The sequence below is a fragment of the Salvelinus fontinalis genome, chromosome 6 (assembly GCF_029448725.1).
Source record: "Salvelinus fontinalis isolate EN_2023a chromosome 6, ASM2944872v1, whole genome shotgun sequence".
NCBI lineage: Eukaryota > Metazoa > Chordata > Actinopteri > Salmoniformes > Salmonidae > Salvelinus > Salvelinus fontinalis.
In genome coordinates, this window is record NC_074670.1 from 33,559,150 (window position 1) to 33,703,328 (window position 144,179).

The following is a 144,179-nucleotide window of genomic DNA, read 5'->3' on the forward strand; positions in this document are numbered from 1 at the left end:
AATTTGTTATTTCATGCCACCTGGCACTGTCCACCTAACCTACAATTATGGAAAGACATAGCACACAAACTGTCTACCTTTTTGTGTCACAGCATTCCACTCTCCCCATCCCTCTGCCTTCTTGGAAACGTCTCACCTGTTGATCTACCACCCAAACATCATCTTCGCATTTTGATTGCCCGAAAGGGATACTTCAGGATTTTGTCAACGAGGCCTTTTATCTACTTCCCCAGAGTTTTATGTCTCTGTGTCCAGTATGAAGTTAGAGGTCATTTCGCGATCCAATGCTAACTAGCATTAGCGTAAAGACGGGAGATTTATGGGTATCTACTAGCATGCTAGCAGATACCCATATACTTCCAGTCATTGTGCTAATGCATGAATTACGAAGTATCCCTTTAACTTAAAAAAAAAGTTCTTAACCGACTCGCCTGGTTAAATAAAGGTTGAATAAACTATAGAAGGAGAAAAAAGTGCTCTGTAATAGACAACTTGTAATGTATACTGGTGAGAATATCTTTTGGCAATTTTACGTGCGGTAATGACAAAGTCTGCACTTTACTCCACGTAAAAAGGTCAACAAGGACCACCGTACTGTAGGTCTGAAGGACATTTGTCATTCTGAAGGACCAGGCTAAGCAGGGCAATGCTAAGAGCAGGTATTTCAGACCATTGCCACTCACAAGGCATCTTGTACAAAAATCAATAAACCTGCTTAAATTCAAGTTCATGGGCCTCGTTCTGTCCAGGAGCCTATTAAAATGACCATGGGAGAATACTCTCTCCTCTGCACAAACTATAATTGTACTGTTCTGTCATCTGTTTGTCTTTTCCATAAAAAGAGAGGGAGAAAAGAACTGGGAAGAGAGAACGACCGGATTTCTAGACATGTGTTCCTCATCTGGTGTGAAAGAGGCACCAAATCAGTATTCTATAGGGAGAGGCAATCTCTACAGGCATTGGGACTCAGGAAGTCAGACTGAAGAGAATGGATGAGTACTGGCCTGCAATCTACAAGTCCACCTACTGTATCTCCAGGGCAGTGACATAATACAGGTGTAGGATCTTAATTTGAGCCCGTTAGCAACAGCAGGAAAATAATCCTGCAGCAACTGGAAATGTTAATTATGTGGATTATAATTCATGGACAATTTTGTAGGGGTTGATACATTTTTCCTAGGGGAAAATCAAGTCTGAAATGTCAAAGTGGAAATTACAAACTTCAGGAGTGTCAAGATCGTTACAAGGAATGGACCAAGGCGCAGCGTGCGTAGAGTTCCACATATTTTAATAAATCGAAACTCACCAAACAAAACAAGCACAAACGAAACATGACGTTCTGTGCTCACAGGCAGCTACACAAACACAAGATCCCACAAAGCACAAAGGGGAAATGGCTGCCTAAATATGATCCCCAATCAGAGACAACAATAAACAGCTGCCTCTGATTGGGAAACATACCAGGCCAACATATATGATTAAACACCTAGATAACCCACCCTAGTTATTGTCATGGCCCAACCACCATAGAGAATAAACAGCTCTCTATGGTCAGGGCGTGACAAGATAAATGTTAAATACAATACAAGCTTTACATTTCCTGCATCGCATGAAAGTTCTCCTACAAAGGGGGATCAAATTAATATCCTACATTTGTAATATAACATACCCATGCAAAGCCAAACCTCTTTGCACATGATGGTAGTAAAACTCTCCATATCACTAGTGTAAAGAATTATCAGCCTGAATAAAGATGATTGTGAATCCAGAGAGATGTCCGACTTGCGCAACATCTTGTCTTTTAGTAGGATCAAGGGACTGGGGTAACAACAGTCTAACATTATGCAAACTGGAGGAAGACCAGATTCACGTAGTGTTGTGTTCTTCAACATCTTCGTTGCCAGTAGTATGACTCAGCTGTGGAGTGCAGATGTTGTTAGTGGGTAGTTGCATGTGTGGGATGTTGCTGACAAAGTATACTGGGTGTTGTTCAGTGCATGATTGTGTGTGGTAGATTTAGTCTATAAAGAACCAAGGCTTGGCTTTGTGGTTTAATTAATATAATATACAATGGCCATGATGACTCAAAGGTATGGGATGTAGTTATGGGATCTATGAATCAGAGTTAATGGGAATGGAAGTTTAACATGGTGTTGCCTGTGATTTGGTGTTGCTTTGAGGTAATTGAAAATGGAAGCAGTGTGTGTGTGTGTGTGTGTGTGTGTGTGTGTGTGTGTGTGTGTGTGTGTGTGTGTGTGTGTGTGTGTGTGTGTGTGTGTGTGTGTGTGTGTGTGTGTGTGTGTGTGTGTGTGTGTGCGCGCGTGTGTGTGCGTGTGTGCACCTGTGTATGTGTACGTGATAGATCCAAATTAAAAGAGGTAAAGCACTGTATATCTGGCCTTAGATTGAACCAGATGTAGAGTATACTATTTCATCGTTCAGATCTTAAAGCCATTTATGAGAGGAAAGATTTTAAGAGTGCCTGGCGAGTTTACAATGGTGTCACATGTCGACACAGCTACTTTGTGAAGACCAAGAGCCTTTGATCCCTCTGTCTATTGACAGAAAACTTGCCCTCTCGATCTGGCCCCTGGATGGTCCCACGTCTAAGCATACAGAATGTGTGTCACGGAGAGTGCATTTACAGTACATGTGTCTGCACCATGGTGCAGAGGTGAGGAATGGGGGTAACGCTGCTTAACTTAACTTTGGACTGCGCCCAAGAGCCACAAGAGTAGAGCTCTGGATCCAGCATCACAGACTCCTAGTGGGAGTGAGACTGTGCACAGAACAGAGCCAAGCAGAGCAGAACAGTGGGTCTATTCAAACCAACTATTTTCCCTCTGCAGTATACGGAAATTATATAAAATGAGACCACCATTTTCTTTCACATTCAAAAAACATCAAGCGAAAATGAAAATGAAAAGAAAAAAGGATAATAAAGTATTTTCCTTTCCGAAACAGCAGCTCAGCAGTGGTTATTGTGTCTTACAGTTCAGTTTCGCTTCACGGCAATGGCATAGCTATGGGGACAAGAGAGAGAGGAAAACGTTGGTCTCTTTTTCGGTTGCATGCAAATTGCACCGTGAACCTTATTCACTCCTCATTGGGTTGTTTCATTTCAGAAGTGCAGGAGACATGAACTGTTTTCATCTGGATAGGGGAGTGGAAGAATAAATCCCTTCTTATGAGTCTGATTGCCCTTCGACCCTCATCCCTCTGCTCCCTCCCTCCCTATCTCTGGCCATGTGTAGAGAAACAGCGGCTGTTTGGTACAACCGCACCGGTACACACTGTAGCTAAGACTCTGAACTGAACATTTTGAATGCCCTCATCAAACCCTGAACGCCAAGGCTCTATGGCCTCCACAGCACCAACTGCCAAACAAGGTGATAATTGGACCGGACCACTTTGATGGACAGATAGGGGGCGGGGGATGTTAATAACACAAAATCTGATACGAATGGCTAGCTTATTAGGTTTTTAGTACAGGCTCTATTCTAAGTGCTAGGCCTGTGGGAAATAATGATATGATTATCTATAGTTAAGTAACCAAATGTGGTACGCAATCAAAGCCAGATGGGTTGCCTTGGCTCTCGTCGCTCAGGGTCGGACGACCTCCAGGATTAAAAGAATAGATCACCAAAGTGAATACGTTGGGTTCTGTCGTGGAAATTCATCATGGAAATTCAGTAGTGAGAGAGATTGGTAATTTCTTCAAAAAATCATCTTTATTTAATATTGATTCATTGTTGCAATAATGAGACCGCCAGCCCACCAGTCTTGACTGACTGTTAGGTTGAGAGTCTAGCCTTTGTAGACGATGCACAGTTTTTATATAGCTGATAGCAAGATTGCTTAGTCAGTCATTTCTAACCTTCCCATACGCCACCTTGGTTATCTACACAGGATGGTCTCTTACTTAGTTTCCCAGATGCCAGGAAGATGAGACAATGAGGCACTGTTCTCAACTCTTCCAGGCTCTCTCTTTCTCGAGTCACACACACCACATCTTGTCTATAGAAGGCCAGCGTTTAGGTTTTTATCACCAACACCAATCCATTGTCAGCTTCAAGCTATCTCTAGTAGAACCCATGTCCTCCAAAAAGATCACATTCTGTTGAAACAATGTTTCAAATGAGCTTATACTCCCTTATCACACTGTCAAACTCATCCCAGTCATAGGATCAGTCACAGAGTCATGAAGTTATGCTGATCATCCAGCCGACCCAATCTGCTGAGTTTGATCAAACCAAAACAGAACCAACAACCATAGGGAGTGTGATGTCTCACTTCAAGGATGACAGTTTCCACTTAGTGGCGTGGAGAGGCCTGGGGCAACTGTTTACAACTACTGTAAACAACTCCAGTCAGCTGATACTGATGTCTCCTTGGTTACAGTTGCAGGTCGAGCTCCACTCCAGCAACGTAAACTACAGGACCACACAGTAGTGTCCATTGATCTATTCAGTCATCTTTACAGAGTGTGATATGAAGAGGGGTCACTTTTAGAACATTTCACAAGACCTAACATTAGAAACGTATTTGGGTTGTGCTCTGTGTCTGAGGGAGTTGGTGTTATGGAAACAAGTTTTGAAGTGGCAAAGCCACCACTTGTGAGAGGTGCCGTTTAAGTTGGCAAACACTTCTAAATGTATGCCTACTTTGGCTCTGGAGTTGCTAGGGGGGTTAAACCTGTAGGTCACAGTCCGTGCTCAGCCCAAAGCCATGCACAATACCTGCAAAGCCAAGCTAAATGGAACAGTCGACACTGAAGAATACTAATGAGCCTGGATGGAAAATAGACTTTGTATTGTCAGCTGAAATGCAACATTTTACTGCATTTTACTGCGAACTGAGGTTTAAAATGGTTGAAGGAAGATTCCTCTTTAATTTTATTGTTTAGGATGATTTTTCTTCCTCCAATTTGTTGTTACCATGTTGACTCGAGACCCAGAAATGTGATCTCCTCCCTCGTCATTGAGGTTGTGGTCTCTGGCTTTGGCCTCTTTCATCCACCATTTTTCTGCTCTCCAATTGGGATAATTTAGCACTGATCAGATTCAGAATGATTTGGTTTGGTTAGAATAGGCTCAGAGCTCTACACAACTAGGGTCTACACAACAACATTCTCGATTAGCCACTGTGAGGCCCAAGAGAGCCATTGTGTACCTTAACAGAGAAAACCATAGACATACAAATATTGTTTATCCATCATTGGAGGAAACATGGCATGACTTCAGTATTCCAAAAGCCATTGTGTTCTTCCCACAAGTTAGACCACCGGCTAAAGCCTAAACGGATCCACACCAGCGGATACTGGAATGGTCTGGCCATCTTCCAGATGCTATTTCCAGCGCCGTGACTGACGCCAATGTTTAATTTCTATGCATGCTCACCTCTAAATCCCATCCCCTGACTGGCAAGATTGGGACAGGGAGCGTGGCATAATCGCAACCAAATATCTTTTTCATTTTGTTGTTTCTCTGTCTCTCTTTCTCTCTTTGAAAATGCGGTCGGAGATTCAGCCCTGGAGCATTCTAGAAGGGACTCACATTGTAGTTTCCCGAACAGCATTCCTCTCTGACTCTATGTCTCCTGGAGGGAGCGGCCATTTTGATTTCCTCCAAAAGCCACACACTTCCCGAGAGAGGAAAACCACTGAAGCAATGTTTTGGATAACATAAAAGCTATTTCTAAATGCAGTAGGCATATATCAACCGATGCATGAACCCAGTGGGCATCTGTATCGTCTTCATGAGATGAAGATTCTTTACGGCACTCTCCCCAGTTAACGACAAACGTTCGCACAACTTTAGAGAATGTTCCCTTAAGATTCTCATTAGGTCATTAACTAACATTTTCAGAGGAATGTTCCTGTGATGTGCAAGAAATGTTTCCAAGAGACCATTCCCTTAATGTCAAATGGAATTTTCCCAGAACGTGGTTACCATGCTCTCAGAATATAAGACATTAATGTGTCCAGTTTTCTGTGGGTTAGGAGAATATTCAATCAACGTCCCAGAAAACATACCCAGAACATGGTTGTCATGTTCTTAGAACATAAAATGTTTCATTGGAACGTTGCAAGAAAATGTATGTGTTAAAAATGACTTTAAACATCAAGTCTTGTTACTGTTGCCAAGCCAATTAAGGCCCTGACTGGTGAACCATTGATAGCTCTTTGTCTGTTGGCGAGATCAGAAATACTCACGCACAGTGATTTCAATTTACTGGACATATTTGACACACCCAAACTACATTGTGCATGTTCATTTATTCAGTAATCATTATTCAACATGTCTCCCTCTGGGATTTGAACTCACAACTTCTTAGTTCACGGTACTCCGATCTTCCTGCTACGCCACCATGTCCATGGCAGGCATTAGTTAATCTGACTATTCTCTCATCATTGATTATATTTACTTCTTGTGCTAATTACATTAGCACAAGACAAGGGTGGCAAGTAGGCTAGTGGTTAAGAGCATTGGGCTAGAAACTGAAAGGTTGCTGGTTCAAGCCCACTAGGTGACGCCAATGTTCCCTTGAGCAAGGCATTTCATCCTAGTCACTCTGGATAAGACTGTTGCCTAAAATGTGAACAAGGCATACATTTATCATTTTTTTGTCATTTTGTTACAAAAAAACAACCCTTTACTGTAAATAATTCCTCCGCACAGAATCTGTTTTTGAGGAAAATTAGCACTCCTGTGTATTTTCTGCATTATGCAATGATATGGACAGAAACCATGTAATGCTTGTACAACATACAGAAGTGCGCTGGTTATCAAGGGGCAAGTTATTGACACGTTTTTTAAGCTTAAAGTTTTCTTTACTGACCATAATTTTCAGTTGTCTGACCGCTTGCATGATGACGAGTTTCTCACACGACTGGCCTATCTGGGTGATGTTTTTTCTCGCCTGAATGATCTGAATCTTGGATTACAGGAACTCTCCGCAACTATATTCAATGTGCGGGACAAAATTGAGGCTATGATTAAGAAGTTGGAGCTCTTCTCTGTCTGCATTAAGAAACATTAAGCCCTTTGCAACCACGTACCTACGTGAGAGTGGATTCTTGGCCCTCACTAGCATGAAAACTAAATCAAATAAAAATCTAATCAAATCAAATTTATTTGTCACATACACATTGTTAGCAGATGTTAATGCGAGTGTAGCGAAATGCTTGTGTTTCTAGTTCCGACCATGCAGTAATATCCAACAAGTAATATAACCTAACAATTTCACATACTGCACATACTGCACATCCAGGCACATACTGCGTGTGGAAAATGATTTAAGACTGAGACTCTCTCCAATACAACCCAACATTGCAGAGTTATGTGCATCCTTTCAAGCACACCCTTCTCATTAACCTGTGGTGGGTTATTCACCATTTTTGATGAGTTTTTGTTATGACACCCACCTCCAGGTCGATCTCCTGTGACATCTGCCTCTTCCTCTGCCTCTAGTGGGGCCTTTACCCCTTTTCGTTTTCCTCTTCACCTCCTGTCTAGCTTCAAATTTGTTCAGGATGTAGTGACAGGTGTCTTTCTAATGGGATGTAAGGTGGGCGAAGACAGATGGCACGTAGTCTGGGCTCAGTGGATTATAACTTTTCCTTGTGAAAAGATTCAGAAGTTGGCATCAGCAAACGTAATCTGCTTCCTGTTATTCTTATAGTAAATAGTTCAGAGTAAGTTTAATAGTTGCAACACTGCTGTAGCTAGCAGGCTAACAGTGAAATCAAAAGATCAACTCCAATTTCCACTCTTAAAATAGAGATAGATTAGCAGGTTATTTCATTAAAATGCAAATAGATAGTAGATAAACACATATGGATGGCCTCTCGTTTTGGCTGTAGCCAGTATGAAGCTTTTGTCGCCATTCCCTCAGGCTTTCCTCAGGTGTCGGTTGTCATGTAAAGATGACATCCTCAACTTCATTAAATTCAACTTGATACAACAGCATTGATACTGTCATGTAGCTAGCTAATTTTAGGCAGGTAATCAGAAAGCAATTGTGGCTAACTGATGACAGTATCAATGCTGAACAAGTTGAATTGAATGAAGTTGATGATTTACAACAGAAACCAAAGCTAGGCAGCAATCTGTGACGAGACGTGCCAGACATGAAATGTACACTGCACAGCTGAGAGTGCTTTGTGGGTGTCCATTCATTCCTCCGTAAGGCAGCAAGCCACCTTTGCTGACAGTCTAAATCGGTTGAGATACGATGGAATTTAACCCTTTCCATTAAGGTGCAATTGTTACACTCGACAGCACGACATATTACAGGCATGTTTGCTAATTCAGCGATTTAGATAAAACTACTGAGGAAAATAGTGTGAATGCTAATGCGCCGCAACTGATTTTAATGGAACGATGCTAACGACACCACAGCAGGCACCACTGTTTATGACGTCAGGTGCAAACCATTAATAGGGTTCTAGGTAGAACCATTTACAGACGGTTCATAGAGTTTTTTTTTTTAAAGGTTCCCCTATGAAGACAAACCAAAGAACCCTATATGGTTCTACTTAGCACCTTTTTTTTCAAAGGGTGCATATGTCAAAATGTGGTTGACATATATTTGTTTGCTGCTTTAGACTGATCACTTCTCCAAAGCGGGTCTGCTAGAGTAGCAGAGCAGCTAATGTCTTCACACACAGCAGAACATCTTTCTTATAGCGACTGAGTTTTTAGGTCCCTTTCAATGCCTTTGTAACTTTCAGTAATAGTGGTGCTTAATATTTGTCGCGTTTGAATGCGTTTCACGGCGGGTTGAACTGTTAAGTTATTAATGTAGCTTTCCTTGAGAGTGTGAGGCTCTGTCTATGTGCGGGTGTGGAGCTTGTCAGGCCATGACTTAGGACCTTGGGGCCTAGGCCCTCAGCTCCTAGAGACTGGCATAAATAAAGTACTGTATGTCAGTCATTGATTGCTGCGATTAAGTTACGGCTAAGGAGATGGCCTTTTGAAAATATGCCATCTAATAAATGAGAGAGGGAAACAAATAAACATGATTTATTGCATGCCCACTTCGCCGAATCAGTTTCACCGTTACAAGAAAAGAGCAGAATGTTTTCTGTTGAAAGAGAGAGAAAGAGAAAGAGAGAGAGTGAGATTGATTGACTTCTGGGGCCACTTCTAGAGGGCAGAGGGGATCCGAAGAAAAAACAAACGACTTGTGGTGTGATAGTAGATTCACAGACCAAATGATCCTCGAACTAAGTTTAAATGAACTCCCCTTGAACCTCTTTCTGTGTGTGTTAGAGGTGCATTAGCGATGTGCTATATGATTCTCAAACCTCCCAGACAAAAAAGCAAACTGGACTCTCGGGTGTCAGCAAAGGCCATATGAACGTTTTATGATGGAAACCATAGGATCGTTCACTGTCGCCCCATCCCTCTCCCGCGATCTCCGGTTACCAGTGATACTCTGGAACACTAACGGTAAGCGAGACCGTCAATAGCCTGAAATGTTGACAGACAGGCCTGGGAGATAGGGTGTCTGAGGTAGGGTAGGATTTGCGCGGGCACTCATTTTACCCAATCGTGCATGGGTGGTGGCGGTATGGGGAATTCGGGTGCACCTGTGATGAGGGTCTGTGTGGATTGTTCGCGTGTGTGTGCGCGCGTGCGCGTGTGTGTGCATGTGGAATGTGTAGGCACATGGGGTTCCATCAGGGACGTGTTTGTGATGTTTCACCTCAAGCGAAGAGAGACCTGTTTATAGCGTCAGACCATAGAGCCTGCTTGTGTTCTTCTTCATTGAAATAACAGATCACAACCTTCCCACCACGGGATTGAGCCTATCGCTATGGAGCAAACGGTTCAGTTTGTTAACCCTCGTAGAACCAAGGTCTCAGCTGCCCTCCCCGGGCGTCTCTCTCCCCTAGGGTCACTGGCTCCTCCTAGGAGTTTGGTTTGTACTGTACCCATGTTTTCCACATGCTTCATTACAAACACACACTCACATGCATATATGCACGCGCGTACTCACAACCTGCACAACTGGCGAACTGTGTCCTTTGTGTGGCCCCACCTGTATTGTTTACAACACTCACCGTCCTCAGAGGAATGAGCTTCAAACAAAACCATAACTATTTGCATAATGTCAGCTCTACGCTGGATGTGTGCGTTGTTCTCTTTTCTCTCTGCACACACAAACTCTCCAGAGACTAGCTCTAAAATGTTCAACAGAAACGTAGATATTGACTATGAAGAAGCTGAAGCCTCGTTAGCTGTGGAAGGAGGCTGTTGCAGAAGCATTCCGTCAATTACAGAAGTATGTCTATTCCCATTCCATTTGGTCTGATCTGAGTTTGATATGGATCAGCTGGCTTTTATATAAACCCCAGTGAACGCAATGAAGAAGAAACTGTATTTTGTCACTACATAGTGGATGGAAATGTCATGTGTCAGCTGCTACTTGTGCGATATCATCCTTCACATCTGTGCCATATTATCTGCTCCTTACATGGAAGAAGGCCCGGAACATGCCAAAGTGCTTCCTTGAATTTTGGGTCTGAAGATGAGCATTCCAGTTGATCATGGGGTGACGCTACTCTGTCTGGTATTCCATGGTCGAGGATCTATCAAATTGGAGGAACTCCAATGCAAAGGCAGTGGAAGGCAAGTTGGGCAACCTGACAGCATGTTTTTATTTCACATCTCATTAATTAATTTGGGGAGAATCCATCACAAGAGGTGTCATGTGGCCTTGGACACCTCTGAGTTCAGGTTCAGATCATTTATTGGTCATCGGTGGAGATGGTTGAATGGCTTTGTTAGCTGCCGGTCCCTTTCCGTTGAGATGAGTTAAGACTACAGCTACAGCACAAAGCCGTAAACAACATAAATCGAATCATGTTAGGGCAGAATCCGCCTCCCCCATTTCCCCCCCTAACCGATGACAGGCCTTTCCACCTTGGGGGGGTTCATATAGTTCAAATATTTTGCCATTCAATTTTAGCTCAACACTTTCCCTCTTAAGTCCCCCAGGTGGAAAATGGTTGTACCCCTCAATACCACCATTCCCCTCATCCCCTGCTTGACGTAAAGACTGCTCTTTAGCAGTAACTCCAACTGACCCAGCTGCTGTGTGTGTGTGCCACACGCGGGGAGAGTTCTTATTTTATGAGTGCACCGTAGTGCATTATAACGAGGGATGTCTATTTAGGTCTGGGCTCTTGGCAAAGACCTCTAAGTAGGGGCTTAAGAACCAAACGTAGATGAGGAAAGAGGCCTGGGCCAGGAGAGAGAGAATCTCCTCTGTTGCTAAGCCTTCTCAAGACGTTGACTCTGTGCACAAAAAGGCCTGCTAACGCTTTACTGAAACGTTCAAGTATAAGGCATTATGAAGCGGTTATTAAAGCTCATACAAGTAATGAAGCATTATACCAGCAGACTTTAAGTAGTGTTCTCAAAGGCCTATTTCAGCTCTGCCAAAGCTAGCTCCTGGAATGTGGATAAGCTGTGCCATGGCTGTGCCATGTTACAGAGCTCTCTGACTCTGCCATGAGTTGTTCTACGTTCGCAATAACGAGCCACAATAGAGCCCATGTGAGGCCCCAGAGCAATTAGAGCAATGGGAGGAGTTAACAACTCAAATTGGTCTCTAGCATGTGAACATTTTGTTTGGATACATGTTATATGCAGGGCCTTCAGAAAGTATTCACATCCCTTGACTTTTTTCACATTTTGTTGTGTTATAGACTGATTTTGAAATGTATTGAATTGATCGTTTTTTGTCACTGGCCTACACACAATACCCCATAATGTCAAAATCGAAAAATGTTTTTCCAATTTTTTCCAAATTAATTAAAAATAAAAATCTGAACTGTGTTGGCAATAAGTATTCAACTCCTTTGTTATGGCAAACCTAAATAAGTTTGTTAACAAGTCACGCAATAAGTTGCATAGACAATAGTGTTTAACATGATTTTTGAATGACTCCCTCATCTCATCTCTGTACCCGACACATATATCTGTAAGGTCCCTCAGTCAATCAGTGAATTTTTTTACATTTACATTTAAGTCATTTAGCAGACGCTCTTATCCAGAGCGACTTACAAGTACACACATTCATTATTTTTTGTACTGGTCCCCCGTGGGAATCGAACCCACAACCCTGGCGTTGCAAGCGCCATGCTCTACCAACTGAGCCACACGGGACTATGAGTGCACTTTCAAACACAGATTCAGCTACAAAGACCGGGGATGCTTTTCAATGCCTCGCCAAAAAAGAGATGTATTTATTATTATATATATATATTTTTGTTTTACCTTTATTTTAACTAGGCAAGTCAGTTAAGAACAAATTCTTATTTACAATGACGGCCTACCAAAAGGCAAAAGGCCTCCTGTGGGGACCGGGGCTGGGATTAAAAATATATATTTAAAAAATATATTAATATAGGACAAAACACACATCGCGACAAGAGATACAACACTACGTAAAAAGAGACATAAGACAACAACATAGCAACGCAGCAACACATGACAACACAGCATGGCTGCAACACAACATGGTAGCGGCACAAAACATGGCACAAACATTATTGGGCACAGACAACAGCACAAAGGGCAAGAAGGTAGAGACAACAATACATCACGCAAAGCAGCCACAACTGTCAGTAAGAGTGTCCATGATTGAGTCTTTGTATAAAGAGATTGAGATAAAACTGTCCAGTTTGAGTGCTTGTTGCAGTGGTTGATGTAACAGCTCGTTCCAGTCGCTAGCTCCAGCTAACTGAAAAGACGAGCGACCCAGCGATGTGTGTGCTTTGGGGACCTTTAACAGAATATGACTGGCAGAACGGGTGTTGTATGTGGAGGATGAGGGCTGCATTAGATATCTCAGATAGGGGGGAGTGAGGCCTAAGAGGTTTTTATAAATAAGCATCAACCAGTGGGTCTTGCGACGGGTATACAGAGATGACTAGTTTACAGAGGAGTATAGAGTGCAGTGAGGTGTCCTATAAGGAGCATTGGTGGCAAATCTGATGGCCGAATGGTAAAGGACAGCTTGGCGCTTGAGAGCACCCTTACCTACCGATCTATAAATTATATCACGTAATTTTACACATCTATTGGTATAAATAGATGTGGGTAAAAATAAAAAAAGCTGACATTGAATATCCCTTTCAGCATGGTGAAGTTCTTAATTACACTAAATTACATTTACACATTTACACCAGTCACTACAAAGATACAAGCTTCTTTCCTAACTCAGTTGCTGGTGAGGAATAAAATAAAATAAAATAAAATTGTATTAGTCACATGCGCCAAATACAACAGGTAGGGGTTCGCAATGCTTACTTGCGAACCCCTAACCAACAGTGCAGTTTCAAAAAATATGGATAAAAATAAGAAATAAAAGTAACAAGTAATTAAAGAGCAGCAGTAAAAAATATAAATATATACAGCGGGGTGCCGGTACAGATTCAATGTGCGGGGACACCGGTAAGTTGAGGTAGTATGTACATGTAGGTAGAGTTATTAAAGTGACTATGCATACAGTGGGGCAAAAAAGTATTTAGTCAGCCACCAATTGTGCAAGTTCTCCCACTTAAAAATATGAGAGAGGCCTGTAATTTTCGTCATAGGTACACTTCAACTATGACAGACAAAATGAGAAAAGAAATCCAGAACATCACATTGTAGGATTTTTTATGAATTTATTTGCAAATTATGGTGGAAAATAAGTATTTGGTCACCTACAAACAAGCAAGATTTCTGGCTCTCACAGAACTGTAAATTCTTCTTTAAGGGGCTCCTCTGTCCTCCACTTGTTACCTGTATTAATGGCACCTGTTTGAACTTGTTATCAGTATAAAAGACACCTGTCCACAACCTCAAACAGTCACACTCCAAACTCCACTATGGCCAAGACCAAAGAGCTGTCAAAGGACACCAGAAACAAAATTGTAGACCTGCACCAGGCTGGGAAGACTGAATCTGCAATAGGTAAGCAGCTTGGTTTGAAGAAATCAACTGTGGGAGCAATTATTAGGAAATGGAAGACATACAAGACCACTGATAATCTCTCTCGATCTGGGGCTCCACGCAAGATCTCACCCCTTGAGGTCAAAATGATCACAAGAACGGTGAGCAAAAATCCCAGAACCACACAGGGGGACCTAGTGAATGACCTGCAGAGAGCTGAGACCAAAGTAACAAAGCCTACCATCAGTAACACACTACGCCACCAGGGACTCAAATCCTGCAGTGTCAGACGTGTCCCCCTGCTTAAGCCAGTACATGTCCAGGCCCGTCTGAAGTTTGCTAGAGAGCATTTGGATGATCCAGAAGAAGATTGGGAGAATGTCATATGGTCAGATGAAACCAAAATATAACTTTTTGGTAAAAACTCAACTCGTCGTGTTTGGAGGACAAAGAATGCTGAGTTGCATCCAAAGAACACCATACCTACTGTGAAGCATGGGGGTGGAAACATCATGCTTTGGGGCTGTTTTTCTGCAAAGGGACCAGGACGACTGATCCATGTAAAGGACAGAATGAATGGGGCCATGTATCGTGAGATTTTGAGTGAAAACCTCCTTCCATCAGCAAGGGCATTGAAGATGAAACGTGGCTGGGTCTTTCAGCATGACAATGATCCCAAACACACCGCCCGGGCAACGAAGGAGTGGCTTCGTAAGAAGATTTTCAAGGTCCTGGAGTGGCCTAGCCAGTCTCCAGATCTCAACCCCATAGAAAATCTTTGGAGGAAGTTGAAAGTCTGTGTTTCCCAGCAACAGCCCCAAAACATCACTGCTCTAGAGGAGATCTGCATGGAGGAATGGGCCAAAATACCAGCAACAGTGTGTGAAAACCTTGTGAAACCTACAGAAAACGTTTGACCTCTGTCATTGCCAACAAAGGGTATATAACAAAGTATTGAGATAAACTTTTGTTATTGACCAAATACTTATTTTCCACCATAATTTGCAAATAAATTCATAAAAAATCCTACAATGTGATTTTCTGGATTTTTTTTCCTCATTTTGTCTGTCATAGTTGAGGTGTACCTATGATGAAAATTACGGGCCTCTCTCATCTTTTTAAGTGGGAGAACTTGCACAATTGGTGGCTGACTAAATACTTTTTTGCCCCACTGTAGATGACAACAGAAGGGAGGGGGGAGGGGATGATGACAATGCAAATAGTCTGAGTAGCCATTTGACTAGATGTTCAGGAGTCTTATGGCTTGGGGGTAGAAGCTGTTTAGAAGCCTCTTGGACCTAGACTTGGCGCTCCGGTACCGCTTGCCGTGCGGTAGCAGAGAGAACAGTCTATGACTAGGGTGGCTGGAGTCTTTAACAATTTTTAGGGCCTTCCTCTGACACCGCCTGGTATAGAGGTCCTGGATGGCAGGAAGCTTGGCCCCAGTGATGTACTGGGCCGTTCGCACTACCCTCTGTAGTGCCTTGCGGTCTGAGGCCGAGCAGTTGCCATACCAGGCAGTGATGCAACCAGTCAAGATGCTCTCGGTGGTGCAGCTGTAGAACCTTTTGAGGACCCATGCCAAATCTTTTCAGTCTCCTAAGGGGGAATAGGTTTTGTCATGCCCGCTTCACAACTGTCTTGGTATGCTTGGACCATGTTAGTTTGTTGGTGATGTGGACACCAAAGGAAATTGATCAGAGATTTCACCACGAGGATTTCACCACGAGGCCAATGATGGCTTTAAAACAGTTACAGAGTTTAATGGCTGTGATAATAGAAAACTGAGGATGGATCAACAACATTGTAGTTACTCCACATATTAACCAAATTGACAGAAGGAAAAGAAGGAAGCCTCTACATAATCCAAATATTCCACAAAAAAAAACATCCTGTGTCACAATACAGAGGCGGATGCAAGATGCAAGCAACGATGGTTTAATGAAACAGTTTACAGCATCAACAGGACAGACAGAATATACTCAGACGGAATCCAACCCAGGGCCTAGGGCGCATCCTCTGATGATAGCATGCTGAGAAATCCAAGGGAGTGTGTCCGGCTGGGTAGGAAGGAGCACAGCAGATAATCCACACAAGGGCGGCGAGAGAATGAGCACTGACACACGACACAACCTCAGGGAAGAAACAACGATCTGACAACAAGAAACACAGGTTACAGAACATATAAAGGGGAAGATAATTAATTCCAGCTGGCGCAGACAATCAGGCCAAGATTGGGAACCACGCCCACACAAACACAGGAGAGAGAGAGAGAGAGAGAGAGAGCGAAAGAGAGAGAGAAAAGAGAGAGTGAGGCAGTGGATTCATGAACCGTGACAATACCCCCCCCCCCCTAGGAACGCCTCTTGGCGTTCCCAGGCAAATTTACCTGTCGATTGAAATCATCGATAAGGGAGTGATCCAGAATGTCCCTTGCGGGTACCCAACTTCTCTCCTCCGGACCGTAACCCTCCCAGTCTACCAGGTACTGGAATCCGCGTCCCCTCCTTCTCGAGTTCAAAATCCGATTGACAGAAAAGGTGGTCTCCCCATCAACAAGTCGTGGCGGCGGGGGAACCGGGACCGGCGGGTTAATGCGTGCCTGAAACACCGGTTTTATCTTGGACACATGGAAGGTAGGATGAATTCTCCTATACGCCGGAGGAAGCTTGAGCCGGACCGCCACCGGACTAATGATCCTGGTGACCTTGAACGGCCCGATAAATTTGGGGGCAAGCTTGTTAGAAACGGATCGGAGTGGAATGTTCCTTGTAGAAAGCCACACTCTTTGTCCAACGACGTATACCGGAGGCTTCGACCGGTGGCGATCGGCCTTAGCCTTGGTGCGCGCCCCCACCCGGAGGAGAGTCTCACGGGCTCTGCTCCATACGTGACGGCACCTCTGGATGAAAGCGTGAGCGGAGGGAACAGTGACCTCGGACTCTGTACTGGGAAAGATAGGTGGCTGGTAACCTAAACTACACTCAAACGGAGAGAGACCCGTGGCTGCCACTGGCAACGAATTGTGAGCGTACTCAACCATAGAGAGTTGTTGACTCCAGGAAGAGGGGTTCTTAGAAACCAAACATCGCAACACTCTCTCCAAATCTTGGTTGGCCCTCTCCGTTTGACCGTTGCTCTGGGGATGAAACCCTGAAGAAAGACTGACACTCGCTCCCAGTAACCTACAAAACTCCTGCCAAAACTTGGACACAAATTGGGGCCCCCGGTCAGAAACTACGTCCATCGGCAGGCCATGTAAGCGAAAGACATGATCCACGACCGTTACCGCTGTTTCCTTGGCAGATGGTAATTTAGGCAAGGGAATAAAATGAGCCGCCTTCGAGAACCGGTCCACCACGGTCAAAACAACCGTCTTGCCCTGGGAGGGCGGGAGACCGGTAACAAAATCTAGCGCGATGTGGGACCAGGGTCTCGAAGGGACCGACAGCGGTTGGAGTAACCCATCTGGGGGTCGATTAGAACTCTTCCCAGTGGCACAAACCGAGCAAGCCAAGACAAAACTGTGAATGTCACGAGCCATCAGCGGCCACCAAAAGCGTTGCTTCACTAAAAAGCTAGTACGGCTGACTCCTGGATGACACGCTACGTTGGAGCAATGCCCCCACCGAATAACATCGGACCGACACCCCTCCGGCACAAACAACCGATTAGGCGGACAACCGGGCGGAGGCGTTACCCCTTCTAAGGCCGTTCTGACCCTCGATTCAACCTCCCATATAAGTGTGGAGACCACTAGGGTCCTGGGTAGGATGCACTCGGGAGTGGATGGGCGTTCGGAATGGTCAAAAATGCGAGAAAGGGAATCGGGTTTGACGTTCTTGGAACCCGGGCGATACGAGAGAGAGAAGTCAAAACGTCCGAAAAAGAGTGCCCACCGCGCCTGCCTGGAGTTGAGTCTCTTGGCTGTTCTGATATATTCCAAATTCTTGTGATCGGTCCAAACTATAAAAGGTACCCCCGAACCCTCTAACCAATGGCGCCACTCCTCCAATGCTAACTTTACTGCCAACAACTCTCTGTTGCCAATGTCGTAGTTGCGTTCCGCAGGTGATAACCGATGGGAAAGGAACGCGCAAGGGTGCATCTTGTTGTCAGAAGCGGCACGTTGGGAAAGTACCGCACCTACCCCCACCTCTGAAGCGTCCACCTCCACCACGAACTGACGCGAGGGATCGGGAGCTATGAGGATGGGGGCCGAAACAAAGCGGCTCTTGAGTTTGACGAATGCAGCCTCGGCTGTATCGGTCCACCTGAACGTCACTCTGGGGGAGGTTAAGGCGGTAAGGGAAGCGACTATCTGGCTAAAGTTGCGAACAAAACGCCGGTAGAAATTGGCGAATCCCAGAAACCTCTGTAGGGCCTTACGGGAATCTGGGCTTGGCCACTCCACCACAGCCTTAATCTTGTCAGGATCCATGCGAATACCTTCAGTCGAGACGATGTAACCTAGGAATGGAACGGATTGTGCATGAAAAATGCATTTCTCCGCCTTGACAAAAAGTCCATTCTCCAACAACCTCTGGAGCACTCGTCTGACGTGCTGACCATGTTCCTGGAGAGAAGAAGAAAAAATCAGTATGTCATCCAGGTAAACATATATGAACTGATCAATCATATCTCTCAGCACGTCATTGACGAGTGCCTGGAAAACCGCTGGGGAGTTGGATAGCCCGAAAGGCATGACCAAATATTCGAAATGCCCTCTGGGGGTGTTAAACGCTGTTTTCCATTCGTCCCCCCTCCTTATGCGAACCAAATGATAAGCATTACGTAAATCCAACTTAGTGAACACAGATGCTCCCTGTAACCTTTCAAAGGCTGAGGACATCAACGGTAAGGGATAGGTATTCTTCACTGTGATGTTATTCAACCCACGGTAATCAATGCAAGGACGCAGAGATCCATCCTTCTTCCCCACAAAGAAGAACCCCGCCCCCGCTGGAGAAGAGGAAGGACGAATGAATCCAGATGCCAGAGAATCAGAGATGTATCTCTCCATAGCCTCCCTCTCAGGAACAGAGAGAGAATATAACTTACCCTTAGGCGGAGACTCACCTGGCAATAATTCTATTGCACAGTCATAGGGACGATGCGGAGGAAGAGAAGCAGCACGGGACTTACTGAACACCTCCTTCAGGTCGAGGTATTCAACGGGCACGTTAGACAAATCCACTGCCTCCTCTAGAAACACAGAATCAGAGACAGATGAACAAGCCGACACTAAACAGGACTCAAGACACTTGTTACTCCACATGGATATAGAGTTCTGACCCCAGTCAACTCTGGGGTTGTGTTGGGTGAGCCAAGGGTGGCCGAGAACTAATGGTGCCAGAGGTGAGTCCATGAGTAGAAAGGATAATGTCTCAGTGTGATTGCCGGAAGTGATGAGTGTGATAGGTTCAGTGGTGTGAGAAATGTTGGGGAGTTCTTGACCATTGAGAGCGTTGACGGATATCTTGTGCGTGAGTGAGGTGATAGGAATCTGGAGCTTGTGAGCGAGCTTGAAGTCCATGAAATTACCCTCTGCTCCTGAGTCCAGTAAGGCTTGGGTGTCGTGCGTGTGGGTGGCCCATCTTAGTCTTACCGGGAGGAGGGTGGATGATGAGGTCTTCTATGTTGTGATACCACCCGATAATAGCCTCATACTTACTACCGGGCTTGATCTTTTACCGGGCAGGAGTGGATAAAGTGGTCCGCTCTACCACAGTAGAGACAGAGTCCTTGGGATCTCCGTCTCTCCCTCTCCTCCCGAGAGAGGCGAGCTCTTCCCCGCTGCATGAGTTCGTGAGCGAAGTCTGAACTGGCCGTGTTCCCGCCGCTGGCATGCCAGTCCTCCGTGTTGTTATACGGTCTGTTAGGGCATGCTCGGCGGCCAATACGACTCAGACGAGCGTCGACCCTCAAGGCTAATTCCACTAGTCCATTTAAACTCCTGGGAAGATCCAGAACATAAATCTCCTTCTGAACCCGGTCCTCCAGCCCATGCAGGAACATGTCCCACTGCGCCTCCTCGTTCCACTGACACCCTGCAGCCAGAGTGCGGAATTGAATGGAATATTCCGATACTGAACGGTCTCCTTGGCGAAGGTCAGCGAGTAGTCTGGCCGCCTCCCTACCCGCCACGGCCCGATCGAAGACTCTTCTCATCTCCTCGGAGAGTGTCTGGAAAGAGGTGCAGCATGGGTCCTGGTTCGCCCACACCGCCGTTCCCCAAAGAGCCGCTTTGCCGGATAGCAGTGTGAGTACGAATACTACCTTAGACTGTTCCTGGTTGAAGGTCCGTGGCTGCAACGAGAAATGCATGGAACATCTCGTAAGAAAAGCTCTACAATAGTCCGGATCACCTGAATAACCCTCTGGTGTCGGTAGTCGTGGCTCTAGCTGAGAATCCAGCTCTGGCGGGGCGTGTGGAACTGCCGGTGTAGGTGGCGCAGCGAGACCCTTCAGATGTTGTAATTGTTGGGTCAGCTGGGATACCTGCGTCGCCATGGCTTGTACTGCCCGACCTGTGCTGGAGATGTTCTCCTCTTGTTGGTCCATTCTCGTGATACTGCGGGAAATGAATTCGGTCAGACTCGTTGAACTCGCTGCATCCATGATGTGGTCAGATCGTTCTGTCACAATACAGAGGCGGATGCAAGATGCAAGCAACGATGGTTTAATGAAATAGTTTACAGCATCAACAGGACAGACAGAATATACTCAGACAGAATCCAACCCAGGGCCTAGGGCACATCCTCTGATGATAGCGTGCTGAGAAATCCAAGGGAGTGAGTCCGGCTGGGGAGGAAGGAGCACAGCAGAAAATCCCCACAAGGGCTGCGAGAGAATGAGCACTGACACACGACACAACCTCAGGGAAGAAACAACGATCTGACAACAAGAAACACAGGTTACAGAACATATAAAGGGGAAGATAATTAATTCCAGCTGGCGCAGACAATCAGGCCAAGATTGGGAACCACGCCCACACAAACACAGGAGAGAGAGAGAGAGAGAGAGAGAGAGAGAGAGAGAGAGAGAGAGAGAGAGAGAGAAAAGAGAGAGTGAGGCAGTGGATTCATGAACCGTGACATCCTGTTTGGAACAAGGCACTAAAGTAATACTGCAAAGCAATTCCCTTTTTGTCCTGAAAACAAATCCAATACAACACGTTACTGAGTACTACTCTCCATCTTTTCAAGCTTAGTGGTGGATGCATCATGTTATGGGTATTCTTGTAATCGTTAAGGACTGAATGTTCCAGAGTGGCCGAGTTACAGTTTCGACTAAAATCTACTTGAAAATGGTTGTCTAGCAATGATCAACAACGAATTTGACAGAGCTTGAATACGTTTTTAAAGAATAATGGGCAAATGTTGTACAATCCAGGTGTGGAAAGCTCTTAAAAATGTACCAAGAAAGACTCGCAGCTGTAATCGCTGCCAAAGGTGCTTCTACAAAGTATTGACTAAGGGATGTGAACACTTTTGTAAATGACATATTACATTTTCGAATACATTTGCACAAGTTTCTAAAAACATGTTTTCACTTTGTCATTATGGGGTGTTGTGTGTAGATGGGTGAGAAAAAACCCAAATGTAATACATGTTGAATTCAGGCTGTAACACAACAAAATGTGGAATAAGTCAAGGGGTATGAATACTTTCTGAAGGCACTGTAGCTCAGGTTCAACGTGACAAAGTCTATTTTTTAAGTCTGAAATACAAACTGTGGGTCTAGTCTAGTCTACAGAGGAAATGAAATAGTGGAAATGTGCATAAAATGCCTGTCTTATGGGCCGGTTGGCCGGTTCTCTTCAAAACATTATTATTTTTTCATTTTCTCCCACGTGTTTCCAATGCAAAGGGCATATTTTGGAAAACACATAAGCTTCCTTGTATGGACTTCTTCTTATTTTTCTAATGCCGCTGTTTACTTCGAATCTATTAGCCCTTTTCGTCCCTGTCACAATTCAAAACAGAAACATCATTCATTTTAAGCCAAGTTCAGTTTCTTCCCCAAAAAAATTAAACAAGTTCTGTTTGTTCCATCAGAGTTCTAAAACCCAGAAATGCTTGGTAAGATGGTTATTCTCATGAGGGAGTAAATAGTGAAACCAGTGCTAATCCACAAACTTACTGATACTGTGTTCACCTGTATACACTGTCCTTGGCCCAGTTAAATACAGTAGCGTCCTTTGTTTTGTTTCCTGCTGGCAGCTTCTATCACATTTGTCAAACCACTTGAGTTAAATTTTTTTAACATCACGTCCCTGGGTGAAAGCATCCTCAGGAAGTCCATCCATCTAATGACTGGCCAAAACGGCCTCACAGCTGTACATACAGACAGTACTATACATTTATTTTTTGTTTCTGCTGCATGTAAACATTTACACAATAGCAGACTTGTTGACATTCAAATGCCATTACAGCTGAGCTGTACTCATCTTACTGTATGCCTTGAATGTATCAAAGTAGAACAATTCCGAAACTATTGTAACAGCAATTATGTCTGTCATAAGTCTTTAGATTCAGAGTGGTTTGACAAGTGTAGCACAGTAAAAATGTAAGCGATTTGGCAGCCTTAATTACCTTCACCAGTGGACTCCTGAATTAGCTTTCAGGAAACGAGTAGCCATGTTAATGGAGACTCATATTTAATCTGCCGCTATGCAAATGTAATCCAGATTTACAGCAGCCTGAAATTTGGGCAGTTTTGGGAATCTGAACCATTGCAAAGCCAGCGACGGAACAATAACCAACTCACTACTACCTTAGACAGACTTCCAGGCTGAAAAAAACTGCATAGACTAGCCAAAATGTCAAGCTGGTCTATGCTGGTTCATAATGGTCTATACTTGTCAAGCTGGTCTGACTAGCATGGTCTAGCTGGTTAGGCTGACCATCGGGTTCTTGGTCACCTCCATGACCAAGGCCCTTCTCCCCTGATTGCTCAGTTTGGCCGGGCGGCCAGCTCTGGGAAGAGTCTTGGTGGTTCCAAACTTCTTCCATTCATGAATGATGGAGGCCACTGTGTTCTTGGGGATCTTCAATGCTGCAGACATTTTTTGGTACCCTCCCCCAGATCTGTGCCTTGGCACAATCCTGTCACGGAGTTGTAAGTTGTAGAAACATCTGAAGGATGATCAATGGAATCAGGATGCACCTGAGCTCAATTTCGAGTCTCATAGGAAAGGGTTTGAATACTTATGTAAGTAAGGTATTTCTGTTTTTTGTTTTTAATAAATTTGCAAACACTTCTAAAAACCTGTTTTTGCTTTGTCATTATGGGATATTGTGTGTAGATTGATGGGGAATTTCAGAATAAGGCTGTAATGTAACAAAATGTGGAAAAAGTGAAAGGGTCTGAATATTTTTGTGATGCACTATATGTAATGTACTGCCTTAAATAATGAAGCACTTCGATGCTGGTTTATGATGGTGTGCTGGTGACCAGTTTATGCTGGTGCAGACCCAGTTAGGGTCTAAGTATTTTCTGATTAAACTATCTCTTTGGGAGCATATACCAGTGTGTAGGTTTAATATTTGTTCCACATTTCTTGATATGGAATGGCAAAGAACTGCGTCAATTAAGATGATCGTAAATCTGCGTGTCAACGTTACGTGTCATCTGTCTGCTCATCAAATTTGGACGGTTGATTATAATGACACGGCCGATAAAATCTTAGATCCGATGGCATCTTCTTGGGTTTCCGACCCTCGTCTCACTTGAGTGCTGACACAGATCCATGTGGTCTGAGGAGGTCCGAGCCCACAGGTCTGTGGAAACATCTAGAGGGTGACAAGAGGTTCTGAACAGAGGGATGACACCACCTCTGGAGTCAGTCTGGAGTCATGGGCAGCTGCCCACCACAAACGGTATCATCCTCTTAACCCAATCTCAGGTCAGCCCCGGCCTGTCTTTCAAAGAAGAGGATGAAGAGACTGAGAGAGACATAGAGCCCGACTTGGTAAAGTGTGAGATGTCCAGACTGATTGTGGACTATGATAGGACTGGCCAGATGGTAGAGACATCGCATATCAATTTACTGGACTCATTATGAACAAATATGACATCTAACTAACTCTACCATCCTGAAATATAAAGATTTTTAACAAATTTGATGGAGGTCTGTGGCTTTAGAAATTTACAACTGAAATTATGAAATGTACTTTCCTCCACACTGACATTTATATTATTGCAGTCACTAATTCTATCCTTGTGGCACAAAAAGAACCCATCCTTCAATTCACTGCAACAGATCAGACAGCCATAATCAAATGTCGTTTGGAGGCTGAATAGTAGTGACAGTCAATGGAGGGTAATGGACATTGAACTAGTGTTTCATGTGTTTGTTTTCTCTTATTCATTTGTACGGGACATTGTGAAATCTGTGGATTTCACCTTGTAGTTGTTCTAATCTTGGTTAGAAAGGTTAAAGGCCTCTGTACTTAGGTGACAAGATTTACCTTTATGGGTCCTCACCTCGAATCCTTTAATTCCAATTTAAATTCATTGTCCTCTCCTTTGAAGCTGACCTTTCTGGGCTCCTGGGTAGCTGGATAGTTACAAGAGGCTCACATAAAAAGGCCTTTAATTGAATAGCAGTGTTTTGTAGAGGGTGGAACAGGTGCCATGGTTGTGTCAGCATGGAGTAGGAAAGTGAGTAGAGGCTGGATTTGGGAGTTGACGTGGGATTTGACGATAGCATGGCCACTTGGCTCCAACCAACCCCGTCTCCCCACGCCGCCATTACCGGGCAGGAAACGGTTAAAGTGTGTAGCGCTATGTGCTCTATGTATGACTGCTCTATGCATCACTTACATAGTTTGGGCTTTACAGAGAAATTGATCTGAATGTTGAGAACGTTGTTTATTTGCATACAATGAGATCTAAATCTATAATGCCTTCATGTCATCACAATGCTTCGTAGTTTAATAATCGAAACATGGCCAACTGTATTGCTAAACTGTAGATCCCGCCACGCTGTGGTAACCATTAACAGATGGTCAAAAGGCTTTAAAATCAATATCATGCAAAGTCATTGGCACGGAGACACTGGGAAAATAGTCAAGTTCAGAAGTGCTTCTGAGAAAACATGTTTGGTTCAGACTGTATGCCCATTTATGATACTTGTGTCCACACAGCAATGTTGGGAAATTACACAGCCTGCCAAACGCGTCACTTTCTATTCAAAGTGTGTCCTTGATCCCTAGTAAGGTACTGGTTAATCATTGGTCTCAATCAGTATTTTATTATTTAATTTATTTAACCTTTATTTATCTAGGCAAGTCAGTTAAGAATAAATTCTTATTTACAATGATGGCCTACCAAAATGCAAAAAGGCCTCCTACTGGGACGGGGGCTGGGATTAAAAATACAAATAAATTAAATTAAAATATAGGACAAAAGACACATCACGACAAGAGAGACCTAAGACAACAACATAGCATGGCTGCAACACATGACAACACAGCATGGTAGCAACACAACATGGCAGCAGCACAACATGGTAGTAGCACAAAACATGGTACAAACATTATTAGGCCAGACAACAGCACAATGGGCAAGAAGGTAGAGACAACAATACATAACGCAAAGCAGCCACAACTGTCATTAAGAGTGTACATGATTGAGTCTTTGAATGAAGAAATTGAGATTAAACTGTCCAGTTTGAGTGTTTGTTGCAGCTCGTTCCAGTCGCTAGCTGCAGCAAACTGAAAAGAGGAGCGACCCAGGGATGTGTGTGCTTTGGGGACCTTTAACAGAATGTGACTGGCAGAACGGGTGTTGTATGTGGAGGATGAGGGCTACATTAAATATCTCAGATAGGGGGGAGTGAGAGTTTTATAAATAAGCATCTACCAGTGGGTCTTGTGACAGGTATACGGAGACGACCAGTTTACAGAGGAATATAGAGTGCAGTGATGTGTCCTATAAGGAGCATTGCTGGCAAATCTGATGGCCAAATGGTAAAGAACATCTAGCTGCTTGAGAGCACCCTTACCTGATGATCCATAAATTACGTCTCCGTAATCTAACCGTGGGTAAGACGGTCATCTGAATCAGGGTTAGTTTGGCAGCTGGGGTAAAAGAGGAGCAATTACGATAGAGGAAACCAAGTCTAGATTTAACTTTATCCTGCAGCTTTGATATGTGCTGAGAGAAGGACAGTGTACTGTCTAGCCATACTCCCAAGTACTTGTTTGAGGTGACAACCTCAAGCTCTAAACCCTCAGAGGTAGTAATTTTACCTGTGGGGAGAGGGGCATTCTTCTTACCAAACCACATGACCTGTGGTCAGAACAAGGTTAAGGGCAGAGAAAGCTTGTTTTACACAAAGAAAGTTTTGTTGTAGAGCATTTAACACAAAATCTGGAGAGACGCCAGCTGAATATAAGATTGTATCATCTGCATATAAATGGATGAGAGAGCTTCCTACTGCCTGAGCTATGTTGCTGATTTAAATTGAGAAGAGCGTGGGGCCAAAGATCGAGCCTCGGGGGTACACCCTTGGTGACAGGTAGTGGCTGAGACAGCAGATGTTCTGACATTATACACTACACTCTGCACAGTATAGTTGCACAGTAGAGTTGAGATGATTTTCTTCTTGAGGTTCAGAATAGGGGTTGGTTGAATCTGTGCTTGTCGTCCTTAAGCATCTCCTGCTTCAGTATCTTATATTATTCTTTACCATGAAAGCTGCACTGTCTGTGGCCCCCTGCAGATGAGAGCAGTTTAATAGAACTGAGTTTGGATATTGTGTGTCCTGACCTGTCAGTTAGGGAGCAAACGGCTCCAACAGGTGGGCTGTATGTGGGGGAGTGAGACCTCTTTTATCCAGGCACAGATTAAGAAAGTGGTGTCAGAGGGGTCACCCCAAAATAAACCTCCCTGATGTCTGTACACTTGTGGGTCACAGTCCAGGGCTAATAGGGTACGTGGGCAAGTCCTGATGGGTGTGACTCAGGGAGCAACTATTCAACTGTAAGGGTTAATGCAAAACCACTCTTTGGTACACACACACACACACACACACACACACACACACACACACACACACACACACACACACACACACACACACACACACACACACACACACACACACACATACACACACAAAACAGTTGAGGAGGGAATGTGGCCTGTGTTTGGGATTGTCCAAAAAGGTTTGTAAAGTGTGCGCTGTTCAGTCAAAGAGAACCCAAGTATTCTTGGAATCGATATATATCTGGATAACTATTCATTAATTTACAATAAAGACAAATGTGTCTCTATTTATGTATTCAAATGTGTTGAACTAGTAAAATACTTGTGTCATAGCTGCTCTGAACCATAGACTGGGCTCTGAACACATGCAAATGAATTCTGTCAATTGGATAGTAAATCATATATAATATTTGTTTAGATTTGAGTGCACAAATCTTATGTCGGTAAAACTCAAGTGTTAAACGTTTTTGGAAGGTGTTCCTGAAGACAGTTTAACACCTTTACACTACATTTCACTCCCAACCCCCAAAAATATTCTGACAGAGATACAGTGTATTAAGTAAAGTATTGCAGCTAAATTATTTTGGTGGATAAAGAGTAGGATAGTGAGGCCTTTTGGTGATTCCTTAAAACCGTAAACACTGCATAACAACCCCTGCTTGATGGAGAGACATCTCTCTTTGACACTTTAACCACTTTACAACCACTGACCTCTACTTTGCCTGCTCTCACATCTACTCATGAGGTGAACAATGTACTGTAGGCATTTGCTTTTGGCTTCCAGTTTTAAATTAATCAAATAAGCTCTCAGATACCACTCTTTGTTTTGAGATTGACTTGTGCTATACATGCCACACATTTGGTTAGAGGAATTTGTCTTTGCAATGCAAAATTGGTTCATCATCGCTGTCCAAGGTTCTGGCAGAAGTGGCAGTCTGTTTCAAGGTGTGAACCTTCCAAGGCCTCTTCTTTTATCACACATGAGAATAATTTGATAATATTCACAAAATATCTCAGAGTAGGAGTGTAAGGCCTGGGTGTTGGAGTGTGAAGAAAAAAGCGCAGGAGCAGCAATTGCAAAACAAATGCTCTTTAATGGAACACGGACAAACTAGGCCACCCTACTAACACACTGGGTGTACACTAATAAACTACCCCAGACACGTGGGGAATGAATAATGTCCAGAAACATGAAGCACAAAACCGACACCAACTTACATACAAACAATCCCGCACAAAGAAACGTGAATGCCGGCTGATTAAATAAACCCAACTAATAAACCCTCATACAAAACAGGTGCGCCCAATAAACACATAGGGAGGGGGAGAAAAGGATCAGTGGCAGCTAATAGGCCGGTGACGACGACCGCCGAACGCCACCCGAACGGGAAAGAGAGCCTGCCTCGGTCGAAGTCGTGACAAGGAGTGCTGATGTAGGATGAGTTTTGCCTTCAAAATCATAATGTGTAACATTACATGTACGGGGGGGGGGGGGGGGGGGGGGGTTCTAAACCTAGATCTGCACTACTTCTCTGAGAGGCTTTATGAATACAGACCCTGCTCTTCAAATATTGATATTGACATGCCACAAATGCCAGTAATGCTACACTAAGCTTCACAAGGAGGTTAAGTTTGTACTCAGGTATGTGTTTCTGTTTCTCTTAATGTGGTTTTCCCACAATGAGTTTTCCACCTGGCAGAACAAGTGTTACACAGTAGAAAACAGCACGCAAAGACAAAAGCAACTAGTGTCTTTAGGTGATTTGCTAGCTGGCACTGTTATAGGCTGTGTTGCATCTTGAGCAAAAAGCTTTTGCTATGAGTGGAAAAGTCTAACTTCCCTTTGCTAGTTACAGTGGTGTAGGGTAACTAAGTAAAAAGACTTTGAAGCACTACTTAAGTAGATTTTGGGGGTATCTGTACTTTACTTTACTCTTTGTATTTTTGACAACTTTTACTTTTACTCCACTACATTCCTGAAGAAAATATATAATTTTTACTCCCATACATTACATTTCAAATATTTAGCAGGAATATGAAAATGGCACAATTCACGCACTTAGCAAGAGTACATGTGGTCATCCCTACCGCATCTGATCTGGCGGACTCAATGATGTCTGAGTGTTGGAGTGTGCCCCTGGCTATCTGTAAAAAAACAAAAACAAGAACATTGTGCCATCTGGTCTGCTTAATATACTTTACTTTTGATACTTAAGTATATTTGAGCAATTATATTGACTTTTTATACTTACATTTCAACCAAATATTGTTTTACTTTTTCTCAAGTAGTATTTTACCGGGTGATTTTCACTTTTACTTGAGTCATTTTTAAAATTAAAGGTATCTTTACTTTTGCTCAGGTATGACAATTGGGTACTTATTCCACCACCGGCTAGTTACTATTTGGGTATTGTCTTCTAGCTGGGTCTATGCAAGGGGTTACTCGTAGGTTACTTGTGGGTTACTTGTAGGCTTACCACTGGAAAGCTGTAGGCCTACTTGGCATGGGAACACTATCACTATGTATTGTGCATTCTATCTGATCGATGTCAAGATAAAAAGCAAAGATTAAAAGGAAGTGTGACAGCCAACAGTTGATGAAAAGGTCTCACAGCAATGGATGTTTACCGTTAAATAGTCTACTGTAAAATATAGTTCCACATGCATTATGCTGATGTTATAACTCTACCTCCTGTTTTTTTTTGGAAGACAATTCATTTCATTTGGCTTCAATTCATCTGCCTTCTGTCTTTGGCATTGCTAGGGCCAGGTGTTTTTCCTTTCCCAGGGTTAGATCACATGGTCAGAAAAAAATATTGTTGCCTTAACCATGACCTACGAATTATGTATCATTGTATGATGGATTCATTGTGTTGTCTCATCCCCGGGTAATAGAAGTCCGTGGTTGGGGTTGTGGTTCTTGTCATTTGAATGGGCTCAGTACCACTCAACAGAACTTTGCCTAAGGGGTTGTTTTGTTCCCTGTTTTTCCAGACTGTGTTAGCTTGATTCATCCTAATGTGTACCAATATTTGCCTTGCAAATGTAGCAGTGTGATGTTGTTGCCCTAGATTACGCACCAAATTGCACACAAGGACCAATTCAAATAGGCCAGGTCAAGAGGGGATGTTAATAATCTGATAATAATAATAATAATTCAGTGTATTTTTTTATTTAATTACAGCTGCATAGCTAATGTTTTTATTTGGTGTACAAACACTTTTTCATACCAATATTGTACATACAAGTGATTGTAAAAGTTTTGTATATTTTGGTTTGGCCCATCGCGGGTTATCTGTATCCCCATACCACTTTATCGTTCTCTTTTGCCTGACCCTCGGCTAGCAAGGTATGTTGTCCTTGGCTCCGAAACTGTTTAATATAAAACCGTCATAAGGTTATACAATGTACTGTTTTGCAACCATACGTTTGTTATAGTGTGGACAGTGTAGGAATTTATGTTAACAAGTTTCACAGAGCTCACTGACTGGGGTATCTGTTGTAACTTCTAAGTACTTGTGACAGTGGTTGAGTGAGTGTACATGTGCTCGCGCAGGTGCCGGATAGCTGTGACTGCACCAAGGGTAACGTGTGTGTTGTCTCTTCGTGTGCAGGTATGTCTTTTATTTTGTCAGAATTATGTTCTGTATAGTTTTACTTGTATATGCTGTTGTGCAGCGAGTGTGTGCACGCAGCACCTGTTAATTCCTTTTGGCGCTCTTTTGCCTGACCCTCGGCTAGCAAGGTGCCGGATAGCTGTGACTGCACCAAGGGTAACGTGTGTGTTGTCTCTTCGTGTGCAGGGCAAATAAAAAGATTTCAACGAGCAGACCATCAGTTGTGGCAGCGTCTTCATTAAGAATTACACAACGCAGAACGAACCACGCTACAAACTGGTGCCGCGACCTGCCGACTGGTTAGCTCAAGCTGACCACCGGAGCTGTGCATGTGGAGGAGATGCGTGATCCGCGCATGCGCACTTGTTGATGGTTTGCTATAAGTGAATGTATACTGTAAATAGTGAAGGTGAATGTAGCATATTCACTAGATAATTGTATTGGTGTTTATTTGCATGTTTTGAGGGAATTTGTTTATTGCATTTTTTTTTTGTATTTGTATGCAGTAAATTACATGTAGTTTAGTTCTCTATTGAGCCATGGAAGACTCTCAAGTCCATAAGATGAGTTATGCTGGGGATTTTGGTGTGGTTAGTGTGGGTAGAGGGAGGGGTGTCCATGCATTTACACCATTTGTACAGTCAGCTCCTGGGAGTAGAGTGGTTGCTAGTCCTGAGTTTACTAGCACTCGGAGGAGTAGGCTGTTTACTCCACCTGACCAGGGTATCCCACCTCTGTCTCTTGATGTACCATCGTCCCCAGTCCTCAGTAATAATGGGACACCGAGTCAGCTTAGTGACCTTATTAAGCAGATTGGCTCAGAGATAGGAGAATCTATCAGAGCGAGTTTACTGCAGCCTGGGGCTTCAAGTCTTTCTCCTGCCCATTCCCCTGACCAATCCCAGCAGTTTCCCCTGCCTGAACAATGTGGGTCAACTTTTATTGATGCGTCCAAGCTGAATCTGGTTGTGAAGTCAGAGGTTAGTGCTCCACCTTTCTTCAGGGGTGATGGCTCAGATGAGTACTCTGTCCTGGAGTGGGAGGAGCTAATGGGAGTCTACCTAGAGAAGAGGGGTTACACTGGGTCTGAGAATGTTGGGGAGGTGATGTCTAGGCTCATGGGGAGGGCACGGGATGTGACCAAAGTCTGGATGCGTAACAACCCTGTTGTCACAGATGTTAAGGCAGTGTTCAGTGTTCTCAAGCAACACTTTGGGGAAACTGTCTACTCAGGTATGCCATTAGCTGATTTCTATTCAATGAAACCATATGCTAATGAGGGTCCACTAGATTTCTGGATTAGGCTTAACAAAGCTGCAGACGCAGCTGAACAGTATCTTGTAGGTGAGGGTAGAACTTTGCCCAATCAGCGATCAGAGTTGGCAGTCATGTTTGTACGCAACTGTCCTGATAAAGAGTTGGTCCAAGTGTTCAAATGCAAACCCCTGCGTGACTGGACAGCCAGTGAGGTACAGGATCGTTTGGATGAACTGTTAAGGGAGCGTAAAGCATGTAGAATACAACTTTCACAGCAGGTGGCTGCTGTCTTCGACTCCCCCCAGGAGGAAGTGGATCCTGAGAGCAGACCTAATGTGTTATCTTTTTCTCGATGTGGCCGTGAACCAGAACAGGCCCAATCTGTATCTGAGGGTGGGACATTAGAGAAAGTTTTGAGTATGCTAGAGAAGGCTCTTGTCAGCAATACTCAGTCTGTGAACAGAGGGCCCCGTAAACAGTTCCCCAAACGTGAGCGTGAGTGCGCTGTCTGTGGAAGCACTAATCACTGGACCAAAGCTCACTGTCAGATGCACCAGCTGTGTTTCAAGTGCTTCTCTCCTGGCCACATGAGCTTTGACTGTAGTGAGACTGGGAAGCGAAAGAGCCCTGGATGTGGACAGACTGGCAGGTCTGGAAAACTAGAAAGCCTACATTTTGAGGATGGCAATGTGGGGCAGGCTAATTTTTCCTCCAATGATGATGATGATATCCCATCTGTTTATTCTTATTTTTGTGAGTCAGTACCCAAGAACAACACAGTAATTTTTCAGAACACAATGAGAATTTCTCAGAATGACAGTTTGTTTTACACCACCGTGCTAGTACAGGATAAAGTTGAGCTGAAGGGGATGTTAGATAGTGGGTCCATGGCTACTACTCTGCGCGCAGATATTGTACCTCGGTTGAGGGAGGCAGGAGTGGTAGAGGGGAACTTTCTAGCTCCTTCAGACATCATACTGGTGGGTTGTGGTGGGACGCAAACTAGCCCAGTGGGCATGTGTGACTTGAAACTACAGCTTTATGGCTTCAGTTATGTAGTCCCAGTGCTTATTGTAGATGGGCAGGTTGATGAACTCATTGTTGGCACTAACGTGTTGAAGTCTCTGATTAGACAGTTCAAATCAAATGACAGCTACTGGCGGGTGGTGGGTACGCCAGGTCCTTCTGGCCAGTGTGAGGACAGCCAGTTCCTGCGTCTCCTATCAAATCTGGAGAGATGGAGAGGAGACTCCATCCCAGATAAAGTGGGCACCATTAAGTTGAAGAGGGCAGTAACGCTCCAACCCATGAGTGAGCATCTGGTGTGGGGCCGCTGACCCCCAAAGACAAAACTCTCTGTGGGCAGTACTGTTGTTGTCGAGCCCAGCACGTCTCGTTGTGTGAATCGACACATACTAGTAGGGAGAGTAGTTACGCCTCTGTGGGGGGATGGATGGCTCCCTGTGAAGATTGTGAATCCAACAACTTCGCCAGTTACCCTGAGACGAAATGCTAAAGTGGCAGATGTGTACCCTTGTATTGCATTGGAGGATTTTGATGATGTCAAGCAGCAAGCTGCTTACCAAAACGTGGCAAAAGTACAATGTGACAGCTCACATGGCAGTCTTACAGCTAAGAGTTCAGTTGGTGGCAGTGTAGTTAATGACAACAGCACACTGAGCAATCTTCGACTTCAAGGCCTGTCTGTTGAGGAGTGTCCAGTTTCACAGTTCTGGAAAGACAAACTTGTCGGTTTAATTGAGAAGTATGACACGGTGTTCTCTAGACATAGCCTGGATTGTGGAGAGGCAAAAGAGTTCTGCCATCGCATACGGCTGACTGACGACCGCCCATTTCGATTACCTTATCGTAGGCTTTCTCCAGCTCATTACCAAAAACTCAGGGAAACACTGGATGATATGGAGGAAAAGGAAATCGTCAGAAAATCCAGCAGCGAGTATGCCTCACCATTTGTGCTGGTATGGAAAAAGAATGGGGACTTGCGTCTTTGTACTGACTTTAGGTGGTTAAACGCCCGCACAGTGAAGGATGCTCATCCACTGCCTCATCAGGCTGATGTACTGGCGGCGCTGGGAGGTAATGCCTTTTTCAGCACAATGGACTTGACATCTGGGTACTACAATGTGCCACTGCATGAGGAGGATAAGAAATACACTGCCTTTTCCTCTCCTTTAGGTCTGCACGAGTACAATCGTTTGCCTCAGGGCCTTTGCAACAGCCCGGCTACGTTTATGAGAATGATGCTGACCATCTTTGGGGACCAAAACTTTCTAAGTCTCCTTTGCTATTTGGATGATCTGATGGTTTTTGCTAAAACGGAGGAAGAGAGTCTGCAGAGACTTGAGATGGTTTTCCAGCGGTTGCAGGAGCACAATCTTAAACTGTCTCCGTCTAAGTGCAAGTTTTGAGGAGGTCTGTTAAGTTTTTGGGCCACATCATTTCTCAGGAGGGCGTAGCCACTGATCCTGCTAAGGTTCAAACCATTTTGAATGTGACTGAGAGTGAGATGATGGAAGCTGATGGTGTCACTCCGTCTCCTAGCAAAATTCGTTCTTTCCTTGGTATGGTAGTATACTATCAACACTACATTGAGAATTGTTCCATGGTTGCTAGGCCATTGTTTCAGCTGACTACAGGTCGGAAGAAGCCTAGGAGAGGCAAGGGCAGAAAGAGGCCTGGTCCCTCTCGCAGGCTCACTGCTGCAGACTGGACTGCCGAATGTCAACTCGCTTTTGAAGCTTTGAAAGCAGCACTAGTTGACCAGGCACTGCTGGCTCATCCAGATTTTTCTCAGCCATTTTTGCTTTCTGTTGATGCATCTACCAGTGGTTTGGGAGCTGTACTATCCCAAGTGCAAGATGGGAAGGCCATAGCCAGGCCAATAGCTTTTGCTAGTAAATCTCTTAATCATGCACAATCCAAGTATCCTGCTCACCGGCTGGAATTTCTAGCCATGAAATGGGCCATTCATGATAAGTTCAGCCATTGGCTGCGAGGGCATAAGTTTACGGTGTGGACCGACAACAATCCACTCAAATATATTCTTACAAAGCCGAGACTTGATGCATGTGAGCAGAGATGGGTTGCAAAGCTGGCACCTTTTGATTTTGATATCCAGTACATACCAGGGCCCAAGAATGTCGTTGCTGATGCTTTGAGCAGAGAGCCATTTGTCCGCTCCAAAGTTCTGCACCGACTGACAAGAATTCCATATGATGTCCTGCTGGAGGAAGCCAGAGGTCTTCGACTGGATGATGTACAAGACATGTTCCGTCTCTCCTGTGAGCAGCCCGAGGCTGGCTGTGGAACGTCTATGGCTCCTGGGAGTGAGTTGAGTAGAGCTGGAGACGATGTCAGTGGGTTGGTTTCCTGTGAAGAGGTGTCTGCTGTCCTCCAGGCCCATCGCCGATGGGATGATGGGGCCACAGTGAGGTCCGTTTCACATGTGCAGCACCTTGAGAAGTTGATGTCCATGGGTCAGAGCCCTTTACCTGTCCTTACACACAAGGAGCTGTATGATAACCAGTCACTGGATCCTATCATCAGCAGAGTAATGTTCTTTGTAGATAGAGGCCGGCGCCCATCTAGGAGAGAGCGAGTCTTTGAAGCTAAAGAAACAGTTTATACTCTAAGACAGTGGGGGAAACTCACCACGCGGTTAGGGATTCTGTATCGTGTCTCAAAACACCCAGTGAGTAAGAAGAAAATATTCCAGTATGTTGTACCTGTGTCTTTGAGAGGCCTTGTGTTGAAGGGAGTTCATGATGATGCTGGTCATCAGGGTCAGCAGCGCACATTGTGGCTCACGAGACAGCGGTTTTACTGGGAATCTATGGAGAAGGATGTCAAGGAATACGTGGCCCACTGTAAGAGATGTGTGTTGAGTAAAGCACCTGAGCCTGAAGCAAGAGCTCCACTTGTCTCCATTGTGACAACGGCACCTTTAGAACTTGTGTGTATTGATTTCTGGACTGCCGAAGATTCAAACAACAAGTCTATTGATGTGTTAGTAGTGACTGATCACTTTACTAAGCTGGCCTGTGCGTATCCATGTCCAAACCAGTCTGCTAAGACTGTTGCTCGTGTTCTCTGGAATAATTTCTTCTGCATTTATGGGTTCGCTGATTGCATCCATTCTGACAGGGGTGCAAACTTCGAGAGTTTACTTATTGCAGAATTACTTCAGTTATCTGGTGTTGAAAAGTCCCACACCACACCTTATCATCCCATGGGTAACGGTCAAGCAGAACGTCTGAATCGCACACTGGGTGGGATGATTAGAGCTCTGCCAGCTAGGTCTAAGGCTAAATGGCCTCAGATGTTGAACACATTGACATTCTCCTATAACTGCACTGTTCATGAGACTACTGGGTTTCCACCCTTCTTCTTGATGTTCGGACGCACCCCTAGGTTGCCGGTAGATGTTATGTTTGAAAGTGTGCTGCTGGATGGGGACATAGTAGATGTGGATAAGTATGTCCAGTCTCTGGGTGAGGATCTGAGAGAGGCCATGACATTGGCCCAGCAGCATGCCAGTAAGCAACAAAAGAGACAAGCCGAGGTCTACAACAGACGGTCTAAGGGTCACTCGGTGCAGAAGGGAGATAGAGTTCTACTTGCTAACAAGGGGGAGAGGGGCAAGAAGAAACTGGCTGATCGCTGGGAGAGTGTGGTGTACATAGTGGTTGCAAAGAACAGCTCACTGAACACATATCGTATCCAACACCCTACCACTGGACGCCTCAAAACTGTGCATAGGAACCTGATTATGCCAGTCAACTTTCTGCCTTTACCTTCGTGGGAGGAACCTGAGGGTCACGGATCTCTATCGAGTGGTGACGTGATCTCTGAGATGTCTGCAATGTCCAGCCAAATGGATGGGAGTGACGCCAGGACTGTCCACTGGGTAGCAGGCCTTCCTGAGTCTTCTGGGAGGATACTCCAAGAGGATGGTGAAGTCCCGGCTGATGGAAGTGAGGTGGAACAACCGTATGAAGTCCCCTTAAGTGAGGTGTGCTCAGCAGAAGTGGATCAGAGAGATATCCCCGAAGCCTACAAGAGTTCTGATTGCGAAACTCCATTCAGTGTGGATGATGTTACCTTGGTTGAAGATGCTTCGTCAGTGTGGTCTGTGACAATCTACCAGGATTCTGATCAGTCGTCTGACACTACTAGTGTTGAGTCGGTAACTGAAAGTGTGCTGGCTCCGGAGATGCGGATCTGTAGTACTCCCCATCCTGAGGTTAGACCTCTGAGCAGGGTTAGTGCTGTCTGTGACATTCCTGCTAGGTTTGTGGGTGAGGGTGTTCGGACTAGACTGGGTAGACTTATTAAGCCAGTGGATAGGCTAATCCAAACTATGTCTACACAGGAAATGAAACAGTTCTTGGTTTCTCAGTGACGGTAGGATATTGCCTACCTTTTCTTTTGTAGGAATGTAGGAAATCTAAGCATGTCTTAGAATGATTTGTGGGTTTGTCTAATATATTTGACAATTCATGTAACTTTGTGTGTAGTCCATCGGCATAAAATGTATATGGCATTTTTCGTATACGGTTGAATAAGGGATTAGCTACCCCTTATTTTTCCTAATCCTTCGCGGGATAGCTTTTCAGCTGATCGACCATTTGTGGGTCTAGAATTAAGGGACTACACTGGGTTACTCTGTCGCCCTGTGGGTGTGAATTTTTTTTCTTTCTTTGCTTTGTTACCTTTGAGGTAATGTGTTTTGTTTTGGGCCTATAATCTAGTGTAAAACAGTGGGGGTGAATGTAGCAGTGTGATGTTGTTCCCCTAGATTACGCACCAAATTGCACACAAGGACCAATTCAAATAGGCCAGGTCAAGAGGGGATGTTAATAATCTGATAATAATAATAATAATTCAGTGTATTTTTTTATTTAATTACAGCTGCATAGCTAATGTTTTTATTTGGTGTACAAACACTTTTTCATACCAATATTGTACATACAAGTGATTGTAAAAGTTTTGTATATTTTGGTTTGGCCCATCGCGGGTTATCTGTATCCCCATACCACTTTATCGTTCTCTTTTGCCTGACCCTCGGCTAGCAAGGTATGTTGTCCTTGGCTCCGAAACTGTTTAATATAAAACCGTCATAAGGTTATACAATGTACTGTTTTGCAACCATACGTTTGTTATAGTGTGGACAGTGTAGGAATTTATGTTAACAAGTTTCACAGAGCTCACTGACTGGGGTATCTGTTGTAACTTCTAAGTACTTGTGACAGTGGTTGAGTGAGTGTACATGTGCTCGCGCAGGTGCCGGATAGCTGTGACTGCACCAAGGGTAACGTGTGTGTTGTCTCTTCGTGTGCAGGTATGTCTTTTATTTTGTCAGAATTATGTTCTGTATAGTTTTACTTGTATATGCTGTTGTGCAGCGAGTGTGTGCACGCAGCACCTGTTAATTCCTTTTGGCGCTCTTTTGCCTGACCCTCGGCTAGCAAGGTGCCGGATAGCTGTGACTGCACCAAGGGTAACGTGTGTGTTGTCTCTTCGTGTGCAGGGCAAATAAAAAGATTTCAACGAGCAGACCATCAGTTGTGGCAGCGTCTTCATTAAGAATTACACAACGCAGAACGAACCACGCTACACAAATACACAGCTGAAGGCAATGTCATTGTAACCCCAGCATCTGAACTGTCAGTGCATCCAGTTGGTCCAAGCACTCAGGTATGTTGATACATGAATATGTCAAGCACCTATGGTAGATATTGAACAATTAGTGCAAGGTTCATGTCACCTTCATCATTTCAGTCTTTATGACTCTGGTATATCTTAATCTAGACTAATGATCTTTCCTCCTGTCCAATTTCTGCCAGGACAGAAATAACGTGCTGTAGTATAGCAACAGATTATGGAACATGTCTATAAGACCTCTCGCCTGCCTTGGATTCTTTCTTATACGGTGTTTGCAGCGTACATGACCAATGCCATTTCTGCAGAAGCGCTGTAGTGACTGCAAATTGTAACAATTGTGGTGGACTTGGTTACAATGTAACTCGCAGCTGCTGATGAAATAGAAAACATTTTGCTAACGTGTAACTATTCTGAACAAAAATGTAAACGCAACATGTAGCAATATCAAAGGTTTTACGGAGTTTTACAGTTCATGTAAGGAAATCAGTTCATTGAAATACATTCATTAGGCTCTAATCTGTGGATTTCAAATGACTGGGAATACAGATATTGTCACGCCCTGGCCTTAGTATTCTTGTTTTTCTTTATTATTTTAGTTAGGTCAGGGTGTGACATGGGGAATGTTTTTGTTTTGTTGGTTTTGGGTGTTGTTTATGGTAAAGGGGTTGTGTATAGTATATGGGTTTGTGTGGAGTACATGTTTCTAGTATTGTCTATGTATGTTTAGTTGTCTAGGAGAGTCTATGGTTACCTGAATGAGTTCCCAATTAGAGACAGCTGATTTCGGTTGTCTCTGATTGGGAGCCTTATTTAGGGTAGCCATAGGCTCTCATTGGTTGTGGGTAATTGTCTATGTAAGAACGTTTGTAGCCTGTTTGTATGTGCACAACGTTTGTAGCCTGTTTGTATGTGCACAACGTTTGTAGCTTCACGGTCGTTTTGTTGTTTTGTTATTTTGTATAGAGTTTTTGTGTCGTGTTCATCTTCGTGTTGTGTTTAATAAAGAAGATGGCTTATTTTCCAAAAGCTGCATTTTGGTCCGTCAATCCGCCACACGATCGTGACAGATATGCATCTGTTGGTCACAGATATCTTTTTTTTAAGGTAGTGGCATGGATCATTAAACCAGTCAGTATCTGGTGTGACCACCATTTGCCTCATGCAGCACAACACATCTCCTTTGCATAGTTGATCAGACTGTTAATTGTGGCCTGTGGAATATTGGCCCATTCCTTTTCAATGGATGGGCGAAGTTGATGGATATTGGCGGGAACTGGAACATGCTGTCGTACACTTCGATCCAGAGCTTCCCAAACGTGCTCAATGGGTGACATGTCTGGTGAGTATGCAGGTCATGGAAGAACTGGGACATTTTCAGCTTCCAGGAATTGTGTACAGATCCTTACGACATGGGGCTGTGTATTATCATGCTGAAACATGAGGTGTTGGCGGCGGATGAATGGCACGACAATGGGCCTCAGGATCTCGTGACGGTATCTCTGTGCATTCAAATTGCCCTCGATAAAATGCACTTGTGTTCATTGTACATAGCTTATTCCTGCCCATACCATAACACTACCAGCCACCATGGGGCACTCTGTTCACAAAGTGGACATCGGCAAACCGCCTGCCCACACAACGCCATACACGTAGTCTGCGGTTGTGAGGCCGGTTGGACGTACTGCCAAATTCTCTAAAACGACGTTGGAGGTGTCTTATGGTAGTGAAATTAACATTCAATTATCTGGTAACAGCTCTGGTGGACATTACTGCAGTCAGCATACCAATTGCACACTCCCTCAAAACTTGAGACATCTGTGGCAATGCGTTGTGTGCCAAAACTGCACATTCTAGTGGCCTGTTATGGTCCCCAGCAAGAGGTAATGTGTAATGATCATGCTGTTTCATCGGCTTCTTGATATGCCACCATTGTCAAGTGGATGGATTATTTTGGCAAAGGAGAAATGCTGACTAACAGGGATGTAAACACATTTGTGCACAATATTTGAGAGAAAATAAGCTTTTTTTGCGAATGGAAAATTTCGGGAATCTTTTATTTCAGCTCATGCAACATGGACCCAACACTTTCCATGTTGCGTATATATTTTTGTTCAGTGTATGTTTGACGAGGGAATAACAGGAAGGAAATTTGACCTGCGTGCGCTGAGCACTGAGCAGCACTCACACCCCCTGCTGCGCTGCGAAGGAAGGTTCTACTGTAGTCAGTATTATAGCTTCGTATTGTATGCGTTCTCGGATAATTTCTCCACTTTGAATTCATTCCTCGGGAGCGCACAGCGCAGTGTCGCAATACAACTGCTCTAGTTATTTAATGTGGCATGAATATAAAACGGACCTGATAAAAAGCTTGTTGAACGAGCTGATAAACGTCATTCCCGCACATTTTTCGGTCAATAAGATGCTTGACACACAGTAGCCAAAGTTAACTCAACTGGCCTGTTTATTCGGACTGCAACCTATCATCGAAAATTACTTGGTTGACAGTGTGACAAAACGGATCCTCCGCCGACTGTCACCCAAGAAGCTATACGACCCGGACCCGCCAGAGGAGCGTGAAAAAAACAGAACTATCGGAGGTAAGCTATAGCCTGTCTATCCCTGCTGTAGTATGTCCTTTTATCCCAACCAGCTACTATATATGCTATAATGTATTACATGTGAGGTTGTTCTCGTGGCACGATACAGTGTAATGTTATGTTTGTATTTCTATGGGATTTCTTCGACACCATTTGTCAAGCTACTAGCGATGGGTCGTTCGCGAACGAGTCAGCTCTAAGAGCCGGCTCTTGTAGGTGAACGTTGGGAGCCGGCTCGCATATCAGAAGAACCGAATCTATTTAAAAAAATATTTTAAAAAATAAGATATGAATGATCAAAAGATTTAAATGAATAGAATTAACTAATTCAAAGAACGTACCAATAAATAAAATAATTTAGTCCTAAATACTCAAGTGCACCACACATTCGTTCTGAAAGATCTGCAGATCTTCTGAGCTGGTGGTAGAACAAGGCCTCTGTCTACCCACGGTTTACTAAAGTCATGACAAAGAGACTCTGCATAGTTGCCACATCCGTTCCCTCAGAGGGTCTTCTTGAAACAAATAATTACTGAGAGAAGAAACCGCATCAGCCCCTCGAAAGTGAGGCAGCTTGCATTTCTGAATGCAAATCGCTCAAAAGCAAAATATGGTCAGCATTGCTGTGTGCTGCTGGTTATAACATGGCAATAAAGAAGAGAGAGAAAAGAGGGACCAGTTTAATGTTTTAACTGGGATGCTACCGTTTTGCACATTGTTATTTATTTTTCTTTGATATGGTGCAATATTATATTATGCTGTTCAGATTGTATTCGTTTTGAATGGTTAGATTTATATGCACTTTGTTTATATACATTAAAAAGTTATACTTTAAATGTAAATGTTTAATAGCATTATTTTTCATAACAAACCAATGCATTTGTAAATACATTGTGGTTAAGGTAGAGATGGTTTCATTAAAACATTTAATTATAATTGTTTTAACACCAGTCATAGTCAAACTATCGCAAACTGTTTTGACTTGAAACGATACAAAACATATTTTTTTTAAAGAGCCGTTTGGGAACCAAAAGAGACGGCTCTTTTTGGTGATCTGAGCCGAACGAGCCTGCTCACTGAAAAGAGCCGGAATGCCCAGCACTACAAGCTACACAGATAGTCAACAGCTCGATGTCACTTTCACTTTAAATGCATTTTATGTTGTCAATTGATTGATCAGCAATGCTAGAGTTCAGTCAGCCAGTGAGGTATCCAGCTTTCTTCATAAATGCATCAGTTGCATAGAGCAAAACACATTCATAGTTCATAGTTCACCCCTCAATTATAATTTCTAATTATTTCTGAGTAAAAAATGGGACATGGTTGATTGTGCCGCCCTATTCATAAATAATCACTACATCACAGCATATCCTGTTGCAGTTTGCTCTAAGATCCTGGTTTATTGTTCTCTTAATGCAAATAATATCTGTTCAAATGTACACAGATAAGAAAGGTGTAACCACATTCCCACCTGTATCCTGGCACAGGTGCTTATAACAAAGAGGGTGTACTGTACTGTCACTTGTTTATTTATTGAGAATAACTTTTTTATTTGCTGTTAATGGGGATTGTTGTAAAGCAATAGGATTTACAGTAATTGGCCGTGTGGTCTTTTACAGTATGTATGCTCTGTTGTTGACTAGTCTACAGTTGATGCTGTGAATGCATGGGGGATGCCTTCAATTTTTTTTTGTCACTCTCCAGTGTCAAGGTGTTGTATCTACAGGGTGCTGTATCAACACTTGTCTTTTCACAGGATTCACAACTTTACGTGACATTTCTTTTCAGACAGTCGCAAAACGGGATGAGAAAAGGTGGAGTTCACAGGAGAAGTCGGACAATTTGATATGGCGTTTTTGACTCTGTCAACTCTGGGGTAACATCACGTGTGTGTGAATGTAACGACCCTGGCCCTGGTAGAATGGCTGACACGGAAAGTTGACCAAATACATCAGATATCTACAGCTTTAGACTACATTTGAATGAAGATGTCTGTCAATGGGCAACACCTAACGTTTACATCATCTCATCACATTGCTGATATAAGGAACGATAGCTTGCCATTTGCCATGCTGTTCGCAACGGACCAAAATAGAGAGGACCTTTAGCTGTTGAGTGCCATCTTGATAGCAGCAAGTTGAGTAGCATGTCCTCACAATTTGAGGATGCCTCAGTACTGTTCTTGTCACGTTCCTGACCTGTTTTCTGTTAGTTTTTGTATGTGTTAGTTGGTCAGGACGTGAGTTTGGGTGGGCAGTCTATGTTTTCTGTTTCTATGTTGGTTTAAAGGGTGACCTAATATGGCTCTCAATTAGAGGCAGGTGTTTTTCATTTCCTCTGATTGAGAGTCATATTAAGGTAGGTGTTTTCACACTGTTTGTTGTGGGTGGTTGTCTCCTGTGTCAGTCGCACCATACGGGACTGTTCGGTATGTTTGTACATCTTAATTTTTGTGTAGTCTATTTTTCCCTGTTCGTGCTTTCTTCGCGTTATTTGTAAGTTCGTATTGTTCAGGTCTGTCTATACATTTCGGTTTTGTTATTTTGTAGTTTATTCAAGTCTAGGTCGTTTTCTGTCTTCGTTGTTTTGTCGTGTCTTTATTAAATTATGTATTCACAACCCGCTGCGCCTTGGTTCAATCACTACTCCTCCTCTTCGGTTGAAGAGGAGGAGAACCACCGTTACAGTTCTGCTATGTATTTTCAGGACAACAGTTGTGTAAATCAAAAGCTCACATAGATAGGAACTTTCCTCCTATTTACAGGAAGAAATAAACATACTGATTATAGAGCTGACTGAGGAGGTTTTTAAGAAATCTCAAGTAGGAACAAAGAGTGATTATATGTACTGCACATGGATCCTACTCCATTGGTGGGAGTGGATGGGAATTCGCTGTGGCGGTTCCACCCAATAGAGGGACTGTCTCATGTAGACAGACACTGAACTTTTAGTGAGGACACTGCTATGGGGCCCTGTATTTTCTCACTCTGAGAAAATAAACCACATAACTTTCTCAGCCTTTCAGTTATTAAGTGATTTTTATTTTTTTGGGGTGGGGGGGGGGGGGGGTATTAATGATTATTGTTGAATTGTCCATTTCAATGTTGGTTTGTCAGCTTCGGACAGTGTTGAGTTTGCCTCAGAAAATCACAATGACGCAGTCATGGTGGAGTTAATTCTTATCTGAGAGTTCCATTATTAATAGGCCTAAATCAAGTTACAATGGGCCTATTTGGTAATAAGGCAACTTTAAGAAACGTAATAATTATCCTATGATGTCCATGGAACTGTATGGAAGGAAGCGACGCAGTGTATCTTGACTCCAGCAGCAGAGTCCGCTTGGCAATCCATGAACCGCCTCTACAAAGCCACGTCTTGAGGGAACACTCTGACACTCTGACAATGATGCCCACATTTCAGTGACAGTTGCTGTTGGGAGTGTTGTCTCAGTGGTCCATATAGTTGCCAAATGTGATTCCAGCTGCTTCTGAGGCATCCAGGTCTTAAGGATAGTGTAGTTGATTGAGCGGGGCGTGTCTGCTTATATTCTTGCTGCTGTATCGAGTTGCCCAATCATTGTTCGCAACAACTTCTGCCCTTAAATGAAATGAACAGGTGACCGGGCTTGAGCAGCTGTCACTCTTTGCACCAGGGTGGGTGTTTTTGTGAGTGTCAGTAGAGGGTACATCATTAGTGTAGATGCTTGTTACAGCCTTTTGGATGTTTAAATCCTAGTGATTAGGCTGGGGAGCACACTCTGTTAGGAGGAGACAGGCAGCTGCCTCTGGTTATCAATTGGAAGTGGGTCGCTATGCTCTGACTGAAATGGACCCATGATTCATCCCACTTTACTGACACTTATTAAGTTACAGTTAACTACACCTGGAATGGGCTACACATATCCTTGCCATTTTTACCAGTAAGATAAACCAGTCACACACAATTCAGGGGAGCATCTATTTAAGTTAAAGATGATGATACATGATACAATAGTTACCTAGTGAATGCCCAGTTTGCCCAGTTTTGGCCCCTGCAATGCGCTACACGGTTTTACCAGTAAGATAAACCAGTCACACAAAATTAAGTGAAGGAAGTGATTATACTCTAGTTACCTAGTGGATGAATGCACAGTTATGGCCCCCATCTTGTTTAGTTTCATTTGACAGGCATTTGAGAGCTTTCAGAAAGGTTTATTCTCAGCCATATGAAACCTGTCCCGAGAGAACCCTTAAAACAGATGTTTTTCTTGTTTGTTTAATGAGTTTTAAACAAATTCTTGGTATTACAGTACATGCACTTATACAGCTATAGGCTACGGGTATTAAGTCAACTGTGTATGACTGGGAGATAAAGGTCTTCTGCAGAGAGTACTTTACAAAATGTCTCATTTCCTAATATGCCATATCATCTGTTAACCAGGGTTTAGTGTAACGGCTTTCTAGCTCTTTCTAGCTCTTCCTCCTCCTCGGACGAGGAGAGGAGAGAGGGATCGGAAGACCAATATGCAGCGAGGTATGATGACATGATTTATTTAAGACACGACAAAACAACGAAGACAGAAAATGAACTATACTTGAATTAACTAACAAAATAACAAAACGAATGTGTAGACAGACCTGAACGATACGAACTTACATAAAACACGAAGAACGCACGAACAGGGAAAAATAGACTACACAAAAAGACCGATGTATAAACAAACCGAACAGTCCCGTATGGTGCGACAAACACTGACACAGGAGACAATCACCCACAAACAAACAGTGTGAACACACCTACCTTAATATGACTCTCAATCAGAGGAAATGAAAAACACCTGCCTCTAATTGAGAGCCATATCAGGTCACCCAAAACCAACATAGAAACAGAAAACATAGACTGCCCACCCACACTCACGTCCTGACCAACTAACACATACAAAACTAACAGAAACCAGGTCAGGAACGTGACATTTAGGTTCCCTTTATTTTCCAAATCTGGATACGGGAGCACGCTCTGAATGCTGGTCATGAAATGTGCCTGGTAAGAATAAAAGCATATTCCAGTGCCTTCAGGAAATTAGCCCTGGAAGGCAAAAATAATAAGTGCAGTCTGCAATGAAGAAAAGCAAGGGAAGGAGTACCATAGAGGAGTAGCAGGAGGAGGGATCCATTTCAGTACTCACCAAAACAGTAGCAGGGATATACTCTGCGACCACCATGTGCTGCTTGATGCCTGTGCACCGTTTTTGAAGTCCTCCCAATGTTTAGTCTGCAATTTCCTCCTCACGGCATTTCCCCTCAGATGCTTCTCAAAATGAAAAATAAATGTTTTGATCCCTTCTCACTTAGACCGAAGATCATGTGCCATGGAGAGTGTCCATAGACTGAATAACCTCATCTGCTGGATCATATGAATCCCCTTAAGGAATCGTATTTATCCTCCACAGGGGTAAGGAACATGTTAAGATGTTAGGCACTGATTGTGCTATTCTGGAATGGACATTCTCGGGCCACTGATTGGCAGTGGCATTAGGCCCAATAATCAGATCATCTTCTCAACTCTCATGAGCCAATCCACTTGCTGGTCTGGCACCATATGACCATTATCCTTTCAATTACTTTATTTCGGAGAGTGTTTTTCACACATTGTTGACATTCAAGGTGAGCCAGAGGGACCTCTTCTCTTCTCTTTATTGGCAGCCCAGTTGTTCAGTCTGTGAAACTTTTAAAGCTCTCCAGTAATGTCTTGTAACTTTGTATAATCAAATCAAAGTTTATTGGTCGCGTACACGTATTTGCAGGTGCAGCGAAATCCTCCAACAGTGCAGCTCCAACAGTGCAGTAATAATACCTAGCAATATGAAACTATACGCACATAATCCAAAAAGTAAAATAAAAAATATATAAAAAATATCAGAACGAGCAATGTCAGAGTTATTGGGTATGCCCATCTAGTACCGGGTCGGATCTCTCTTTGCCTCCAGAACAGACTGAATTATTCGGAGTCTACAAGGTGTTGTAAACGTTTGTTGCTCAAATGATATCAAAGGACCTAAAGTGTGCCAGGAAAACATTCCCCACACCAGTACACCACTGCCACCAGCCTGTACCAGCCATAATGGGTCCATGGACTCATGCTGCTTATGCCAAATCCTGACCATTGAATTGCACCTCCACTTTGTTCCTGTACTGTCGAATATACACTGCAGTGATGATGACCAAATAAAATTATCTTGGGTGGTAATGTGGTCGGCATTTGATGGGGAGGTATTCCAGATCGGGAGACAAAAGGACTTGAGTTGATGTACGTTACCACAATCACACCATGAGTTGTTAATGATGAAACAAACCCCTCCGCCTTTCTTTTTCCCTGAGTTTTTTCTTCCTGTCTGCACGATGGATGGAGAACCCCGCTTGCTGAATAGATGGGGACAATATATCCGGAGAGAGCCATGAATCTGTAAAACAGAGTATGTTACACTCCCTGATGTCTCTCTGGAAGGAGATCCTCGCCCTGAACTTGTTTACTTTATTGTCCAGGGATACACGCCGCTTGAGTCTGACTAGGGCCCCACTTCTTCTTCCACTCCTCTGGACTTCTTCCTCTTCACCGACGTGGGAATTTTGGTGCAGCCCCCAGATGAATAGAGTTCCCTCGGAAAGTTAAAACAAAGGATTCAGGTCAGGGAAGTCAAATTTCTGCTCAAATTTATGGTGAGCAACTGCTGATCTAATGTCCAAAAGTATTTTTTTTCAGCTGCAGGTAATAATCCAACAAACGCTCTGAGCAAATAATGTAAGAAATAACACAACAACATCAAAAAAACTGCAAAGTTGTCTAGGAGCTAGAAACAGGGCGACCGTGTCTGTCGGCACCATCTTGTTCTGTCGTGTATAATGATGATATAGTAACGCCCCTGAAAATTCAAAACAAAACGAGACATGACCTTTTTCAAGGGCAGTCTCGCAAAAAGACGCATTCTTGCATTCTAACTACCCGCTATTCAAAGCGCTCTGAACAAATTAAGGGAATCGTTCACAAACATTGGCACATTCTAAAATCCGATGATAGTCTCGGTAATGTGTTTTCGGACCTTCCATTGGTCGTATTTTCGATATTCCTGAACAACGTCTATTTGCTGGATGGAAATTCTAAGTGTAATGGCTGTGCTCAATGCAATGGCACTTATAAATGCATATCCTTCAAACACCCACAAACAGGGAAATCGATCCCAATCAAAGGTGTTATTACGTGCTCCACTAAGGCAGTTATTTATCTTATAACTTGTCCTTGTGGTAAAAATGATGTGGGTAAAACAAAGCGTGAATTAAAAGTACGTATCTTAGAGCATCGTAGCACCATTAGGTGCCAAAACTTGACCTACCCAGTTGCGGCCCACTTTTTGGAGGCAGGCCACTCGATTTCGTCTCTGCGTTACATTGGCATCGAACATGTCACCCTCCCTAGGAGAGGGGGTGACCTTGATAATTTATTGTTAAAACGAGAGGCTGCCTGGATCTTTAACTTAAAGACCCTTGCTCCCTTCGGTCTCAACGTAGACTTTGATCTGAAGCCATTCTTGTGATTGTTGTGACTTTGCCATTGTGGTTGTTTGTAGGCTTGTGTGGTCTTAAGTGAGTCTATGATTGTATGCTATTCATTTGTATTTATTGTATGCTGCTCTTTCTATGCCATTTTAATATTTGAGAAATTAACCAATGATATTAGGCCACTCTTGGCCATTAATATATACACCTGTGTGTCTTGACACTATATAAACGAGTCATCCCGCAGTGTCTGTGTGTCACGATTGACCATGGGAGAGAGAGAGGACCAAGGCGCAGCATGTAAAAAAAACATCTTCTCTTTATTTAGGAGAAAACAAACGAAGCAAAACAACAAATAGACTACCGTGAAGCTAGAACCGAACGAAATGCAAACATGCAACCTAGACACAGACAACAGACCTAGACAATGACCCGACAAAAACCTGATGCCTATGACCGCCTAAAATATGGCTCCCAATCAGAGACAAATGAAAGACATCTGTCTCTAATTGAGAACCACTCAGGCAGCCATAGACATACCTAGAACATTCACTCAACCATAGACATACCTAGAAACACTCACTCAACACAAACCCATACTCTAAACCCAACACCCCCCTTTTCCATATAACCACCCAAAACGAAACAAAAACACAAACATTACCCATGTCACACCCTGACCTAACTAAAATAATAAAGAAAACAAAGAATACAAAGGCCAGGGCGTGACACTGTGATTGTACCCTGATGAAGACAGCTTGCCTGTCGAAACGTTGGTAAATTAAATATTTTTTTGCATCTGAGCTCCTAGAGTGTGCGGCTCTCCTTTATTTTCATAGTAACGCCCCTGACCTGTAAATGTTGGCTGTCATTTTCTATTACATTCCATTTAGCGCTAAGACTGATTTGTATGCTATAAACGTGTTATAAACATCAGTCATGTATTTTGTTATTTCTTCATTGGTCGCATCGTGTCCATAAAGCCTTTGCTGTCACTCCTCATACTCCTTTTCTCTTTTTATTTCCCACCTTTGCACGTGAAGTGGTTCTAAAATCTTCTACAAGTGAACAACAACAGGGTTGTAATACTATTAAATATTGGAATGATGAATGAGTTTTCAGTATGACTCTGTGCCGGATAGATACCATAGAATGCTGTCATAACAATGAGACTGATGGCCGTTTGGTAAGAAGAAAGATAGTAGTGAAACAACCCCTACTCTTGCCTCTTTTATCTTTGTTGAAAGCTGCCATTAGTCTATTTTTGAACATCTGGCTATAAGGATTCCTCTCTTGGGAGAACAAACATTCCCATCAACCATTCTTACACTAGCACAATAATTAGGGACAATGTGACAGGCTAGTGGAATGTAAGGTGATTGTTCCATTTGTTACTGGATATATAAAGTGTTTATAGAGGCTTGAGCCTAAAATGCATCTATCCCATTATAGTGACGTCTAGACGTAAGCAGACTTAGTGTAAGGTTCCTCATCTTTTCTTGGGACTAATACAAGTCAAAGGTTCAGTCTCATCACTGGAATGAAACAGATTCCTTAATGCAAATGACTGACTACATGAAACTGGTTTGACTGACTACATGAAACTGGTTTGACTGACTACATGGAACTGGTTTGACTGACTACATGAAACTGGTTTGACTGACTACATGAAACTGGTTTGACTGACTACATGAAACTGGTTTGACTGACTACATGAAACTGGTTTGACTGACTACATGAAACTGGTTTGACTAACTACATGTAACTGGTTTGACTGACTACATGAAACTGGTTTGACTGACTACATGAAATTGGTTTGACTAACTACATGTAACTGGTTTGACTGACTACATGAAACTGGTTTGACTGACTACATGAAACTGGTTTGACTGACTACATGAAACTGGTTTGACTGACTACATGAAACTAGTTTGACTAACTACATGTAACTGGTTTGACTGACTACATGAAACTGGTTTGACTGACTACATGAAACTGGTTTGACTAACTACATGAAACTGGTTTGACTGACTACATGAAACTGGTTTGACTAACTACATGTAACTGGTTTGACTGACTACATGAAACTGGTTTGACTGACTACATGAAATTGGTTTGACTAACTACATGTAACTGGTTTGACTAACTACATGAAACTGGTTTGACTGACTACATGAAACTGGTTTGACTGACTACATGAAACTGGTTTGACTGACTACATGAAACTAGTTTGACTAACTACATGTAACTGGTTTGACTGACTACATGAAACTGGTTTGACTGACTACATGAAACTGGTTTGACTAACTACATGAAACTGGTTTGACTGACTACATGAAACTGGTTTGACTAATTACATGAAACTGGTTTGACTGATTACATGAAACTGGTTTGACTGACTACATGAAACTGGTTTGACTGACTACATGAAACTGGTTATGTTACTTGCTGCAGTATCCACACTGTTCTCCAACAGTATTTTGGCAGCAATAGTTAGTGTACGCTAGTAGCTTTTTTTGCACTTCTTTTAAAGTTGCTTCACTGCACATTTTTGCACAAAAGCTTTATGTCTCTTGGAGGTATTGTTGTCATGGTTTTCTGGAGTCATAGCTCTTTATCTTAATCCCTATGTTTCTGCATTGACTGTAGATAATCATTCAGCGGCCTAGCCGTCTGGTTGTAGTTTGCCACCTGACACTTCGGTCACAGTGATTTACAGATTTGCCCACTTTTACCCTTTGACAGCCATTTTGCTCTAAATCTTCAAAAAAAGAATCCTTTATCTTGTTAAGTTGTATTAAAGTGTGGGTATCTCCTATGTAGTAGGCCTCATTGAAGAATATCAGTTTTTGTACGCAAAAATTAAATCACAGTCAATCAAGTTTATTAATCTTATGACCAGCACTTTAGCTGATAAAATTTTTCCTTGTTCTACTAATTCAATGTTGCCTATGTGGGTCTATTAAAATGTGGGTGAAATGTTGAAATTGAGTAGATGCTCATGATCACTGACTCCCCTCTGTTTGTCTGACAGGCTGTTGTCTCAAAGAGGTAGCTTGCAGTGATGTCCAAGGCAACGAAGTCAGCCTCCAAGTCTCGGTCCCACTCCCGCTCCAGAAGCAGCTCACGATCCAGATCTCGGAAACATCGCTACAGGTGGCTAACAACGTAACTTACTGTAACTTATCTAACTTGCTTACCTACAAATTACGGACCACCTCAAACTAGGACCACCTCAAACTAGGGCATTGTTAAGAATTCATATTATTTTGTCTATAAACAGGTTAAGATGGATGAGGCAACATATTCCACCTTATAAGGACTTATGAAGTATTTTTTTTCTGTCTATAAATTTCACAAAAGGTCAGTACATGCGTAGGGAGCCTGAAGAAGATTTTGAAACAGAAACAAGACAACAACACTTTTTCTGAGAAAGATTGTTTCCGTCTTTCTGCCTATATGGAAAACGAGATAAGAGCTGCTGACAGCGTCTTGACAGATATGCTACACATAGATTGTAAGAAATGCTTTTGACCCAACGAAGGTTGTTGCTATGTCGATTAGTCAAGGTTTTAAATGTTTTAAATGCTCCTGATTGGTTGCTGACCTCCAACAGTTATGTGTGGACTATACATGCTATTTTTGGGCCTCAATGCATGACCTGTTTCATGTGTCATCACCAACATGTGAGGTTCATTGGAGCATGTCAAATTGTGTGCATGGTATGTTTCATTTGTCATCACCAACATGTGAAGTTCATAGAAGCATGTCAAATTGGGTGTCAAATGAAAGCTAGAGTCATAAATGTGTTACAAAGTATCTATTACCTTATACCATGCTTTATAAAGGGTCCATAAATGTGGCATGACCGTGTGACATAATCACCAATGTCAAATGTAACATAAATCACTATGTCGAATGTGATATAACCATGTGCTTTATAAAGGGTGAGATGTTGGGTCGAAGGATTGGATTACGATCTAAAATAAAAGTCATGTTAGTCACAAGACCCCTAATCTCATTCGCAGACCCTTCCACTCAAATGTGCGGAAGTTCTGGACGACCAACGCATCAAACTTGGCTTTTATTAGTTATGGTTAGAATTAAAATCACATTTTAAGAAGATAAATTGTGGAAGTAGGCAGGATTTTGCCATAATTATTTATTTTTTACTGTGTTAGCTAGTGACAATGACAAATACGTTACTCAGTAAGATCACTCCTTTAGAATTATATGGTCGCTCCCACTAAGGACAACTTTGAATGGTTGATATCCCAGGCTTATATGTGTGCAATAGCCTGGAGACGATTTTACACCAAGAAACACTTACCTTGATGAAAGCTCCCAACCTAAAGAAATTGAAAGTGTCTTTCTTCTGGAACCAAGTTACATGTTCCTCGGTGCACAAACACGCACACAACAAAAACGAGCCATGCCGTGCGGTGTTGGGTCCATCAGGTCTTTGACACATTCACCCACTCCCCCGCTGAAAGATCAGCCACAAAATGTTGGCACCATTGTAACAGGTTGTAATCAAGCCCTGGTCTCCAGCATGGGAACAGAAGAGGAATACCTGTTGCGGTGGTCTCAGGTTGGACTACTCCAAATCATCTTGGCTCTGACACACGCAAAAGCTTTGCAGGTCCATTAACCCATTTAAATACCTCACAGTAACCTGTGGATCATGAGAGAACCTTCATAAATCAGCAGAACGTTAATAACCTATTTACTGACACTATGTAGTGTCCTGTAATACTTTTTTTGAAGTGAGATGTCTTCGGTCATTCATAGCACATCCATTCAGACTATATTACATGACGCTTTACTTCATTTAAAGTCAGAAACATTTTGTAACCGAAAGGTTGCTAGATCGAATCCCCGAGCTGACAAGGTAAAAATCTGTCAAGGCAGTTAACCCACTGTTCCTAGGCCGTCATTGTAAATAATAATTTGTTCTTAACTGACTTGCCTAGTTAAATAAAAATAAAGCCATATGATGCTGTACTTACTATAAAGTCAGACACCTTTGGTCATTCCTAACACATGCATCAAGGCTTAATGATGTTAACACAAATTAATTATCTCTAACAAATAAACATCAAAGACATGTTTAACCCATACATGTCCTTTCATATGCATATTTTTAAACAAAACAAATAGTTAAAAGTTTCAAGTCCAGCAATGCAATTACATTGAACATTGCACAGAACTGTGAATAGTGCAGCTTGTCCCTGAGATGGCGGACAAATGGTTCTTGCCTCTCTGCCTCATGGAGGTACTGGATGTTGGTTCCAACCTTAAACGTAACAACAAAGAAAGTTAGCATGTCTGTTAGGAAATGCCTTTGTCACACCATCTGGATAAGGGCATTTCTGTGCAGCGCCAGAAACTAAATGGGGAGATGGGAAATTCCATTCGATTCATATTATTATATTCCCCTTTCATTTACAAATTTCATGACGTGACTATGAGACGTGGATGTATTTAAGGGGATTTTTATTTAGCTGAGCCTGCTAGGTAGCTTGCTAAATTTAATCTAGCTAGCAATTGCTGTAAAATTACCAAAATTATTTTAAATAACGACTGAGGTAGCTACAGTATATAATCTAATTCAACCCTTTAACTACTTTAAATTACAGCAAATAAAGGTTCATTTGCTTGTGTCACGCTCGCTATCCTCAAACTCCCTGTCATAAATCAGAGAGGACAGCCAAGGTAGCTTAGCAGTTCAGACGTATTTTTCCGTGTTGTCGTGTCGTGTCCTGTATATATATATATTTACACCTTTTCTTCACATATCTTTTATTTATTTTATTATCCAAGAACTCAACTACAAAAGCTTTCCTGCAAAAGCTTTCCTGCAACCCGCTTCACCAATTACAATAAGTACTATTCACCTCAATCTGAAAATCCATCGTGGAAGATAGCCAGGGGCTAATTCAGAAGCTAGCCTGAAAGCTAATCCAGAAGCTACTCCGATAGCTAGCCAGAAGCTAATCTGTAGCTGCCCCGAAATTAGCCGGTTTGCTGGCTAGCGTTGGTGTTTCAGCTGCCCACGTTTTTGCGGTCATCAGCTATTCCTCTAGCTCGATAATCTACCGGCACTTTAGTGCAACGCGACTCGGACCGGAGCATTCCGGGACTTTTTTTCTCTCAGTTTCCCCGGATTCCAACCGCAGCCTCAGCCTCTATTTTGCACCTTGATTTCGCAGCTAGCTAGCTGCATACCGTGTGACTATTGGCTTACGTCGACCCCGGAGCTAACTCAAATCATGCTGGAGCTAGCCAGCTGAGGAGTTCCATCACCATCCGGACCCGCTTCTTTGTTGCTGCTGCAGATACGGAACCCCACCGGGCCTTCACGACTGACTGCCGACGTTATCTGCCCGAGGGATTTATCCAACCGGCACCTCCGTCCCGGCGTTACCTGAACGCTCATCTGAGGCCCGCTAATCGTTAGCTGTCTTATCGGCTGCTATCTGAACAAAACCTCACTACACGGAACCTACCGACGGAAACGCACGAGGTATCTACAAACAGACCTCCATCCTATGCTGCTACCGATAGCCATATACCCGGCCAGCTGTCTGGATCGCCACGACCCCAACCAACCTCTACTCACTGGACCCTTATTTATCACTCGATTAAGCTTGCCTCTCCTTAATGTAAATATGCCTTGTCCATTGCTGTTCTGGTTAGTGTTTATTGGCTTATTTCACTGTAGAGATTCTAGCCCTGCTCTCTATACCATATCCAACCCTGCAGTTCCACCACCCACATATGCGATGACATCACCTGGTTTCAATGATGTTTCTAGAGACAAGATCTCTCTCATCATCACTCAATACCTAGGTTTACCTCCACTGTATTCACATCCTACCATACCTTTGTCTGTACATTATTCCTTTAAACTATTTTATCGCCCCCAGAAACTTCCTTTTACTCTCTGCTCTGGTAGCTCTAGGCGACCAATTCTCATAGCTTTTAGCCGTACTATTATCCTACTTCTCCTCTGTTCCTCTGGTGATGTAGAGGTGAATCCAGGCCCTGCAGTACCTGGCTCCACTCCTATTCCCCAGGCGCTCTCTTTTGATGACTTCTGTAACCGTAATAGCCTTGGCTTCATGCATGTTAACATTAGGAGCCTCCTCCCTAAGTTTGTTTTGTTCACTGCTTTAGCACACTCTACCAACCCGGATGTATTAGCCGTGTCTGAATCCTGGCTTAGAAAGACCACCAAAAATTCAGACATTTTTATCCACAATTACAATATTTTCAGACAAGATAGAACGGCCAAAGGGGGCGGTGTTGCAATCTACTGCAAAGACTGCCTGCAGAGTTCTGTTATACTATCCAGGTCTGTTCCCAAACAATTTGAACTTCTACTTTTAAAAATCCACCTCTCTAAAAACAAGTCTCTCACCGTTGCCGCCTGCTATAGACCACCCTCTGCCCCCAGCTGTGCTCTGGACACTATATGTGAACTGATTGCCCCCCATCTATCTTCAGAGCTCGTGCTGCTAGGCGACCTAAATTTGAACATGCTCAACACCCCAGCCACCCTACAATCTAAGCTTGATGCCCTCAATCTCACACAAATTATTAATGAACCTACCAGGTACCACCCCAATTCCGTAAACACGGGTACCCTCATAGATATCATCCTAACAAACTTGCCCTCCAAATACACCTCTGCTGTTTTTAACCAAGATCTCAGCGATCACTGCCTCATTGCCTGCATCCGTAATGGGTCAGCGGTCAAACGACCTCCACTCATCACTGTCAAACGCTCCCTGAAACACTTCAGCGAGCAGGCCTTCCTAATTGACCTGGCCGGGGTATCCTGGAAGGATATTGATCTCATCCCGTCAGTAGAGGATGCCTGGTCATTTTTTAAAAATGCCTTCCTCACCATCTTGAATAAGCATGCCCCATTCAAGAAATTTAGAACCAGGAACAGATATAGCCCTTGGTTCTCTCCTGACCTGACTGCCCTTAACCAACAGAAAAACATCCTATGGCGTTCTGCATTAGCATCGAACAGCCCCCGTGATATGCAACTTTTCAGGGAAGCCAGAAACCAATATACACAGGCAGTTAGAACAGCCAAGGCTAGCTTTTTCAAGCAGAAATTTGCTTCCTGCAACACAAATTCAAAAAAGTTCTGGGACACCGTAAAGTCCATGGAGAATAAGAACACCTCCTCCCAGCTTCCAACCGCCCTGAAGATAGGAAACACTGTCACCACCGACAAATCCACTATAATTGAGAATTTCAATAAGCATTTTTCTACGGCTGGCCATGCTTTCCACCTGGCTACCCCTACCCGGGATAACAGCACTGCCCTCCCCTCTGCTACTCGCCCAAGCCTTCCCCATTTCTCTTTCTCCCAAATACAGTCAGCTGATGTTCTTAATGAGCTGCAAAATCTGGACCCTTACAAATCAGCCGGGCTAGATAATCTGGACCCTTTCTTTCTAAAACTATCTGCTGAAATTGTTGCCACCCCTATTACTAGCCTCTTCAACCTCTCTTTCGTGTCGTCTGAGATCCCCAAAGATTGGAAAGCAGCTGCGGTTATCCCCCTCTTCAAAGGGGGGGACACCCTTGACCCTAACTGCTACAGACCTATATCTATCCTACCCTGCCTTTCTAAGGTCTTCGAAAGCCAAGTCAACAAACAGATTACCGACCATTTCGAATCACACCACACCTTCTCCGCTATGCAATCTGGTTTCAGAGCTGGTCATGGGTGCACCTCAGCCACGCTCAAGGTCATAAACGATATCGTAACCGCCATCGATAGGAAACAATACTGTGCAGCCGTATTCATTGACCTGGCCAAGGCTTTTGACTCTGTCAATCACCACATCCTCATTGGCAGACTCGACAGCCTTGGTTTCTCTAATGATTGCCTCGCCTGGTTCACCAACTACTTCTCTGATAGAGTTCAGTGTGTCAAATCGGAGGGTCTGTTGTCCGGGCCTCTGGCAGTCTCTATGGGGGTGCCACAGGGTTCAATTCTTGGACCGACTCTCTTCTCTGTTTACATCAATGATGTCGCTCTTGCTGCTGGTGATTCTCTGATCCACCTCTACGCAGACGACACTATTCTGTATACTTCTGGCCCTTCTTTTGACACTGTGTTAACAACCCTCCAGGCGAGCTTCAATGCCATACAACTCTCCTTCCGTGGCCTCCAACTGCTCTTAAATACAAGTAAAACCAAATGCATGCTCTTCAACCGATCGCTGCCTGCTCCGGCCCGCCTGTCCAACATCACTACTTTGGACGGCTCTGACTTAGAATATGTGGACAACTACAAATACCTAGGTGTCTGGTTAGACTGTAAACTCTCCTTCCAGACCCACATCAAACATCTCCAATCCAAAGTCAAATCTAGAATTGGCTTCCTATTCCGCAACAAAGCATCCTTTACTCATGCTGCCAAACATACCCTTGTAAAACTGACCATCCTACCAATCCTCGACTTCGGTGATGTCATTTACAAAATAGCCTCCAAAACCCTACTCAATAAATTGGATGCAGTCTATCACAGTGCCATCCGTTTTGTCACCAAAGCCCCATATACTACCCACCACTGCGACCTGTACACTCTCGTTGGCTGGCCCTCGCTTCATACTCGTCGCCAAACCCATTGGTTCCAGGTCATCTACAAGACCCTGCTAGGTAAAGTCCCCCCTTATCTCAGCTCGCTGGTCACCATAGCAGCACCTACCCGTAGCACGCGCTCCAGCAGGTATATCTCTCTAGTCACCCCCAAAACCAATTCTTCCTTTGGACGCCTCTCCTTCCAGTTCTCTGCTGCCAATGACTGGAACGAACTACAAAAATCTCTGAAACTGGAAACACCTATCTCCCTCACTAGCTTTAAGCACCAGCTGTCAGAGCAGCTCATAGATTACTGCACCTGTACATAACCCATCTACAATTTAGCCCAAACAACTACCTCTTTACCTACTGTATTTATTTATTAATTTATTTTGCTCCTTTGCACCCCATTATTTCTGTCTCTACTTTGCACTTTCTTCCAATGCAAACCAACCATTCCAGTGTTTTTTTTAGTTTTTATTTTACTTGCTGTGTTGTACTCACTTCGCCTCCATGGCCTTTTTATATTTTTATTTATTTATACATATATCTGTTTGCCTTCACCTCCCTTATCTCACCTCACTTGCTCACATTGTATATAGACTTATTTTTTTTATCTTTTTCACTGTATTATTGACTATATGTTTGTTTTTACTCCATGTGTAACTATGTGTTGTTGTATGTGTCGAACTGCTTTGCTTTATCTTGGCCAGGTCGCAATTGTAAATGAGAACGTGTTCTCAATTTGCCTACCTGGTTAAATAAAGGTTAAATAAAAAAATAAAAAAATAAATAAAATCGACCAAGGCGCAGCGTGCATGTAGTTCCACATCTTTTAATGAAAGTGAAACCGATACAACCAAAAAACAAGCAGGTAAACAGCAAAGAGCGTGACGCAAACCGAGGTGCACACAAACACACACGGAAAATAATTACCCACAAAACACAGGTGGGAAAAGGCTACCTAAGTATGGTTCTCAATCAGAGACAACGATAGACAGCTGCCTCTGATAGAGAACCACACCCCACATTCACATTGGCTTATTGTCACGATCGTGTGGCGGATTGACGGACCAAAATGCAGCAGTTGGAAAATAAGCCATCTTCTTTTATTAAAACACGAAGATGAACACGACACAAAAACACTTTAACAAAACAACAAAATAACAAAACGACCGTGAAGCTACAAACGTTGTGCACAAACATACAGGCTACTAACGTTCTTACATAGACAATTACCCACAATTAATGAGAGCCTATGGCTACCCTAAATAAGGCTCCCAATCAGAGACAACCGACATCAGCTGTCTCTAATTGGGAACTCATTCAGGTAACCATAGACTCTTCTAGATCACTCACCAACATAGACAACGCTAGACATCTACACTAAACACAAAACCATATTTTACACCCCATAACCCCTTTACCAAATAAACATAAAAAACCAACAAAACATAAACATTACCCATGTCACACCCTGACCTAACTAAAATAATCAAGAAAACAAAGAATAATAAGGCCAGGGCGTGACATAACCCCCCCCTTGAGGCGCGAACTCCGGGCGCACCATACACAGTCTAGGGGAGGGTCTGGGTGTGCTCCCCTCCACGGTGGCGGCTCCGGCTCTGGTCGTAGTCCCCACGTCACCACAGTACCTAACCACCTCCTAGGCCTCCTCCAAACGACCCCCCTCCACATTAACCCCATTGCATTCAGGGGCAGTTCCAGACTAAGGGGCAGTACCAGGGTAAGAGGCAGTACCAGGGTCAGGGGCAGTACTAGGGTCAGGGACAGTACCAGGGTAAGGGGCAGCACCAGGGTAAGGGGCAGCACCAGGGTAAGGGGCAGCTCCAGGGTAAGGGGCAGCTCCGGACTGAGGAATGGCAGCTCCGGACTGAGGGACTGCAGCTCCGGACTGAGGGACTGCAGCTCCGGACTGAGGGACAGCCCATGGCTGGCTGACAGATCTGGCTGCTCATGGCTGGCTAACTGATCTGGCTGCTCATGGCTGGCTGACGGATCTGGCTGCTCATGGCTGGCTGACGGATCTGGCTGCTCATGGCTAGCTGACGGATCTGGCTGCTCATGGCTAGCTGACGGATCTGGCTGCTCATGGCTAGCTGACGGATCTGGCTGCTCATGGCTAGCTGACGGATCTGGCTGCTCATGGCTAGCTGACGGATCTGGCTGCTCATGGCTAGCTGACGGATCTGGCTGCTCATGGCTAGCTGACGGATCTGGCTGCTCATGGCTAGCTGACGGATCTGGCTGCTCATGGCTAGCTGACGGATCTGGCTGCTCATGGCTAGCTGACGGATCTGGCTGCTCATGGCTAGCTGACGGATCTGGCTGCTCATGGCTAGCTGACGGATCTGGCTGCTCATGGCTAGCTGACGGATCTGGCTGCTCATGGCTAGCTGACGGCTCTGGCAGATCCTGTCTGGTTGGCGGCTCTGGCAGATCCTGTCTGGTTGGCGGCTCTGGCAGATCCTGTCTGGTTGGCGGCTCTGGCAGATCCTGTCTGGTTGGCGGCTCTGGCAGATCCTGTCTGACGGACGGCTCTAGCGGCTCCTGTCTGGCTGGCGGCTCTAGCGGCTCCTGTCTGGCGGACGGCTCAGTGGGCTCATGGCAGACGGGCGGCTTTGCAGGCTCATGGCAGACGGGCGGCTTTGCAGGCTCATGGCAGACGGGCGGCTTTGCAGGCTCATTGCAGACGGATGGCTCAGATGGCGCTGGGGAGACGGATGGCTCAGATGGCGCTGGGGAGACGGATGGCTCAGATGGCGCTGGGGAGACGAGCAGTTCAGTCAATGCTGTGCAGACGGCAGATTCCTGCCGGCTGAGGCGCACTGTAGGCCTGGTGCGTGGTGCCGGGACTGGTGGCACCGGGCTGGGGACACGCATCTCAGGGCTAGTGCGGGGAGCAGCAACAGGACGCACAGGACTCTGGGGACACACAGGAGGCTTGGTGCGTGGTTTAGACACTGGTGGTAAAGGGCTGGAGACACGCACCATATAGCTAGTGCGTGGAGGAGGCACTGGTGGTACTGGGTTGGGGCGGGGAGGTGGCGCCGGAAATACCGGACCGTGCAGGCGTACTGGCTCCCTTGAACGCCGAGCCTGCCCAACCTTACCTGGTTCTCTGCTCCCCGTCGCCTGACCAGTGCGGGGAGGTGGAATAACCCGCACCGGCCTATGTAGGCGAACCGGGGACACCATGCGTAAGGCTGGTGCCATGTACGCCGGCCCGAGGAGACGCACTGGTGACCAGATGCGTTGGGCCGGCTTCATGACATATGGCTCAACGCTCAGTCTAGCCCGGCCGATACGTGGAGCTGCAATGTACCGAACCGGGCTATGCACGCGTACAGGAGACACCGTGCGCTCTACTGCGTAACACGGTGTCTGCCCGTACTCTCGCTCTCCACGGTAAGTACAGGAAGTAGGCGCAGGTTTCCTACCTGACTTCGCCACCCTCCCTTTAAGGCCCCCCCCAAGAAATTTTTGGGGTGTACTCACGGGTCTCCAGCCTTGTCTCCGTGCTGCCTCCTCATATCGCCTCCTCTCGGCTTTCGCTGCCTCCAGCTCTTCACGAGGGAGGCGATATTCTCCAGGTTGTGCCCATGGATCTTCTTCCAATTCCTCCTCCCAATTCCAGAGATCCTGTGTAGGTATGTCCTGTTGCCGCCTTCCATGCCGCTTGGTCCTATGGTGGGTAATTCTGTCACGATCGTGTGGCGGATTGACGGACCAAAATGCAGCAGTTGGAAAATAAGCCATCTTCTTTTATTAAAACACGAAGATGAACACGACACAAAAACACTTTAACAAAACAACAAAATAACAAAACGACCGTGAAGCTACAAACGTTGTGCACAAACATACAGGCTACTAACGTTCTTACATAGACAATTACCCACAATTAATGAGAGCCTATGGCTACCCTAAATAAGGCTCCCAATCAGAGACAACCGACATCAGCTGTCTCTAATTGGGAACTCATTCAGGTAACCATAGACTCTTCTAGATCACTCACCAACATAGACAACGCTAGACATCTACACTAAACACAAAACCATATTTTACACCCCATAACCCCTTTACCAAATAAACATAAAAAACCAACAAAACATAAACATTACCCATGTCACACCCTGACCTAACTAAAATAATCAAGAAAACAAAGAATAATAAGGCCAGGGCGTGACACTTATAAAGCAATAACTATTCTGGGTGCTGCAGTAAAAGTATTGTAGGGAGTACTCTGTAGGGTCTATAGAATGTACAGTACCAGTCAAAAGTTTGGACACACCTACTCATTCAAGGGTTTTTCTTTATTTTTACTATGTTCTATATTGTTGAATAGTAGTGAATACATCAAAACTATGAAATAGCGCGTGTTAAACAGCTTTGCACACTCTTGGCGTTCTCTCAACCAGTTTCATGAGGAATGCTTTTCCAACAGTCTTGAAGGAGTTCCCACATATGCTGAGCACTTGTTGGCTGTTTTTCCTTCACTCTGTGGTCCAACTCATCCAAAACCATCTCAATTGGGTTGAGGTCGGGTGATTTTGGAGGCCAGGTCATCTGATGCAGCACTCCATCACTCTCCTTCTTGGTCAAATAGCCCTTACACAGCCTGGAGGTGTGTTTTGGTTCATTGTCCTGTTGAAATACAAATAAAATCAAATTGTATTTGTCACATGCACTGAATACAACAGTGAAATACTTACTTACAAGCCGTTAACTAACAATGCTGTTTTAAGATAAATATGTGTTAAGTAAAAAATAGATAAGTAAAAAATAAGAAATAAAAGTAACAAATAATTAAAGAGCAGCAGTAAAATAACAATAGTGAGGCTATATACAGGGAGTACTGGTACGGAATCAATGTGCGGGGGCACCTGTTAGTCGAGGTAATTGAGGTAATATGTACATGTACGTAGAATTAAAGTGACTATGCATAGATAATAAACAGAGAATAGCAGCAGCGTATTGGGGGGGGGGGGGGGGGGCAATGCACATAGTCTGGGTAGCCATTTGATTAGCTGTTCAGGAATCTTATGGCTTGGGGGTAGAAGCTGTTGAGAAGCCTTTTGGACCTAGACTTGGCGCTCCGGTACCTCTTGCCGTAAGATAGCAGAGAGAAGAGTATGACTAGGGTGTATGGAGTCTTTTACAATTTTTAGGGCCTTCCCACTAAGCGCAAACCAGATGGGATAGCATATCACTGCAAGATGCTGTGGTAGCCATGCTGATTAAGTGTGCCTTGAATTCTAAATAAATCACTGATAGTGTTATCAGCAAAGCACCCCCACACCATCACACGTCCTCTATGCTCTATGGTGGGAACCACACATGGAGGGATTATCCGTTCACCTACTCTGTCTCACAAAGAAACGGTGGTTGGAGCCAAAAAACTCAAATTTGTACTCATCAGACCAAAGGACAGATTTCCACCGGTCTAATGTCTATTCATGTCTTAAAGTAATGAATGACTGTCGTTTTCCTTTGCTTATTTAAGCTGTTCTCGACATAATATGGACTTGGTCTTTTACCAAATAGGGCTATCTTCTGTATACCACCCTTACCTTGTCACAACACAACTGATTGGCTCAAACGCATTAAGAAGGAAGTAAATTCCACAAATGAACTTTTAACAAGGCACACCTGTTAACTGAAATGCATTCCATGTGACTACCTCATGATGCTGGTTGAGAGAATGTCAAGAGTGTGCAAAGCTGTCATCAAGGCAAAGAGTGGCTACATTGAAGAATCTCAAATAGAAAATATATTTTGATTTGTTTAACACTTTTTTGGTTACCACATGATGTTATTTCATAGATTTGATGTCTTCACTATTATTCTACAATTTAGAAAATAGTAAATATAAAGAAAAACCCTTGAATGAGTAGGTGACTGGTACTGTATATATGGTGTCATTTCTTGGGGCTCTGAATAATATGAAGTGTTGCTGGCCATTTACTCCACCCATTCCATTGGCGGTCACAATACGAATCATTGTATATGGAATACATAATCATCACATGTGCGATTATTGCACTACGGAAAACCCTCTAACCAAACAACAGTGCAGGGCATGAGCACAGAATTAAAGGGCAACTACACTAAAAAATCTACGTTTCTTAGTTTCTTTATAAGGCATGATATATAGTTATAGATTATTTGTAACACATTTATGTAGTGTTTATGAAGGCTTTTTGAAGGATTTATGAAGCCTTTATAAGCTGCACGTCATTTAAAGCTGGAATAAGCGAAGGCTTTGATTTCTTGTCAAACATGGAAAATGGGTCTTATAAAACATCTACCAGAGAAAGTCATAAAGTCATAAATTAGAAATACATTAAAACACAATAATGTTGAAGTAAAGACCCCTGCCAAATAATATCAACACTTAACATGTTTTCTGCCTTCAGTAAGTTTAAGAAACATTGCCTTGTGCCTTGAAATTCTGTTACCAATATCCCACATACTCTATCTTTAAGATATTTTCTCATTTCTAATAAGAGGAGAGAGGATAATGAAAGTTCACAGAAATAACAAGTAAAGGTAGAGCTATCAATTAGTTATAGTGTTTTTACTAATATACACTTTGTTTATGAATTATTAAGTGGATAAAACTTGTAATTCTGCGACCAAATCGGTAACAGAATTTCAGAAAGATCGGTAACAGAATTTCTGCTATTTTAATAGGCTAAAATGGGAAATCATAGTAGTCACAAACCACAGTTGGGTCACCTGCTACTGTCCTTCCACTGGAATATGGTTATGTTCAGCTGATAACGGTTTCCTTTCTATTTCTGTCGTCAGGTGGTCAAAACAAGAGTGTGAAAAGTCGGACAACCCCTCCCTCTCTCTCTCCTTCTCTACCTCCAATTAATGTCACCTCTCACAGCTCTTACTGACACCTACCCATGAGCCCCCTCTCTTTCCATTTACTGTAACCAGCAGCATCCTCATCCTTCATTTGGCCCAGATCGGACCAAATCTGAACCAATCATAGATATGCTATGTTATGTTACACAAAATTGGAACGCACAGTACATTACAGTACAGTAGAGCACAGTAGAGTACAGTTGTCACGACCTCCGCCGAAGTCGGTCCCTCTCCAGGTTCGGGCGGCGTTCGGGCGGTCGACGTCACCGGTCTTCTAGCCATCGCCGATCCACCTTTCATTTTCCATTGGTTTTGTCTTGTCTTCCCTCACACCTGGTTTCAATTCCAGCAATGACATGTTGTGTATTTAACCCTCTGTTCCCTCCATGTCCTCGTCCGGAATTGTTTATTGGAAGTGCTTGTGCACGTATTGTCTGGTGTGCGTCGGGTTATGTACCCATTGATTGTTCTGTTTTCCGGTGAGCTTTTGTTATTAAACTGCGCCGTTGGAAACACAGCTTTTGCTCTCCTGCGTCTGACTTCTCTGCCGCCAGTACGCACCCCTTACAACAGTAAAGTAAAGAAAAGCAGTGTATAGTTCAGTACTCGAGAATAGAGTGGAGTAGAGTTCAGTACAGTACACAGTAGACCACACTAGAGTTGAGTACACTATAATGTATTGTACTGAACTGTACAGTTCCGAATACTGTTCTGAACTGAATTATACTTTACTAAATTCTACTCTACTTTAATATACTCTACTCTACTGAACTCTACTGTACTGCACTGAATTCTACTCTACTGTGCTGTGCTGTACTCTACTGAGCTCTACTGTGCTGTACTTTGATGTCCAAACTTGTGAAACATAGACGTCAATGATTGGTTCAGATTTGGTCCGTTCCGGACCAACCAAAGGACCAACCAAATAGGGTCTTGTTTGGTGGCGGAGCTCAGTAAAAATAATATCCAAATATGCAAAGGAGGATATTGCATATTTCTACCTTTGTGTACCTATTCAGGATACATTTCCTCAGGTGTTATTGACTCTGTTTCATGTCGGTGCGGTGTTTGTGTTTCGTGTTTGTTTATTTATTAAAACACTCACTCACTCCCTGAACTTGTTTCCCGACTCTCAGTGTACTCGTTACAGTCAAGGTGTCATGTCATAGCTGACACCCCAGTCTTTCTGCAGATGTCCATGGTGTAATATTTGAGTGTGCTTGGAAGGGGTTACAGTGGTGCTGAAGCATACACTTTTTGATTTCCTGCCTCAACCCATGCATTTCCTGTGCTTTATGGTGAGTTGGCGCTCATATTAACTGCAGAGTGACAACAGCTTTGTACTGGCCTTACCCAGGGTCGGGTGCACTTTATACAAAGGGAATTGATGTGTGTGGGAAAGAGCTCTGGCGCTGTGATAGCACACTTGCCTCAGTGAGACTTGGTTCTTGGCTATTGTAATGAGCTCTCCCACTACTACACAGGCCTTTGACTTGCACCAGAAACATTTCAGAATTATTTGCATTACCCGCACCTCTCTGATTCGGAGGGGTTGGGTTAAATGCGGAAGACACATTTCAGTTGAATGCATTCAGTACAACTGACTAGGTACCCCCTTTTCCCTTACTACGATATTGGCATTCCTTAATAGGCTACATGTTCAACATCTACCTAGTGCTTTTACTATGATGTGTAGCCCTAAATGGAAATGAATCTGTCAGTCGGCTGCAATGTTGTTCATTTGCAAGGGAAACTGGTTTGAGTGTGACGCCACCGGCCACTCTTGCTGCTGGCAGAATTGTTTTGTGGAGTCTAAAATGCATGGCAGCTCTTCTCCGTGGAGTGACACTGCATGGCACTATTAAGCCATGGTCTTGAGTTCTGTGAGTTCAGAAAAGAGATGGCTTGAACTTGCAAGTCAATGCTGGACCTGGATTGGCCTATCACTGTTTAGTGTATGGAATGTAACCCTCTCGCAGTACAAGACGGCACACGCCAAAAAAAAAGACTTATTTTAGATGTAAGCATTCTATGAAATGTTCCTTCATCAAAAGTACTGCATTTACCCACAAATCTTTAGCATTTCAAGTGAAATTTAAATCCAATGCAAAGATAGCCTACATTGTTTGGTTTTAAAATGCTGTACATGCTGTATTATGTAATATTCCATTCCCATCATAAAACTGTGCTTTTAGCTGTCCTAAATCCCTGTATATAGTAGCTGGCTGACTGAATTTCTCCTTTTAGCCTAGGTTTCTGGGCAGGCTGGCCAGCCAGGGTAATTGGCAAGCCGAGCCCCCTCCTTTTGCTTTGAAGGATTAGAGTAGACATTTTTCCCATATGGCCCATGTGACTGCCTCTTTCCACTAGTGCTCAGCATAAGAGACGCAGAGTGTCTTGTTTTCAATGTGAGTGTGCAATGCTGCTCGGTGCACTATCTTCTCTACCTACTCTTTATTCCAATGAAAAAACACACTGGGTGAGTAGTACCGCAGGGCTCTGTTATTTACTTCAAAGGTTTCCAGATGGGTCTCACTTAGGAGTACTAGATTGTTCTGTCAATAGTGGTTTTCTTTTTCGATTTTGTGCGCTTTTAGTCTAAGTGATGTAATTGTAGGTATTTTTCTGTAATGCTGACTGTAGTTTGAATTTCTCCTTGTTATTTGTGCAAGTTATCCATCTTTGCCTGCGTAGGGATATCGACTGCAGTGCAAAGCTGCTGAGCAGTTTGAGATTTTGATGACTTTTAACTCATATGTTGTCAAAGGATTCTGACTATTTACCAGGCTATTTATCGTCGGATCGTGCTGATATGTGAGTAGTCTCAGATGTATCCTCTTTAAATGAGGTTGTTCTCTTTACTGTAGCTAAGATGGACCATCTTAGCCACAGATGGTCAAGTAAATCTTAATACTTACAGAGGCGATAGATTGTTTAGAACCTGGAGAAACTTGTCTAGTGGTACTGAAGGCTACTTCGGCTATGCTTTAGTGTCCATGGTGCTATGGAGCCACCATGTGGACTGGGTAGTCCTCACAGCCATGTCTCTAGATGAATTGAGAAGTCTGTTTTTCTCCTTTGCTCCATTGTGCACCCATGTATTCCCACCTCCCAGCAGTTACATTTGAAGATGTGGTTTTGCTACCTCTGTTAATATATTTGTCAGATGCACACCGATGCGTCAGTGTGCCATATACATGGGATTAGGATGTACTTTGCAGAAACAAAACTGCTAAGTACATGAGTGTCTGTCCCTTTTTTTCTTTTCTGCCTGTAACCAGCAGGCACTTGATTATTTTTTTTTAAGCTGTAGACCCAATGTGAACTTGAAACAAAATGTGTTGGCCTAGTTGTTTCAAAGGTCTTGGAAGGAGGACAGCATCACTTTCTTAAGCAACACAAACAAATGTATTGCTCAGGCTATAAGGTTGTTTATAGTCTTGAGAAAAACAGCATTGCACACCTTATTCCTCAAAGTACTTTTTTTCGAATGATATTTATACAATGGAATGTGTAATCAGTAATCTTCTCTTCGTCTTCCCTCCCTTTCATCTCTCTATCCCTTCTGCCTTCTCTCTTTCTCCCACTTTCAAAGCTCTAGGTCCCGCACTCGCTCGCGCTCCAGATCTCATTCTCCATCCCACAATAACCGAGAACGGAACTACCCAAGGGAGTACCAGAATAATAACCGCGAGTTCCGGGGCTACCACCGAGGCTTCCGGAGGCCCTACTACTTCAGAGGCCGAGGGAGTGGCTACTTCCCACGGGGGCGCTTCCAGAGGGGTGGGGGAGGCGGCTATAACAACTACCGCCCCAATAACTGGCAGAACTACAGGCAGCACCCCCAACAGCAGCAGCAGCAACAACAACAGCAGCAGCAGCAACAACCCCACAGCCCTAGACGGGGACGATCCCGTACCCCTAAAAAGCGCTCTGGTAGCCCTCATTCCCACAGCCACTCCAAGTACTCGGACCGCTCTTCCTCGCCCCGATCCCGGCGTTCCCACCACTCCTCTTCCTCACATTCCTCCTCTCCCACACGCAGGTCGGGCTCTGGGTCGGCTACGCAGAACTCTAAGGATGTCAAGGAGGAGCGTTCTGCCTCCAAGGAGGTCCAGAAGAAAGGAGGAGGAGGAGGACATGGTGAGCCCGTGGAGAACACAGGGGGGTCTGCAGGGCCTGATGGGGGCGACAGTGGGGACAAGCCCAAGGCTAACTGGCAGGGCGTGACGGATCACAGCAACAGCCCCAAGGGGTCAAGTCCTCAGGTGCGCTCAGCTGTTATCATTGGTCAGGGCGCTCCAGCTTCGACCCAGTCTAGTCCCTCTCCTAAAAGCACTAATGCTAATGGCCCCAATTACAATGGTGCCCCCTCATGGCAGATACAGACGGTGGGCAGTTCATCTTCCACCAAAAGCCCTTCTCAGAAAAGCCCCACACCTGTGTTCTCTGGCTTTGGTTTCTTCTCTAAAGACAACCTGGCAGGGGATAAAGCAGCTATCTCTTCAGTGTTCAAAAGGTAATACAAATATTTGTCTCTTTTTCTCTTTGCCACTTATGAAATATCTTTAGAAGTGAAAGGTTAACACACACACTACCATGTTTTTCTCATTTTTTGTGCAAGAATTTACTGCCCCCAAGTTCACGTTGTAGCACACGATTATTGCCAACATTTTGGTCAAAGACCCTTTTAATGGCTAGGAAATATCTGTCATAGTTATTGAAACCTTTAATTTAGTGAGGTTAGTAGATCGTTGTAATGTGCCAATTGTATGAGTCTTTTATTTGTATTTAGAATTCATGGTTCTTTCCCAAAGCGTCATGCACCACGTAGAATGATTTGTCCCTGGTATTTGTTCTTGGCCCTAAGCCCTTGGGGAAGTGGTGGTCGTCATAGCATGCTGAAACAGGAGTTTGTAAGTTGAGAAGGCATACCAGACCCTTGGGAGGTTTGAGATGTGTGTGTTTTCTTGGCCAGTCAACGCTGCACTAACCATGACAAATCCCTCATGGCTTGGGCCTTTGAAGAAGGGAGATCTTTTGCTGGCCGTCATATTCTATGTTTACAACTTTATCATCCATTACCCTAAATCTTCCACAATAAATGGGATTTTTACCTACACCATTGACAAGCATCCTTATTTCTTTCGCACTGTTTTGTAATAAAGTTGCAGGGCACTCACCTGAACTGTTGTTCAAGATGCATTTAAACACAGTTGTTTCTCTTTCTCTCTTCGCCATTGTCTAGGTTCTTGGAAGAGCACAATCATAAGAAAAAGCAGTCCGGTTGGGAGAATGGCAGAGAGATGGAAACCAATGGTGGGGATGTGGAGCGGGAGAAAGGGAATGGCATGAAGGCCTCTGGGGGCATCTTTGACAGAGAGCCCGACAAAGGGGAGAATGAGAAGTACAGGGAAGACTTTGACGATGAGGGGAATGTGTCGTTGAACCGCTTCTTGAAAGCCTCCCCTTTCTTTTCCTGCGATGGCGAGGAAGAGGAGTTGATACCCAAGCCCCGTCCCAAGGTGCTCCGCAAAGAGCATGACCGGGAGGACGACGAGTCGCCCAAGCCCAAGAGCAAAGTCACCCTCTCGGCCCGCGAGCTATTTGAAGAGCGCTTCGGCAAGTGGGAGGACCTGGCCAACTTGCAGGCGGCTGCCAAATATGATGATCTTGATGCCATGGCGGAGGAGATTTACCGCAGCCGGAAGCAGGAGAAGGCTGCGGCCATAGCTGCGGCCCTGGCCAAGAGAGAGGCCATTGCGGGCATGCTCAGAGGCTTCTCCCCGGAGAACGTCAGCAAAGACAGCAGGAAGGAGAAAGCTGCCTCCAGCCCGTCCCCCACACCCGCACCATGGAGGATCTCTGACCGAGAGATGTTCGTGGTCAGGGGGGAGGACTCTCCCCCAAGGGCCTCTGAGAAAAGAGGAGCGGAGTTCAGTGTCAGAATGGATTCTCTCAGAGATGACATGGCAAGGTAAGCAGTATGCACCATCATCACATAGATTCACATAGAGACTCTGATGCCTTACCGCCTTGGATAGGTTTCAATCTCCATTAGCAGGAAGCCATGAATCATGCGACACACTCTTTGGCTCAGGCCTGGACCATGTTTTATAGCCTCTTTGAGTCATAGTTCTATGAAACCATGAGCTTTGTCAAAATGAATAAAGATGTGTGCTATGACAATTGAGCTAATGACATTACCCCTCCCGATTAAATCTTTCAGGTGTTTATTAAAGTCTCATGAGAAAGATCCCATTCTCTTTGTTCTCTGTTTATTTTCGCCATAAAGGGAAAAGGTGTGACATTAAATTAATTTTTTTTGTTTTGTCTCTTCCCCAGCTCCTCGGGTTTTATGGTTGGTGAGCGAAGGTCATCACGGGATCTTGTGCATCCTACTAAAAAGGAGCAGAAGTTTCGCTCTGTCTTCCAGCACATTCAGGCCACACAGTTACAAAGGAGTCCCTCAGAGCTGTTTGCACAGCACATTGTCACCATTGTCCACTACATAAAAGGTGACTGACCTCTTTCACACATGATCCTTTGCAACTGACCAGTCTCTCTGCTAGCTGTGCTTTAACACAGGTGCAATTGCGATATCAAAAGGTTTATATAGCCTATAGAGTATATCATTTGATAGGTCAAACTGAAAAGGGTTGCCAAATGCTTGTGAAATAGCTTGGCCAGTATGCCTATCTAGCCCTGCCACACATTGCAATCCTGTGTGGGAAAGATTATGGAAAAATATTGCTGTACACCAAAAAAACATGGAGTCCTTTTTCAGGCACAAATCTAATTGAATTTGGTTTCGAGAAGTTTTCCAAAAATGTTTTTCATCGCTATGAAACATTTGCATGGGTATAATACATTTTATGACCCTATGAGGCTAATGAACTCACATTAAAATACATATATATAACCTTCGATACAGCTGAAAATATTGTTTTTATGGTCACAAGCTAACACTGTGCGTAACTTATGAATTTAAAGTAATAGGATAGTGCATTGGCACAGAATGTCTGGTCATATCTGTTGTGTAACACAAGTTCTGGTTCCTGTTGATTACAGCACAGCACTTTCCGTCCAACGGAATGACTCTAAACGAGCGATTTGCCATGTACCAAAGAAGAGCTGCACAAAAGGAAATGATGACGCCAAGAAAGAGCCCCGAGATACACAGGTAGAGTCTCCTTCTGCGTGACCATCTCACCTTCAGCTGTGGCATCACCTCTAGTTTTATCAAAGCTTGCAAAGGTATTCATCTTACCTTTTGTCATTCAGTGCACGTTCAATGGTGGTCTTGTTTGCTATGTGATATCCTGGAGTCATCCGGGTCTATACATTGCTCGTGGACAATTAATTTCAGTCCTCATCTGATCGTCACTGAAAATAAGAATAATTCCTTGCAGTCATTTCAGTACTCACCTGAGCAGCACAGACGTAAAACTAAGAGTAATTCAATACAGTCCTCACCTGAGCAGCAGACTTGAAACTAAGAGTAATTCTTGGCAGTCATTTCAGGCCTCATCTGAGCAGCACTGACCTAAAATGTTTTAGAGTAATCCCTTGCTTATGTTATATTTGCCACCTGAGCTGTGGCAAAGTTAGACCTTGTGTTTCTCTCTTGCAGGATAATTGATGTTTCTCTCAGTGCTTTTAAGAAACACTCTCACCTGTTTGAGAGGATGAAAAACTCCGGGGATGGCAGTTACAAGGTGACTGAACATTTTGAAATATGAAGTATTTTGGGAAACCTGACAAAACAACAGCAAGCGAGCGAGTGAGCCAGCCATCCACCTTTAGACTGCGTTCTCTGTCTAAGCCTGTGCTTTTCTTTGAAGGGAGATGCATAACGTCTAAAAGCAAAGCAAATGCAAAACGAGGCACATTGAATTTGTTGTGTGTTATATACTCCCCCTCCACGTATGATGATTTGGTTATACTGTGGGTACAAGCCCTCATGAGGCCATTGAGTCGAAAAACATGAGGGGTCAGAAATGGAAACGGCCAATTGCTCCTGTGTCCAAGCCATTCAAAGGACTCTAAACAAATGTCATAGTAAGTATTATTCTTCAACAAATAAGGGGAAATATAGTCAAAAGCAAAACCTGTTGTGCTTATACAGTCTCTAGGCCTACTTATAACTTCGGTCATTTGATGACATTGACTGAGACCATTTTGCGGTATGGCTACATTGAACTCTCTTCAAAACGGAAACATTTTAGGAGAATAAAAACAGAGTGAAAGTCAATGAACTCGGCCTTCAGGAGTTTGAAACCGCATTATGTTGTGTTGCAGAGGTTCAACATTGTGTTGTGCGGACCTGGGAAAGTACACTGAACAAAAATTTTAACGCAACAATTTTGTAGATTTGACTGAGTTATAGTTCATATAAGGAAATCGGTCAATTGAAATAAATGAATTAGGCCCTAATCTACGAATTTCACGACTGGGAATACAGATATGCATCTGTTGGTCACAGATACACTATATATACAGAATAACTGTTCGTCAGGAGCTTAATGAAATGGGTTTCCAGGGAAGAACTGGGACATTTTCAGCTTCCAGGAATTGTGTACGGATGCTTGCCAAAGGGGGCTGTGCATTATTATGCTGAAACATGAGGTGATGGTGACGGATGAATTGTACAATAATGGGCCTCAGGATCTCGTCACGGTATCTCTGTGCATTCAAATTGCAATCAATAAAATGCAGTTGTGTTCGTTGTCTGTAGCTTATGTCTGCCCATACCAAAACCCCACCATCACCATGGAGCACTCTGTTCACAACGTTGACATCAACAAACCACTCGTCCACATGACGCCATACATGCCTTCTGCCATCTGGTACAGTTGAAACCGGGATTTATCCGTGAAGAGCACAATTGTCCAGCTTGTCAGTGGCCATATGAGCATATGCCCTCTGAAGTCGGTTACGACGCTGAACTGCAGTCAGGTCAAGACCCTGGTGAGGACGACGAGCACGCAGATGAGCTTCCCTAAAACGTTTTCTGACAGTTTGTGCAGACATTCTTTGGCTGTGCAAACCCACAGTTTCATCAGCTGTCCGGGTGGCTGGTCTCAGACGATCCCGCAGGTGAAGAAGCCGAATGTGGAAGTCCTCTGGGCTGCCGTGGTTACACGTGGTCTGCGGTTGTGAGGCCGGTTGGATGTACTGCCAGATTCTCTAAAACGACGTTGGAGACTGCTTATGGTAGAGAAATTATCATTCAACTCTCTGGCAATAGCTATGGTGGACATTCCTGCAGTCAGCATGCCAATTGCGCACTCCCTCAAAACTTGAGACATCTGTGGCATTGTGTTGTGTGACAAAACTGCACATTTTAGAGTGGCCTTTTATTGTCCCCAGCACAAGGTGCACATGTGTAATGATCATGATGTTTAATCAACTTCTTGACATGCCACACCTGTCAGGTGGATGGATTATCTTGGCAATGGAGAAAAGCTCACTAACATGGATGTAAACACGTGTGCAAAACATTGGAGAGAAATATGTTTTTTGTGCACATGCAAGATTTCTGGGATATTTTATTTCAGCTCATGAAACATGGGATCAACACTTTACATGTTGCGTTTTGATTTTTGTTCAGTGTAGTTCCTGAATGGTCTGTTTTCACTTATGACGGTCAAATGTTACACAGCAGCCGTTAAACGGGCAGTTCCCAGAGTTTGTTGGTTAGTTATGGTCTTGTAACAGTTCTCCCGGCCCCTCGCATGCAGTGTACAAACAAGACTGATTGCAGACTGACAGCACCTCTCAATGCTAACCCATAGCATGTCCATGTCCTTGTGTTCTTTTTATTTTTACCTGCACAGGACGAAGGTAAAAAAATTAAGGGTGACTCAATGGACCTTCGTCTGGATATTGAGCGCCGTAAAAAATATTCCACCCGGGAGAGAGATTATAAACAGGATGGGGGGAGAGATTCAGGAGACTCCCCAGACGCTAGCATGGATAGGTCCGCTGAGAAATCCTCCAAGCACCACAAGAAGTCCAAGTATGTTCAACCAACTCAGACTCTATAGCAGTGGTTCTCAACCCTCTCATCGGGGCCCCCCGCAGTTCCATGTATTTGATTTATTACATAGCTAGCACACCTGATTCAACTTGTCAACTAATTATCACGCCTTTGACAATGTGAATCAGATGAGTTAGTTCAGAGCTACAGCAAAATTGTGAAAGGTCTGATGGTCCCTGAGAGGTTTTTGAACCACTTCTCTATCACAAGCATCACAATCACTTTACTTTACTACATTCCATTTACAAGTCATGTACATATCTACAACTAGCCAGGGTCTTACAAGACAAGCAATGGAGCTAACAATAAACTGATTTTTAAAGTTATTTTGGTCCCTCAACCTTAAGCTCTTCCTCCAGGAAAAACAAGAAGAAGCAATCTCGCTCTCGCTCCTCCTCTTCATCTGCCGAATCTCACAGGGGAGGAGACTATCCCCACAAGGAGCCTGAGCTCAAAGACGAGGGCTTTAACAAGGCCAGGCTGGGGCCTCGGGGGGACTATGGCGGCCCCACGGAGAGGGGACGAGGACGCGGAGGCTTTGTAAGTCTGCTCATGGATGTGCACTCATATTAATTTTGGAAAGTAAAGGATCTGATAAAGAATATAATCATTAAAAGAACAATACAAAGTACCGCCACAACTAACCTGAAAAAAACCCATTTAAAATAGAAAAATATGCCATGATAGCAGTTTATTTTCTTCTTTGGCTTTGCACTTGGAAAGATTTATCTGGAAATCAAACTCATCGATAGTTATTTTAATTTGTGCAATAATTGTCTTGTTTTTGTGATCTGTGTCTGACTCATATTGCAGCAATTTAGAATAAGAGGAAGGGGCTGGAACAGGGGAAATGACCAGGGAAACAATGCTAACGGTAATCCCCCTAACATGGCCATACCAGTTCACCCCAAGAATGAGGACTTGGATCCAGAGTACACCCCCAAGAGCCGAAAATACTACTTGGTAGGTTTGTACCCATGCCATTATAAATTATATATTTGTTTCCTCTTGCCTATATATAAAATTCCATACTCAAATTAATTCATTACTCAAATCGGTGAATTCAACAAATTCACAACTCATTTGAACTTGCTAATAATGGTACTACCTTCAAGCTCACTTCAAGATATTAATTCTTTCTCTCCTTTCCTGTCTTTCCATTTCTCCTTCAGCATGATGTCAGGGAGGGCGAGAGGAAGTGGGTGGACAACCGAGGACGGGGGAACTTCCTGCGTGGCAGCAGGGGCCGTTTCATTATCCGGAAGGCCAGCGTTGGCCCACCCAACAACAAAAGCAGCCCCAAGTGGACACATGACAAGTTCCAGGTCAACGGGGGGGAGGAGGAGGGCGAGCCCCAGGAGGAGGTAATGGAGCAGGACCACAAAGACCAGGAGAAGTCTGAAGACATTGAAAACACTGAGCAGTGAGGGAGAACAGGGAGAGAGAAACATTGTCCCAGCACAGTGGCAATGTTCTACTGTCTTAAGTCATCTGGGTCGTGTTCAAATGGATGAAAACAGACTGAAACAGGGGAGGAAAGAACTACCTGGACTTGTCCAGTAACAAACATTGTCTAATAAGAAACTACCTGGACTTGTCCAATAAGAAAAGACCCTGCTCTCAGCCTTTATCCATCACAATGGCTGGACTTGGGAGAGAGTTACCCGTGCACAAATACACACATTAGGAATCAATCAGGACTCTCTTTGACACAATATCTTTATGCAACATTATGTTATACTTTTGTCAGGGTATAGCTAACTTGTGTTTTATCTGCTTATAGTAGAAACACTGTTAGACAGTGAACTGCTGTGTTGGAAAAGGAACTATACGTAACCAACCTCTGCGCTTGATAGGTTAGCACTATGAACAGTGCATTGTGGCGTGTTATGCCTCTTAGTACAGGGCTGATGCAACATTGCATAACACTTTTTTTATATCTTGATGCGAGAAAGTCACACCTTTTTGCAAAGCACGACGAGGATATTTTTGTGCCTTAGACTTGTTCAAATATGTCAGACACATATTTATCTAATTAAATTACTTTTGAGGCCAAACAGATTAATACTATACTAGAATATACACATTTAAATTATTTATTATACAGTAGTGATAAATCGTACACTATTATCCGTCAACCGCAGAAAATGCAGTATACTGTTTTAGGATTTAACAATGTAACCTACGGATTTAAATACGTAGCATTCAACTACTTAACATTCAACTTTGTAGCATGTTTTTGGATTCTACCAGGGTAAAGTACAGCTAGAGGCAATCAAGCCCTTTTTACATGACAACTGGGACAGTTTCTAATGGTCTATATGGTTTAGGCCGTATGGTTTATAGTGGTCTTGCTAGTCCAGCATCTTGCAAATGACCCCTTTGACAATGGGACCAATTCGGGTCAAAGGTTATATTCTACAGACCTGCATTGTGGAGCGAAGCAGATGCTCACAGTCCCCCAGAAGAGCAAACAGCAGTGGTGGAAAAAGTACCCAATCGTCATACTTGAGTAAAAGTAAAGATACCTTAATAGAAAATGACTCAAAAAGTTGAGTCACCCAGTATAATTCTACTTGAGTAAAAGTCTAAAAGCATTTGATTTAAAATATTTTAAGTATCAAAAGTTAATTTAAAAATATACTTTAAAGTATAAATCATTTAAAATTCCTTATCAAACCAGACAGCACCATTTTCTTGTTTTTTAATTTATGGATAGCCAGGGGCACACTCCAACACTCAGACATAATTAACAAAAGCATGTGTTCTATGAGTCCGCCAGATCAGAGGCAATAGGGTCAGGGACATTCTCTTGATAAGTGCGTGAATTGGACCATTGTCCTGTCCTGCTAAGCATTCAAAATGTAAAGAGTACTTTTGGGTGTCAGGGAAAATGTGTGGAGTAAAAAGTACATTATTTTCTTTAGGAATGTAGTGAAGTCCAACTTATAAATAGTAAAGTACAGATACCCCAAAAAACGACTTAGGTAGTACTTTAAAGTATTTTTCACTTAAGTACTTTACACCACTGGCAAACAGAGACTGTTATTAAATAAATTGGCATACCCTGTCTGCAAAGTCACAATGGGCTACCTGGACGTTTGTTATCTTGTCTAGTGTGTTGAGAATCCTGTATTGGTTTGTTATATCTTGTACATTTCAGAACTGTTAACTTAGTCTTGGGTTGGGTGTGTACTACGTATTAATGTCTCACCATTGGAAGTCTGTGCCTCAGAAATACCTTTGCAAAGTCATTCATTTAACTTTTGATTAGGCGACAATTTGTAATTATTTGTAGCAATCAATGCTTCCTTTGTATATTAAGAACATTTGGTGATTGATTAGATCATGGCACACTCAATGCTTTGATGTGATAGGTTTTCTTCATTGAATGGGGACTTTGCCCCTTGTGTAACGTCTATGTTAAGTTTGGATTGCAGAGTACACTGTGTGGGGTGCAACACAGTCAACTTTAGTTAAATATAAAATATATTTTAAGGTATTTGGTAATTATTTTTGCTGTTCAAGAAAATATAGAAAAAGTAGACTGTTGCACTCTTTGGATTTGTATGTCTTGCTGTGGGAGGCACTTCTCTTTAATATACATGATAAACGTTGTGGTTGACACATTCATGTTCACTTTTATGTGGTTGGGGGCAATAACTTTTTTAAATGGTTCCTATAGCCAATGTTTTTCAGATGTAAATTAAAAAGAACTTTGGTTAATTTAACATCTGTTTAAATGTACTTCCGTGTTGCTTATTTTATGTATCTTTATTCAATAAGGAGTTAAATCTAACATTTACATTATTGACACCTGTCTATACTGTACTGGTAAGGGAAGGTTGTAAGAGCCAGAGCATAGGCCACACAGTACATGCAGAGCACAGTACATGCACTAGACACAAAGTGCAGAGATGTATAAGTCGTTATACTGACTTTCATTACTGCATTCTGTGCATAGGGAAGAGAAGTGGTGAAAGCTTTGATTTACAGATGTAGGATCTTAATTCGATCCCTCTTTTGTTGCTGAGAATTGTCCTGCGCTGCAGATAAGCTTCATAATTGACAAATTCACTGAAACCCCACTCTGAAACACAGTTGGCACTCCAGTTTCCTTTTCACCTCATTTAACACCTGATTTGCATGACATAGTGTAACGGATGTGAAATGGCTAGCTAGTTAGCGGTGGTGTGCGCTAATAGCCTTTCAATAGGTGACGTCACTTGCTCTGAGACCTTGAAGTAGTGGTTTCCCTTGCTCTGCAAGGGCTGCGGCCTTTGTGGAGCGATGGGGAACGATGCTTCGTGGGTGACTGTTGTTGATGTGTGCAGAGGGTGCCCGGGTCGGGGCGAGGGGACGTACTAAAGTGAAACCGTTACAATACCACACGTGGGGCGGTGGGCCTTTTACTCTATTGCTCCTCTATTGTTCCGCAAGCATCTGTTGACATCACAGATTCCCATCAAACCAACTCCTTGAATGCCCTACCCCTTGAAGTTTGCAGTTACCCTTTAGTGTGTGTACTTTACTGTATTTATGCTTGGGATATCGCTCTTCAACAGTAAAAGTTCCAAATCGCTGTAGGACGTCTTTAACAGTATTGCACGTTCATGTAGCCTACTTTAGGCCAGCTAATAGCCTAACCATTCAATCAACGTTATGGACTAAACATTTAAATCCTGTCGCTGTAGTATTCTTTCTGTGACAATATAGGTCAACATGAGTAAACATGAGGTAGATAATATTTAACGGGAAACCATTCAATGAAGTAAAACAGTATTAGCAATAGAGGGTGAAAATGTTCACATATTACTGCCTGGAGCCTCCAAGACAAATGTTCAATAACTTGAGAGAGTAATGCAATGAATTTATTCTTTGCTGCAGCAATGTCCTTTTCATGCACGCCATTGCAGAGTTGTTCAGGTTTAGTCAAGCATGCTCGTTATCTGCAATTTCCAATGTAAGCTTTTCTATGAATGGACACCTATTCTACCGTAAGGGGTACACACACACATACAGTCCACACACAATTACGTCACATTGACGTATTGTGACTGCCTTGTTTCTTTCCCATACAATGTATGACAGTTACTTGTGCAGCTGAAAATATGTGGTCATGTTCTTTTTTCACCCTTGCCTATCGTCTCTCTCCAAAAAGAAACCTGTCCCACCTGTTCTATCTCTCTCCTCTTACTCTCTCGCTTGCTCTCTCTCCTGGCTGGTGTCCTCCTCCTGGCTGGTGGCTTGTCATGACTAGCCGAAGTAGATGTTAATGATTGACTAGTGGGAAGGAGGGCCCTGGCTAGCCATATATAACTTTGCTCCTTGGGCAATACTTTCTTTCAGTTCTCCTTCTGTAGCATGAGGTGTCTGTTTGTCCTCTGAAGAGGATTTACATAACAGTCTAGAAGAGAGAGTAAAGCTTTCTAAGAAGTCATGGGTAAGTAAGTGCATTGTAACTGTTGTCCATTCAGCAGTGTCTAGAAGGGTTTGGGGAATGTTTACAATGTATGTCAATCAATCAGTTATATTCAGGGCAATTGACAAGAACTATAGTTTGTATTCCCAAATAATAGTTGCGAGTGGAGGTGATTTTAGTATACCAGATATGTAGGCCTGTTCATGTTTCTAGATTATACACCCTCTTTGTCAGAAAACAGAGATAATGATCTTGCTGCTTTATTATCCAGAAAACAAAGTGGTAGTAGATATCTGGGTGTCCACTATACTTTTGTATTTGGTGTTGCAGGGTTGCTTCATAGCTAACATTGACATAAATGCCTAAAGACAGGTAAACAGGTTAGCACTAGTTCTAGCAGTGGGTAAGGTACATTTTTTATTATTTTCTTACTTACAGGTTGGTTGTAGGCAATGGGTGTGTGTGGTACTGAAGACAAAACTATATATTCCTTGCCAAAAAACTACTTGAACAGAAACCTTGTCACTATCCCAGGGCAAATTCCAAACTGTAATGTTTGGTATCCATTTTGCTGCCCCGGTACTGTACTGTAACCTTGCTTTACATACGTGTTGTTCAAGCACAAATATGCTACAGGAGACTGATTTGGTTTACAAAGGCCTTGGTGTTTAGTCAGGAGAAAACAAACGCGTTTTTTCACCTATGATTTACTGTACGTTCCAAACACAATGATCTTGACGTCACATTGTTGTCCATTGCAACTCTACTCCTCTCCTCCCCGCCTTGCATGGAACATACCACATAGCCTGTTGAAACAAGCATTGCCTTTCTAGACGTTGGGGCACGTTACCTGTCTAATGAGTTCAACTAAATGTGCAATACCATTACCCTTCTCACACTATGCAGCCAAGCTGAGTCAAACAAGCTGGTTATATACCCACTATAGTTGCCAAAACCATGCTAGAGAGAACAATGTGACAGGCAATATCTATGCCAGCACACGGTTTGGATCAGCACAATAGTGTGAAAAGGGTCCCCGTAATCTCTCTTCCCTCCCTATGTCTTTGAGTTACCAGACTATGGTGTTAACCTTCTAGATGTTGGGCCACATTATTTGTTAAATGATTCTAAATAACTGCAGTTCCTCAAGCAATATTTTTAGGTCTGTTTGAAAAGAGAATGAAACTTGCAACATCATATTCTCTTCCCCCCTCCTCCCCTATTTGTGTGTCTCAGAGGTGCTGGTGCTGATCGCCTTTGAGGGCACAATGGGAGATGAGATGACGGTGCAGGTGGGAGACGTAGTGACGAGTGTCACCAATGCCAGCGAGGAGGGCTGGCTGGAGGGGGAACTGAGGGGCAAGAGGGGCATCTTCCCCTCTAACTTCGTCAAGGTACGGTATGTCCATCAAGAGTTTGCCTTCACGCCTTCAGTCCCAGGATTAGGATGAATACCATCTCAATTCAGTCGACGAAGGAAGTCAGATGAAATGATATTCTGTCAAGGAACTGAAATTCCATTGATTCAGTTTACTTCCTTCCTTGACTGATTTGAAATCGATTTGACCACAACTCTGATCAGCCTACTGTATGTGCATTTTCATGAACTACCCATTGTATACTGTATTACTTGACTCGTTAGCTTTTTCCTTGTATGTGTTTATATCTTTTATTTCCCACACAGGAGGTGCCAGTGTTTTTGATAGGTGACAGCAAGAGGGAACCAAGAAGCCTACGGAAATGTATGTCACTCTCCAATGTCTTTAAACGTCCACCGCCGTGACACTCTGCTTACTGTGTTTCCCATAACTCGATCCGTAACAAAAACTGTATCCAGATATGTTGTTTCCCCAGTCTATCAAAACATGAACCCTGTTTTGTACTGAAATATGGAAGTGTTTTGGTTTGTGCCCATCGAGATACACACACTTTGTCAGCAAGACAGGCTGAAACAAGTCATTCAAGGCCCTGTGTAGATATACAGCATAATTATAATGTAGGAACAGATAAAAGCCACACAGGGTCAACTGGCACAGTCCCTTTGAGGGATTCAATTAGTTACAACACGAAGAAGCTTCAATTCTTCTAGTCATGCTTTGAGTCTGGAGTCTATGTTATCACATTGAGACTTCTGTATTTGTTTACTTCTACATTTCTCTACTGTATTTCTATTCATCATTAGTTTGAACTATTATTTTCTACAATAATAAGAAAGGTTTTGACTAATTTTGTGGCTGGTACAATGCTTTGTTCATGCAGCAAAGATGATTAAACAAACAAGGAAGTGTGAGGTGGCCTTTGCCTACACTCCCTTGAATGAGGACGAGCTGGAGCTGGTTGTCGGGGAGACCATTGATATCCTCAGAGAGGTAAAGCGCTGCTTTTATCATTACTGACACTAGATTATCAATAGATGGGAAGACACTTGCCAACATACTAGAGAAGGAATCAAACAAATATCCCACGAGACAATTTAACGAGGCCCTAGACCCAAATTATTTTGAGACCCCTGCTATAGAGTATCAGTGTAAATTTGTTGTAGGTTGTTGGAGAGAACATTGGCTGCTCTATTTAGAAGGATATGTTTATGTTTTTACTTCCTTATTGGAGTGTCATATCATATTTACTTTCTTGGCATCATATCTCTAATGGCAAATTCATGAGAGATCAACCACAAATCATTTATCTTGTTTGAGTAGATATATGATACTAAAATGATATGATACTAAAATGTCACCCCTCCAAAAGCTCAGAAAAACAAATAGTCACACAGACATTTCCAGCAATGCATATTCATTGTGATATTTCCCCAAGATTATCCTGAGAAATCACGTTTCTCACACACATTACAACTTTACTTTGAGGTGTGTACAGATGTAGGCTCTTCATTTGAGCCAGTTTGCTACAGCAGGAAAATAATCCTGCAGTAGTAACAGGAAATTATAGTTATTACGTGGATCACAGGACGTTGGTGGCACCTTATTAATTGAGGAGCACGGGCTCGTGGTAATGGTTTCGCCGTTCCAGACATTATTATGAGCCGTTCTCCCCTCATGTAGCCTCCACTGATGTGGATTATGATTCATGGATATTTCACAATAAATTAAACTTTAGAAACCTTTTAACCTGAAATACACTGAGTTTTACATTTCCTGCATTGCAGGAAAGTTCTCCTGCTACAGGGTGATCAAATTAAGATCCTACATCTGTAGACACTATGCTGACCAAACCTGTTTTGAGAAGTCCTATGCACGTGGATGATTGGTGAAACTCTGTTATACGGTGCTTTTCTTATATTTCTGTTTCTTTTTACTTCTCTCTTTTAACACCGGACAGATTGAAGATGGGTGGTGGATGGGAATGAAAAGTGGTAAAGTGGGAGCGTTTCCATCAAACTTCGCCAAAGAGATATTTGTCTCTCCTAAAGGTGGGATTTTCAAATGGCCTTTTTTCTTTTGGACTGCAGAGTTACTGTACATGTTCTGAGAGTGGACTTGAATCAATATATCCTTATAGAACTTCCTCCTCAATCTTTTTCAGATGTCAAGCATAACGAGGGCAAAACAAGACGCAAACTCTCAGATACAATGTTTAGTAAAGAGGTATGGAACGCAAGATAAAATCAAAATACAATACACATGGGATGTTTTTCTCCTGAAAACGTAGGTGTGAGATGCCATTGATGAATTTTAATACATTTGTTTTTTTGTTAAGACAAAGCTACCTCAGAGGACGAGTGTTAGGAACAAAACAAAAAATTGTAAGTTTCTATAGTTCTTATTCCTACTTTATGTCTGTCGTATAAATGAGTGAAATACATTTTAAATTGCAAAATAAAAGGTCCATCCTTGTACCCATCATCAAATTCATCCTCCTTGTGGGAGAGACTTTTTGATACATTGAATGAAACTGCAAAGCAATGTCTCGGCTGAATATATGTTCTGATGTACTACAACAACAGTGAGACCTCTGCTTGTGACAAGTGTTCTATTTTTGGACCAAACTACCACTTAGGCAGGTGTCCACAAAGAATAGACAGTCACATCATTGGCATGTGACAGTCAGTAATTCCCGCAGTTTACCCAATAGGCTATGTGGGTGTGGGCCCACAGAAACGTTGACGTTAACCCTGGCTTGATGTCACAGTTTAATGAAGTCAATGGTTCAAACAGGTTAATCTCAAAGCTTCACAGTTCACACCCTTCACAGAAAAAGATATGGAAGTATGGACTGATATTCTTCCTTGTCGATTGGCTAGTCATGATCAGTGGTGTTTAAAGTAGTACTTTAAAGTATTTTTACTGAAGTCGTTTTTTGGGGGTATCTTTACTATTTATATTTGACAATTTTTACTTTACTACATTCCTAAAGAAAATAATGTACTTTTTACTCCATACATTTTCCCTGACACCCAAAAGTACTCATTACATGTTGAGTGCTTAGCAGGACAGGAAAATGGTCCAATTCACGCACTTATCAAGAGAACAAGTGGTCATCCCTACAGCCTCTGATCTGGCACTCACTAAACACAAATGCATTGTTTGTAAATTATGTATTTTGGAGTGTACCCCTGGCTATCTTTACATTTTAAAAACAAGACAACGGTGCCATCTAGTTTGCTTTATATAAGGAATTTTAAATGATTTATAATTGTACTTTTGATACTTAAGTATATTTAGACTTTTACTCAAGTAATATTTTACTAGGTGACTAACTTGAGTAACTTTCGATTAAGGTATCGATACTTTTACCCAAGTATGACAATTGGGTACTTTTCCATCACTGGTCATGATGAGGTATTGTGATAAATTACTGTCAGCGTCTGTTCAACATGATCTCACAACCAACCTATTCCAGCCATGCTTTGCTTAGGTTCTCTTTATAACACTCCCTTCTCTCTTTTATGTCTACTCAGTGAAAGAATGTTGTCGAGTCATGTTCGACTATCCAGCCTTGACCGAGGATGAGTTAAATCTAAAGAAGGGAGACATTGTTACAATCATCACCAAGGTTTGTACGAATGCTGTCATCCATGTTCCCCAATACAATATACCTGTATGACTTTAGGGACCAAAATCAAGAATATTCTGCTCCAGTTTTGGACTAGAATTAACCTGGTTATACAATTTCATAAATATTTTTTCTCCTCTTCAACCAGACAAACTTGTTAAGTGACTTGTGAGCAATTCCGTGAAAATATGTGCCACTAGACGACAAAGCATGCACAATTACATAAGTAGGGAAAACATCCAGAAATCTGATGGTAGAAATTATATTCCAAATCACAGTGGTGTAAAGTAACTACATTAAGTAAAAATACTTTAAAGTATTACTTAAGTAGTTTCTGTACTTTACTCCAAATATATATATATAATAACACATATTGAAATAACACATATTGAATCATGTAGTAACCAAAAAAGTGTTAAACAAATTAAAATATATTTTGTAGCCACCCTCTGCCTTGATAACAGCTTTGCACACTCTTGGCATGCTCTCAATGAGCTTCATGAGGTAGTCACCTGGAATGAATTTCAATTAACAGGTATGCCTTGTTAAAAGTTAATTTGTGGAATATCTTTCCTTCTTAATACGTTTGAGCCAATCAGTTGTGTCAAGGTAGGGGTGGTATACAGAAAAACGCCTCCATGTTATGGCAAGAACAGCTCAATTAAGCAAAGAGAAATGACAGTCCATCATTACACTTTTTTGGTTCCAAAATGATTCCATATGTGTTATTTCATAGTTTTGATGTCTTCACTATTATTCTACAATATAGAAAACTGTAAAAATAAAGAAAAACCCTTGAATGAGTAGGTGTGTCCAAACTTTTGACTTATACTGTATATATCAAAGAGAGAATCGTGCCGTCTGGTTTGCATAAAATAAGGACTTTGATGTCAAGCATGAACTTTTACTTTTTACTTTTACTCAAATATGACAATTGAATACTTTTCCCACCACAGTACTTAAGTATATTCAAAACCAGATACTTTTAGACTTTTACTGAAGTAGTATTTTCCTGGGTGACCTTGACTTTTTCTTGAGAAATGTTCTATTAATAACCTCTAACGAGTCACAAACCCGGATCCGGGATCCCCCCATCAAAAAAGCTGACTAGCATAGCCTAGCCTAAAGCGACAGGGATATCATATAATAAAATGTTCATGAAATCACAAGTCCAAGACACCAAATGAAAGATACACATCTTGTGAATCCAGCCATCATTTCTGATTTTTAAAATGTTTAACAGGGAAGACACAATATGTATTTCTATTAGCTAACCACGATAGCAAAAGACACAACTTTTTTTTCTCCACCATTTTTTTACTGCATAGGTAGCTATCACAAATTCGACCAAATAAAGATATAAATAGCCAAGAAACAACTTCATCAGATGACAGTCTGATAACATATTTATTGTATAGCATATGTTTTGTTCGGAAAATGTGCATATTTCAGGTATAAATCATAGTTTTACATTGCAGCCACCATCACAATTCACCAAAGCAACTAGAATAACTACAGAGAGCAACGTGAATTACCTAAATACTCATCATAAAACATTTATGAAAAATACACAGGGTACAGCAAATGAAAGACAAAGATCTTGTGAATCCAGCCAATATTTCAGATTTTTTAAGTGTTTTACAGCGAAAACACAATATAGCATTATATTAGCTTACTACAATAGCCTACCACACAGCCCCATTCATTCAACACAACATTAGCGATAGCAAATAAACCAGCAAAAGATATTCATTTTTTCACTAACCTTCTCAAACTTCTTCAGATGACAGTCCTATAACATCATATTACACAATACATAGAGTTTGTTCGAAAATGTGCATATTTAGCGGCACAAATCGTGGTTATACAATGTGAATAGTAGCCAAACTTCAAACAAAATGTCGGGAGAAATCTTGGGAGAGGCACCTAATCTAATCAATAACTAATCATAAACTTGACTAAAAAATACAGGTTGGACAGCAAATGAAAGATACATTAGTTCTTAATGCAACCGCTGTGTTAGATTTTTAAAATTAACTACGACATACATCGTGCGTTACAGCGAGACCGTGCCGAAATTAATGGCGAATTATAGTTTAACATTTTTCAACAGAAATACAAATTAACAGCATAAATAGTTCTTCCTATTTGATGAGCTTCCATCAGAATCTTGTGCAAATTGTCCTTTGTCCAGAAGAAGCGTTGCTCGGTTGTAGATTGTCGTCTTCAACTTTGGAATTAGCAGTAAACATTAGCCATGTGGCGAAGACGTGCCCAACTCACTATAACGCAGCACAAACGAAATACCGAAAATCGCAATATACTGATATAAACTGATATAACTCGGTTTAAAATAACTACATTATGATGTTTTTAACACCTATATCGAATAAAATCAGAGCCGGATAAATCTAACTCCTATAACGAGAGCTTTTCAGAATGCATTCCTGAGGTCTGTCTTGCGTCATGGCGAACGTTGAAAAGAGGTCACCCCCGGTTCCAAGAGCCTTTATACGGCCTCAGATCTGCCTAGCAACACCATTCAAATTCTCACTGCTTACTGTCATCTAGGGGAAATCGTATGCAGTGCATGTCGACTCAGATTACATGCAAATTAATAAACTGACCCTGGAACAGAGTGCCCGATTTCAGATTTCTCACTTCGTGACAGGAAGTTTGCTGCAACTTGAGTTCTGTTTTATTCACAGATACAATTCAAACGGTTTTAGAAACTAGAGTGTTTTCTATCCAATAGTAATAATAACATGCATATTGTACGAGCAAGAATTGAGTACGAGGCAGTTTAATTTAGGAACTAATTTTTACAAAGTGAAAACAGCGCCTCCATATTGACAAGAAGTTGTTAAGGAATCTTTACTTTTACTCAAGTATGATAATTGAGTACTTTTTCCCACACTGCCAAATTATAAGTGGAAAAGGGAGGTTTATGATGACTTTGAAGATCAAATAATAGTGTCCACTGTGGGCAATGACCATGGTCCGCATGGACATTGTCGTTTTTTGAACTATGTGTAGTTTTTTGAGTTGCTCTTTACACAATCTCTTCTTCTGAAGGAAACAGAGGACGAGGGCTGGTGGGAGGGAGAGATGAACGGACGCAGAGGTTTTTTCCCCGACAACTTCGTCATGGTGATACCGACGACAGACGGTCTCCAAGTGAGTTGTAGCAAATAATGAGGGAAATGTTCCCAGCGATAGTCCTGCTGTAGCCCTGTGAATGGGAATTTCCCCCCACACATTCCTTGGGGGTTTAGCCATTACATTACACTGACCTAAGCAGCCATGACACCCATCAGTAATGAACATGAGCTATTTATTAGGCCGCAACAGGTCAATAAAAACAAAGCCCTTCATCTACAGTTGGCTGACATAAAAACACATGTCCAGTCAGGTCTTTCTTATATAACTAACTTATAAAAGGTTTCTGACTCAAAGATCTCTTCAACATTTGCAGTTTAGGAGTCACTGACAAAAATGTCTGTCTGTGGAAAGAGTGTGTTAGTTTAATTTTAATTGTATTCATTTTATATCATTTAAAAAATTAAAAAAACAAGACAATACGAATGGCCGCTCGCATCACTGGGTGCTCTAATCAGTTGGTGTGTGTTTCTGCAAATAGGCAGTAAAGAGAGACTGAGCCAACCTGTTGTGATTTCCGTCCCTTTTCCTCCAGTCTGAGAGCACCAGCCAACCACCTGCACGCCGTGGCACGGAAAGACGCTCAGGTAAAGACAGCAACTTCCTGTATTAACAGAGAGACCAGTGCAAACATCAGTTAGTCCATGATACCAATATGACAGTACAGAATGTCTTGTGATTTAGATGCTGACGATGGAGCTTATGAGGTGAAACAGAATAGCTGGTGCAACAAAACATACCATAGAGTTCCCAATGAATTACTATTATAATTAGTATTAGTATTTTAATTCCTAATTTTATGGTGACACCAATCTGTGACACACCAATATGATTTAGAGATGCAAATGGGCGCTGAATTAGAGAATTCTCACAACGAAATGCTACTGTGGCTACGGTTGCTACTGTTTTCGTCTGCGGTGGTGTTCAGTCTGGCACGGTGTTCATGTTTTTAGGGTGTGTGAGGTTGTTGTTTTAGCAGCTGAATATGAGATGCTTGTGTGTGGTCCAAATGGCTTCCTGAATATTTCAAAATCAAGGTCTTTGTATTTTACAGATACTGTTCTTGTAGATGGAAAACAGACATTAACATAGGCATGTTACAAAACATTTAATACTATACTCAGGTTGAGGGAGTATGGTGACCCTACCGGTCAAATTACAGTAGCTTTTAAAATTGAGTGACAATGACACAGGGAGACACCTCACCTCTCTACTCAACCAAAACATCCAGAACCTTAACACCTATAAAGACCTACAAAGACTGAAACCACATCAGGATCTTTGCTATTTCACAGAGACTATCATATTATTCTCTCCAAAAAAGTTGTGACAACACTTGAATCTAGGAGGATGATTCATAATGGCCTTGTGCTAACATCCACTCTGCCTGTCTGTCTGTCGGCTGTCTGTAACCGAACCACACTGAGGTTTTTATTAGCAAACCAGACCACAGACACACTCACATTTCTTCAGTCCAGACCAATATAAACGCAGGAAAGCCCCAGAATACTCAGCTATTTTGGCGTCAAATTCACACAACCACACCTATATTAGATACTTTGACAATCTAAAATGTGGTTTGTATGATATAAATGGAAGCTCCCAATCATCCCTATTTCAGATACTAGTTTTTTTTGCGTCTCAATTATCTATAGCTATGCATAAATGATTGTTCATTTTTGAAGTTTCAAAGCTGTTCAAATGTTTCAATTTGACCTCTCTTGACCTGATAAAGTCTAAAGTGCTAGCATTTTAATAGGTGGTATATTTAGTCTCAACGTTTTGATGACTGTATGTTGTTCAATGAAGGAATAGACCCACTGGGCACACCACAATTTCAATGTGGATAATAAGTTATCAATGGCATTCAAGATTCTGAACAGATGATTATAGCAATTGTGAAGCTCTCCACAGACCTGCGACAACCTATGCATGCTATCTTGAACATATGATTACATAAGAAGAAATGTATAGTTACAGTAACCTCACAGTGGCCATGGATGTGTTAATCATTTTCAGGATGAATGTTACATTCGTTTGTAAGATAGACTTAACTTTGACTGTACTAAAAAAGTTATATTGAATTGTGCTTGGTTGACAACGCAACCAAACATTAACATTTAAAAGAGATGCATCTACCTCTTGGATAGTTCCATCTGAGCCACTGGCTTAAATCGCATTCTTTAACTTTGATTTTTTTAATTGGAGATGTGCATCCAATATAGAATTTGTTAACGTGTCGACAAGTTCATTTATTATAGTTCAAAAATGATATTGTGTTTGGTTGTCAACTCCTGGATAGTTCCATCTGTGCAACTGACTTCAATTGCAGTTTGTCTACAAATTAATATTTTGCCATGTTATCTTCACGTCTCTTTCTCAACCAAACATCTACATTTAAAAATAGGACTAAATAAAATGAAATAAAACTTTAAAATGCACTAAATGAAGTTTGATTTGATTTAATCCTATTCTTTAACTTAGATTTTTGGTTGAGATGGAGTCGCGACTCCAACATATCAGACAAACTGGAATTAGTCATGTGGAGTCAGTCGCAGAGATGGAAGCAAAGCAAAAACTCTCCTTCAAATGTTATTATTTGGTTGTGTTGACAACGAAACACAATTCAATATTACATTTGAAATCAACCAGAGCTTGAAACCCTAGGCCTATTGTAAACAACAATAGCTGGTGATGACTTTGCAAATGCTATAGACCTAAATAGCATCATTGATGTTAAATGAGTGGTAAAGTATGGTCACATTTCATTTGTTCTGTTAAACCTACCCTTTGGAATGACTTTGATAGCAACAGCGAATCTATTTATTTTCAAAGTGGAGCACACTCAACTATCGTTCTCAAGATAGCACATTGGTAATAGTGATGAATTACATAGCTACAGTACCAGTCAAAACTTTGGACACACCAACTCATTCCAGGGTTTTTCTTTATTTTGACTATTTTCTACATTGTAACAGTAGTGTAAAGTACGTAAGTAAAAATACTTTAAAGTACTACTTAAGAGGTTTGTTGGCTACTTTTACCACTACATTCCTAAAGAAATAATGTACTTTTTACTCCATACATTTTCCCTGACACCGAAAAATACTCTTTACATTTTGACAGGAAAGTGGTCCAATTCACACACTTATCAAGAGAACATCCCTGGTCATTCTTACTGCCTCTGATCTGGCGGACTCACTAAACACAAATGCTTCATTTGTAAATTAGGTCTGAGTGTTGGAGAAAAAACGAAAGAAAAAAAAGAAAGAAAACTGTGCCGTTTGCTTTGCTTAGTATAAGGAAATTGAAATTATTTATACTTTTACTATTGATACTTAAATATATTTTAGAAATTCAATTTACTTTTGATACTTACGTATATTTTAAACCAAATACTTTTACTCTAGTATTTTACTGGGTGACTTTCACCTTAACTTCTACTCAGGTATGACAATTTAGTACTTTTTCCACCACTGCATTGTAGAATAATAATGAAGACATCAAAACTATGAACACATATGGAATCATGTAGTAACCCAAAAAGTGTTAAATTAAAATACATTTTATATATTTGAGATTCTTCAAAGAAGCCACACTTTGCTATGATGACAGCTTTGCACACTCTTGGCATTGTCTCAACTAGCTTCATGAAGTAGTCACATGGAATGCATTTAAATTAACAGGTGTGCCTTGTTAAAAGTTAATTTGTGGAATTTCTTTCCTTAATGCGTTTCAGCCAGTCAGTTTTGTTGTGACAAGGTAGGGGTGAAATACAGAAGATATCCCTATTCGGTAAAAGACCAAGTCCATATTATGGCAAGAACAGCTCAAATAAGCAAAAATAAATGACAGTCCTTCATTACTTTAAGACATGAAGGTCAGTCAATACGGAAAGTGTCAAGAACTTTGAACGTTTCTACCATCAAGCGCAATGATGAAACTGGTTCTCATGAGGACCGCCACAGGAAAGGAAGAACCAGAGTTGCCTCTGCTACAAAGGATAAGTTCATTACAGTTACCAGCCTAAGATTGCAGCCCAAATAAATGTTTCACCGAGTTCAAGTAACAGACACATCAACATCAACTGTTCAGAGGAGACTGTATGAATCAGGCCTTCATGGTCAAATTGCTGAAAAGAATCCACTACTAAAGGACACCAATAAGAAGAAGATACTTGCTTAGGCCAAGAAACACGAGCAATGGACATTAGACAGGTGGAAAACTGTCCTTTAGTCTGATGAGTCCAAATTTGCATGTCTTTGTGAGATGCAGAGTAAGTGAATGGGTGATCTCCGCATGTGTGGTTCCCACCATGAAGCATGGAGGAGGAGGTGTGATGTTGTGGGGGTGCTTTGCTGGTGACACTGTGTGATTTATTTAGAATTCAAGGCACACTTAACCAGCATGGCCACCATAGCATTCTGCAGCGATAAGCCATCCAATCTGGTTTGCGCTTAGTGGGACTATCATTTGTTTTTCAACAGGACAATGACCCAAAACACACCACCAGGCTGTGTAAGGGCTATTTGACCAAGAAGGAGAGTGATGGAGTGCTGTATCAGATGACATGGCCTCCACAATCATCCGACCTCAACCCAATTGAGATGGTTTGGGATGAGTTGGACCGCAGAGTGAAGGAAAAGCAGCCAACATATGTGGGAACTCCTTTAAGACTGTTGGGAAATCATTCCTTATGAAGCTGGTTGAAAGGATGCCAAGAGTGTGCAAAGCTGTCATCAAGGCAAAGGGTGGCTACTTTGAAGAATCTAAAACGTGACTCCATATGTGTTATTTCATAGTTTTGATGTCTTCAGTATTATTCTACAATGTGGAAAATAGTTCAACTAAAGAAAAACCTTTGAATGATTAGGAGTGTTCAAACTTTTGTCTGGTACTGTAAGCAGGGCTAGGTTTAAACCCTGGATGGGAGACCAAAGGGGAGCTATAAATAAGTTATCCAGTAGGAGGTGCTGCCTAGCCTAATGATCTGACATTGTTTTAAAGAAACAAGTGCGACATATTTTGATGTTGAAATTTGGTGATGACATAATCCCGTGGTCGTAATTTCACCCTCAAAACAAGAGTTGACGTGGATTACTTCTTTCAAATCCAGTGTCGTTTCCATGTAACAACACGCTGACAAATTACATTCAAACAAAGTTGATTCAACCAGTTGGTTCCCAGTGGGGAGGGATAAGACAGCATGTAACACGTGTTTTGCCTTAAACAGTAAAAGAGGATGTGGGAGTCCAATCTTGAGACTGTCAGTAGCAGCCATAGCAGGATGTGGTTCACAGGCAGGTTTTATCTAAGTGCACCAGATCTTGTTCCAAACACACACTTCTGCTGACGTTACAACTTGTGTGGAAGACGCTAACTGTCAGTTAGCGGTTAGGCTGGACGTTTCTTCCCAGCTTTCAATAAACAAAGCCTTTCTAATTGAATACAAGGAGTACACAACATTAAGGTGCAATATTTCAATCTTATAATGTATTTTAATAATACATCTGTGCACAAATACTCAAAAGAAGTTTGTTATTGCTACAAGACCCCGTTGATTGGAGTTGAGAGGCACTGGCTCTTGCTGAACAATAACAAACGGTCATATCTTGCTTTGAGTTCGAGTTCAAACATTAAAGGGCCTAACAGTCATTTGGAGATAATATCATCCCAACTCAAAACTGCACTTGAATCCCACCACCCCATCGCTCCTACTACTCCATTGGCGTCTAGTGTCACTGGGGGGTTGCAGTAATGTCACAGGAAGTCATACACCATGATGGAGAGGGGAATGTAACACAGTTGGTCACATGACCTGGGTGAGATGCCTTGGAGGATGCCAGGGGGTGGGTGACCGTAGAGAGCGCTGTCTGTCACAGTGGCTTTTCACAAGCGGCCCAAGCAGCCAACTCTGCAACAACTCTAGTGCTTCACATTGGTGGAAGGGCTTGGTCAGGGAGTTTTACATGTGCTTTGAACTGAGAAGGTAGGCTCTATTCTCATTCATTTACTATTGGTACTCGGTCTGTGGAATTCATCATCACCAGTCTCTTTTGGTGGTTTATTGTCTTACATGTCGGCATGACGCTCATCATGTTCTTCCTCTGTATCTTGAGAGATGTGCTAAAAGCTATAATGTAGATTTATGTGGTTATTGACTTGACTGTATTGTGGTCAGTTCCCTTAACTGCACTCTAGTTAATCATTTTTTTATTTTTATTAAACACTATAATTACTTGGTAATTAATGGTAATTGAAAGGCAGAATATTGTGCTTTGTCAAAAGACACTCCCATAAGTCAATTATACCTAGCTGTTCACACTTGAGGCATCTCCTTTGTGATAAGTTAGTTCCACACCCCAAGCCAAGGCCTTCTCAAGGGAGATTATTGGGAACAGTAACTACAGTATGTTGGATTCTGTAGGATTCTATTGGACACGGCTGTGAACTAGCCTGCTCCTATGACATGCAGAATCTTGGCTTCGCATGCCACTATACTGGTTGGAATTTAATCAAACTCAAATGGAAGAAAATTAACAATGTTTCTGCGCTACATGAATATTAATTTGCATTTTAATGAAATTATGCTAAGTACATTTTTGCAGAGAATTATTAACCCTGGAGGTCTGTGTCTTGATGCTGTTGAACACTCACCGTTGTCATAGCGAGGAGAACACACCAGTAGCAAGTTAGATAGCTGTGGCCGTGTATAATATGGTGTGTATTTTGTGCTCTTATGGTCTTCTAGTCAAGGCAGAGGGTTCAGCGATGGAGAAGAGCAGCCCTGCAAAAGCAAAAGGTAAGATACAGTATGTTGATACCGTTCAATTAAAGTACAGTTTTACTGTGTCTGTAGTCTCATTTAACCAGATGTTGTATTAAATGATACTTTAAAATACAGAGGAGATGATGCTTTACAATTGTACCAAGGGTTGTGTGTGTGTGTTGTTAAAGTACGTACGAGTACAGTTTGCTTACTAGCAATGCTTAAGTGTGCACATGTGCGCACAGATGAGAAACCAGAGAGTAAAGACCTGAGAAGCAACCCCCCAACCAAAGTCAAGCTCCCTGCTCCAAGTAGACCTGCACAACCACCTCCAGTGAAGGACAAGCCTCTGAAGTTTGGTAGTAGCAAGTGAGTGATTCTAGAACATCCACTACTGTTTTTAAGTTGTGTCACTTATAAATGTCATTGTTTTTGAAAGGAAAACCTTTTTTTTGTCCAGTAAAGTAACATCAAATTGATCAGTGAACAGGCTGGCCTTCTAGGCAGAGTTGCAAAGAGAAAGCCATATCTCAGACTGGCCAATAAAAAGAAAAGATTAAGATGGACAAAAGAACACAGACACTGGACAGAGGAACTCTGCCTAGAAGGCCAGCATCCCGGAATCGCCTGTTCACTGTTGACGTCGAGACTGGTGTTTTGCGGGTACTATTTAATGAAACTGCCAGTTGAGGACTTGTGAGGCGTCTGTTTCTCAAACCACATTTTTTTCTCAGTAAACACCAACTATTTAGGTAGAGTATGGAGTAGTGCCAACACTATAGTATTGCCAACATGAATGCAATCTTAATACAATGTTGACACTAATATCACTCCATAGTATCAAGTATGAAAGTAAATAGTGAGACTTGTAAATGAAGGATTGCTTCATGAAGCATTGCTTTCAGATTTTGTTACTGATCGGAATGGACAAATAGGGCACTCATATGGAAGCCTTAGTAGTTATATAATTGCAAAAGCCACTAATAAGAAAAGCAAAAGATCTCTATCAAGACAGGAACTGTTGATTCTCTTTAAACTGGCAAGGAAGGAGAGTGTGGAGGAGAGTTTTGGTTGGTGCCTAGGTTACTATAGCACAGTCTTCATGTCTTAATGCTGAATTGCCAAGATTCCCAAACCTTGAGCGGTGCACTGGAAACTCTGGGAGGAGTCAGTGTGGGCCTAAACAGATGAGAGCAGCCCATTTCCTGTTTCCTGAACAAACACACACGCACACAAACACGACTGGGAAAACAAAAAGGCAGTCTTTACCAAGGGGCAACTGACGAAGAAAAAGCCATTCGGACTGTTCTTTCCGAGTAACTGTCACATGTTGGAGGCAAAACAATGATAGTGTGGCCTTGGCTAAAAGCATTATACTTGCAAAGGTCAAACAAGTTTGTATATTTTATTAAAAGCTGTTGCGTATTTTTTGTTCTAGTGAGGGTGTGGATGTTGAAAGGGGAAGTCTTAATGCTTGGCTAAACATTAACTCCCTGAGGTTTCAATACGCAGTACATCACCACCTGCCTCTAAAACCATGCAACAGGAAACAGGATGCCACTTTTTCCACACTGAACCACAATTTGAATCAAAAGAAAATCAACTGTAGAAAATGAAGCATATCTTTCAATTTCCTTTGTCTAACCTTATGAATCAACCAGTGTAGGCCTGAAATAATGAAGGTTTCATTTCTCTGAAATAAATGCCTACATATTTTCCCCCCATTAGAGCCAATGGCGATCTCCCTCCCCTTTCACCAAAATGTTCAGAGGACAGCAACTCGGACCAGTTTGACGGAGTGGACGTGTCCCCTGAGAAACTGAGTCACCCCACAGCCAACAGAGCCAAACCCCCACAGAGACGACCTCCATCAGCCCTCGTCATCAGTCCACAGGTATGGCGACAATATTCCATATTATATTATTATTAATATTATTATGGTACAGAATGCACCTCTGTACAGTGTACATATGACATACTAGGAACAGAAGCATTTCGCTACACCCATAATGACATTTACTAAATATGTGTATGCAACCAAAAGAATGGTATTGGATTTGATTTACTACAGATCGCATGTTAGAACAGAGTCACACATCCATGGAAGCTGTCAGAGTTACTTTGAGTTAGTGTCATTGTCGTATGTGTGTTCTAACATGGACACCACACAGTTATGTTTCCTCTGAAACCACAGGGAGACAATGTGGCTTAATCACATGACGCATGACACATCACATGACATGACAGTAGACCCCCCCCCCCCCAACCCTTAGGTTATCATAGCGATGATGATACAATCCCTGATTTGTCTATTGTCATGACGTTACCAGTCCATATCTGCCCAAAGATGCACACTATACTCCACATCCCCTCTGAAACCACAGGGGGGCAGTGTGGCCCAACACTCATCATGTAGTGACATGATGAACCCACAACCCCAGGTTAACATAGAGATGATGATACATTCTCTGGTTCGTCTGATGTCATTTTCTAATGTCACGCCACAAGTACATATCTGCCTAGAGGAATCATTGTCATCACAGTCATAGGGGCATATCAGTGGAGAATAGTGGCCCTTGTTAGATTACATTCCTCCAGAGTTTCCCTGAAGACTATTCGTTCGTATGACGTGGCCCATCTGGCCCACTAAGTCTTAACTCACCCGCCCAGAGAGAGAGATGGCCTGTTCATAAGTGGCTTGACAAGTTGCATGCCATGAAGGGTTAGTGAGGCCATGATGTGAGGAATGACTCTTAAAATGAAATTGTCATTAAGGTCATTGTTGTTGTTCTAACCCTAGGCTCTGAGTGGCAGGGACCAGACAGAAGCAGAAAAATTGCCTAAACTGCTGGAGGTTTGCAAAATTGACTTTGATTCCATATACATGAATACTCTATCATCATGTTAGGCCTTGCTGGCAAGTACATAGAACACAAAATTAACATAACAGCAATGCATCTCTCTCAAAGTATCAATTAGCCACAAAGTAACAACTGACTTTAAATAACCTTACTGAGATTGAATAGAATTTAAAGGGCTTGAATTCTGGACCTGTCAATCCTTGACAATCAAACAGAGATACCTTGCAGATTTCAGAAAGTCATTCACCACCATCCAAGCCTGAGCATCCTACCAAGAATCCAGTACCCTCCAGGCTAGCACTTCCCAAGGCTGTATTGGAGGCCAGGGCAACCCAGGAGGAGAAGCCTTGTCTGGACAGCTTACACGCTGAGGTCAGGGAGCTGAAGATGGCTCTGGAGCTGCTGCAAAACAGACATGAGTAAGTAGTATTACCCATTTTTTCAGACTTCTAGATAACCAGGGGGGAAAAAAACTTGAGGAATCTGGGACATTAACCCATTTGTTCAATTGTTCCACCAAGATATTTTCAACAATTTTGATAATAGGCAGAATCTACAGCACACCCAAAAAACAATTAGTGAAGGTGCTGAAGGCTAAATGCTAAACTGGAAAGACAGGAAAAAGTCTCTGCACACTTCCAGTCAGACCTCACCTATCCTGGTTAAACAAGACTGAATGCTGGGCTCACCATTGTTGAAACAATTCAGTATGGGTTAACCAGGCTACATCTCTCCTGCCAAAAATGTAAACCATTCCTTCATTTTCAAACTCTTCTTTGACCTCTTAGTGCATCGATTGATATATTTCCTGTTCTTTCCTTGTAGACGAGACATACAGGAAATGAAAGAGGAACTGAGAGACGAGAGAAACAAACGTGTGGCGCTGCAGGTATGTGGAATATTTACAGTGAGCTCCAAAAGTATTGGGACAGTGACATTTTTTGTTCTTTTGGCTCTGTACTCCAGCACTTTGAATTTGAAATGATAACATAACTATGAGGTTAAAGTGCAGACTGTTAAATATCACACAAATATTGCACAAATAGCATACCCCCAAGACATGCAAACCTCCCCTGTTATTGTAATAGTGAGAGGTTAGCATGACTTGTTTTGAACATACAGTGTTAGGAGTATAAACACAAGCTTTTGATTTAACTGAATATTAACACAATGTTTCCCCTATGCAGGAGGAGGTACATGGTCTTAGGACTAAACATTAATCCTAACTGACACCATGACCGGGCGGTACATCTAAGTAAGGCTCTGTAATGTCATTCCCTTGAACAAACTTGAAGTGAAATTAAAATGTTCCTGGCATTGGAGTGCAAGAGCAGATAGAAATGATGCATATCTACTTCCTTTGCAGACAAACCAGCTGAGGCCACATTAAGGGCTGGAATCAATCCGTATCGCTGAAGTATCACGGAAGATCCGCTTTATAGCTCGATCAAAAATGTAAAGGCAATGTTCCCGCGTTTGCATTTAAGGTAAACGCTACATCGCAAATTACCTTTAAAGGAATACGTTGGGATTTTGGCAATGAAGTCTTTTATCTACTTCCCCGGCGTCAGATAAACCCGTGGATACCATTTTTATGTCTCTGTGTGCAGTTTGAAAGAGTTTGCTAACTAGCGTTAGCTCAATTTCTAACTAGCGTTAGTGCAATGACTGGAAGTATCTACTATCATGCTAGTAGATACCATAGACTTCCAGCCATTGCCCTAACTCTAGTTAGCATTGGCTCACAAAACTACCTCTAACATTGAGTTCATCTGACATTGAGTTCATCTGACTGGGGAAATGGATAAAGGGCTTCATTGCCAAAATCCCGAAGTATACCTTTATATTTTAACACGGACCTTCCGCGATACTGTCGCGATAACGATTGAATACAGCCCTAGATTGTACTCTTCCATTTTGTTTGAGGGCATTCTGGACTTGATTGGCAAGGGACCAAAATTGGCAAGGGGCCAAAATGCTTTGTATATATCGACCAAAATACTTTGTAGCCGGGATTCAATTCAAGGTGGGTTATAGCGCAGTGCACAATACAACTGACAATGTGCCTTTTAAAAGGACTTTCCCCCAATATTTACATGGTAAACACTGCACACGTTGGACCAAGCCTAAATCACTTTTAAAAGTATGTTATAGTGTGCCGTGCTTTAACACGGCACACTCAATGCCTTGCATTGAATCCCGGCCTTTGGATAGAAAATATGTTTTATTTTATATTGATGATATTGTATATTTCATTGAAAGAACAACACCACCCGAAATTACAGAGGACTGGTTTTATACATTGAATGTGGGCCACGTTTCTCAGTGATTATTTTCCTGTAAAAGCATATTTCTTATTTTTATGAGCATGTTTGGGAATATTTTGAAGCATAGTGTTCGCGGAACACGAGTCAACTGAACAAACTACTTGTATCTTGTGTAAACTGCCATTGTATTTAAGAGTAACTATTTTGTGTCTCTTTTTTAAAATATAAAATAGAACCTGACCAAAATACTCCAGTGACTCAGCAACTATTCTGCAATGCTGCATGCATCCATTGGGAGGCACTTTTGTACTACTGTTGTGAATTCAGTGCTGCATTGTATTTGGCTTTCAGTCCACAAAAGCAAAACTATATAAGTTAATTCTGTATAAATTAACCCTTTTCTCATTTTTGGATGTGTCTTTTAGAATAGGTGCCAGGGGGTCACACTTGTGATCGAAATGTTAAATTAGTCATATAAAGGGTAAAGTGAAACTAATTCAAACCTTTGAAATACAAACACACTGAAATTGATCCGCCAGTGAAGCATGTCAGTATTATACTTTTGCAGCTGGATAAAAGTGGTTGCGTCAGTCACACCAGAACATTAACTTATAGCATACTGAAACGGAAAACAAGTTGAGGCATCACAATGAACAAAAATAGAGGATGAAGGAAGAAAAACAAGGAGAGATTTACTGTCGGATATTTGATGAGATATCAGTATTTGTTGTTACCATTTTAGGCCTTTGGCTTCTCTTGAGTGAGTCCTATAGATCTGTTTCCCCCCATCTCGGCACTGGCGACATGCTTCTGGCATGGCCCGGGAAGTCTGTGAGCTGGAAAGCACATCTGGAGAGCATCTGGAACACATTAGTGGGCTTCTGAAACTGCCATGGGAAAAAACTATTTTTAAAAATGGCATTGAATACGCGTGGTCGAGTGCAAATTCCCTCTCGGGCTAAAACTGCAAGTACAACATGAAATAAACTAAAGTAAATAAATAGGGTTTGTTGGTACAGAAGTATTTTCATAATTTCTTTCACATAAGGCCTATGGAAAGTGGTCCTTCATCCTTATGTACCTGCAAAGGCAACTGAAAACTGTACTTCATGAAACATATTCGATAGGCCATTAATCATTACTGTTACAGCACAGGCATTGCCATTAAACACATCAATTTTGCAACTTCATGAAACTCCATAATCAACCAAAGAGACAATAGACAGCCTTTTCATTAGTCCAGAGCAATGGGTTTTAAAGGGAAACAGTTACTGTAAAAGAGGCGGGATTTGGGAGGAGAGAAATGGTATCAGCAGTAGGCATGGAGCCAGAAATAAGATTTGGAGGAGGGTCAAATCTAAACTAAAATTAGCCTTCATAAAAAAAGGGTCTGATACGGACAGAAAGAGAACAGTTTTTCTCTTCTGTGGAGAGGAAATGAGGGATGAGGAGAGGGCACGAGCTACATAGATAAGCTGGTTAACCTCCAGGAAATGACAACAAAGACATTTTTTTTTTAAATGTGTCATTGTGTTGATAAGGAGACACAAACAGTACAGTTGTCACTGGTGACTGTCATTTCATTCAAAAGACATGGGCCATTTTTGAATGCCTTTGTCAATCATTACTTCCTATATAGGTTCAGAACATTTGTGAAACAGAATAGTTAAAAATATATGTCAAATGTCAAACATTAGAAATAGATGGGAGAGGTTGAGGGTAGAGGAAGAATAGGACTAAATATAAACAAAATATAACTATTGTAAAACAGATTGTTTCCGTAAAATGTATATAGTATGTATAAGCTGGAAGTAGAAGCTTAAGTGTTGTTTGTCATTAGTTTACTCCAATTAGGGGAGCGGTGGTAGGGTTAGGAGAATAATACAGGAAAAAATTATATATACAAATGTCCTTGTTTTTGAAAGAAAAGAAAATGTTTTGTCCATTAAAATAACACCAAATTGATCAGAAATACAGTGTAGACAATGTTAATGTTATAAATGACTATTGTATCTGGAAACAAACGTCTCACAAGTCTTCAACTGGCAGCTTCATTAAATAGTACCCACCAAACACCAGTCTCAAAGTCAAGAGTAAAGAGGCAACTCCAGAATGCTGGCCTTCTAGGCAGAGTTGCAAAGAAAAAGCCATATCTCAGACTGGCCAATAAAAAGAAAAGATTGGCAAAAGAACACTGGACAGAGGAACTCTGCCTAGAAGGCCGGTTGGGATGGTGTTCTTTGGCTTGCAAGCCTCCCACTTTGTCCTCCAAAGTACGTTAATCTCTAGGAGACAGAACGCGTCTCCTTCCTGAGCGGTATGATTGCTGCGTGGTCCCATGGTGTTTATACTTGCGTACTATTGTTTGTACAGATGAACGTAGTACCTTCAGGTGTTTGGAAATTGCTCCCAAGGATGAACCAGACTTGTGGAGGTCTACAATTTTTTTTCTGAGGTCTTGGCTGATTTCTTTTGATTTTTCCATGATGGCAAGCAAAGAGACACTGCGTTTGAAGGTAGGCCTTGAAATACATCCACAGGTACACCTCCAATTGACTCAAATTATGTCAATTAGCCTATCAGAAGCTTCTAAAGCCATGACATCATTTCCTGGAATTTTCCAAGCTGTGTAAAGGCATAGTCAAATTAGCTTATGTACATTTCTGACCCAGTGGAATTGTAATACAGTGGATTATAAGTGAAATAATCTGTCTGTAAACAATTATTGGAAAAGGTACTTGTGTCATGCACAAAGCAGATGTCCTAACCGACTTGCCAAACTATAGTTTGTTAACAAGAAATTTGTGGAGCGGTTGAAAACGAGTTTTAATGACTCCAACCTAAGTGTATGTAAACTTCCAACTTCAACTGTATCTGGCATGGTACACGTCTTCTTTTGTTTAAGCCCGTGTGTGTGAGGTGTGTGTGTGAGGTGCATGCTTTTGTTTCAAAGTAAATGTGTTAATGACTACCAAGAAACACTCTGTGTGACCCTGATTTAGCCCACTGCAGTAAAAGGTTGAGACTTATGGGACTTGTCTATAGCAATCATAGTCCAAGCTTTAATCTATCAAGTCTATCTTTGCCAGAGATTTTAAAAAATAGAACCTATGTATAATATGTTATGTGTAGTGTGAGTAACATTTATCATTAGACCATACATCAAATAATAATTCAAGGAATATTACTAAGAAATATTAGAACTACCGTTCTAAGGCCTTCTCTGTTTCTGCCAGGTACTATAACATTAGTTTGGTGCAGTGAGGCAATGGCTGATAGCCAGATATTAGGGGAAAGTGGGGTAAGTTGAGACATTCTTTACATTCAGTATCCCTCCATCAAGGGAATACAGCTGCTCGTCAACCTCAGGAGGCTGAAGAAATTTGGTTTGTCACCCAAAACCCTGACAAACTTTTACAGATGCACAATTGAGAGCATCCTGTCAGGCTGTATCACAGCCTTGTACATCTACTGCACTGCCCTCAACCGCAAGGCTCTCCAGAGGGTGGTGTGGTCTGCACAACGCATCACCGGGGACAAACTACCTGCACTCCATGACACCTACAACACCCGATGTCACAGGAAGGCCAAAAAGATCATCAAGGACAACAACCACCTGAGCCACTGCCTGTTCACACCGCTACCATTCAGAAGGCGAGGTCAGTACAGGTGCATCAAAGCTGGGACAGAGAGACTGAAAAACAGCTTCTATCTCAAGGCCATCAGACTTCTAAACAGAAATCACTAACTCAGAGAGGCTGCTGCCCACATTGAGACCCAATCACTGGTCACTTTAATAAATGGATCACTAGTCACTTTAAACAATGCCACTTTAAATAATGCCACTTTAATAATGTTTACATATCTTACATTACTCACATCATATGTATATACTGTATTTTATACCATCTTTGGCACCTTGCCTATGCCGCTCGGCCATCGCTCAACCATGTACTTATTTGTACATATTCTCATTCACCCCTTTAGGTTTTTGTGTATTAGGTAGTTGTTGGGGAATTGTTAGATTACTTGTTAGATATTACTGCACTGTCGGAACTAGAAGCACAAGCATTTTGCTACACTCGAATTGACATCTGCTAACCATGTGTATGTGACCAATAACATTTGATTTGATTTGATTTATAGTATTCTTTCTAACAAAGATATCTACATATATTTCAGGATATAGTGTATCCCTGGAAATCCTCAGAATTGATGTAAACATTACAGTTCAGAACAAATTGCAAGTCCAATAAAAGTAGTCTCTTGGCACAACTTACCCCGGGTATTGAGACTCAGGACAGCCTAAATTAAGCCACCTACAAAAATCTGTACTGAATGAAATATTACCACTACCTTTTCAAAACCATGTCTATCTTCATTTCGGAAATACAATTCAACACAATCACAGTCACTTTTTTTTCTTGTCATCATTTGTACCTTAAAAAAATGTGTTGTTTTTTTGAACCTGTTGTTACCTAATATCCCAGCAATAATACCTTGCATTATTCCTGTGAAGAAAACTTCAATTTGCTCAACTCTCCATTGGCTCAACCATTGGCTCAAGTTACCCCATTGCCATTGTCTCAACTTACCCCTTGGCAAACACTTTGACTACATTAGCCCACACATATACAAGGATGCACTTGTATGCTAGGTTTAGGAGCTCATATTGGAGCTTATATAGACCCCAACTGATGTATAGAACAATCTTACAATTATCTACTTTGGTTTAGATGCAAGCATCATGAAACCTCTTCCTTCACAGACTCCATGAAATTATGATCTGTTCCTAAATGTTTGATCAAATTATACATTTTGTGTATGGTATCCTAGAAACAAAGATGGCTCAACTTACCCCTTCGGCTCAACTTACCCCACTCTCCATTACTGTTCTAAGGGAATGTCCGGTCTGAATAGTAGAAAAGGTGCTTTTAGTCGTGTTACTATCAGTCTTTTTCTGAGAAATGTGTGTTCAATGGCTGTGTAATAAAGACTAAGGGCTCTATTCAATCCGCATCGCGGAAGTTCAGCTTTACCAGCGTGATTGAAATTTAAAGGCAATGTTCTCGCTTTACCAGACGACACTCATCGGAAATGACCTTTACATTTCTGCCGCGGACTCTGTAACGCTTCAGTGTTACAGATTTAATAGAGCCCGAGCTCTTTAGAAGAGGGTTTACACCAGGGTTGGGGCCAATTCAAATTAAACTCAGTGAATTCAGGAAGTGATTTGAATTTAATATCCCCAAATTCTAAAACATTTGGCATAAATAGTGTCTCCTTTTCAGTTTATTGAGAAGTCATTGACAATAGATGCCCTTTTTCAATTATTGAATTTGAATTTCAGTTTACTTGTATCAGCCACAGTAAGATATCAATTCATTCTAAATAGATTACTCATTCAAATTGTATTGCTATTCATTTTATTTATTCATGGCATTGTACTCGACAGGGATATTACATTTTAATCAACATCAGTTTTCACATCAGTACCATAGAGTCCGCTATAAAGCTAGCTTGCTCCATGGGCATACAGCTTTTGGAAAATGGCTCACTAAGTGTGTCACTCTCCCCATACGGGTTACATGGCGGAGGGTAAGGCTCCGATCAAGCCTCTGACCGACAACATCCAGGAGCATGCTGAGAAGATCCAGGAGCAGAAGAAGCTCTTCATCAGTGAACTCGAGAAGCAGGTCCACTTCCACCCCATAACTGACAACATCCAGGCCTAGTTCAGTCCTCTGGCCGACAACCTGCAGGCCCAGTTCAAGCCTCTGGCTGATGACTTCCAGGACCAGATGGAGCAGGTCTTCCAGACTGTGGTTGACCAGACCAAGGCTCTCCTCCCCCCCCAGTAAAGCTAACTTAACATCCCCCTAGCTTGGGTTCAGACCATAGGTGAGAAAAAACTTTCCCCTCTGTTTCACCTGTGTCATGCCCATCTAACACCTCTTGACATCATTTTGAAATTATGCCAAAATTTCACCAATAAAGGGGTTGAAAGGTGGCAATTTTGTCTGTGATTGTTTCTTTTTAGTTCACGTGGGCACATTGCAGATGAAAATAATGACCTATGTACTGCCATGTAAATTATTGAAGGTTAAAGGTCAAGTTATGAGTTTGAAATTAGATGAATTTCTGGGCAGAATTTGATGAGAAGTGCTTATTGAAGTTCAAGCAGTATTTGTTTTTGATATACTGACCTTTGGGCCACTCCATCATATAGCTTAAGCCTATTTGTTAATATTCTGAAGTAGTTGCTTATATTGGATGGAGTTTAGCTGAATTGCTATATTAAGATATATTAATTTCATTATTTTTGACCTCTAGGCCTACTACACAGTAAGCTATCCCAAAAAATAAAAATAAAATAGCATTGGAAAAGAAAAGCTAGCAAAAGTAGCAAATATGCAGTCACGATTACACATTTAGAATAACTGATTTACACTGTGGACTGGAACTTGAGCCAAGCCCCTTGATCTAATCTATGCACTCATGGCAGAAGTGGTGATCGCAGGGATTCGACCGCAATGCTGAGGAATAGCCCACACCGTAACTGAAGGGTGTGAAAATAATATGTTTTGCTTATAGTGCAATGCATAGTCCTAATCATCATCACGACATCACCATCACATTATTCATCCCTAATCCTAATTATCCCCACCTCCACTACCATCATCATCATCAACTTCATTATCATCATCATTGTAAAAAAGGTCTTTCAACCGATCAGCATGCCCAAATGGATATTAGAGACTCCTCTCACTCCAGGTCAGCGTTATCGTTTAGAAGTGTTGTCCAGCAATGTAAGTTATGGCTTTATAATCATCATCAACGTAATAGGTTAAAAAAATGCACTGCAATTTTAAATGGAAAGTGTATTGAAGTCAGACCTAATTCAAATTCGATTTAGGCTAAGCAGTTTACCTATTTGAAATGGAATTTAGGCCTACCTGTCTTTAGAATCTTGTCCTCTCAACTGGAAACAAGGGAAGATAGAAAACACCTCTCTCAAAAACCTCTGCAGTCCCTTCCCAGGGCAGTAGCCAGGGTCTGAGTTTTAGTGAGGTCTGTGGGGTGGGGAGACATTTTTGCAGTTTTAAGGCTAATTTCCTGCAATTCTACACATTTTGCCATGATTTATTAGCCTGGCTGTCGCGACTCACGTGGTCAGCGAGGGAGAGCTGACACTGGTATGGACAGGAGGCCGTTGTATATGGAGCATTCAGGCAGAGTTGTGCTTATTTCTGGCTGAGCTTTGATTGGTTGTTTCAGGTATTTACATTTTTTTCAGAGGGGTTGAGACCTCACATTGTTTGGATTTGAAAATCCAACAGTTGTATTGGAAGGGGGTGCCCCTCAGTGGCTGTCCATGTGGGGGTTTGAGCTGTCCATGTGGGTGTTTGAGTGAGGAAGACACAGAGGTGCACCAATCAGTATAGAAGCACAGCCCCTTTCATTATCGACACATCCTGCTGACAACATCAAAAGAGCCTTTCCAGACTCTGAAGTCAGGAGGACTTCAAGTTAGGTGTCAGCCAGACTAATGACTTATGCCATGTTAAGACAATGTTCCCGCAGTTGCGGAGAGCTCAAGCGGTCAGCTCTGTTGGATATTACCTCAACATTTGAATGCAGATTTTCTGCGATACTTCTGCGATACTGATTGAATCCAGCCCTTAATATGATATCTGAGTGAGTGTGACTAACAAAAACAATGTGGAGGTCAGGGCGCCTGGGGACGTGCCCTTTGTGCCCGGTCGGTAATTTGAACAAGTTTAGATAGCTGGCTAGAATAACTATACTAATTTACCAATCTACATATTTTTTATTGATATGGGCTAATTGAGTGACTGTCAGTGAGTGACATATAACAAGAGGGAAACTGCTGATGCACCACGAAGTTTCGAAATTGCACCTTGTGTATTCTACTATAACTCTCAACAGCAAGTTGAGACCCCAATTATTATTCATTCTAATTTGAAAAAATTCCAGAGGTCCAGACCTCGGTGTACGGTAGCTACGGCCTGGACCACATAAGGGTTAAGCTCTGACCTCAACAGATAAAACCTCGCCAAGGCAAACCTGCTACCCTGTCTGCTTTTCCAGCCCATTGTGTACTTCGAGGAGGTTTACGACATGTTACAGAAGTTCTTGGCTGGTTTCCTCTACAAGCAATGCCTTCCTCCTCGCAACGTTAGCCTGGCCTCTTTATACCTGGGTGTCCAGCACAGTCAGACTCCAGTACTAAGGCTTCTGGCTGCTAGGTTGGTCAAGAAATCTAATGGATATAGGACATATCTGCCGAGCACACACTGGTTGAATCTATGTTGTTTCAAGTATCAAGTTTTAATGTCACCTGCACTAGTACAGTGAAATGCCTTTCTTGCAAGCTGTAAACCCAACAATGCAGTAATCAATATAAATTACTGCATTGGTTCAATGTAATTTCAATGAAATTACGTTGAACCAACGTGGAATATATGTTGAATTGATGTCTGTGCCCAGTTGGTACACTGATAATTATATTTAGTTGGAGGGCCAGGTATTTATTTGGGGCTATGGTCCTTTTTTTCAGAATTTCCGCCTGACTGATGTGCCCAAAGTAAACTACCTGTTACTCAGGCCCAGAAGCCAGGATATGCATATACTTGGTACCATTGGATATAAAACACTTTGAAGTTTGTAGAAATGTTAAAATAATGCATGAGACTATAACACAATTGATACGGTAGGAGAAAATCCAAAGACAAACAAACTGGAATTTTTTGGGGGAGATCCCATACTCTTCCAATGGAATGCTATGGGTCCTATGCAATTCCAGCTCCCAGATTGCAATTCCTATGGCTTCCACTAGAGGGGCGCCGTCCTCAAACAATCGCATGGCATGCTTTCACTGTAAAGCCTATTGTAAATCAGACAATGCAGTTAGATTAACAAGAATTTAAGCTTTTAACCGATATAAGACACTTGTATGTACGTAGATGTTTAATATCCACAGTTTTTAAGATTATTTATTTGAATTGCGCGCCTTCCAATTTCACCGGAAATTGTCGACAGGTGTCCCGCTGACGTTACGCCTAGCCCTAAGAAGTTTTAATAACCTGTACAGCTAAAGCCCAATAGAACCAAACTGGATAATGATCATACCCAAGATACATACGCATTGTGTTATTCATCAACGTTCAACATGATTCTGTTGGCAATCAAATATCATTTTGTCCTGTGTTTTATTTCAGACAATAAAATAAGACTTTATTTCGTTTAGATAGACCACTGGGTTTTGCCAAAACATTTAGCAAACACGTTTTCAAGATATTGTATTATAAAAATCATATCTATTTAACATTTCAAGGCACACATGGGAGCAATTGATTAAGAATAACAATTCGCTATGAGTGACCTTACAATCCATTGTGATTAAATGGTTCAACTGAGGTTTTTCAGTTGTTACATTTCAGCCCTAGGCAATCTTTATATTGTACAGTATATTCAAAATACATAGTCCAGGGACATTTTAAGAAAGAGCATTGTTTGTCTAAAAGACATTAAGTGTAACAGAAACAACCACAAGGCCTTTTGAGTTTCACACTTTAATTACTTAATTTCCCCTAGTGTAATTGGTTCTGAAAACATCCTAAAACTGTGTCCTTAAACTGAGCAAACTGAGCAGTCCAATTCCAAAATGACTTGACATCAGGTGAAAAATGGTCCCACCGAATCTATTTCTATTTTCTTACTTAGGCAAAGCTATTTCCTCACAGAAGGTTCCAAGACCACTCTAAAGCATTGAGGATCATTTCCTAATATAATGACAAACAGCTCACGGCGCTGTCCCGCTGTAAACTCACCCGTGTTGAGGGAAACATGGCCCCATAGCAAACAAAAGGAAGTGACCTCTCATTGCAAAATACTTGGTCCCTACTCCCTACAGTATCTCTGGCTATTTGTCAATGGCTGTATTAGACCTTCCCTACTCCCTTTGTGTTTTTCTAAGGGCAATACTTTATTCAGGCATCTCTCCACACTGTAGACTCCAATTATGATAAATGTTCCCATTCACATGCCTAAATCACAAAGCAGCAGAACTGGTCTCAAAGGCGCCTTGTGGTATAACTCTATTATGGCAGTGGTAGTAGGTGACAAATGTTGATGGGGGAACTAAATTCACACAGCACACCACTATCACATAGTGTTAGAGTCAAGACTTACACTTCAGGGGCCTGTTAAGAGGGATGTCACGTTACAGAATGTTCAGATAGAAACTTATCGTGCAGAACAGACATATTTGTCTTTCAGGTAGAATAGTGAATTGTGTCAGCTCTATTCATTATATTTCTATCTGCAACGTTCAGAACATTTCACATCACGGAATACACCCCAGATCGAAGTAGCACGCCACTTGTGACCTGTCTGTATACAACAGCATGAGTGACACCCCTCATGGGAATCTGTCTTTGGCGGGTGTGGACCATCGTGTACCCCCTGATTCCATAGCACCATAGTTCTATATAGTATGTCCATTCAGTGGCCCCGTAGTACTGGACGTTAGTAGTAGTGCACTCGACCTATAGTGCCTGTTCCTGAACCTAGGATATCAGGCTGCCCATTCCTCCAGATCTCCCGTATGATTCGCTCCCTCTCCTCCAATCGCTGTGCCCGCTCTAGCTCCTCGGCCGACGTGAACACGTTAACGCTCAGTGTCCCGTCCGATTGGCTGTGGTTGTGGTGGTTGCCAATGGGAATCTCTGTGGTGGGCAGGGGGGCAGGTGCTTCGACGTCACCCTCCTCTTCCTCATCCTCATCCTCGCTATCTTCATCACATTCGTCCTCACTGAAGTCCTTTAAGTGTTTCTTCTCGGGCTTGGAGGCCGGGATGTTGGTGCGGGGCTTGCAGGAGATCCGGATGACCAGGAGGCAGAGGGTGAGGACCAGGCCGAAACAAACCCCGATCACAAAGTACAGCCCAAAGCTCTCTGGGTTCTCTACAGGACAAAAAAAGATAATTGGTAAATTCACCTAGTATAACAAAACCCCACAATGTCAAAAAGGCATTGTGCTAGTAGCCTAAATCAATATTGTTATGACTGGCACATTGGTGATTTTGTTTCATTGATTCATTTTGTGGTACTTTAAAAGCAATGTGAGAACTGCTGATGTTAAAGTGATTGATTGATTGACCTTTGATGTGTGCGTAGGCAGCTATGCTGTTGCTCAGGAGGTCCATCTCTTTCCTCTTTGCGTCCATGCTGACGATATGTCCAGTAGCCTTTGCTTACACCTAGAACAAATAAGCACAACCCACTGCATCAGAATTCCTTGCGATCTCAACTTCAATGCCATGCATGCAATGCCAAGTACTGTATGCATGAATTCAGTTATTCCCACCGTGTACCACAGAAAGTTCCACAACAAACAAACTGACACAACGAGACTTGGCCAAAAGACTACCACAAACCCCCATAACTCCCCTCCCCTTTAAAATGTAGTTAAAGTGTTTTACGAGTGCCTCTAGTGCCACACTAGATGTTTTCTTGTTTGCTATCGCGCCAAACGCACTGACCACAGAATTTCTCCATAGGGACATTTTCTCAAAAGTGGTGTTACAAGTTTATCAACTTTCAAAGCAGAATTACTTTCACATTGTTCCTCAACTGTAGTGTATGATATACTACATTTTGCTACATAAGACCGAATTGAGCCGGTAGGTCACATATGTCTTTGTGTGGGTGAGGACCAGGCCTACTGGTCCAGCTGTGGCAAACAAAAGCTTCCCTTATTCGTCCTCAAATACCAACAGCGTAAACTGGGATCATGACGCATTTGGAACATGGTCCTGCCTGTGAGCCGTGACAGGCCTCTACAGTGAGGGACCAGGGGTCAACTCTCTCCTCAGAAGCCAATGAACAGCACTTCCTCCAACGAGCCTCCCGGATCAATGGGGGCAAGGGGCAAGGCCCAAGGCCCTCTGTGTTGTTTTTACAGTACCTGTTTTGTTCACCCTTTCAATTTCCCTGACTGCCACAAATGGGTGAAAACCTGGAAGACCTGTGTTGTTGCTATTGTTTAACTATGTATTTTGGTCACACTTTTACTGTCCCTGACTGAAACAGAGTCACTGGGTGTTCCTTTTTTAATCTTGTTCTGAAGGCAGCTCTGCCTGGAGAGCAGAACCAAATGGGAATGATTGAGTTTAGACAAGCAATTTAATTGGTTTAAGTTTTGGCCACTGGGCTTGTCCCTGGTGACGCTTTCTGGTCGTCTGAGTCTTTTCCTCAGCGTTTCCCGTCGCTCTGTTTGGCTCCATTGTGTTCATGCAGGCCCTCGATGGCCCGGTCATTACTCCCTCACCTCAGACTCCCCAGGAAGTCTCAAGTTTCCCTCACAGAGAACCTTGCGGCGCCACGCCTCGCCACACAACAAAAGTATGACGCCTGGTCCTGCTTCTTTTCCTGTGTGGTCTGTTTTTATTTTCTGTCAATTACATAGGCTAGGCTATAAAGGCGAGCCCCTTTGCTACCACTGTGCTTTAGAGAGAGAGAGAGAGAGAGAGAGAGAGAGAGAGGCTGGGTGGATTCGCCCATATGGAACACTCTATCCACAAGGTCCTGCTGGGTCTCTCCTGCATTTCCTGTGCAACCCCCTCTCTTCACCCTCAACCCTTGTAATAGCCCTTTCCTGCTGACTCTGCCCATTTCTCGTCCGCTCCACTATTGTTCTCCCCCCCGACCCACCTTGATGACATCCTCACATGGTACATGGAAGGCACATGGCACAGGAAAACCAAGATGTGATAGATAGTGAGGACAGGGGCCCAGCCAATACGAGTATCCCTGAACCCTTTGGTGTGTTAGCATGTTAGCATTAGCCTTCGATCCCTTTCATTCTACACGTGTTCTGTGTTATGGCTCCCAGGGGAACAAACATATTGTTCAAGTAGGAGAAGATGGCTGACTAGCACAGTCACATGCAGCACTAACCCGTGGAATTGCTCACAACAAGCTAAGTCATAGCACATGGCATGATATTCTCATAGCATTGACATCAAAAATGGCACAGGCCACCTGTTTTTGTTCTGTCGCCTCAAAATTGTTGGCTGATCTCTTCAGTCTATGGATTTTACACTAATGTGAATCCCGATGATATTATACTGTTGTTATCACGCTCGTTTGTTAATTCAGCAAGGATAGAAAAATGCAACAAAAACATTGGTCAACCATATGTATTGCACATGCCTGACTCTTAAAAAAAAAAAGCACAATACTCTTCCTCCAAGATATAAAGATAGGCAATAAGAAGCACAGACAGATGTACACCTTGTATTGTATCATAAACCTTACCATAAAATGAAGCTGTAGAGGTAACTATTCAGTCCCAGCTCATGATGGAAGTGGAGAGGTTTGCTGAATGATTGAGCTACCCCTCTCTCTCTGTCTCTCTGGATCTATGCCCGTGCCCTTCGCTCCTCAGGCCGAACAGTTCATTTGGCCGCCCTGAGACAAGAGCAAACACACAGACACTCACACAGCCGTCAGCCTTCATCAGATCCAAACTCACTGAGGCGTTTGCGATGCAAACAATGACAGGCCTTTTGCTGTTGCCGAGGGATACACAGTGCGGCAGCAGACAAAATACAGGCTTAGCTTTCAGTAGTACAAAAGTTCATATTTCGATACGCAAACGCGTACATATACAGTGCATACGGTATAAATACAGTTTACATACGCATATGTTCAAAAGGCATGTAAGTAACTATGATGAAAATATATTATAAACGTTAAACACTGAAACATTGCACTTGTTAATGTATGGAGACTACACAACAATAAATGATGTGCAAGGAGAAAGAGGCATTTTTTTGGTGGGGGATTTGTCCATGGTGTTTGTAATCAAACATGACAAAGATTGAATTCTCTTTAGGTTTTTGTGTGTACTCCTAAGCACTGATATGTTTGAAGTAAAGTCAAAGCTGCTTACAATAAATAAAAGTATATAACATATCTCTGATAAAGTCACAGGCTGATGTTTTCCTGGAAACAGTTTAACACATAAACTTAAGTCTCATCCCATCTCTGACGCATCAAACCACTGTAATATCCTCAGAGCACTTTGTCTCCAAGAAGTAGAAATCCTAGTCTATAAACCCGACAGCCACAGTATATCTCACAGAATACGAGCAGCTCTTTAAATGCCAGGTGGGGAAAGAGGACCGTGAAAAACATTCAAACATTTTTCAGAAACCCTTTATGTGTTGAGAGGAAAAAGCCCAGTGCCAGTTTGAGTTGGTTTAGCAGGGCCTCTTTGCTTTCCAGTGCAGATTTTGATCTTGCTGACTCTTGCCAGACCCTATGTACACTAATGCTGGGCCGAGAGAGTGTTCGGGGCTAGCAGGGACACAGGGAACAGTCGCCATGACAGCATCTCTCCACTCCAGGCCACCGAGTCATATGGTCAGTCAGTCCCCTGTGAGCCTTTTGTTTTGGACCACAGAAGCGGGTTCCATCTGCACACTCTTCCTGTTTTTACTTCCTTCCTTTTCAATTACTGCAACTTGTGTTTGAACAGACAAGGTCATCTTTCCCCCAGCACATCATTCCTGTAGCCTGGTCCCAGATCTGTTTGTGTTGTATGTATAGCCAACTACAGGCATTGTAATTGCGAAACAAAAACAGATCTCGGACCAGGCCACCTTGGCCTAATCCTTGCTGAGCTATTTGAAACAATTCATCATCTAGGCAAAGCAGCCAGTATGCGCATAGGATACTGTCTCAAGAGCTTTCCAATGTAATTTTATGCTTTGGTCTTAAGGGTAATAAAGTGTTTGGTCCGAGCGACTTCACCAGTTTTCCAAGGTCATGGCTAATGATTGGACTGCTAACTGGGCCTAACTGCTCTTTTCTCACAGTGGAATGCACCAGAATGAAATTCGTCAGAACTCAGGCATCTGAGAAGGGTGGTTAAAGACAACCGGAGACTCGTTTAAAGCCAATCTAAACAATAATTAACCTGGGCCTGTTTTGTTTTGTTTTTGTTTTGCCCTGAGGAAGAAATTATGAACAGACGTGCTCTCCACCTCCCTCAATCCCATGACTCAACTTTCAGTCATGTTCTCCAAGTGACTTAATTTTCTATTCAATAGCAGATGTTGCCATGCCCCTTGACTGCTGGAGAGAAAAACACTGCTCACATATGTTTCAGTGTTTCTGCAGTTTTGGGGACCTTGAATGTGTGCTGAAAATGTTCTGGCATATTACTCCCTTCAAGAGCCTCTAAAGGGGTTCAAATGCTAACTGGATCATTATGCCACTACAAAAAAAATGGGCATAAAACCAAACAGGGTTTTCCTACACCGACATGCCAAAGACCCTTTCTGGTACTAGAACCTTTTTTGGAAAATAAATGGAGGCACACTCCAAGCTAATGTTGTGTGAGAAGGCTTCAGCTTTGAAGGCCTCACTCATAGATTACATCACCTCGCATGTTACCAAATAATGCCTGTCATTCATTCCTAACTGACCTCATATCCTCAGGTCAAACCATTTGAACACACAATCCACTTCCTGTGTCCTCAGTCACATGGTGGGCATCATCAGTCAACCAATGACTTCACATTGAAGCCAATCAGTTTGTACTTAAGAGTTTAAGAAAAGTGTATCTTGACACCACGTCAAGATACAAAAACAATGAAAAGTTCATCCAAGTCTCAAAATAACTGTAAGGCCTAAGCACAAATAGTGCTGAGACTGACGCTGAGGTAAACAACATGTGGTGTTGTGAGGCCTGGGAAGAGTTCATTCTCTATTTCTGACTGACAATTGTTTGTTTTGGTTGGGAGGACAGAGGAACCAAATGAAGGAAAACCCTGTCTGTTAAGTTGTGTGATATTTTTGTTCTTATCATCTTGGAGAAGAGCACAATACCTTTTCCTTTCCTACCAAGTTTCCCCCCATACATCCGGTTGTACTGTCAGTCCGGAACCTAGTCCAGACAAATGCCCTCAACTCCCACTCCTTAAACAGCAGCCCCGCCACTTGGTTTGCTATAAAGCTGGGTCAAAGAAATGTAAAAAATGTGAATTCATAGATGGAGGTATGGAAACAATGACTGACTGTCCACAACGTCAACATGGTAGTTTTAAAGTGGGCCTTTAAAGTGAAGGATAACATTGTCTGATTGTCTGAGCTAATCATGCTGTTATTGTCTTGTGGGGAAAAGCTGATTATGCCGTCTCTCTAGATAAAGATAGTTCCTAAATGATTGACTAGCCACATAGTGACAGGGGCCAACCTCAGAGGCAAGAGTTTTCGCTCCTATTACCAAACAGAAGCCCTTTTCCCCAGATACGTGAACACTATAAACCATTCATAAAGTATCTAACCATAGTACTCCTCTGCCACGTCTGAGAAATCACATTAACAACCCATGAGTAGGAATTTATCCAGGGAGTGTAGCCATAATTGAATAACAATGAGAAAATGCATGAAAAAATACAAATCCCACAAGGGGACACCTGTTTCCTCATGATAATAACACACTTTGAACCACAGAGGGAAAGGGATATTTTTGAAACCTAGAATTTCTGTGCTGCTGCAATATTTCCCTGGCACAATGGATGCTCTTTCTGTGGTTTGCCTGGCATAGGTCTTCAGTGAGTTGAAAAGCCCAGATTTGAATTGAATCACATTTTGTTGTTTTTATACACAGATATAGCCTGTTATACAACAACTCTGGCATGGGAGATCAGATACATAGCTGGTGTCACTTTGAGTTTGAGTGTAAAGTGAGGACAATTTTATAGCATTCATCAACTTTGCCCCTGACAATGTTAATTCAAAAGATCCTTGTTTCTTTGATTTTTATTTCTGCTACTGAGAGAGAAACTCTGTCTGGGATTAATGATCCATGGGATCAAATGGACCACTGATGAGTAATTTATTCAGTGTTTTGAGCACATGGAGGCAGTTCTAAGCTCAATATATTCCACTTGACTTTTGCAACGTGAATAAATACTGTATGCTAGAATTGTGCGGCCTGACGAGCTACTGCTTTGATTGACTTTTTCCCCATTTTTCTCAGAAAGCCATGATGTGAGATTCTGTAAGTAGCAGAAAAGCAGATTAATGGCTATTCCCTAGATGCTCATAAACTGAAGTTGTATCACAGCAATATCTACTAGATGTTTTTTTCCATACCTTTCCCATTTTAACAGATTTCTGTAAAATAGTTTACCATGTGGCTTCAATCACAGCAGTGTATGGTCTCGCAGGCTTTCTCTAGCCTAAACCCAGCCAACCAAGATCACCTGACCACCAACCAAGGCAGGACAGCATCCAAGTCCAGAAAAGCCTGAACTTCAAGTTCAAGCTCCCTCTGGGATTTGACTAGATGGGATACAGCTTTTGTCATGTAGATTTTTTTGTAGCAGGTTAGGAGTACAAACGCAGCAGGTTAGGAGAATATACGTAGCAGGTTAGGATATTTATGTTAAAGTTAAGAAAAGGGTTAGGGTTAGGTAAAATGCCCCCCCAAAAAAACTTTTGATGTTAATTTGACAGAAGCTGTATCCCTTCTAACCATGACCCTCTCCCTGAGACAGACAGGCAGAGGTGCAGGCGGTAATGTTCCACCTAATAAACACGGACACTTTTCCTAAGAGCTAGGGCTCTGTTCGCCGAGGCCTGCAAAAGCATTCAGAGGGTAGGCATCTGGTGAAGGCATTTTCTGTCCAGCGCGGCTGGTTTTTCTTGACGACAGTAAAGGGTTGTAAGGGCATTTCAGAGAAAAGAGTGTCTTCCTTTCTTGTTTTCTCTTGACATGGGATCTTGGGGATCAAGCTGTGCTAAGTGTTGGTGCTGTTTTCCATTGCACCGTGCCCTGGCCATGGGCTCGTACTGTGGGGGGAATTATTTCAGTTTGAGCACAGTCAGACATGTGTTTGCCATCAGGCCCAGTGACACTGAGCACAAGGTAGAGCTGACCCCAAAGATGTCTGCCAGCTGAGAGTATGGGGAGCTCCACTGAGCTGAGACTCAAACGTAGAAAATCTGCTTTCGTTTTCTCCTCCCGAACAGCGAGCTGGATTGCCACCCAGTGAAGGTGGTTTCCAAACATTAGCCTTGGATTAACTTTCTCTGGGTTATAAGTGAGCCATTTTAAACTGCCCACCAGGCACAAACTGGGAGAATCAACCATTTTTGTAGATCTTTTTCTTTGAACCAAAATGCACTTACATGGCTTAAATATTGTTTTGATTTCACTTTCAATTCAGGCTCATTGACAACGCAATCAAATATAAATCGAAACTTGGCGTTGTACCGACATTTGTGCACAGTGGGTGGACAGTTTTGATAAGTTGTTGAATTTGATTTTATTCTCACTAAACAACAGCTAGTTAACACTGTAGCTTTCAAGGACCAGAACTTTCTTCTCAGCCAAGGCATTACTAAACATTCGGATCTAATTCACAGAGCAGCTACTCAATAGAGAAGTTGTTTTGGTTTCTTTATGTCACACTTCTCTACGTGAGGCCATGATTTCATTTAAACGGAGAGTGTCATCTTCAACTCCACTCCAACTTGGTTCAGCAGAGAAGCCTCTATTTTTTTCAGTGCGAATGTAACTGCAATCCGTGACAAACCGAAGCAGGTAATTTAGTGACATAAGAAATTATCTAGAGAGCAATCTCTTTTCCCCCGTGAGGATTGGGCTGGTGGGGGTATGGGGAGTGATGGAGATACGAGCCCATGGGGGTGGAGGTTAATAGTGGCCAGATGTGGGGTTGAGGGGTTTGACGTTAGACAGACACAAAGTGCTGCTCTCCTATGGAAATCCAGAAGAGAAAACACATGCTCTATCACCATATCAACTTTATCATACGTGCTCCATCGCAATCCAGCTCATGCATGTTAACATTAGAAGCCTCCTCCCTAAATGTGCTTTATTCACTGCACAATATGCCAACCCGGATGTCTTAGCCGTGTCTGAATCCTGGCTTAGGAAGGCCACCAAAAACCCTGACATTTCCATCCCTAACTATAACATTTTCCGACAACATAGAACTGCCAAAGGGGGCGGAGTTGCAATCTACTGCAGAGATAGCCTGCAGAGTTCTGTCTTACTATTCAGGTCTGTGCCGAAACAATTTGAGCTTCTGCTTTAAAAAACCCACCTTTCCACAAACAAGTCTCTCACCGTTGTCGCTTGCTGTAGACCACCTTCTGCCCCTAGCTGTGCCCTGGACACCATATGTGAATTGATTGCCCCCATCCATCTTCATAGCTTGTGCTGTTAGGTGACCTAAACTGGGACATGCTTAACACCCTGGCCATCCTACAATCTAAGCTTGATGCCCTCAATCTCACAAAAATTATCAATGAAACTACCAGCTACAACCCCAAATCTGTAAACACATGCACCCTCATAGATATCATCCTAACCAACCTGCCCTTCAAATACACCTCTGCTATCTTCAACCGGGATCTCAGCGATCACTGCCTTATTGCTTGCGTCCATAATGGGTCTGCGGTCAAACAACCACCCCGTATCACAGTCAAATACTCCCTAAAACACTTCAGCGAGCAGGCCTTTCTAATTGACCTGGCCAGGGTATCCTGGAAGGATATTGACCTCATCCCATCAGTAGAAGATGCCTGGTTATTCTTTAAAAGTGTTTTCCTCACAATCTTAAATAAGCATGCCCCATTCATTTATGTTTTAACCAGGAACAGATATAGCCCTTGGTTCACTCCAGACCTGACTACCCTTGACCAGCACAAAAACATTCTGTGGCGTACTGCATTAGAATCGAATAGCCCCCACGATATGCAACTTTTCAGGGAAGTTAGGAACCAATATACACAGGCAGTTAGGAAAGCAAAGGCTAGCTTTTTCAAACAGATATTTGCATCCTGCAGCACAAACTCCAAAAAGTTTTGGGACACTGTAAAGTCCATGGAGAATAAGAGCACCTCCTCCCGGCTGCCCACTGCACTGAGGCTATAAAACACTGTCACCACCAATAAATCCATGATAATTTAGCATTTTTCTACGGCTGGCCATGCTTTCCACCTGGCCACCCCTACCCTGGTCAACAGCCCTGCACCCCCCACAGCAACTTGCCCAAGCCTCCCCCATTTCTCCTTCACCCAAATCCAGATAGCTGATGTTCTGAAAGAGCTGCAAAATCAGGACCCCTACAAATCAGCCGGGCTAGACAATCTGGACCCTCTCTTTCTAAAATGATCTGCCGAAATTGTTGCAACCCCTATTACTAGCTTGTTCAACTTCTATTTCGTATCGTCTGAGATCCCCAAAGATTGGAAAGCTGCCGCGGTCATCCCCCTCTTCTAAGGGGGAGACACTCTAGAACCAAACTGCTACAGACCTATATCTATCCTACCCTGCCTTTCTAAGGTCTTCGAAAGCCAAGTTATCAAACAGATCACCAACCATTTTGAATCCCACCGTACCTTCTCCGCTATGCAATCTGGTTTCCGAGCTGGTCATGGGTGCACCTCAGCCACGCTTAAGGTCCTAAACGATATCATAACCTCCATCGATAAGAGACAATACTGCAGCTGTATTTCTCTGTATACATCAATGATGTTGCTCTTGCTGCTGGTGATTCTCTGATCCACCTCTCCACAGACGATACCATTCTGTATACTTCTGGACCTTCTTTGGACACTGTGTTAACTAACCTCCAGACAAGCTTCAATGCCATACAACTCTCCTTCCATGGCCTCCAACTGCTCTTAAATGCAAGTAAAACTAAATGCATTCTCTTCAACCGATCGCTACCAGCACCTGCCCGCCCGCCCGTCCAGCATCACTACTCTGGACGGTTCTGACTTAGTATATGTGGACATCTACAAATACCTAGGTGTCTGGTTAGACTGTAAACTCTCCTTCCAGACTCACATTAAGCATCTCCAATCCAAAATTAAATCTAGAATTGGCTTCCTATTTTGCAACAAAGCATCCTTCACTCATGCTGCCAAACATACCCTCGTAAAACTGACTATCCTACCGATCCTTGACTTCTGCGATGTCATTTACAAAATAGCCTCCAACACTCTACTCAGCAAATTGGATGCAGTCTATCACAGTGCCATCCGTTTTGTCACCAAAGCCCCATATACTACCCACCACTGTGACCTGTATGCTCTCGTTGGCTGGCCCTCGCTTCATATTCGTCGCAAAACCCACTGGCTCCAGGTCATCTATAAGTCTTTGCTAGGTAAAGCCCCGCTTTATCTCAGCTCACTGGTCACCATAGCATGCGCTCCAGCAGGTATATTTCACTTGTCACCCCCAAAGCCAATCCCTCATTTGGCCGCCTTTCCTTCCAGTTCTCTGCTGACAATGACTGGAACGAATTGCAAAAATCACTGAAGCTGGAGACTCATATCTCCCTCACCAACTTTAAGCACCATCTGTCAGAGCAGCTCATAGATCACTGCACTTGTACATAGCCCATCTGTAAATAGCCCATCCAACTACCTCATCCCATACTGTTATTTTTTTGCTCCTTTGCACCCCAGTATCTCTACTTGCACATTCATCTTCTGCACATCTATAACTCCAGTCTCTATCACTCCATTGTTTAATTGATAAATTGTAATTATTTCGCCACTATGTTCTATTTATTGCCTCACCTCCCTTATCTTATCTTACTTATCTTGTAACTCTGTTGTTGTTTGTGTCGTACTGCGTTGCTTAATCTTGGCCAGGTCACAGTTCGAAATGAGAACTTGTTCTCAACTAGCCTACCTGGTTAAATAAAGGTGAAATTAATAAAACATTTAATAAAATACTGTACATACAGGGCCCAGGACGTTGATGCTCAGAATTGGAACTTAATGAGTTTGTGTGTGTGCGCGAGAGAGTGTAAGTGTGTGTGTGTGCGCGGGAAAGTGCGTGTGAGACAGAACGTGATGATGTGTGTCCGTGCATACACCCATATGTGTGTTAATGTTTGCCTCCTCATATGCACCCCTGTGCTTTCTTAAAGCACAGTAACCCTCAGGTGATCTCCAACCTCAAGCTCCAAAAATAGAGTTGTGATCTCTGATCGATCTGGGCCAGCATGTACCATCCGACCACAACCACACACTGCATTCATTACACAAGACTTGTGATTACCCTATGACACAAAATGTGTTAACCCTTTCCATGAGGGGCTGGGCAGAGTTAACCATGTCCTGTCCACAAACATGTAGAGCTGGTTTCCTGGACATAAATTAAGCCTAGTCTTCTGGGAAAGTGACTTGTGGTGTCATTTTTAGTCTGTATGGTATGAATTCTTTAGTTCGTCAGGGTATAGTTTTGTTGGAGCTGGACAAACGACTTGTTTGGTGTAGACCATAAATGTTTGATAACCAACCTTAAACTATGATTCAATCATAAGATTGAGCTTCTGTGTCAAGTGTCTCTTATTTAATGTGCAATCAATGAATACTAGAGATACTTTGCAAACATCACTGTACCAGTTTCCAGAGGTGTGAACTCGAGTCACATGACTTGGACTCGAGTCAGACTCGAGTCACAAATATGATGACTTGCAACTCGACTTTGACTTTAACACCAGTGACTCGTGACTTGACTTGGACTTGAGCGTTATGACTCGACCTGACTTGATAACCTCCCCAAGCCCAAAAAATGATGCTATTTAAAAAAGTGTGCAGCGCATTAACTCTTCATTTAACGGATTACCGTTTGAATCGGACAGCAGCCAATCAAATTGTGCCAGCTGAGAAAAAGTTGTGCGTGGCAGTGCAGAGGAATATTGGCGGGTGAATTCAGATGGAGCCCTTGGAAAGATGAGAAGTCCCAAAATAATTATTTTCGGATATAAAGACGACGCTGTATCAACAAAAAATGGATTGCAACTTGCAAAACATGCTGGAAGAAAATTACAGACGGAGGTGCAACAATTTCCAACTTTGTTCGACATTTGAAGCTGCACAAAGAACGCTAAGTCGTGGCTATTATAGCCGACAGCTAAATATTTTATTATATGCGGGAATGTGGGAATGTGATCTTTGCACCCAAGATTGAGCTACAACTGGCTAGGCAGTTGGTAGCCTACATCCTGCCTGATGTCACTGCTGTTCCTAAAACTATTGACATACGTTAGCCTACTGTAATCACACAGAGAGAAAGTGTGTGTGTGTGTGTGTGTGTGTGTGTGTGTGTGTGTGTGTGTGTGTGTGTGTGTGTGTGTGTGTGTGTGTGTTAAGGTTGGGCGATTGTGTACAAGCCTACATCGCCCGATTGCGCCCCATGGCGATCCTCGACAGTCGATCACTATTGGGGGGGGGGGGGGGGGGGTCTTTCTCATGGCTACCCATGTATCTCCATGGAAATATAACGTTTATTTGGAAAGTAATTAATATATAGATATTTTTAAAACCATTCATGATTTGTGTAAATGTAATATACTAACTATTACTCTTGTTAAAAATGTGAAATTGTACATTAAGACTTGTTTAGGACTCGAAACTCAAAGTTTAGGACTTGAGACTTGACTTGATACTTGATGGTCTTGACTTGAGACTTGACTCGGACTTGCCTGTCTTGACTCGGGACTTGACTTGGGACTTGAGTGCTAAGACTTGAGATTTACTTGTGACTTGTAAAACAATGACTTGGTCCAAACCTCTGCCAGTTTCTGTGTGCTTAACCCTGTCATCTTGTTTTTATTCCTTTTTCACCATATGGTTTCTCTCTTCCCCCAGATTCCCATGTAAAGTTTAAACAAATTCAACCTTAAATGCAGGGCTCTTTATGTTCTTGGACATGTGTGCAGAGATAGAGAGGCTTAGGAAAACCCTAGTGGATTAAGCATGTCAAACATCCCCCTAAGTCTAAGGAGACCAGGGAGAAACAGTCATTAGAAGGCATTGAGGCTTTATGAGACAGCAGTGGTTTTAGTTGGAGTCTTGCTAAACACAGCTTCAGAGAAAAATCACTCATCAACCTATTATTTGTCAATGGCGAATCTGAATCGAATACAGTCTTGTTGGCTTTACATCTGATTAGACGAGGCAGTTCATAGCTTCTGCGTCTCTTTGAAAACCTGTTTATAACATTTAATGGCTAGTGGTCTACAAAATATAATATACTGTACCTCCCACTTCATTTAGATAGCATGTCTCAAACTCTCTCTCATGTTACACAACAAAACAAACATTTAACCAAAACAAATGTGAGAGTAATGTTTTACTCACCCTAAGAAGTTGCCAGATGTGAGTTACTCTATCAGTTTCTGCTAGGCGAGAACGGCAAGACCAAGGCAAGGGCTTAAATAGCAATACTAAGGCATCATTACAGGATTGTAGTGGTAATAAAGCAAATACACCACTCATAAAATACACCACTCATCTTGATCCAGGGCTACAGTTGCTTACGAAAGTATTCGCCCCCTTTGGTATTTTTCATATTTTGTTGCCTTAACCTGGAAATAAAATCAATTTTTGGGGGGTTTGTATCATTTGATTTACACAACATGCCTACCACTTGGAAGATGCAAAATATGCTTTATTGTGAAACAAATAAGACAAAAAAAAAACAGAAAACTTGAGCGTGCGTAACTATTCACCCCCCCCCCCCCCCAGGGTCAATACTTTGTAGATCCACCATTTGCAGCAATTGCAGCTGCAAGTCTTTTGAGGCATGTCTCTATAAGCTTGGCACATCTAGCCACTGGGATTTTTGCACGTTCTTCAAGTCAAAACTGCTCCAGCTCCTTCAAGTTGGATGGGTTTCATCTGGTGTACAGCAATCTTTAAGTCATACCACAGATTCTCAATTGGATTGAGGTCTGGGCTTTGACAAGGCCATTCCAAGACACTTAGATGTTTCCCCTTAAACCACTCGAGTGTTGCTTTAGCAGTTTGCTTAGGGTCATTGTCCTGCTGGAAGGTGAACCTCCGTCCCAGTCTCAAATCTCTGGAAGACTGAAACAGGTTTCCCTCAAGAATTTCCCTGTATTTAGCTCCATCCATCATTCCTTCAGTTTCTCAGTCCCTGCCGATGAAAAACATCCCCACAGCATGATGCTGACACCACCATGCTTCACTGTGGTGATGGTGTTCTCGGGGTGATGAAAGGTGTTGGGTTTGTGCCAGACATAGCGTTTTCCTTGACAGCCAAAAAGCTCAATTTTAGTCTCATCTGACCAGAGTACCTTCTTCCATATGTTTGGAGAGTCTCCCACATGCCTTTTGGTGAACACCAAATGTGTTTGCTTATTTTTTTCTTTAAGCAATGGCTTTTTTCTGGCCACTCTTCTGTAAAACCCAGTTCTGTGGAGTGTATTGCTTAAAGTGGTCCAATGGACAGATACTCCAATCTCCGCTGTGGAGCTTTGCAGCTCCTTCAGGGTTATCTTTAGTCTCTTTGTTGCTTCTCTGATTAATACCCTCCTTGCCTGGTTCGTGAGTTTTGGTGGGCGGCTCTCTTGGCAGGTTTGTTGTGGTGCAATATTCTTTCCATTTTTTAATAATGGATTTAATGGTGCTCCGTGGGATGTTCAAAGTTTCTGATATTTTTTTCATAACCCAACCCTGATATGTACATCTCCACAACTTTGTCCCTGACCTGTTTGGAGAGCTCCTTGGTCTTCATGGTGTCACTTGCTTGGTGGTGCCCCTTGCTTCATGGTGTTGCAGACTCTGGGACCTTGAAGAACAGGTGTATGTATACTGAGATCATGTGACAGATCATGACACTTAGATTGCACACAGGTGGACTTTATTTAACTAATTTTGTGACTTCTAAAGGTAATTGGTTGCACCAGATCTTATGTAAGGGCTTCATAACAAAAGAGGTAAATACATATGCACACACCACTTTCTGTATAAAGTAATTTTTTTCATTTCACTTCACCAATTTGGACTATTTTGTGTATGTCCATTACATGAAATCCAAATAAAAATCAATTTAAATGACAGGTTGTAATGCAACAAAATAGGAAAAACGCCAAGGGGGATGAATACTTTTGCAAGGCACTGTATGTGTGTCTGTGAAAGCACTCTGAGCTCTCTGTTGTCTCCTGTGCAGGCAAATGGTTTAGAGTTTAGACAAGCGTTTCAAGTCAAGGATTGACCTGTGACTCCTTAGAGGCCACAGATAAGGCAAAAACCCCAGTGATAAAACATGGGGCAGTGAGATTGAAGAGAACAAGAGGATGGTGGGGAACATAGCTGGGAGAGGTCAGATACAAGTCAACTGTCCCAAAACACGCTTGAGGGTTTAAGGCATTCACACTTATCCTCTGTTATCTGTCACTTTATCAGATTGACACAGGGAGGGACAGCAAGCTGCCTGCCCACTTAGAGATGCTAATTAGAGGGGACCTCTGAGAATGACTATCTCCTACTGATAAGAAGAGCTGACCACAGCACTCCAGTAGAGACGGTGTGTGCATGTGTATGTGTGTGAAAACCATTATTCTCCCCCCCCACACACACATACGCACACACACAGAACCCCTATATGTTGATGAAACGGAGGTCTGCACATCAGTGAAGCATGATGCTCCCACCTCGGCTCCCCCTGATCGCATTACGCTGTTGATGCGGCCCTCACCAAATAAACAGAATGCGGCAGGATGTTTGTATTTATTGCGGCGAAAGTGAAGCCATTTATCACCGCAAGGTTAGCCACTGTGCAGCTAGCTGCATCAGCCCTGCTCTCTGGCACTGATCCATCAGATACATGTTGGGGCAGTGAGCTCTTAGCTCCTGTAAGAGCTCACGTTGAGACACTTGTTGAGACACTCAAAGGTGAGCGTTGCTTCTCTTGAGGACACTCCAACAAGAACAGTATAACCCCCTATAAATGAGCTTGGATCACGTAAAAATATGAATATAGCTACTGTTCCCAGAAGGAAGGAAACAAGCTACCACACACAGCGCTGGAAACCTATAGCTGTGTGTTCTACTGAGTGTACTGACAGAAAGGGAACCTCTAGTCATCATTGGAGTTTTAAAGAGTTTTTAAAGTGTTCCCAAACTCGTGCAACCACAAGAGTACTGGTTTGCAGAGTTCTGAAGGAACAGAAACTGCAAAACATGAAACAGCAGACACTCATTGAAACCCCACTGTACCTAGACACACAACACAGGTCGCACCCACATAGAAATCAGTCAGTTTAAGCTAGAGATATCAGTTTTGCATTGGATGCATCTCAATCCACTGCATCTGCATATGTCGCACCTCCACATCTGTGGTGGAAGGTGAAAGAGCTAGAACGGTGTTTGCCATACCACGAGACATCACAAGAATCAGTCTTCCCTAACTATTATGACCCCTCTATGGAAAGATGAGACTTTCACGAACACAATGGTGTTCTCCGTTTTGCTCTACAACCCCAATAAGCGTCTTGGGACTCGTCTGAAGTCGGTACAGCCGATCTGTCAACGTCTGTCTGTAGAGTCCGAACAGTTTGGGCTACACACTAATATGATACCAGTTGAAAAAAATGAATGGAAGTATGTATATATGTGAAGACTGTTTTGTGCCAAAAATAAGGGTTAAACACATGCAAAAAATAACTTACAAATGTTTCCTGATCTTTCTTATATCTCTCAGATATAGGAGAGACATTTCAGAACAAACTTCCTTTTGATATTTTTTTGGTGACTATCTGTTGTTCCATGTAGTGAATCTGTTATTCAACGCGTTTGTATGGGCTGATAGTAGGACGGCCCAAAATGCTTTTTCATACAATTTTTTAAAAATATTTTGGGGGGATACTTCAAGGGGTCTTAAAATTCTAAATCAAATAGCAAAATTATCCTTGGTATGACCTTCTTAAAAAATTCCATATAGCTTAGTAGAACCTCTCCCCCGGTTTAAGCAGGGCTTAGACGCTTATGGGTTTTAAGGGAAACGCAAAAAGTTACAGCCTTTATATAGTAAATACAGTGATATAAATACCTCGTTGAGGTTCATATGTTATTGTACATACACAGACTGGGGTTGTCACACTCACCAAGTAAGTAGTACTGTCAAAGTGTCCTCTTAGGAAAGTTAATTCCTGTCAAGATAAGGTAAGGCTCAATGCTAGCCTCAGTCAAAACAGTCCACTTCTCGCCTCCAGGTTGGGAAAATCAACACAACAAGCAAATCCTGACTTTGTCAATCTTGCCGATTCCCTGTGTGTGACTACTGCTGTTCTCCAGTCCTGGAGCGTGTAGAGAAACCTATAGGGAAGAGGTGGCAGCTTGCTCTGAATAACAGACTTTCCCTCTCCCTCACGGTCTCCACTCTCTCTGCCAGCAGCAGCAAAAGCTGTCATACAATCCCTCTCAGAAAGAGAGAGAAAAAAGGAGGAATGAGGAACTGCCAAAAATGACCAGGGTTTGGGAAAGAGGGAGGGAGAACGGAAAGAGGGAGGGAGGGTGGGAGGGGAGTTCTTCCCCCTCGTCCCCTCTGTTAAGGAAACGGGCAGGAAAAGCATAACCCCCGACAAACGAAGGTTGATTTCCACACTGAGTACAGAATGACAGAAAACACAAACAAAAATAAAGCACGAGGCACGACAGTGATGGATTGTCGTTTACTTTTGGAGCTATTAATAATAACTGTATATAAGAAACAAAACACGCTGTATTGCAGTTTAAGCCTTCTTGATTTGAAGATGAATGGGAAAGTGGGACTTTTGGGGGGTAGTGTAATGGCTGTCATATTCGTTCTCCTCCTCAGACGAGGAGGAGCATGGATCGGACCCACACGCAGCGAGGTATGTAGACATAATGATTTATTAAATGAAGACGAAACACGAAGAACACTTGAATAAACTACAAAACAACAAACGACGTTAAACAGACCTGAACTTGTGAACATAAAAAAAACAATGAACGCACGAACAGGAAAGAACGAACGAACGAGACAGTACCGCGTGGTGTAACAAACACAGACACAGCAACAATCACCCACAAACAAACAGTGAGAACAGCATACCTTAATATGGTTCTCAATCAGAGGAAACGTCAAACACCTGCCTCTAATTGAGAACCATATCAGGCAACACATTTAACCCAACATAGAAACACATAACATAGAATGCCCACCCCAACTCACGCCCTGACCAACTAAACACATACAAAAACAAGGAAAACAGGTCAGGAATGTGACAGGTAGGAGTAAACATGTAGTCTGAATAATAAGACAACCCCCTCACAGTTGTGAGCCACACTCATAAACATATGGCTATCAATATGATTTTAAAATCCATTATGGAGAAGAAAATGAAGACTGGACAGGTTTGACTGCATAGTATATGATATCTATCTAGTAACTGTCCTTGCTGAATATCAAAATAATGCAAAACCACAAAGCCATGTAAGTCTCCATTGTCTTTTGAACGCTTTTGGAAAAAAAAACTACTTTTCAGGCTTAGCACTTGGCCATGACAGCATGACACGGCCATAAGTCCTACATTACGGACTCACAGCACATGCTCATCTTGTTTTGTAACCCACACTTACTAGCAGGGAGGAAACCCCCAACCAACTGAAGAGAGTGAGCAGTAAATACACTGGGCCACCAAGCAAAGCCTTGAGCAGATTTAATTAAAGCCAGACGGAGTGGGTGGGCATGGAGATACAGTATTTCCCATCAACATGGACCGGGCCTCCATGGGAATCAAGGGAGGGGAAGACTTCTTCTCTACAAAGTGCTGTGAAATCAATATTGAGAAGCTGCATTAAAAAGTGCGTCATCGAGTTTCCTTATTTCTCAATGAGGTCAATGTCGGCGCAAAGCTGTTATTGTGATACACCCTGCTGCTGAGGTGGAAAAAGAAAGAAACATGGTATTGGGATACGTCCCAAATAGCACCCTATTCCCTATGTAGTGCTCTATGGGCACTGGTCAAAAGTAGTGCACTATAAAGGGATTAGGGTGCCATTTTGGATGCATACTTGGTATCTGTTCACATATTTCACTCATTAACCCACGCTCACAAGAGAGAAGAATTTTACAACCCGTGAAGGGACACAAGCTCTTTGGATGCTCTGGAGATGGATTCAGTTCAATTGGACTTCTTCGCCACTCCAGTTCAAACCTCCTCCCTTTCTGCCTCTCTTCCCAGATTTTTTTGCTTTTCCCTTGTCCCTAATAATAAAAGTTGGAGAAGAAAGAGAGACAGCAGAAGGCATCTCTCCAGCCCCCCCCCCCCCCCCCCCGTGTCAGCTGAAAAGATGGGGGAGGAGATGAGAGGAGTGAGAGGAGTGTGGGGTGGGCTGGAGCAGTTGGTTTTTAGACTGCAGTCCCGTACGTGCGTACACACATACTGTATTGAACTCTAGGATCTCAGTGTTTTTTCTGAGGTCGCCATGCAGCTCCATCCCTGATCGCATTCCTGCCTGGATGATCTTCTCATGGCTGGCAGATGTCCCCCTGATTTACACTCCAACACTTGAGAGAGAGAGAGAGGTGTGTGTGTGTGTGTGTGTGTGTGTGTGTGTGTGTGTGTGTGTGTGTGTGTGTTTTGTGTGTGTGTGTGTGTGTGTGTGTGTGTGTGTGTGTGTGTGTGTGTGTGTGTGTGTGTGTGTGTGTGTGTGTGTGTGTTAGGGTTGGAGAGGTGGTAGAACCTTTGAAAGCCTCTGGGCTGTTACTTAAGCATACCTTATAGTGGGGAGCAGCGAGTCAAGGTAGTGTAGACCATAGATTATGAGAGGCTTTTGTCACAGGAAGAAGGAGTGGGTGAGACTTTGTTCAGAGATGTGAAGGATCTCTAGACCAGGTGGGAGAATTAAATGAACGAAGGACGATGAAATGAGAGGTGGATGGATGAAGGAAGGAGGACGGGAAGATCTCAGACAAGATAACGCTTGTTCATTGAGCGAGCTGCTGCTTGAGGTGATAAACTATAACAGCCTGGCCTCAAAGATGAGACGTAACATAGTAGAAGTAAATCTGTGACACTGAAATTAGTATGATATGTTAATTTTGGTATAGGGAAGATGGGTGGGCGTATAATGCAAACGTCTAGCAACCAAAATGTTGCGTGTTCAAATCACATCAAGGACAACTTTTGCATTTTAGCTAATTAGAAACTTTACAACACCGTACAACGTTTTAGCTACTTTACAGCTACGTAGCATGTTAGCTAACCTCTTCTCCTAACCCTAATCTTAACCCTTAACCCCTAACCCTAACCCTAACCTAGCTAAGGTTAGCCCAACAAGCTCTCACAGTCTCACTCCAGAATTAGACGTTTATTTTCCGTTTCTCCAAACGTACAAATGTTGAGGTTGCTCCAAAGTCAAATTTAGAAGTTTAAAGGAGAAATTGACCAAAAATCCAGAAACTCCCAAGTGATTCCATACATTGAAACTATTTCAGTGGAGTTTGCCCTCTCCCGTCTCTCTGTATTGCCGTACTGAAACAGCTGCAAAAACAATGCTGGATGCAGGCCTCGCTCGGCTCCGTTGCCAGTGAATTTATGATTCAGACAAATGTGTTGTTTTATTGAAAGCGTACAGCCGAATGAGCAATTATTTTCAAAAGTACTGTCGGTTTTAGTACTAACATTTGTGATTATTTGATATCATTATTTCATGTAGCTGACTGCCACAGCAGTGGAGATGGGTAACAACTGTGCATGTGTGCTCTCGGGGGAATCCCTGCCATGTAGAAAATCCACGTTATGCCCTTATTCACAGATGCACGTTTGCTTGGGCAGAGAAGTGAAGACAGTGTTACACGTTAGTGAAACAAAGTAAAACACAACCTACAATTGTCTGACAACAAAATACTCGCTACTGGAGGGTGACCGATGATGTTGTTGAAACGTATTTATATGAGCCTGAGTATTTGGATGAAGAATTGAGGCAAATTGAGCTTCAGATGGTCGCTGCCGCTCTAGCCAACAAAGCCGCAGCAGTAGCTGGACCAAAGCCGCAAACCATCCCCAGGATCAACACAGACTGGTGGTGCAGATGTGGCAATTGTGCTCCAATGGCGCAAATGAGGAATGTTTGAGCTGCAGAGAATTTGAATACATGACTACAATTCCTACAGAAATAGAGGAACGTATTGATGATGAGGAGAGGTAAGGTTGCTTTTGCAAACACAGGGATTTTGCTGCCCACATAAACTCTGGTGTCCTGGAAACAATTTTCGGTATTCCAAAAATGTATTGGTGTTTTACCCAGCTGTTCCAGCTGGGTAAAATGGACAGTTATTTAATGAGTAAGTAGCTAAACTTTACTTTATTGAATGATTGCTTATCATAAATCTCTATGAGCGGGACCGTTATCAAGGTTGTGTTTTCATATTTTCACATGTTTTCACATTACAAAACACAATATAGCCTATACTAGTAGAAAGAGGAGGAAGGGAAACGCTACTAAGGTACACAATAGTACATTTTGGTAAACAGAAGGTGCTCTTTGGTAAAAGGGGTGAATTGGTCATCAAAAAGAAAGGAAGACCAAGGCACTCTTCATTTAATTAATTAAAATTCCTTTATTAGTATGGCATGTTCAATAGAAACAACGTTTTTTTTTTTTTAAATCCGACACGTTTTGGCTGCATGGCCTTCGTCAGGGAGTACAAAGAAATAATACAATGTCCTCTTTTGAACAGCTTATCCAATTAGCCCTAATTTGAAGAGGGAGTGGTTACAAAATTGATTGGACACACCTAGTAAGCAATAATATACACATTAAAAAGAGAAATACTGTAGCTATGTTATCATAAAAATACAACTCCAAGCTAGAAGTATCAGAACACTTAGAAAGGTAGTTCTAACCTTAAACATGACTGGGAGAAGTGTCAAGAATAAGAAAGCAATACATTCCATAGTACTATGGACACCTAGTAAGCAATACTATACACATTAAAAAGTGAAGTACTGTAGCCATGTTATCATAAAAATACAACTCCTGTCAAGTGTCAATGTGCAGCAGTTAGGACGGAGTCAGGCGCAGGACACAGAACTGAGTAAAATACGTACTTTACTCGAAAAGAAAAAACAACATTTCCACGCAGGGAAAACACACCAGCTCACAGAAGTCTTGAACACATAACAAAGAACAAACACGCACAAAACCATGTGGGAACTATAGGGTTAAATAGGGAATAAATTATAACGTAATGGGAACCAGGTGTGTACAATCAAGACAAAACAAATGGAAAAAGAAACGTAGATCGGTGGCAGCTAGAAAGCCGGTGACGACGACCGCCGAACGCAACCCGAACAAGGAGAGGCACCAACTTCGGCGGAAGTCGTAACAGCTCCAAGCTAGCGCCCGGTCGGCCCTCCTCAAGACCACCTCCAGGTATCGACAAGAAGCGGATCGCCATCGGACCCCGGCTCCCCTGTATTGTTTCAGGCAGAAGGTATTGCTATCCACAAACTCTCCGACCGGTTTATCGTCCCGTTTCCCATCTCAAAAATGATTAGCCCCTCTGCTGTTTTTCTTCTGTTGCCCCGTACCCTTAGTATACATCCCACCTTTCATGTGTCCCGAGTTAAACACATGACTCACAGTCCTTTGCCTCCTGTTTCCAAGCCCACCCGTTTTCCCCGTCTCATCGACAGCCAACCGGCATACACTGTGAGGCGTCTCCTGAAGGTTCGACCTCGGGGCAGGGGGTTCCAGTACCTGGTTGACTGGAAGGGTTATCGCACGGAGGAGAGGTGCTGGGTCCACGACAGGGACATTCTGGACCCAGGCCTCATCACAGATTTCCAACGGAGACACCCCGGTCAACCAGGTATGCACCCAGGTAGGTTGGCACCCCTGGGGGGGTTACTGTCACACCCTGATCTGTTTCACCTGTTTTTGTGATTGTCTCTACCCCCCTCCAGGTGTCTCCCATCTTCCCCATTAGCCCCTGTGTATATATACCTGTGTGCTCTGTTTGTCTGTTGCCAGTTTATTTGTTTCGTCAAGCCTACCAGTATTTTTTCCCTCTGTTCCTGTCTCTTGATTGTTCCTGTTTTCTAGTTCTCCCAGTTTTGACCTTTTCTGCCTGCCCTGACCCTGAGCCTGCCTGCCATCCTGTACCTTTGCCCCACATATCATATTACTGAACCCTGCCTGCCCTTGATCTGACTTTTGCCTCCCCCTGTTGGATTAATAAACTGTTGTTAATTCGACGTTGTCTGCATCTGGGTCTTACCTCAAATGTGATAGGAGAGGGCAAACTCCACTGAACTTGCTTCAATGTATGGAATCACTTGGGAGTTTCTGTATTTTGGGTAACGGTTTTGGAGGGGATTCAAACAAAAAAAAATATATATAAATGTCACCACTGGGATCAAACACACAGCTTTCTGATGCAGAGTCATGGGATTACACCCATCCGCCACCCCTGTACACACCTTAGCAAAAACCAAGCCTACTTGGTGCCAACAGATAGGGCTGCCGTGCTTATAGCTCTTAGGAAACTTTGCAGTATTTTGATTTTTCTGCATTAATTCTTACATTATTAGCCCAGAGAAGTTTTTGTGTTTTTACATGCAGCCGGGAAGAACGTTTAGATGTTAAAGTGACAGTAACTCAACAGTTTTACCAGCATTACGACCATGAATACGACTTTCCTGAATCGGCTCCTTTGTTTGTACCCCCCAGGGCAATTGAACTGATTCCAGAGGCTGACCCAAAACACCGCCGGCGGAGGAGAGGTGCTCGGGGTGGACGTCTAGTCCAACTCAGTAGGCACACACACCACCCACCGCTTCGGAGTATATTACTCGCTAATGTTCAGTCACTGGATAATAAAGTTGACGAGCTCAGGGCGAGGATTTCCTTCCAGAGAGACATCGGGGATTATAACATACTCTGTTTCACGGAAACATGGCTCTCTCGGGATATACTGTCTGAGTCCGTACAGCCAGTTGGGTTCTCAGTTTATCGTGCAGACAGAGATAAATATATTTCCAGGAAGAAGGGCGGGGGTGTATGTTTCATGATTAACTACTAATGGGTTGATTGTGAGAAAATACAGGAACTCAAATATTTTTGTTCACAAAACCTAGAATACCTCACAATCAAATGACGATCGTATTACCTCCCAAGAGAATTCTCTTCGGTTATAGTCATAGCCGTGTATATTCCCCCTCAAGCCAATACTATGACAGTTCTCAAAGAACTTCACTGTGTCTATGGACATATTCAATCGTTCCCTATCCCAGTCTGCTGTCCCCACATGCTTCAAGATGTCCACCATTGTTCCTGTATCCAAGAAAGCAAAGGTAACTGAAATAAATGACGATCGCCCCGTAGCACGCACTTCTGTCATCATGAATTGCTTAAAGAGACTAGTCAAGGAACATATCACCTCTACCTTACCTGACACCCTAGACCCACTTCAATTTGCTTACCTCCCCAATAGATCCAGAGATGACGCAATCGCCATCGCACTGCACACTGCCCTATGCCATCTGGACAAGAAGAATACCTATGTAAGAATGCTGTTCATTGACTATAGCTCAACATTCAACACCATAGTACCCTCCAAGCTCATCATTAAGCTCGAGGCCCTGGGTCTGAACCCCGCCCTGTGCAACTGGGTCCTGGACTTCCTGACGGGCCGCCCCCAGGTGGTGAAGGTTGGAAATAACACCTCCACTTCGCTGATCCTCAACACTGGGGCCCCACAAGGATGCATGCTCAGCCCCCTCCTCTACTCCCTGTTCACCCATGACTGCGTGACCATGCACGTCTCCAAATAAATCATCAAGTTTGCAGACGAAACAACAGTAGTAGGCCTGATTACCAACAATGACGAGACAGCCTACAGGGAGAAGGTGAGGGCCCTGGGAGTGTGGTGCCAGGAAATAACGTCTCACCCTAGGAGCTGATTGTGGAAAAGCAGAGGGAGCACCCCGCTATCCACATCGACGGGACAACGGGACAAACTTTTACAGGTGCACAATTGAGAGCATCCTGTCGGGCTGTATCACTGCCTGGTACAGCTACTACACTGCCCGCAACCGCAGGGGTCTCTAGAGGGTGGTGCGGTCTGCCCAACGCATCACCGGGGGCAAACTACCTGCCCTCCAGGACACCTACAGCACCCAATGTCTCAGGAAGGCCAAAAAGATCATTAAGGACAACAACCACCCCAGCCACTGCCTGTTCACCCCGATATCATCCAGAAGGCGAGGTCAGTACAGGTGCAGCAAAGCTGGGACCGAGGGACTGAAAAACAGCTTGTTCCTCAAGGCCATCAGATTGTTAAATAGCCATCACTGGTTTATAGCCAAGGTAGCTTAGCAGTTCAGACGTATTTTTCCGTGTTGTCGTGTCGTGTCCTGTATATATATATATTTACACCTTTTCTTCACATATCTTTTATTTATTTTATTATCCAAGAACTCAACTACAAAAGCTTTCCTGCAAAAGCTTTCCTGCAACCCGCTTCACCAATTACAATAAGTACTATTCACCTCAATCTGAAAATCCATCGTGGAAGATAGCCAGGGGCTAATTCAGAAGCTAGCCTGAAAGCTAATCCAGAAGCTACTCCGATAGCTAGCCAGAAGCTAATCTGTAGCTGCCCCGAAATTAGCCGGTTTGCTGGCTAGCGTTGGTGTTTCAGCTGCCCACGTTTTTGCGGTCATCAGCTATTCCTCTAGCTCGATAATCTACCGGCACTTTAGTGCAACGCGACTCGGACCGGAGCATTCCGGGACTTTTTTTCTCTCAGTTTCCCCGGATTCCAACCGCAGCCTCAGCCTCTATTTTGCACCTTGATTTCGCAGCTAGCTAGCTGCATACCGTGTGACTATTGGCTTACGTCGACCCCGGAGCTAACTCAAATCATGCTGGAGCTAGCCAGCTGAGGAGTTCCATCACCATCCGGACCCGCTTCTTTGTTGCTGCTGCAGATACGGAACCCCACCGGGCCTTCACGACTGACTGCCGACGTTATCTGCCCGAGGGATTTATCCAACCGGCACCTCCGTCCCGGCGTTACCTGAACGCTCATCTGAGGCCCGCTAATCGTTAGCTGTCTTATCGGCTGCTATCTGAACAAAACCCCACTACACGGAACCTACCGACGGAAACGCACGAGGTATCTACAAACAGACCTCCATCCTATGCTGCTACCGATAGCCATATACCCGGCCAGCTGTCTGGATCGCCACGACCCCAACCAACCTCTACTCACTGGACCCTTATTTATCACTCGATTAAGCTTGCCTCTCCTTAATGTAAATATGCCTTGTCCATTGCTGTTCTGGTTAGTGTTTATTGGCTTATTTCACTGTAGAGATTCTAGCCCTGCTCTCTATACCATATCCAACCCTGCAGTTCCACCACCCACATATGCGATGACATCACCTGGTTTCAATGATGTTTCTAGAGACAAGATCTCTCTCATCATCACTCAATACCTAGGTTTACCTCCACTGTATTCACATCCTACCATACCTTTGTCTGTACATTATTCCTTTAAACTATTTTATCGCCCCCAGAAACTTCCTTTTACTCTCTGCTCTGGTAGCTCTAGGCGACCAATTCTCATAGCTTTTAGCCGTACTATTATCCTACTTCTCCTCTGTTCCTCTGGTGATGTAGAGGTGAATCCAGGCCCTGCAGTACCTGGCTCCACTCCTATTCCCCAGGCGCTCTCTTTTGATGACTTCTGTAACCGTAATAGCCTTGGCTTCATGCATGTTAACATTAGGAGCCTCCTCCCTAAGTTTGTTTTGTTCACTGCTTTAGCACACTCTACCAACCCGGATGTATTAGCCGTGTCTGAATCCTGGCTTAGAAAGACCACCAAAAATTCAGACATTTTTATCCCCAATTACAATATTTTCAGACAAGATAGAACGGCCAAAGGGGGCGGTGTTGCAATCTACTGCAAAGACTGCCTGCAGAGTTCTGTTATACTATCCAGGTCTGTTCCCAAACAATTTGAACTTCTACTTTTAAAAATCCACCTCTCTAAAAACAAGTCTCTCACCGTTGCCGCCTGCTATAGACCACCCTCTGCCCCCAGCTGTGCTCTGGACACTATATGTGAACTGATTGCCCCCCATCTATCTTCAGAGCTCGTGCTGCTAGGCGACCTAAATTTGAACATGCTCAACACCCCAGCCACCCTACAATCTAAGCTTGATGCCCTCAATCTCACACAAATTATTAATGAACCTACCAGGTACCACCCCAATTCCGTAAACACGGGTACCCTCATAGATATCATCCTAACAAACTTGCCCTCCAAATACACCTCTGCTGTTTTTAACCAAGATCTCAGCGATCACTGCCTCATTGCCTGCATCCGTAATGGGTCAGCGGTCAAACGACCTCCACTCATCACTGTCAAACGCTCCCTGAAACACTTCAGCGAGCAGGCCTTCCTAATTGACCTGGCCGGGGTATCCTGGAAGGATATTGATCTCATCCCGTCAGTAGAGGATGCCTGGTCATTTTTTAAAAATGCCTTCCTCACCATCTTGAATAAGCATGCCCCATTCAAGAAATTTAGAACCAGGAACAGATATAGCCCTTGGTTCTCTCCTGACCTGACTGCCCTTAACCAACAGAAAAACATCCTATGGCGTTCTGCATTAGCATCGAACAGCCCCCGTGATATGCAACTTTTCAGGGAAGCCAGAAACCAATATACACAGGCAGTTAGAACAGCCAAGGCTAGCTTTTTCAAGCAGAAATTTGCTTCCTGCAACACAAATTCAAAAAAGTTCTGGGACACCGTAAAGTCCATGGAGAATAAGAACACCTCCTCCCAGCTTCCAACCGCCCTGAAGATAGGAAACACTGTCACCACCGACAAATCCACTATAATTGAGAATTTCAATAAGCATTTTTCTACGGCTGGCCATGCTTTCCACCTGGCTACCCCTACCCGGGATAACAGCACTGCCCTCCCCTCTGCTACTCGCCCAAGCCTTCCCCATTTCTCTTTCTCCCAAATACAGTCAGCTGATGTTCTTAATGAGCTGCAAAATCTGGACCCTTACAAATCAGCCGGGCTAGATAATCTGGACCCTTTCTTTCTAAAACTATCTGCTGAAATTGTTGCCACCCCTATTACTAGCCTCTTCAACCTCTCTTTCGTGTCGTCTGAGATCCCCAAAGATTGGAAAGCAGCTGCGGTTATCCCCCTCTTCAAAGGGGGGGACACCCTTGACCCTAACTGCTACAGACCTATATCTATCCTACCCTGCCTTTCTAAGGTCTTCGAAAGCCAAGTCAACAAACAGATTACCGACCATTTCGAATCACACCACACCTTCTCCGCTATGCAATCTGGTTTCAGAGCTGGTCATGGGTGCACCTCAGCCACGCTCAAGGTCATAAACGATATCGTAACCGCCATCGATAGGAAACAATACTGTGCAGCCGTATTCATTGACCTGGCCAAGGCTTTTGACTCTGTCAATCACCACATCCTCATTGGCAGACTCGACAGCCTTGGTTTCTCTAATGATTGCCTCGCCTGGTTCACCAACTACTTCTCTGATAGAGTTCAGTGTGTCAAATCGGAGGGTCTGTTGTCCGGGCCTCTGGCAGTCTCTATGGGGGTGCCACAGGGTTCAATTCTTGGACCGACTCTCTTCTCTGTTTACATCAATGATGTCGCTCTTGCTGCTGGTGATTCTCTGATCCACCTCTACGCAGACGACACTATTCTGTATACTTCTGGCCCTTCTTTTGACACTGTGTTAACAACCCTCCAGGCGAGCTTCAATGCCATACAACTCTCCTTCCGTGGCCTCCAACTGCTCTTAAATACAAGTAAAACCAAATGCATGCTCTTCAACCGATCGCTGCCTGCTCCGGCCCGCCTGTCCAACATCACTACTTTGGACGGCTCTGACTTAGAATATGTGGACAACTACAAATACCTAGGTGTCTGGTTAGACTGTAAACTCTCCTTCCAGACCCACATCAAACATCTCCAATCCAAAGTCAAATCTAGAATTGGCTTCCTATTCCGCAACAAAGCATCCTTTACTCATGCTGCCAAACATACCCTTGTAAAACTGACCATCCTACCAATCCTCGACTTCGGTGATGTCATTTACAAAATAGCCTCCAAAACCCTACTCAATAAATTGGATGCAGTCTATCACAGTGCCATCCGTTTTGTCACCAAAGCCCCATATACTACCCACCACTGCGACCTGTACACTCTCGTTGGCTGGCCCTCGCTTCATACTCGTCGCCAAACCCATTGGTTCCAGGTCATCTACAAGACCCTGCTAGGTAAAGTCCCCCCTTATCTCAGCTCGCTGGTCACCATAGCAGCACCTACCCGTAGCACGCGCTCCAGCAGGTATATCTCTCTAGTCACCCCCAAAACCAATTCTTCCTTTGGACGCCTCTCCTTCCAGTTCTCTGCTGCCAATGACTGGAACGAACTACAAAAATCTCTGAAACTGGAAACACCTATCTCCCTCACTAGCTTTAAGCACCAGCTGTCAGAGCAGCTCATAGATTACTGCACCTGTACATAACCCATCTACAATTTAGCCCAAACAACTACCTCTTTACCTACTGTATTTATTTATTAATTTATTTTGCTCCTTTGCACCCCATTATTTCTGTCTCTACTTTGCACTTTCTTCCAATGCAAACCAACCATTCCAGTGTTTTTTTTAGTTTTTATTTTACTTGCTGTGTTGTACTCACTTCGCCTCCATGGCCTTTTTATATTTTTATTTATTTATACATATATCTGTTTGCCTTCACCTCCCTTATCTCACCTCACTTGCTCACATTGTATATAGACTTATTTTTTTTATCTTTTTCACTGTATTATTGACTATATGTTTGTTTTTACTCCATGTGTAACTATGTGTTGTTGTATGTGTCGAACTGCTTTGCTTTATCTTGGCCAGGTCGCAATTGTAAATGAGAACGTGTTCTCAATTTGCCTACCTGGTTAAATAAAGGTTAAATAAAATAAAAATAAAAAAATCACTAGCACATTAGAGGCTGCTGCCATATATATACTTGAAATCACTGGCCACTTTAATAATGGAACACTGGTCACTTTAATAATGTTGACATATTTTGCATTTCTCATCTCATATATATACTGTATTCTATCCTATTCTACTGTATCTTAGTCTACACCGCTCTGACACTGCTTGCCCAAATATTTATATATTCTTAATTCCATTCCTTTTCTTTAGAATTGTGTGTATTTTTGTGAAATTGTTAGATATTACTTGTTAGATATTACTGCACTGTTGGAGCTAGAAACACAAGCACTTTGCTACACCCACAATAACATCTGCTGAACACGTACGTGTATGTGACAAATAACAATTGATTTGATTTGATACTTGATGGTAATAGCACTCACTGTTGCTCAATGACTGTATATATGAATGGACAAAGCCATTGATCATGTGACACCATTCATTCCTCTGTGAAGGCTCAAATAGCGCATTGAAGCCAAATTAAGTCGGTTGACATGCACCGTTTTAGCTACTCCAGGAATGACGTTGCAGGCTACGTCAGTGCTGCCCCTTCTCTTTAAGTAACTCAAGTTGAAGGCCGACCAGGGTACTGCAGGCTGCCATTAGCAACTCAATTATCCTTACGACTTCTTCTGTGTGCGATTTTAAAATAATCGGTTCAAGGACATACAGTATTGGTACCATGATTGCCTTCCATTTTATATATTTTTTTCCATGAATATTGACCATTAAAAATGTTCTATTCAGTATAATGGGGGGATCCTGTTTTCTGCTAACGCCTGCAATACTGCCGTCCGCCTTGAACTTCTGGGGCTTCAATGAGAGGGAGGGGGGGGGGGGGGGCAGTCGTTCTCCCTTGCTGTTGCCCCTAGTGGCTGGTTTTGAAGGACTTTCCCGATGTCCTCAAGACATGGATAGAGGTCCAATTTATAATTCACTCTTCTGCCTGAGCCACCTAGCCCTCTAGAGTTGCAATTTGTAGCATATCAAATTAATTGTAATTCGTAAACATATCATACAAAATGAATGGACATGACAAATGAATACATTCCATACGAAATGTAAATCATAAAATGGAGGTAGACAGACGTTTACTTTGTTACGTCCACCCCTGAGTCCAGGTTGACTATAAATGTTAAGCAGGTTTTGGAAGAACAAAGACTATGAAAGTATAGCCTCTAGCTCAGATTAATCCTCATAGAACAGTGTTTGAGAGAAAGGAATAAGGATTTGCCCACGCAATCCAAAAGATTTCCATTAAACTCCCTTGTTGATGCTTTGTATTGTGTGGGTGGATGTGTGAATAGTACTGGGGAACACTGGTGATGAAGGGCTGGGCTGCTTTACAGACACATTCACACAAAGACAGAAAACGCCTGGCAAACACTGGAGCCAACCTTATACATACATACATGCATAAATAATGTAGGCTACATATGCATAGCAAAATTCCCCTCATCCCACATGTAAGCCTTAAAGGACGTGTTACACTTTAACTGTGAACAGAACAAGGCATTAAGTTTTCATGGTTAGCTGTTATGCTAGCTAGTAGCTAGCTTCAAGATGAGGAACATAGATCGTAATAAACAACTGCACAATCTTTCTACACAGCCACTAATCTGATAATTGACTATAATGATTTCATCAGTCAAGCTTCAATGGCCATTGAAAATCCCAGACAAAAGTGAGAGAGTTAAATCCATGGGATTAACACACCCCACACCACTGTAATAGTCATCTGTAGAAATGCAGTACCCTGGAAATGAATATCATGGGAGAGCTCCCTAAGGGTATTAGCATACTTTGTTATAAATCAGAAACGTATGAAACATTTTCAAACTCCAAACACATGTTGCTCAGCCTCGGCTCAAGCTGTGATTGCTCAGCTTGACTGACACTGAAATGATATAAATCTTAAAAAGTGAGCAAGATAGAAGGAATGGAGGGAGGCGAAAGAGCAAAGCATGTTCCTTTTTCAGTTTACATGGACTGTCAGACATGCCAAGATGAAGATAGCATGTCAAGGTACAACAAAATGCCTTGGCACCTCGCAACCATTCATTAGCTAAAGACTGCTGCATCCTGGAGCTCCAGCTCTCTGGAGGTTCCATGTCAAGTCCTATAACCAGGCGGCTGCTGCTCTCCAGGTTGTCCCTCAGACCCACGCTGTTGAAGCGGGTGTCATACGGTGTCCTCTCCAGGCTGGGGGAGTCCCGGTCTCCTATGTACTGATGGGGCTGGTGGTGGTGCAGGGTGGGGCTGTCTTTCGGGACGCCACCAATAGGTGCAGCGTATCTGGCATAGCAGGGGAGGAGATGCCCTTCTGCTGTAGTAGGGGAAGGCTTGCCCCTGTCCTTGACTTGGTTTGGACTCTCTGGAGTGCGGTCCAGCTCTAAGAGACTCCTTCTCTGTCCACCTATGGTCCTGTAGGTGTGTGTGGGTGTTAGCTTCAGGGTGGGGCTGTGCTGGAGAACCCTGGCCATGGAGGGTGGCGCAGGGTTGAGACTCCCTGGAGATGTAGCCAGGCTTGGGGCTCTCTGACCTGGTGGAGTTAGCCTGGGATGGGGTG

At 42.8% G+C, this 144,179-nt stretch overlaps 3 protein-coding genes and 1 pseudogene across 8 annotated transcripts; 3 read left to right on the plus strand and 1 right to left on the minus strand.

Moving 5' to 3' along the window:
- Positions 1–37,745: 37,745 nt before the first annotated feature.
- Positions 37,746–78,917, plus strand: LOC129857715 (thyroid hormone receptor-associated protein 3-like). Of its 5 annotated transcripts, none has more exons than XM_055926223.1 (11): positions 37,746–38,542; positions 51,670–51,791; positions 68,740–69,663; positions 70,393–71,121; positions 71,490–71,662; positions 72,216–72,327; positions 72,778–72,862; positions 74,984–75,165; positions 75,534–75,726; positions 76,000–76,149; positions 76,359–78,917. In XM_055926223.1, exons 2-11 carry the CDS (start codon positions 51,700–51,702, stop codon positions 76,611–76,613), a joined length of 2,895 nt encoding a protein of 964 aa, XP_055782198.1. In that variant the 5' UTR covers positions 37,746–38,542; positions 51,670–51,699; the 3' UTR covers positions 76,614–78,917. The 5 variants fall into 5 exon arrangements, with proteins under 5 accessions (XP_055782198.1, XP_055782201.1, XP_055782197.1 ...); XM_055926226.1 differs by lacking the exon at positions 37,746–38,542 and adding an exon at positions 39,596–41,106 and having other exon boundaries at positions 76,000–76,153; positions 76,359–76,446; XM_055926222.1 differs by lacking the exon at positions 37,746–38,542 and adding an exon at positions 39,598–41,106.
- Positions 78,918–80,520: 1,603 nt separating this feature from the next.
- Positions 80,521–100,922, plus strand: LOC129857716 (SH3 domain-containing kinase-binding protein 1-like). Of its 2 annotated transcripts, XM_055926227.1 has the most exons (17): positions 80,521–80,629; positions 81,845–82,002; positions 82,293–82,350; positions 82,868–82,977; positions 83,945–84,035; positions 84,149–84,210; positions 84,323–84,368; positions 85,524–85,618; positions 88,694–88,795; positions 89,313–89,364; positions 95,529–95,579; positions 95,792–95,915; positions 97,275–97,440; positions 98,347–98,400; positions 98,636–98,826; positions 99,233–99,296; positions 99,595–100,922. In XM_055926227.1, exons 1-17 carry the CDS (start codon positions 80,626–80,628, stop codon positions 99,625–99,627), a joined length of 1,461 nt encoding a protein of 486 aa, XP_055782202.1. In that variant the 5' UTR covers positions 80,521–80,625; the 3' UTR covers positions 99,628–100,922. The 2 variants fall into 2 exon arrangements, with proteins under 2 accessions (XP_055782202.1, XP_055782203.1); XM_055926228.1 differs by lacking the exon at positions 98,347–98,400.
- Positions 100,923–101,489: 567 nt separating this feature from the next.
- On the plus strand, positions 101,490–106,535 carry LOC129858602 (type-4 ice-structuring protein-like; annotated as a pseudogene).
- Positions 106,536–109,890: 3,355 nt separating this feature from the next.
- LOC129857717 (protein eva-1 homolog B-like) lies at positions 109,891–129,015 on the minus strand. Its single transcript, XM_055926230.1, has 4 exons — positions 128,678–129,015; positions 114,018–114,170; positions 111,859–111,958; positions 109,891–111,662 (listed from the first exon to the last, which is right to left on the minus strand). The coding sequence occupies exons 3-4, from the start codon at positions 111,923–111,925 to the stop codon at positions 111,226–111,228; spliced, it is 504 nt and encodes a 167-aa protein (XP_055782205.1). The 5' UTR covers positions 111,926–111,958; positions 114,018–114,170; positions 128,678–129,015; the 3' UTR covers positions 109,891–111,225.
- Positions 129,016–144,179: the final 15,164 nt, after the last annotated feature.

Coding starts and splice junctions, on each gene's coding strand:
- LOC129857715 (XM_055926223.1), top strand. CDS start 51,700: ATGTCCAAGGCAACGAAGTCAGCCTCCAAGTCTCGGTCCCACTCCCGC. Junction 71,122..71,489: donor CTCAGAGATGACATGGCAAG/GTAAGCAGTATG, acceptor TCTCTTCCCCAG/CTCCTCGGGTTTTATGGTTG. Junction 76,150..76,358: donor AGAGCCGAAAATACTACTTG/GTAGGTTTGTAC, acceptor TTTCTCCTTCAG/CATGATGTCAGGGAGGGCGA.
- LOC129857717 (XM_055926230.1), bottom strand. CDS start 111,925: ATGGACGCAAAGAGGAAAGAGATGGACCTCCTGAGCAACAGCATAGCT. Junction 111,663..111,858: donor TGCCTACGCACACATCAAAG/GTCAATCAATCA, acceptor TTTGTCCTGTAG/AGAACCCAGAGAGCTTTGGG.
- LOC129857716 (XM_055926227.1), top strand. Junction 84,036..84,148: donor GATATTTGTCTCTCCTAAAG/GTGGGATTTTCA, acceptor AATCTTTTTCAG/ATGTCAAGCATAACGAGGGC. Junction 99,297..99,594: donor ACAAACGTGTGGCGCTGCAG/GTATGTGGAATA, acceptor TCCCCTATGCAG/GAGGAGGTACATGGTCTTAG.